The sequence below is a fragment of the Rousettus aegyptiacus genome, unplaced genomic scaffold (assembly GCF_014176215.1).
Source record: "Rousettus aegyptiacus isolate mRouAeg1 unplaced genomic scaffold, mRouAeg1.p scaffold_m13_p_8, whole genome shotgun sequence".
NCBI lineage: Eukaryota > Metazoa > Chordata > Mammalia > Chiroptera > Pteropodidae > Rousettus > Rousettus aegyptiacus.
Genome location: NW_023416311.1, coordinates 26049285 through 26172551, shown reverse-complemented (window position 1 = coordinate 26172551; position 123267 = coordinate 26049285). Strand labels below are relative to the sequence as shown.

The 123267-nt window shown below is 35.2% G+C and overlaps 1 protein-coding gene and 1 pseudogene across 11 annotated transcripts; both read left to right on the top strand.

Moving 5' to 3' along the window:
* The first annotated feature begins 23783 nt into the window (after positions 1 to 23783).
* On the top strand, positions 23784 to 116728 carry GTF2I (general transcription factor IIi). Of its 11 annotated transcripts, none has more exons than XM_016153212.2 (36): positions 23785 to 24149; positions 24984 to 26118; positions 42629 to 42732; positions 45428 to 45566; positions 47888 to 48022; positions 49025 to 49208; positions 49386 to 49414; positions 53131 to 53185; positions 53689 to 53732; positions 64685 to 64762; positions 70914 to 70970; positions 72988 to 73044; positions 74880 to 74942; positions 81895 to 82005; positions 83431 to 83496; positions 85935 to 86118; positions 89120 to 89178; positions 89951 to 90022; positions 94372 to 94555; positions 95564 to 95622; positions 98612 to 98683; positions 99694 to 99877; positions 100509 to 100567; positions 100925 to 100999; positions 106605 to 106706; positions 107301 to 107366; positions 107908 to 108091; positions 109028 to 109086; positions 109476 to 109556; positions 110031 to 110114; positions 110466 to 110649; positions 111821 to 111849; positions 113390 to 113431; positions 114262 to 114303; positions 114776 to 114851; positions 115584 to 116728. In XM_016153212.2, the coding sequence occupies exons 2-35, from the start codon at positions 25566 to 25568 to the stop codon at positions 114832 to 114834; spliced, it is 3555 nt and encodes a 1184-aa protein (XP_016008698.1). In that variant the 5' UTR covers positions 23785 to 24149; positions 24984 to 25565; the 3' UTR covers positions 114835 to 114851; positions 115584 to 116728. The 11 variants fall into 11 exon arrangements, with proteins under 11 accessions (XP_016008704.1, XP_016008698.1, XP_016008697.1 ...); XM_016153211.2 differs by having other exon boundaries at positions 70911 to 70970; XM_016153217.2 differs by lacking the exon at positions 24984 to 26118 and having other exon boundaries at positions 70911 to 70970.
* Positions 104862 to 104980, top strand: LOC118607313 (annotated as a pseudogene).
* Positions 116729 to 123267: the final 6539 nt, after the last annotated feature.

The window sequence follows — 123267 nt, the reverse complement described above, 5'->3', positions numbered from 1 at the left end:
TTCACCAGTCAATGGACATTTGTGTTATTTCCATTTGGGGGCTATTATGAATATTTTCTTAGTTCATTTGGGCAGCTATAACAAAATACTAGGTAGCATATAAACAGAAGTTTATTTCTCATACTTCTGGAGGCTGAGAAGTTCAAGATTAAGGCACCAGCAGATTCCATGTCTGATGAAAACCAACCTCCTCATTGAGGGCTATCTTCTCACTGTAACCTCAGATAAAAGAAGCAAGAATGGAGTTCTCTAGGTCTCTTTTAAAAGCAACTAATTCCATTCATGAGGGTTGTAATTTCATAACGAAAAAACCTATAAAAAGCCCCCGCTCCATATGTCATCATGTCACGGGACTATATTTCAACCTATGAAATTTGGAGGAAGATAAATGTTCAGTTCATTGTAAGTATGTCAGTATGAACATTCATATACAAGTTAGTGTGTGGAAGTGCGTTTTCATTTATCTTGGGAGTGGAATTGCTGTATCATATGGTAACTCTGTGTTTAACCATTCGAGGAATTGCCAGACCACCTTTCAAAGTGGCTGCACCAGTTTATATTTCCACCTTTAGTGTAAGAGGGTTCCAATTTCTCCACATCATTGTCAATACTTGTTATCGTCTGACGTTTTTTATTTTAGCTATCCTCCTGGATGTGAAATTGTATTTCAGTGTCTTTTAATTTGCACTTCCCTGATAGCTAATGATATTGATCTGCTTTTCATATGCTTATTGGCCATTTGTATCTTCTTTGGAGAAATGGCTATTTAAGCCCTTTGCCCATTTTTTAATTGGGTTGTCTTTTTATGATAGTTATAAGAGTTCTTTATATATTCTAGATACAAGTTTCTCATCAGATATATGATTGGTAAAAATTTCTTCCACTCTGTGGGTTGTCTTTTCATTTTCTTGATGGTATCTTTTAAAGTATAATTTAAAAAATTTTTAAATGATGTCCAATTTATCTATTGTTGCTTATGTTTTAGTTGTAATTTCTACGAAACCACTGCCTAATCCAAGGTCACAAAGATTTACTGTTTTCCTTGGAGACTATTATGATTTTCTCTCTTACATTTAGGTCTATGTCCCATTTTGAGTTAATTTTTGTATATGATGTGAAATAGAGGTCTAATTATTTTTTTTGCATATATGTAAATGTTTATGTATACATACACAATTATCAGTCTCATTTGTTGAAAACACTAGGTCCCACCCCCACTCTGATGCTAAGAGTGGTCTTAGCATCATTGTTGAGGATCAATTGACCATCAAAGTAAGTTTATTTCTGGGCTCTCAATTCTATTCCATTGATATATATGTCTATCTTCATGCCAGAACTGTACTCTATTGATTATTATAACTTTGTAGTAGTTTTGAAATCAGGAAGTAATGAGTCCTCCAACTTTGTTTTTTGTTTTGGCTATTCTGGGTCCCTTACATTTCCATATAAATATTAGAATCAGCTTATCAATTTCTACAAAAAAACTAATTAGGATTTTGACAGTGATCACTTTGAATCTATGAATCAATCAGGGAGTACTGCCATCTTAACACTATCAAGTCTCTAATCCATGAACATGTGCTATCCTTACGCTGAGGTTTTCTTTCATTTCTTTAATAGATGTGTTATCGTCTTCGGTGTGAAAATCTTACATTTCTTTTTAAAAATTTATTCCTAAATATTTTATTATTTTTGATGCTATTATAAGTAAAATTATTTTCTGAATTTCATTTTGGATTGAACACAATTGATTTCTTTGTATATTAGTCTCGTGTCTTGCAAACTTGCTAAGCTCATTTAATAGCCTTAGTAGTGTGTGTATGTGTGTGTGTGTGTGTGTTTATGGGTTCCTTGGGATTTATGTATATATGATCATGTCATCTGCAACTAAAAGTAACTTAGTTCTTTCTTTCCAACCTGTATACCTTTCATTTCTTCTTCCTCATTGCTCTGAATAGAACGTCCAGTACAAGGTTGAATAGCAATGGTGAGAATGGATATCCTCATCACGTTCCCGATATTAAGGGAAAAGCTTTTAGTCTCTCACGATTAAGTATGATGTTAACTGTTGGGGAGGGTGGTTTGTAGATGACCTTTATTAGGCTGAGAAACCATAACTTAACGCTTAAACAGTAATTTTCATACAAAGTTGCTGGCACAGTGTTGGCACAGAGTAAGTAAGACATGAAGAACATTAATTATCATTATCTTCATCATCATTGTTGTCATTATCATCTACTTAACCATCTTCCTACTGTGGGACATTTAGATATTTCCTCTATTTTACCATTATAAATAACTTAGCAATGAACATCTGTGCTGACCCCTGGACCTTTTTAAACCAAATAGTATTTTACAATATATATGTAAGTCAAGTCATTACGCTATACAACTGAAACTTACACAGTGTTCAGATGTCAATTACATCTAATGAAACTGGGAAAATAAACAGAAATCCCCAAATCTGAAATACTATGTCACGTCAGCTTCAACTTTACTTGTGAGGCTTAAGAATGTAAAAATTCTGCCAATCCTTCAGCAGTACTTTCTTTAAATCTTAACCTCCAGTACCTCTGAATGAGACCTCATTTGAAAAGAGGGTCTTCACACAGGTAATTAAGTTACAATGATATCATTAGGATAGGCCCTAATCCAATACGACTGCTGTCCTTTTCAAAAGGGGAAATTTGGACCAAGATAGACACACGGAAGAGGAAGATGTTGTGAAGAGACACAGGAGAACACCATGTGAAAGCAAAGAAAAGGCAAAGACAGCTGGTAAACCACCAGACGCTAAGAGAGAGGCCTAGGACAGATTCTCACTCATCACCCTCAGAAGGAACCAACACTGCTAAGATGCTGATTTTGGACTTCTAACCTCTGGAACTATGATACAATACATTTCTGATATTTTAAAGTCACCTAGTTTATAGTCCTTTGTCATGGCAGCCCTAGGAAATTAACACGATAACTAAGAAAGGGAAGATGGAGATATTGGGAGGCAACAGGCAGTGTCTGTGGTTTAGGGTCTGTAAAGGAAACCTTACTTTCCATATTGGACTTCTGACACATTTGTGTTACCATCATGTGCACATTACCAGTTCTGCTCTGGGATACGGATTAGTTGTTGTCAACTTTGCATGCCTGGGGCTGCCTGGAGCCTGCTCCCCCCACCCCCCATTCATTTGCACATGTTGGGGCTGGACTTGGCATGTGGAGCTAGAACATGGTAAGGCAGTGGTGAGACAGCTGTGGCTCCAGCACACACACTCACTGTGAGATCATTATTTTGAGGCTATTTCTGTGAAAAATTAGTTTTTTAATGTCTCACTGGTGCACATCTGCATCCATCAAACACACCTGAGCACTGCTCAACACAGTCTGTTCAGTATAGGGGTATTAAAGATGAACAAGGCCCATCCTTCTCTGCAGAAACCAGTCTTGTGGGAGAGAGTGACCTGCATGTGGGCAATTATTGTATAGACAGTAGCAGTGAGGGTTCATAAAGCCATAGTACTCCCTCTGTGCCAGGCCCTGCTCTAAGCACCTAATGAATATTAACTCATTTAAGGCTCATTACAGCCCTTCGAGGTGACATTATTATCTTTCTTTTGCAGCAGAGAAAACTTACCCAAGGTTACAAAGCTACTACTAGGAGAGTCGGGATTCGAACCTAGAGTGGAAGCTCTAAGTTCTCACGTTATTCATTCTCTCTACAAAACTATCACAGCAAAACAAATAAAACGCTCCAGCAGTAAATATAGTAACAATAAATACAACTCTGGCCACGGGGAGAAAGTCTTGCAGAAACAAAGAGGGAAGCACAACCTACTCTACCAGGATGAGTTGAAGGACGTTTCCACGGAGAAACCATTCCTTAGCTGAGCCTTGAGAAAAGAATTCACTCAAACCCAACAGTGGGAAGGTCATTTCAGGTATGTGTGAAAGCAGACAGGAATGAAGAGGCTCACTGTGTTCAGCTGGCATCGGTCTATTTGTTACAGAAGTGTTCTCCTTAAAATAAGAGGGATAAAGGGAGACGGAACAGTTTTCTTAATCATTAGGTCCTCTGCTCATTTCAATTATAACTGAAATAATATTTCTTTCTTTAAAAATAAATATTTAAATTTACATTTAAAATGTTTACATTTAAAATGTTTTTAAAAGAAATATCTGATTTCTAATCGCATTGTTTCTCTGATAATCTAACCACTTTTGAGCTGACCTACAATGACATAAAAACTGCCCCATGCATGCCAAAGACTCCAAGGCGTTTTGGTCTGAGGGAACATTACACAGTAGCAGTGACTAGAGGAAGACTGTGGAAAACAGCAAACGTAGATTCTTGCCTAAACTGGAAGTTTCTAAAAATTTTCCATGAGGTGGCAGCAGTTCTTCAAGTAGTTCTGGAAAATGTGATCTTGCTTGAAATTCTCTCTCCCTCTCTCCCTCCCTCCCTCCCTCCCTCTTTCTTTCATTGCCACTAAAGAGATCACTGATCTCGTTCATACACTTGAACTTTGCCTGTTTTTAAAGAAAATTTATGATTTAAAAATACCATGATTTAAAAATTGAAACTGTTTTCACATGTTGCTTTTTTCTTGATATTTTCTATGAAATAACACAAATTGAGGTTCTCCTATCTTTCAAGGTCATCTCCAAACAGTCTAATGAAGATACAAAATTCAATTCCCACCACAGCTACTGGAAAGCAGTATTCAATTTTAGCCCTGCCAAAAAAAGTGAAGCAAGCAGTGAGTGATTTTGGCATCTGGATGTATTTCATGCTTCAAGGCCGATTGAGTATGTCCCTGACTTTCCACTCTGAATCTGGCTGCCCTGTTAATTTCTATTTCTCAGAAATTACACTGATCTCAGTTTACGCTGTGAGTAAAAAAAGAATAAGAAAAGAATCAAGCTAGCTGAATGGCAGCAGAGAACAAAAAGTAGAATGGATGAGCCTTACAGAAGAGAATTGTTTCAGACTCAGAACAAAGGGGCAGATGGATTAGGCCAGTCTGAGCCCTGGCTCCGCCTCTTACCAGATGGGCCCCTCACCTGATCTCTCTACCAGTTTTTTCATCCACGAATGTAATGACAATATCTATTCACAGGATTGTAGAGTGCAAAGGGGAGAATGTCCTTGAAAACACTTCTAAAACTCTTACGTTGGGTTGGAGTTATAGCAAATATTTATCAGGTTACCAAAATATTTTTACCCACTGGCTTTTTTTCCCTCTCCCTATCTCCCATGCAAGAAAGACAGTGGAAGTAAAATCAAAGTTACCATTCTGTTGTCAATCAGTTCTTGGCTGGTTGTTACAGCTGGCTGCACATCAGAATCACCAGGGACCCCTTGTCCCCACTCAGGGGCAATTGCCACTGTCCCTCTGGGGTGGGGCTGGATCTTGAAGCAGCCACTTCATAAACCCTCTGAATGTCCTTGAAGGGACTCTGCTTTATCCAGAGTGGTCACATGGTTTCCTTGCTGAGGACACTGCCAGCCAAGAAACCAAAGCTGTTGCTTAAATGAATCTGTTAAACAGCTGCTTCAAATTCAACCTAACAGATCCCTGGGGTATAAGGCTGGCCTGACCTCACCGAGTTAAATGGTCATACTCTCTGCGATTTGAACAGCATTTAACTAGTATCTTTGTAGAATTATTCAACATTGAAAGTCGGTATCTGTGGCCTATAATTTGAGAGATATTTAATATAATTACAAGGAACTTCTGAAATTAATGTCCAAATAACTGATGGCACTAAAAAACGACTCCAATACATGATTTCAACACCTCCCTCCTTTCCTCTTCTATGGCTACCCCGGCTCTTCCTCAAAATGATGCTTATATTCAGAAGTTTTCTTTAGCAATTTACTCTACTGTACTTTATTTGTTGCAACAGAATTTTTAAACCTCTAATGAAAATATTAGCAACTTTTGGTTAGTTTCAAGTCAAAGACATTCATTAATAAGAAATCTTCAAATATGAATATTCCAGAAATTTTCTCCATGCTATATCATCAAGAATAATTTGCCGTAATATTACTTTTCTCTGGAAGGTATCTGCATACATTTTAAATGATCTCATAATTTTTCAGAATAAACTCTACATTAAAAAAAAAACTATTCTGTATTAAAACCAAAACAATTTTCATACACCTTTACTTTCCAGGTGAATGAAACAAGGCTTTGTGGTAAAATGTGGTCCTGACATGTCTTGGTAGAAAATAAATGTGCACTGAACTTCCCCTCTTCAAAACAGAGACACTCTCTGTCCTGCAGCCTTGGAAACCAAAAAGGGGGGCGGCCCATAGTAACAACTTCTGGCCAAAAGTAGAACTTAGACTGCTAGGGTCCAAGTATGTCTCTCTTAGGGGCCACACATCCACTGGCATGTGCCATACTGCCTATCTGCAGCACATTTGTTATATTACCCTAACCGCATCGATGGCCCATCCTTACTGACCATACTCTATGCCTGCAAAAACTTGTATCTGACAACTATCCTTATACACAAAGCCACCCACTGTTAGCTCTTACAAAGCCACAAAATATTCACCATCTTATGTAGACCAAATAAATTGTTTTTTAACTGCAGTAAAAGGCACATAACATAAAATGTGCCGTTTTATCCATTTTTAAGTGTATAGGTCAGTAGTATTAAATACATTCACATTGTTGTACAACCAATCCCCAGAACTTCTTTCATCTTGTAAACCTGAAACTTTATATGCATTAAACAACACCCCATCCCTTCATCCCTGGCAGCCGCCATTCTATTTTCTGTCTATGAATTGACTACTCTAAGTACCGCATATAAGTGGAATCACACAGTGTTTGTCCTTTTTGTGCGTTTTTAACCAAAATTGTGTCACATCAAGTTCACAGTCAGAAAGCAGAAGATGTGAAAACTTAAGCTTTATGTGTAAGTATGTAAAAGATACTTAGATACCTCCTCACTCATGAACACATACTCGCAGGAACACACTTTTTACAAAACTGAACTTGGGACGAAATCCGTCTTTGGGGCCACTGAGGCCTGTTTTGTGAAACTGCTACTTTAGGTGTTTCATCTGGATAAGCAGAAGAGAGCTGTACATGTGCCAACTGGGAAGGGTCAAGTTCTTTCAAGTTATACAAGAATGGACCTGCAGAGAAGGTTCTCAGGAAACAACCTGGGCTGAAACCTGACATGAAACCAGTTGCAAAATGGAATAGCAGTCACCTCAGAGATCAAACCAGGGCCAGGTGTGTAGAGAGGCCTGGGGGCTCAGAACGCTGGCCTGGAATTTCACAAAAGACTCATCTGGTTCTGCAGGTTTGCCTTTGAGGATTTGTTCCTGTGCCTCTCAAAGTTACCTGCACCTGTGGTGCCACTTTGGCCCAGAATCAAGGTAGGCTGGATCCAAGAGGAACTGTTGAACAGGTGCCCTAAGAATTGTGACAGGAAGCCTCTTAGGAACAGCTTCTTGCTGTCTCCAAGCTAAAAACCACTATGTTCTTATTTTATAAAATGTTCTGGAAACTTTGCTCCTGGGTAGAAAGTGCTACTGGCTATCCTGCTGGTGGCAGGGGCAGAGTGGGGCCAAGCATGGGCCTGCAGCCTGAGTGTACTTCACTGCCAGGGGACACCAGCAGCCACACCCACTTGTGGTTTCTTTCCCATTCTGAAGGTAGGGAGGGCATCATGGATGTGGGTGGGGCGGGCCCTTATCGAGGCCTCAGGACTGTTATCCTTCCCCTACCCCTTTGCCTTTGTTGCTGTGTAATTTATCCAGATAGTTCTATCCTCCCTTTTACACTTCGAAGGTTTGCAAGGAACTGGCCACCTGTGCAGGGCCATGAGGGAGCACCCTGGGTGCTCTCCAAAAGGCTGCTTTTGAGGCCTGGCAGGTGGGCTCACTGAGGAGGTGCCTCCATTATAAGTCCATGTCTTTGTGAGGCCTCCAAATGCCTGCTGGGCACCGCTTCCTCACCAGCCCCATATTCCCACCCTGTCTTGCCTTCCTGCTTTCCCCAGACTTTGTTCCCTGGAGGTCCCAGACTGTCTGCCTCAGGTCTTGGAGGACTCGAAGCCCCACCTGCCCTGGAGTTTTCATGGGAGTTCCTAGAGCCCAATGTACTATTTCGCGTGGCTCAGGTATTTGGACAGATGACTTCCTTCGGGTGTTAGTGATGGCCATGGTAGTATGGGCTGGAACCGAGATGTGGGTATGCGGATGAGTGATGCGAGGATGTCCCATGTTTCTTCTCCTCTCTCCCAGAGAATCTGGCTGCTTTCTCCCACCATCAATTCCTCCACTGGCCTGAGGGAAGCTGAATGTCAGCTGGCAGGGAGCTCCTTCTCCGTCTCTCTCCTCAATCCTCTTTCCTTTCTCTATTCTCTTTCTCTCTCCCCACCCCACCCCTTTTATTTTCTCTCCCTCTCAAACAGTTTGGCAGTTTTTTAAGAGTTAAGTGTACATTTGCCCTAAGACCCAACAATCCCACTTCCATTTATTTACTCAAGAGAAGGTGCACGCAAAGACTTATATAAGAACATCCATAGCAGCTTTATCCATAATAACCATAACTGGGCACAATCCAGGTGTTCACTGTAGATGAACAAATTGTGGTACATCTATGCGAAGGAATACCACTCAGCGGTAAAAGGAATGGATCACTAACACATATAATTATAAAAAAAAATCAGGCTGAGAGAGTGAAATAAGCCTGACACAAAAAGCTACATACTGGGTGAATACATTTATATGAAATTCTGGAGTGGATAAACTAGTGACAGAAAGCAGATCAGTGACTGCCAGAGCCTAGAGTGCAGGGGAAGGGGTTAACCAAATGCAAGGGAGCACAAGGGGACTTTCTAGAATGATTGAAATGTTCTATATCTTGATTGTGGTAGGGGTAAATACATTTGTCAAAACTCATTTAACTAAACACATAAAAATGAACCATTTATCCTGTGTAAATAACATACCTGCATAGAGTTTTTGTTATTTTTTTTTTTAAAGCAGCTTATTCCAGCTTCCCTGAGTGGGTGGCACAAGTTCGCCTAGAAATGGAGGCTGGAATGACAGGCATCCTGATCAACGTGTCCAGCACAAAATACTTAGGTGGCACAGAAGGCCCATTGTGATTAGACCAGAGTCTCTCTCAAGCTCTGGGCCCTAATCTGCTTTTGGCCCTGAGCCCCAGCCAGCACAAACTGCTTGCCATTCTCTTTGGGAGCTGTGCACTTTGACACTTTCATATCTTTGACATATTCTTCTTTTTTACCTTCAATACCTCCACTCCCACCTTTTTGGCTAGTAAAGTGTGACACATCCTTCAAAGCCTGACTCAAGTGTCCCTCTCTGGGCTCTCATTACAGTTGCTGTATTACACTGTATTATAACCTGTTTACTACTCTGTCCTGCGAGTCTACAAACTTCTTGAGGTCGAGGACAATGTCATAGTTATTTCTGCATCCCTTAAAGTCCCTAGCACATCCCTAAAACATAGCAACAAAATATTCCTTGAATGTCTATTAAGCAATATGGTAGGCCGAAATAAATTTGCGAAATAAATTCTCACAGCCTCCCTAATAGATGTTCTTCTCCCCAACTTGCCAATGAGGAAAATATGACTCAGAGTGTTGGCAATGATGATGAAGATCCTGAAGGCAGAATGTGACAGTTCAATCTAGTTTCAAAGTCTGTGCTCTTTACCTTCATTCACTAGGTCAACAAATACCAAATATGTACTGTGTTCTAGGCACTGTCCTAAGTTTAGACAGCTCAGTTGCTGTCTTCAGGGAGCTTATATAGGAAAAAGCTCACAAATAGTTAGAAACATATACTGAATGGAAACATGAATGAATTCATGAATGAATGAATACAAGCTGTCTTTCCTTCCCTCTGCTGTCTGTACCAGCATGTACCAGTATGTGCAGCAAATGCCCACCATCACTCCCTGTCCCCCATCACGGCAGATGGACCTAATCCATGGAACCTTTGCACATTCCATCTCAAAGGAAGCAGCCAGCTATGGATTGAAGGGAATAGTTTGGCCAATAGATCTATAGTTCTTTGGTGGGCTTCCAGTCACAGCTGTGTTTTGTATTTTATTACAAAAATCTGGTTGGTTTTATTAACTAGGTTTATGCTAGCACTACTGCATTTTTGCTAGAATTTGATTTGGGAGTATGTGGCTACCATATACATAAGGAGCCAAACATAAGGTTCTCTGTCAGTTTATAAATGTAATGGCTCTGCTCTGCCTAGAACAGAGCTGGAATGTAGTAAATGTCCAGATATTTGTTACGAATAAGTTTTGTCCATTTTGTTTTGTGAAACTCGATTTAGAGAGAGTGAACTTTCCTAGTCAGATTAAAAAAAAAATCTTTAATTTCCTATGTCTGTCTGCAATAGTCAGGAAATAGCTCAGAGATTATTTCGCTTCACTTGAAAACAAAGTAAACCTTTATTTGGGGCCAAGTTTTATTTTTCGCCTCCTTTCCAAGTCACTGGTAGAATAGATAAAATTGTGCTATATATTTTACTTCATGCTACCACCCAGAATAACACAATTTAGAAATTAGCACCTATATTTTACTTTGTTTTTATAAGAATTAAATCTATCATCAAAATATGATGAAATCAAATTATTGCTATTTATAATCACATGGATGAATCCCATAAACATAATACTGAAAAAAAAGAATGCAAAAGAGTATATACATGCTATGATTTCACTTATATAAAGTTCAAAAAGGGGCAAATGGATCTGTGGGAAAGGAAGTCAGGGAAGTAGTTATCATGGGTGGAGGTAGTGACTGCGAGGAGCCCAGGAGAGCTTCTGGGATATTGTCATTGTTCTATTTTCTTCATCCAAGTTCCGATTACATGATGTGCTCATTTAAAAAGTTTGTAAAACTATTTGTGCACTTGCCTATATACATTAACAAAATTAAAAACACATCAAACAAAAAAAATCAACAAAAATAAAAATATGATGAAACCAAATTTCAGTACTCTTTTTATATAAAATGAGGGACTTTTATCCATTTGTGCTTTATCTTCTGTAAACCAGCAAGTGGTGACAATAAGATAAAATCTGTTTTTAGGTTTTAATTCTACTTTATGAAATAAATTGTTTCATTTAACTTAGTCAACATATCGGACCTGCTCTCCTGAGGTAATCTATATGACTACCTGTATCTATTTTAATTGCTTAATTTCTTAGAATTTTATCCAATATGATTGTTTAATTTTGTTCTTACATTTTTGGTTAATAAAGAAACAAATACATCAAACTACCTAAGAAACTGGATCCTAATTATTCACACAAAAAACAAATTGATAATAACGTGATGTGATAGATTTACTAAGGCTACACTGCCAATCATCTTATGATATTTAAATGAATGAAATCAACACATACACTTTAAGCTTACACAATGCTCTATGCCAAACATATTTCAATTAAAAAAGCAAAATCTCTTTTAAAAGTGAACAACTATGTGACATACAAAAACAAAATTTTTCCCATGGTTCATTTCCTAGTTGGCACCTTTGATTTCTTGTTTTGTTTGTTTAGTAAACAATGTTTGGGTGCTAAATGTGACTAGGTGATCACATTTAAGAATGTCACTTTGGTAAACGAGGTCCAGAGATGTCTTTGGAGTCCAGAAACCCCAAACCAGTCAATTCTGCATGCTAAGGAATTAGCATTATTCTAGTATCAATGATATTCATTTGTAAACTCCTACCTTGCGTATTTATTTTACTTTTTTTCTCTTTTAACTCTGAATATTTACATGGTTAAAAATCAGGAGTGTTCTACCAAAATCCAAATTTGTAGTTTCTCTTAATCAAAAATTCTGGTGACAGGGACCTACGTTCCTGACTGGGAACAAATAGATGGCTAATATTTAGTTTATCAGGCATCTGTCATGTGGCAGGGACTTGCACTGTCCCAGGACTCAGGATTGAAAAATGAATAAGACGAGATCTCTGTTCTCAAAAAATTAAAATAAAAAAAGTAAAATAAGAGAAGCCTACGGATATTTTTAATACAAGCTAGAATGTGATAAGTATCCTAACAAATTTATAAAAAGCCATAAAATTCCATAAAGGGAAAAATCACATCTCAATGGAGAGCTCATTGAGGCTTTTACCAGTTTTTTTACAACTATAAAATAAAATATTCTCATCACAGAAAAATGAGAAGAGTCAAACATATAAAAGACTATTTTGAAACATTCAACCATAATATCTCCACATTTTGGTATATTCCTTTCAATCTTTTTTTATGTGTATATCATAATAAAATCATACTTGTGTCATACTTATAGCTTGCTTTTAGCTGCCCAGATATGGTGTGAGCATTTTCGGTGTCATTATTGTTTCAGAGTGCTGACTTTTAAAATTGCTGTATTTTATCTTATAATATAGGTGTACCAGCATTATTTTATTTATTGTCCTATTGTTGAACATTTAGATTATTTGTACTTTTCTCCTATTATGAATAATGTAAGCTAAATCTACTTATTCAGAGAGTCCAGAAATACACCACACGTATATGAACAACTGATTTTTGACAAAGGTGGCGGGGTAATTCAGTAGTAAAGGTGGAATATAAAAAGGTGTACCCATTGTGGAAAACTGCCAGTTTCTTATAAAATTACTTACCCTAAGACCTAGCAATTCCACTGCTAGTTATTTACACTCCAAAATGAAAATATACAAACATATTATTCATAGCAGCTTTATATCCCCAAACCAGAAACAATCCAAATAGTCATCAACAACAGGTGAAGAACTAAGGAAGTTATGACATGTTTATACAATAAAATACTACTCAGCAAAAAAGAAAAACAAAAAAACCCAAATGTGGACAACAATGTAAATGAATCTCAAAAATACTGCACTGAGTGAAAAAAGACAGATACAGAAGACTGACTATATATTGAATTACTCATGTATATGAAACTTTAGGAGAGACAAAGAGCTGTACTCTTAAAAATCAACAAGTTGATTTTTAAAAATCCATTCTGTTCTCACCACACACAAAGAATACTACGTAAGGTGACAAATATGTTAACTAACTTTCTTGTGGTAATCATTTTGTAATATATACATATACCAAATCATCACATTGTACATCTTAAATTTACACAATGTTATATATCAATTATATCTCAATAAAATTGGTAAAAATTAAAAAATAAATTACTATGACCAAAAAATTCATTCTGGTGTTATGCAAAATGGAATAGGAAGCTCTAGGAGTCAGTTCCTCCTCCACTGAGGCAAACACTGAGCTGGAAAGAATTATAATTAACTATTTCAGAACTATAGAAACTAACCAAACACTTAAAACAACCAGGAGAGTGCTTGATAAGGAAGAGGCTGCTGATTCTTCACTGTGTGCACAAATCAGCTACTATTGCCCATATCTCAGCCCCCACAGTGACTGTGGGGATAGCAGCCTGTGTTCTGGGAGTAGCTAGACTGGTGCCAGGGTGGGCAGTGGCAATGTAGTCTTTAAAAATTTGAGGTTGTGTATTTTGGTTGGTCTGGTGGTTGGTTCCCTGAGGGACTAGCACAGATACTTGCCTTGGTTTTGCCCATCTTGGGTGACAGCTGCTTAGCTGGAGGTACCTATTAGAAGATTTAAGTGACTAGAACCTTCTATTTTGACAGAGAAGATGGAAATCTTTCCAGATCACTGGCTGACTAAAGAGATAATAGCATAGAGACTTTAGCAACCACATGCATTAAGGAATACACATCTTACGAAAATAGTTTGGGAAAGACACAAATGGATAGTTCCACCCTCAACAAGAAAAATCAACAATCCTTAAAAAGTGAGAAAATCAGATTTTCTAGAGCTACCATATCATAACATTCAGAATTCCATGTTTTAACAAAAAATTACAAAGCATGCAAAGAAATAGGAAAGTATGGCTTATTCATAGGAAAAAAAGAATAATCATCCCTGAGGAAGCCAAGACATTGGAATAGATATAGATATTAAATCAACTGCTTTACATATGCACAATGAGCTAAAGGAAAACATGGACAAAAAAACTAAAAGAAATTAGGAAGACAATTTTGAACAAAATGAGAATATCAATAAAGAAATAGAAATTATCAAAAGGAACTAAAGAGAAATTCTGAAATGGAAAATTGACAATAATAACTGAAAAATACAATATAAAAATACAATAACAAAAAATTCGCCTGAGGGATTTAACAGTAGATTTGAACAGGAAGAAATGATCAGCAAATCTGAAGATAAGGCAATTGAAAAAAATCAGTGTGAGAGCAACAAGAAAAAAGAATGAAAAAAAAAATGAGCAGAACCTGAGGGACTTGTAGGATACCGTCAGGAGTACCAATAAACACATCATAGTCTAGGAGAAAAGAGACAAAGGGACAGAAAAAATATTTGAAGAAATAAAGGATGAACACTTCCCATATTTGATGAAAGACAAAAATAAACGTGTTCAATAAACTCAATAAATTTCAAGAAGGGAAAACTCCAAGAGATCCATACAAAGACAAATTATAGTGAAATTGTCAAACCCAAAGACAAAAAGGAGGAGGTTCCAGGGAAGATGGCAGAAAAAGTCAAAGCAGTATTTGTCTCCTCCCAGGTCTGCATTGAAATTACAACTAAGTTATAAAATAATCAATATGGAAAATCACCTGAAGTTCAGCTGATCATAAAATCTACATCTGATAATATAAAGGAGCCACATTGAAGAGGATCCAACATAGGCAACAACCATTAGAGGATCACTTTGTAGTTCTCACCAGGTAGCTCTGAGCAATCAAAAGCAGTTGCTGACCTTTGCCTAAGGGGGAGCTTCTCTCAAGGGGCCATAAAACCAACGCGCATCTCGAGGCTGACACCAGACCACAATGAAGTAAATCCTGACTAGTTCCATTAGTGATATACACAAAGGGTGGTTGCAACAAATACACAAGCCTGCTAAGGTAAAACCCACTCAGTGGGGTCAGCCCATACACAACAACTCTTATCCTGAGGGAGCAGCCAATTTTCACAATTAGCCTGAATGTTAATCCCACCCACTGATCTACTAACAATAAAGGCTTGGCAACAACAGAAGAGCACATACAACCCACACAAAGGTCACGTCCAGAGCTCCCGGCACAAGGGATCAGGGACAGTGCACCACTGGGCTGCAGAGGACATCTTCCAAATTAGGCCATCTGGCCAGGATTGAGAGATGAAACAAATATTCCTGACACAGAAACAAAAACAGAGAGGCTAATAAAGTGAGAAAACAAAGAAACGCACCACAAATGAAACAACAGGAGAAAACTCCAGAAAATAAGCTAAATGGAGGCAATGAAATGGAGGCAAGCAACCTACTAGAGACAAAATAATGGTTATAAGGATGCTCAACAAACTTATGGGGAGAATGGATGAGCACATTGAGAACCTCGAAAGAGAGACAGTAAACATTAAAAAGGACATAGAAACCATAAAAAAGAACCAGACAGAAATGAGGAGTACAATAACTGAAATGAAGAATACACTAGAAGGACTCAACAGTAGATTGGACAAAGCAGAAGACTGAATCAGTGAATTGGAAGACAAGGTAGCTGAATACACCCAATCAGAACAACAACAAAAAAAAGAATTTTAAAAAATGAGGATCGTTTAAGAGACCTCTGGGAAAACATGAAGTGTAAAAATATCCGAATCATAGGAGTACTTGAAGAGGAAGAGAGAGAGCAAGGGATTGAGACTCTATTTGAAGAAATAATGACAGAAAACTTTCCCAACCTGGCAAAGGGATTAGACATACAAGTTCAGGAAGCACAAAGAGTCCCAAACAAGAGGAATTCAAACAGACCTACACCAAGACATATTATAATTACATTGCCAAAGGTCAAATACAAAGAGAGAATTTTAAAAGCAGGAAGAGAAAGGAAGCTAGTATAAACACAGACTCCACAGAAATACAATGAATCATAAAATACTACAAGCAATTATATGCCAACAAATTGGACAATCTGGAAGAAATGGACACATTCCTAGAAACATACAATCTCCCAAGACTGAGTCAAACAACAGAAAATCTGAACCAACCAATTACCACCAATAAAATAGAATCAGTAATCAAAAGCCTCCCAAAAAACAAAAGTCCTGGACCAGATGGCTTCATAGGCTAATTTTACCAAACATTCAAAGAAGAATTATCACCTATTCTCAAACCATTCCAAAAAATTCAAGAAGAGGGAAGGCTCCCTAACTCCTTTTATTAGGCCACCATTACCTTGATTCTGGAACCAGGCAAAGACATTACAAAAAAAGAAAACTATAGGCTGATATCTCTTATGAACAACGGTGCAAAAATCCCCAACAAAATATTAGCAAACCGAATTCAGCAATACATTAAAAATATCATACACCATGATCAAGTTGGATTTATTCCTGGGATGCAAGGTTGGTTCACTATCCACAAATCAATTAATGTGAAACACCACATCAACAAATCAAAAGATAAAAACCATATGATCAGATGAATAGATGCAAAAAAGGTGTTCGATAAAATCCAGCACCCATTTATGATAAAAACTCTCAGCAAAGTGAGAATAGAGGGAACATACCTCAACATAATAGTCGAAAGGTGGAAATAACCCAACAAATGAGGGGAGAAACAAAATATGGTATATACATACAAAGGAATATTAATTAGCCATAAAAAATAATGAATTTCTGATACATACTACAACATATAACATTGAAAACATGCTATATGAAACAAGCCAGTCACAAAAGGACAAATACTGTGTTTTCACTTTTCGAGATATCTAGAATAGGAGAATTCATAGAAACAGAGTAGAATAAAGGCTACCAGGGGCAGGGGAAGAAATAAGAATGTGGAGTTACAGCTTAATGAGTAGCTATTGTTAGGCAATGACAAAGTTCATCATGGTGAGGATTACTCGACATTGTTAATGGACTTAATACCACGGAGTTACACAGTTAAAAATGGTTTAAATGGTAAACTCTATGTTGTGTGTATTTTACCACAATAAAACAAAAACAAAATCCATTCTAAACTGAGACTTTCTCTTCAACTAGTTAGAAAGATTGAAAGAGCACGTGTTCACTATTTAGGTCAACAGTGTTAACTGGCTCAGCAGGGCTCGGAGCAGGACTGGGGAGGCTAACTCCTAAGCAAGCTCACACAAACTGAACTGTAAAACCAGAATACCTATTCACAGTTTATAATAAGAAACAGAATTGTCAGAAGGTCCAACTGGGCTTTCGTTCAAAGCCGTATGAAATTGTAAATCCCTAGGTAGGAATTTCCCCAATAATTGGCCAGGTGCCCGAGACTGCATTAGGATTCAGGAGTATCGTGGTCTCTTTCTCCCACCTCCTCACCTTGCACGTAAGTACCCTTGAAACACTCCTTCGGCCACGTGCTTCTGGGATTTACGAGGGGCGCCCAGAACCAGCATGCTTCCAGCCACGGATGAAGCCGAGAAGGCGGTGTTGGGAGCCTGTGAGAGGGCAGGGCTGCAGGTGCAGGGTGGAGGAGGACTTCCGCCGCTCCTAGAAAACGATGGCCCTGGGCTGCAAGGGAAGTGATGAGGCTGCGAGTTCTGCGCTGGGAGCCCGAGCGAGTACCTGGAGGCTACCCCACGCCGAGAGCCGCAGCGAAAAGGATGCCCCTGCGCGGGAACGCGCAGTCTACCTTGAGGCAGAGCCTTAAAGAGCCCCTGAAATGAAATGCACGGGACAGCCCATTTAAATGAGGAAGATGCTAGAGATAGAAATGTAGAAATCTTGCTATGGGAAGAATATATATGTGTGTATGTACATACATATAATGTATATCTCCCTGTCTCTGTCTTTATATCTTTTTCGAGCTTGGTGTGGGGAAGGCTTTTCCTACCATTGATTTTATAACACCGAAGACAAAGGAAAAACATAACTTTGACCATGTAAAAATGAAACTTCAATATAACAACATAAAAAGATATCACAGTCAAAAGGGAAACTAGGAAAACTGTACCATAACAACAAAAAAAAGACGATTTTCTTTCATTTATAAAGCACCCATGCAAGAGAAGACAAAAAAAAGAGAAAAAAAACACATAGGATCTAATCGTGAAAATATAAATGACATTTTGTTTGCAGAAACATAAATGCAAATGGCTATTAAAAATATGAAAAGATGCCCAACGCTGCTTATAATTAATATGCACATCAGAAGCACTAAAAAAAAAAAAATGCTACTTTCCACCAGAATTAACAGTGGCGCAATCTTTTTGGATGGTAAATTGGCAATGCGTATCAATTATTTTAGGTGCACAGATCCTTTGTGATAATTATGCACAAATGTGCTTTAAAAATATACTCATAAAAACATGCCCAATAGCAATGTAGCAAAAATAGAAGAAACAACCTAAATGTCCATCATAGGGGACTGATAAGAATAATATACATAATATACATTTTTAAAGGATGGGCATATGCCTACTATAGGCATAATTTTTTTTTGAAAGATGCCTTTAAAGTATTAGAAGGCTAAAAGAATTCCTCCCATGTTATTTTATTTTAAAAAATTTCATCCATCTTTTAATACTAATTGTAATTCTACTTCCTCCATGAAAAAAGTTCCTGCTTCATCTTCAACTTTCTTGTACTATGTCATGACGTTTACTTGAGCATACCTTGTATTTGATTCATTTATTATATCTGTCTGGATGAGATGGCTGTAGCCTAAAAATAGCAGTAGTTAAGAATTCAGGCTAGGACACAGGCCGACTTAGATTAGATTCTGGATTTTGCCTTCTGTATATTTTTGGCAAGATAACTTAACCTTTCTGAACCTTTTTAACACATGGGAAGGCTCTAAGCACCTACCACAGGGGATGTTTGTCAGCACGCAATGAGATAATCTATTAAGTGGTGAGCACACTGTTTAGCACCAAAGGAGTGCTCAGTAAACGTTAGCCATTATTATACATTTCTATAGGACAGAGAGAGTTTCTCAGACTTTTCAGAATTTTATAGGTGCTCATATTCTTTCCAGTTGCGCCTCACTCCCCCCCCCCCCCCCATTATTCAGGGGCCAATCTGAGTTCATTTGGGAGCAGAGAGCACAGTTTGCTGGAATTAATATAATCAAAGGCCCCAGGCACAATTCAGAGCCTGGCCAGCCTCCTTCCCTAGGTTCAGGGAAAAGGGAGAGGATTGAACACTTTCCCACTGCTGAAAAAACATTAAAAGTACTTGACACACTGATGGTGGATTAATTTTACATTTGAACAGCATCATTATTATTGTTTCTTTTTCTCCCTTTAATCCATCGTTTAAACATTTCCTTTATTCTTAGATGACAACTTTCCCAAGTATATCTACCTTAATAAACACAAGGTCTTGAAGGAGGTTAAAAGGGTTGTTAAGACTTATCAGACAAAGAGAAAAGACTTGGTTAATATGCAACGATAAAGAATCAAGAAACTTAACATTGTTAATATTGGAAATAAAAAGAAAAAATTTAAAGAAAAATTTTAAAATGAGCAAGATATTTTTTTAGTTAGAAACGTGGACATTTTCTTCGAAAGATATTTGGAAATGTTTCAAATGCTAACATTACCATCTGATATTTATATAACATTTAATTAAGAATTTTTAAAGTATTTTTTTATTTACATATCATCTGATCCCCCAAAGTGTCTGAAAGGAGGCAGAGGAAATAATAGATATTTTACTTTTTAAAAATTAACTTACACAATTACAGCAATATTAACATAATACCAAATAGAAGATAATCTAAATCTAAATCTGATATAGCTGTTTGACTGGTGTTACATGAATATTAGGTTTACTGCATAGGGTAGATGTTTGTACAAAAGGCATAGCAAGAGCTGGAAGGTCTATTTAGATCACATCTACATTATTAATTGTTATGAATAAATTATAACTTGGATTTAGTTTTTTTTCCCCTACCTTTGGAAAAGTACTGTAAAAGGTCATTTATCCAAGTTTCTAAATATCCAAATATTAAGTTATCCAAACAAAAAAGCTGTTCAAAAACAGTGTTTTATAATCAGTTAGAAAAGTGTTCTTGTAATAAAAAAGGTATTACCTCTTAGAATGCAGACATCATCCAACAGCTAAAGATGTCATGTCACTGTGGCCCAATCCATACGATAGGGACTGGGCATGCAAATCCTAATTGGGAACACTGATCTAAAAGATCAAACTGCTATCTTACAAATGGTATATATTTGACATCCCATTCTATATACTGTACTATGAATACCAGGGGTCCCCAACATGTTAGGAACCAGGCCGCACAGCAGGAGGCAAGTGGTGGGCCACTGAGCTAAATTGCATCTCTATTTGCAGCAGCTCCTCAGCACTAGCATGACAGCCTCAACTCTACCTCAGATCATCAAGCATTAAATTCCCATAGGAGCACCAGTACCTGGTGCCAAAAAATTTGGGGACCATTGATGTATACTGTAAAAACAGCCCAAGAAATTAGACTTAGAAAATTTTGGGCCTTTATTGAGCAGTTATGAGAAAAAAGATCTTTGTTTACTATTCATCAAAAGACTAGATGCATTGAGAAAAATAATTGTGTCAAGAGTATCATAACTTTTGCTAGAAATATGGTTTTGGGCAATTTAAAATATACGACAGAGTGACAAAAAGATTCAATTATTCAGTTTGAATTCAAATGAACATATTTAAAAAGAGCACTAAATAATCTCAACAACTATAACTTTTACCAAGTGTGTAAAGTGTGGTTCTGTCAGCATGTGTGGGTCACATGATAACAGAGAAGGTCCACTCCTGATACCAAGTATTAAGAACCCAAGGAGATGGTGATTATTCTTTAGGACTGATGAAGACACTCGAATACCACTAGATCACTTGCTATTTAAAAGCAGTCAACAAGGCTGTAAGCTTAGTCTATGTGAAGATGAATTTGAGTTGGTGGAAGAACTCACACTTGGTTTAGAAACACTCCTAGCCTGGCTTAGGCCCTGTCGACTTTGTTTTTGTCTCCCAACTATACAATAGAATGGAGGTATCATATGAACACTCATCTACAGGATTTCATATACTAGGTTCAACAAGAGATATATTTTAAATGATTTGAAATAAATAATGTGCAAGATTCTGCCAGCTGTTGGGCTCTGTGCAGTTATGTCTTAAATGAGAATGAGTAAAGAGCTGCAAATTTGTTCTTTCTGCAACCTCGGTCTTGGTACAACATCTTGTTATGTTTAATGTTATTCTAAAAAAAGTAGCCTGAATGTGTTTTAAACATAGGAAGATTTCATACTACATTATTCCTAAACACAAAACAATAATTTTTTTCATCTGTTGCTCAACCCAAAAGACATCATTAATAGGATCCTGTGTGGGAAAAATAATTGGCTGACCTGAGAGATGGTATCCAAAATGGCTTATAACTATGATCACAATTAACAAAGCATCTGTACCAATGAGGTAAGGGAGAAATTGGCTAACGAATAGCAACAAATGTACCAATAAGGGCAAAGGTAGTGAGCCAGGCCTTAGGGAAGACTGAAAAAGCATGACATTTATGACTACAGACCTGTCAACAGCAGTACACTGAGAAAAAGCCTTGGCCTCCACATGCATTTCAAACCACGCACAGATTCATATACTGTTCATTGTCCCAAAAGGGCCAGCTTTCTGTCTAGAGGCAGTTCAAAGCCAGCTAAAATTTTAGGAACTGCTTTATAATGTAACAGCTTTAAGAACTGCTTCAACATAAAAAAAGTTGAAGTTGTTTGTGAAGCAGCAGCAAAATTTCACTCCAAGTGTTAAATGAATTTGAAAAAGCGGGACTATTACCCAATGTTTTAATGATGACAAGGGTTATCTTGACTAAATGAACTTTTGTCTTAACAACTCACTTTTCTAACCCTCTCCCAATGCTTTCCCCAGCGTCGCCATACTATAGACACTCCTGCCCATTAGTCACTTAGTAGCCATCCCAGTCTCTGTTATCAGATAGACTCGGTATCGCAGTGCTGGTGTTCAAGAAACACTTATTTTACTTAATAATGACCCCAAAGAGCAAGAGTAGTGATGCTGGCAATTCAAACATGCCGAAGAGAAGCCGTGAAGTGCTTTCTTTAAGTGAAAAGGTGAAAATTCTTGACTTAATAAGGAGAGAAAAAAAATCCTATGCTGAGGTTGCCAAGATCTACAGTAAGAATGAATCTTCTATTCGTGAAATTGTGAAGAAGGAAAAAGAAATTCGTGCTAGTTTTGCTGTGGCACCTCAAACTGCAAAAGTTACGGCCACAGTGCGTAATAAGCGCTTAGTTAAGATGGAAAAGGCATTAAGTTTGTGGGTGGAAGACATGAACAGAAAATGCGTTCCGGTTGACGGCAGCATGTTGCGCCAGAAAGCACTGAACATATATGAAGACTTCAAGGGATCTTCTGAAAGGAATGACACCAAGCCATTTACTGCAAGTGAGGGATGGTTACACAGATTCAGGAATAGGTTTGGACTGAGAAACATAAAAATTACTGCAGAGGCTGCATCTGCTGATGAAGAAGCTACTGCCACATTTCCCGCAGAGTTGAAGTTGATTAAGGAGGAAGAAGGTATGTTTGTATAGGAAAAAACAGTGTATATAGAGTTCAGTCCTATCAGCAGTTTTGGCATCCACTGGAGGGGGGAGGGTGTCTTGAAACTTATTTCCCGCGGATAAGGGGGTATTACTGTACATCAAAAGACTGGCTGTTGGAAAGTTTTCTTGCCCGCAACAAAGGCTGGAAAAGGCGATGTGGTCGCCACCTACAGAGGGGGAGGAAAAAGGGGAGGGAATGGGAGGAAGGGGGAGGGAATAGCTTCCGTGGCTGGAATCTCCGGTGGGGAAAAAATTACAAAATACACATCTGAAATCTCTGGGCTCGAGTTTTTTAAACTTTTGAGTTTAAGTGAACAGAAATGTCTCACCATTTTCAAAATTCAAGAGCTAATGAAAGTTGAGAAGCAAAAAATAACCTGGGGGGATGGGTTTGAGTAAAATTGCTCAGCGGTCGATAGAATAAAACGAGCTACAAATTAGGTTTTCTGCTCTCATTCTATGGCTTTTCCTCAACTTTCTTTTTAAATGTCGAGTGAGAGAGCTTGAGCAAAGCCTTTGGGGAGGTAAATAAAAACCGAAGTGTCCCTTCCCCTTGCCCGTCCAAAGTTGGAACAACATTCTCTCTTGAGCTAAGCTTTCAAAACGAATAGTTCTTTGTGTCCCAAAGGGTGATGCAGGGCAGAGGAATTCTCCTGGCGGAGCACGGAGACCGGCAGGCCAGCCTGAGGCTCCCCGGACTTTCCCGTGTTCCAGCTTCCCAATTTGCAGAGAATCTCGGGTGCAAGAGTAAGTGCGAATCTTGGACGGCGGCTGAGGCCGGCTGGAGTGCCGCAGGGAGCATGCTGGAACTACCACCAGCCTAGATTTTCGCCCCTGAGCCCTGGCTCCCCTCCCCCACCCGAGCGGCCGCGCAGGCCCCAGGTGCAGCCATGTTCTCGATCCCACCACCCGCGCCTCCATTGACAGTCCTTGCCGGAGAGGGCCGGGCGCCGCACTCTCCGCGTCCCCGGCCTCGGGGTTCGCCCGCGCGACGCTTCCTGGGAGTCGTAGTCCATCGCCCCCGCCATTGCGTTGATGGGGACGAATAGGAAACTACAACTCCCGCTGGGCGGTGCTGCTAGTGCGCACGCGCAGCGCGCCTTCGAGGAACAAAAAAAAAAAAAAAAAAAAGAGGGTGAGAGAGAAGCTCGGTGAGCAGAGAAAAGGGGCCACCGGTCGCCCCCCCGTTTCTCCGCACGCGCTCTTTAGCCGTGGCCGCCCGCCTGCCGCGGTTGCCCGGGCCTCTCTCACGGTCCCTTCTGATTGGATCTAGACGCTAAGCGAGGCCCTGCTAGGGCGGCCATGCGGCGGTGACAGGAGCTCGGTTGAGACGCACGGGCCCCTCGCCCTCTCACCTCCTGTCCGCTAGCCAGCTCGCCTCATCCCCGAGGCTGCTCCACCGCGGCCGCAGCTCGCGCACAGCCCACACTCGCTTCCCTTCGGCACCCCGACCCCAGCGCTGCCTGGAGGCGGCTGCACTCGGGTGAGTCCCTGTCGCCTCATCCCCCGTCCCCCACCCCAGTTGCCATCGCCAGTAGGGCCTTTATTTGAGACTCCTCCTGCGGGGTCTGCAGGGGCAGGAGTCTGGGGACTGTCGGCAGCCGTGTTGGGGTACCCAGCCCCCCCCACCTCGGGCTGCCGGCGTTGGGGGTGGGGCAGGAGCAGACGCGGTCGCGGGGGACGACAGTTGCACGCGCGCGCCTGGCTACGCATGGGGGAGGGGTGCGCGCGCCGGCGCCTCGTTGGGGGGGTCTCCGCGTGAGGTCCGCGCGCGAGCGAGGCTGCGGCTGCGCATGCCCGGCCGCTGATTGGCTGCCTCGGGTGGTGCGGGTGCGCGCGCGGTGCCAGGCTCGAGCGGTGGGGTCGCGCTTCAGCCTGGTGTCTCTGGGGCTCGTGCGCCCTGGCAGCCGACGCTCAGGATTGGTCGGCGGGCGGCAGGGGCGGTGCTGCGCTGCCTGGTAACTGCGGCCAGCAGGCGGGGGAGCGCGGCCCCTCCCAGTCCCCACCCCTGCCCGTCTCTGCCTGCACCCAGGTGGAGCCCGGAGAGGGCTTTGTCCCGGCCCGGCGGGCGCGCCTTACCCGCTGGGCCTGTTCTTGGGGGGAAGTAAACACAATGACCGGAAGGAAAACCTCAGCCTTTAGGCTGCGAAAATAAGCCGTCTAGGTTGGGCCAGCACCCAGACGGGATTTCAGGGGAGGAAGGAGAGGAGACAAAAAACTTTTCTTTCCCATTCCTCGTCTCCCTCCGCTTTTGCTTATTCAAGTTTTGCCTTTATTAAAGCGAGGTTTTTTTTGTTTTGTTTTGTTTTTTTTTTAGTGTTATGGTTTTGCGCTAAGTTGCGGCTGGGAGTGTTCAGATGATGTCGGGTCCTGTTCAAGTAGTGCTCACTTCTGCGAATGCGGGGCCCCTGTGCAGACTTCTCACCCTCTCTGCATTCAACTTTGCTGCAGACAATGGCTTGATAGGCCACAGTGCCTGAGAGTAGTCTTTGGGTGTTGACAAAACAAAAGGGGAAGTTAGTTGGCAAATGGTAATGTACATTAGTGTGTACTGAGGTGGCAGGGTATTTATCCCTGGGCTAAGGCCTGTGTTTTGGGATGACTGATTTTATATCCTGATACAGTAGACTCCCCTCCCCCCCTTATCCGCGGTTTCACTTCCTGCAGTTATAGTTGAGGTCAGAAAATTTTAAACTGAAAATTCCAGAAAGAAACAATTCATAAGTTTTAAATTTCTCGCGCCGTTCTCAGTAGCGCGATGAGGTCCTGCTCTGTCCTGCCTGGGACGTGAATCATCTCTTTGTCCAGCGTATCCACGCTGTATATGCTCGTCACTAAGTAGCCATCTCGGTTTCGTATTGCAGTGCCTGTGTTCAAGTAACACTTATTTTCCTTAATAATGGCCCCAAAGAGCAAGAGTAGTGATGCTGGCAATTCGAATATGACTAAGAGAAGCCGTAAAGTGCTTCCTTTAAGTGAAAAGGTGAAAATTCTTGACTTAATAAGGAGAGAAAAAAAATCCTATGCTGAGGTTGCCAAGATCTACAGTAAGAATGAATCTTCTATTCGTGAAATTGTGAAGAAGGAAAAAGAAATTCGTGCTAGTTTTGCTGTGGCACCTCAAACTGCAAAAGTTACGGCCACAGTGCGTAATAAGCGCTTAGTTAAGATGGAAAAGGCATTAAGTTTGTGGGTGGAAGACATGAACAGAAAATGCGTTCCGGTTGACGGCAGCATGTTGCGCCAGAAAGCATTGAGCCTATATGAAGACTTCAAGGGATCTTCTGAAAGGAATGACACCAAGCCATTTACTGCAAGTAAGGGATGGTTACACAGATTCAGGAATAGGTTTGGACTGAGAAACATAAAAATTACTGCAGAGGCTGCATCTGCTGATGAAGAAGCTACTGCCACATTTCCGGCAGAGTTGAAGAAGTTGATTAAGGAGGAAGGTATGTATGTATAGGCAAAAACAGTATATTTAAGGTTCAGTATTATCCGAGGTTTCAGGCATCCAGTGGGGGTCTTGGAACATAGCTCCTTTGGATAAGGGGGGACTACTATACATATTTTTGCTTCGTCCATTCTTAAGCTACTGTGATCTACTGCCTTGTGCTTTCCTTTGGCTTGCTTCTTGGCATCTTGGCTTATAACTGTAGGCTGGAGTGACCTTCTTTTCGGGCTGTGGAACTTTTTCTTACATGCAGTCACTTTTTTTTTAAAGCCTTCCATTATATTGTTTGGTCAGAATTTGCTGTTTCTTCTTATGTTATCCTAACTTGTTTGTTCCTCTTGGGAGGGCATCTTTATTTCCTCTTGGCGTGTGTTTGGTTCTGCCTTGTGTACATGTGTCTGGGCTAGTCACTAGGTATTAAACTCCTGGTTTGGTAGGGATTAAACCTTTTCTGCCTTAGTCTCTCTCCTTCTTACAGTCTACAGCTGTCAAAGTGCTTTGCACATAGTAATAACAGCTAACGTTTGAATATTTCCTATGTGCCTGACATCGCTCTTAAGCCTTTAACATTTTTTTTTTTAATCTTCAAAATAATCCGATAATTCTATTTTAAAGATGAGGAACAAGCCTAGAGAATCTGGGTAATGAAATGTACTCTTGACTACCAACCAAGTAAACCTTGACTTCAAGATTTGAATATAGGCAACGTGACTCTTAACCCCTAAGCTGGTGGTTCTTTAACTCCAGCAGTAAGCATCGGCATCTTCTGGAGGGCTTGTTAAAACAGAATCACTAAGTCCCACCCCAGACCTTTGATTCTGTAGGTCTAGGGAGAAGAAAGGGGGCCATGTTTATATTACTAACTAGTTTTCTGGTGGCACCGAAGCTTGAGAACCATTCACCATGGTGCAAATTAAGTTTTTTTCTTTTTAAAACTTATTATTATTTATGCCTACAGCACCTGGTCTTCCTAGGTGCTCTCTCATCCAAGTACTAACCAGGCCCAATCCTGCTTAGCTTCCAAGATCAGACATTGGGGCTTGTTCAGGGTGGCATGGCCACAGACCATGGACCATGGCTCCACTGGGGTGTGAACCCAAAACCTTCTACTTGTAAAGCAGACGTGCTAACCACTACACTATGGAACCAAGTCCAAATTAAGTTTTAAGTGAGGAGAATTTATTGTAGATGTTTGCTCTTTATTACTATAAAACTAGATCTTAACCAAAAATAGCTTAAACTGTTTACTGTAGATTGCTTAGAAAACTGAGAGTTAAGTTTTATTAGTCATGATTACAAAATTAAAAGTTTAAAAAGTCCAGTTTAAAAAGGCTATGGGTATTTAAGTATGAATAAAATTACAAATCTAATAATTTCGGTCTTTTTCCCACCATCATTCATTTTTTAATTTATTCGTGGCACAGGAATTTATCTCCTTCCTGAGATGCTTAAAGCATCCCATCACCACCTCTGAATATAGACGGGGTGAGGTGATAGGCCTGAGCGCAGCACTGAGATAGGTTGGGCGGGGTGGGGTTGGCTGAGCAGCCAGGGCTGAACAACCAGAGTTCTGTCCCTGCACCTCCAAGGATTTGTTTTACTCTTAAGACTATGACTGCAGGGACTTTGTCATTAAAGTGTAGGCTTTAAGGTTTTTGGGGCGCAAGTATTGTTGATAAAGTAATATCACATTAGGTAGGAGGAATAGGATTAGTTTACAGTTATGTTCTGTCATTTTTGATGATCCATAGATTGGTGGTATATTCCAAAACATAAAATATAAAAGACAAGGTCCCTAATCCCAGTTGATATTATCTACAGGAGCAGTAAATAAAACACCGAAAAATTACTAAACATTTAACCTTTTCTTTTATTATTGGTGACTGGCCTATTTTCATTTTATTCCACCTCATTCAGTTCTACCATTATTTCATTCTTTATTGAAAATGAGTTTTTAAATTTCAGTCCTCTTAACAGTTGTGGTTATAATTAACATGAAATTGTTTTAACTTTTGGGTTAAACAGATGCTGATCTAGTGATTTTTATGTATATCTAGGGGAAAGCATTTTTTAAAGTTGTTTGAGAATAGTCTGAGAATATTTTATTTTTTAGAACTGCATTAGAGGCAATTTACCTGTGAGATAATTGCTAAGAATTAATGGCAGTCTAGTAAATGTCATTCATAGTATTTTTCTTCAAAAATGCATTTATTTGGGCTATGGTTATTACTAACTGAAAGAAAGTAGGAAATGCAGTTAATCATTTCATTGTGATTGTAGAGTGTTGTGATATTCATTGTAATCAATGGGCTTAAAATGCCAGCATAGCAATATGAAGAATATTACTCGATTAACCAAAGTATAGTTGAGGCTATACTTTGGTGGAATAAAATTAAGAATTAGTATTTTAGAGGATGTATGTATACTGGAAAAATTATGTGGATAAATCAGAAGTGCTGAGGGTATTATCTTGATGTTTTTCTCCATCCTTTTCTTCTTTCTGCCTTTACCTTTTTTCTTCTCTCTTGTCTTTTACTGGAATTCTCATTAGTGCAGTTTTCCTTGTTTTTGTTTTTACTTTTTTCTCTTTGTTTCTACAATCCTTTTAGTATTCCATGCATGTTTCTGACACTACTACTTTGCTATTTCCCATTTTGGCCTAGTGGGAAAGTAAGAGGAAAGTTCGATATAGTCATGGATTGTCAGTTGATGGAGGAGCTGGTTGTGCTTTGGTTAAGTGTTATATAGGATTTTAAAGAATTGGATTATTTTAAAAATGTAACTTGAGAAGCAAAAGAAGCAAAATGAATTTATAATTGAGGGAGGGAATATCATTTTGTGGGTATAGACACAGATTCTGAAATTAGACTGCCTAGATTCAAATCCTGGTCCTTGCCACTTCCTGGTTGTGTTACCTTGGGCATTTTACTTCACATCTCTGTATCTCAGTTTCTCTATTTTAAAAAAAGTGGGATGATGATAATAGAACCTGTTTCTCTTATAGGCTTATTGTGAAGCTAGAATGAGTTAAAAATGCTTAACGTGGTATCAGGTGTACAGTAAACAGTCAATAAATATTAGCCATAAGTTGAGAGATTGAATCTCCCCCAACCCTCTTAATTACCGCCCCCCCCCCCCCCGACTTATGGATGTTGCCAGTTTCCCCCTGAGAACTGGATCTCTGAAGGTGGGGCGTCTCCTCCCACATGCTCACAGCGTGCACCCAGGGCCTGGTGTACCTGGGGCTTGACGCACCCAGGGTGTAGTCCGTGGCTCTACCTGGGGCGCAAACCCAGTACCTTCTGTGTATAAAACAGGCTAACCACTACACTATGGAGTCACCACCGAGAAATTGAATTTTCTAAAGAAATAAAATTTTTACTACTAATTCTACAAGGTTAATCTCCAGAAACTAGAGAATATGAAGTCTATGAAGGCAAGGACTTGTTTTTTCTGAGATTTTTCCCCTTTTAATACATTGTTTTTGCTTTTGTAGTATGGTAAGGGAAATGTTCCCCCCACTTCCCTTAAAAAGTAATGTATATAACTATAATATAGTATAATTGTAGAAGCAGAGAGTAGTGAAGAGTTTGGTCCTTTTTAGGGTATCTGATTAAAATGAGCCATGACTAACAGGCAGAACCTATATATTTCTAATGTATATGTGTAATGTATTATGGAGTCTGTTTACCTTGCAGATAGTGAATTTATAATTGAAATAGTCTCTGGGATTGGTTACTCAACAGATAAATTCACCTATTTTCTATCTCTATTCTAAGTCTTAGAGGTACTGCCTTCTTTCCCTGTTGAAGATGTTGAAATATTTGAGACAGAAACTAGTAAAGGAGTTGAAGGGTAGTTGCAATTTCTTTGCTTTTATAGGATAATTAAAGGGGATAGAGGCTTAGCTATCTTATTTTGGCTAGGTCCCATTCAAATGTTTTGACTAGAAATTGACAGTTTGATGAAAGCTTAGAAAACTTCGCTCCTGCATTGTTATAAAGAATTTGTTAATAAAGCTCTTACTGTTGACTACAACATAAATGTGAATAGACTTGTCTAGATTGGGTTTTCATACCAAAATTGATTTAAAGAAAATTAAGTGTTGGAACCGAAATAAAATTAATAAATGGTCTTAGCCTCAGACTTTAAAACACTTAGGTTACATTATTTTAGTTGTAAAATGATAATTTGAGAAAGGATGACAGCATATATTATACTCCACTTTATACATGAGGAAAAAACCAGAGAAACTGGCTCTAGTACTAGAATTAATTTAAAATTGGCTAAAGGAGTGAAAGGAGATCCATTAGCTCAGTTTCTTCCTTTTATTATTTTTTTATTTGCCATTTTAAGCATTTTTAATTAAGTGACATTAATTGCATTCAGTGTTGTTAAAACCATCACTACTACTTCTAAAATGTCATCAGCCCAAATAGAAACTCTGTACCTGCTAAGAGATAACTCCATTCCTCCCTCCCCCTAGTCCCTGGTAACCAACCTCTAATCTACTTTCCTTCTCTATGAATTTGCCTATTTTAGATATTTCATACAAATGGAATCATGCAGTATTTGTCATTTTGTGTCTGGCTTATTGCACTTAGTATATTGTTTCCAAGGTTCATATATGTTGTAGCATGTTTTAAACTTCATTCCTTTTTATGGCTAAATAAGTTTCCTTTGTATGATATACCACATTTCTCCATTCATCTGTTGATGCACATTTAGATTGTTTCTACCTTTTGGCTTTTACAAATATTGCAGGTGTAACATTGGTGTACAGTATATATTGAATCCCTATTTTCAAATCTTTAGCATATATACTTAGGAGTGGAGATGTTGGGTCATTGTTTTTTCTTTTTAATGCTTTCCTTGGAGCAGAAGCTTCTGTCAAACTTTAAGAGTAAGTTTTTAGGGTATGTTGTAAAACAGTGGGGTAGTCACTTTACCCAACTGCTTTTCGAGTTATTTCATAATTTTTTTCCTATAGCTGTAGTCTTATCTGTAGGAAAAATAGCAAAATGAGTGTTTGAGCTATTGTTCACTATTCAGCTTCTAGATTTTAAGCTTAGGAAAAGAAGGGATCCTTTCTTATATTTGGAACAGTACTTAACACAGTTATCTAGTTACCCAGCATATTGAGGGCCTTCAGTATTGTGGGGATAGGTATTTTGAGGCTCCAGGATACAATGTTTCTTGAAAATAAAGGTATGGGCAAATATATATTGTTTTTTGAGAGCTTAAGGATAAAGACTCTTTAGTTTGTATATTCAGTCTCGTTTATTTCTTTAGATATTTGGAGTAAGATGATTTTTTTTAAACTTAAATTTTAAAATAATCTGAGTATATTAGATGTAAGCAAAATTTCATGCTTGCACATGGATGTTTTAAAAGGTGCACATCCTTTATTTCAAAGTAGTGACTTATTGTATACCTTAAACTTACACAATGTTATATGTCAATTTTATCTCAATAAAGTTAGGAAAAATAATTAAAAATAAATATGAAAAAAATCCAGTGATTTATTTGGACACTTCTTTGATGAATTTTCCTGCTCTGTCAGAACATAGGTTATTATATTTAGCACTGTTAATCAAAGCAGTTGGGAAATTTTCATTTTATCAAATTTGGATTCGGAGAGTTTATATGTGGATAAAAAGTTTTTAATAACATTTACATTTTAAATGCTTACTCAATTTACTGAATGCCATGTGAAGCATTCTATCAGGTACTTAATATATTCTGTTGACAACCTTATGAGGTAAATATACATATTTTTGTCTTTTTCCAGACAAGTATGTTTAGGATTAAAGAATCCCAAGGTCAACTTGAATTCAGGACTTTGGCCTTATTCCAAAGTTGGTGTTCATAACAGGTTTTTGCTTTGTTGCCTGCCTTCTGTGGACAGTACCTTTAAAAAAAATAAAGATGGACTTTTAGACCATAATTAGTTCATTTTCATTTCCCCTTCCAGTTTGTAGAAAGTTAGAAAAGGAACAAGTGATCCAACTTTTCCAGTACCAAATGGTTTTTAAATTTAGGGTAAGGTCAAAGGGATACATTCTTTATGTAATGATAGAGGAAGGCTTAAAAATCTGGAGTATCAATTTAAAAGTATAATTTATGCATTTGTGAAATTTTTCTCTTAAACCATAGGGCCCAGAAAAGTGGGTATTCCTGAATAGCTGATAAGTTTTGTTTGTTTGTTTGTTTGTTTTTCAAGGACATTGTTTTGGCTACTGTGAAACTCAGAATTTAACTTGTGACCCACCAACTGGGCACATCCTCTTTCCTGGCTTTTTATTTTGTCATTCTTTCCTTTGCCTAACTAAGAAAAATGTTAGCTATTTTTGTTAGATCTCAACATTTTTTTGGAAATGATGTTAAATGTAACACAGTCGCACATCATTTCAAATCTTAACCCTTCAAATGTATTTTATGTTATCTTGAGGGATCACTTGGTTTTTATTGATATAATTACCAGCTTTATTTCAGCAGATAGAAATTAAGAATTTAGTATACTAAAATGTAAACAGTCTCCTAATAAAAACTTAAAAGCTTTGACTTAAAATCTGGATCAAAGGTTCGTCTTAGGGATTTCTAGTTTTATTTTTAAGTACTTGCCACTGTATGTTATTTCTAAAAATTAATTAAAGTTAAATGAACTAAAATTGGCTATCTGGCTTTTTTTCCTGTTTACTGAAGTACCTATGTTAAATAAGTATGTTATATATAATTAATATTAACATATGTTAACATGTTAATATAAATTGTGATAATTTATATTGTTATTAAATATTTATAAAATGGAACGTGAATGAAACACCAACCTAATTTATTTTCCATTGGAAAGTACTGAGATTTACTGATTGGTGTGCAGTCTGTAGAGCTTTATTTGATAAACTTTAGGTTTATATTTTTGGACATATTTACCTTTATGAATTTCTAATCATTGAGCCTCCTTAAAATGCAAGAAGAAAAACAACTTCTTTCCAGTTTTATTTAGCCAATAGAGACAGATCGTAATCAGTAGTTTACTATTTAATGTCCTTAGCTCTTCTCTCAGTTAAGATGTTTTAACAGACAGCAAAAACTACAAGACTTAAAAATCCATGAAGTAATGCAAAAATAGGAGAAATTTTAATATGCTTTAAAAAATTACCTTGGAACACTTTTAAACTCACAAAGTACAGTTAACCCTTGAACAGCGTGGCGTTAGGGGGTGCGGCCAACCCTGGCAGTTGATAATCTCTTAAAACTTTTGACTCCTCACCAAAGCTTAACTACTAATAGTTTACTGTTGAGCAGAAGCCTTACTGATAACATAAACAAGGTGATTAGTACACATTTTGTATATGTATTATATATTGTATTCTTACCTGGAAGTACGCTAGATGAGCTGTCTCCAACCTTTTTGGCACCAGGGACCAGGGCTCCTATGAGAATCTAAAGCCTAATGATGATCTGTGGTGATGCTAGCTAGGGAGCAGCTGCAGATAGAGATGAAGCTTCTGCTTGCTGGCCTGCCACTCACCTCCTGCTGTATGGTCCAGTTCCTGACAGGCCATAAACCAGTACTAGTCCACAGCTCGAGGATTGGGGACCCCTGAGCTAGAGAAAAGAAAATGTTATTAAGGAAATCATAAGGAAAAGAAAATAAATTTTCAAACCTGTGTTGTTAAGGGTCAACTGTAGGTTCAAGTACAGTAAACAAACAAAATTTCCCCCGTAGAAACCCCATTCAGTTTTGCCAAATGTCACTTAATAGCAGAAGGGTCTAATCCAAGATAGTGTTTTCACCCAGTTGTCTCTAATATATTTCACTTTAGAATAGTTCCTCAGTCTTTGAGTTTCTTGCTTTTGACCTTTTTGAAGGTTATGGAGCAGTCATTTTATAGAATCTCTCTCAACTTGGGTTTGTCCAGTGCATATTGGGCAGGGTTTTCATTGCATTCTGTTGGATTGGATCACTTGGTTAAGATGGTTGTGTGCTTTGTTTTTCTTTGTTAATAAGTATTGTGTGTGGCAGTACTTTGGGATAATGAGAATATCTGCTTTTTAGAATTGTAGAATCCTACTTTTTTTTTCTCTTGAGGCTGGGAATTTTTTTTTGCTTTTTAGGGGTGAAGGTTAGTGCATGGACTTAAAAATTCTGTTATAATTGTCTAAGTCCTTGAAAGAGTAGTGTTTTTTTGAGATTTAGATAGTATGGAAAATGTTAAAATTTGGGTTAAATTTTATAGTGCATGTTGTGGTTTGAAAGAACATGGAGAATTAAGAGCAGTCAGGTCTAAATTAGATTCTATTTAATACTGCGATCTTGGGCAATTTACATTGTTTTCCCAGGTTATCGGCTGTTTTTATGTTTTTTTTTTTTTTTTAAAGGCCTGGTTTGTAAAATGTGTCAGGCAGATGTCACCAAGATGCAAGTTAATTTCTTTGGTATAATTCAGAAGCCGATAGGGTCAATAAATTACCTTAAACACATTTTCTATAGAGGCTACTAAGCGGATGTAACTAGAACAAATGGTAGTATATTGAAAACATTTAAAACATTTGTAAATTTTGTCCAAAATCTGAACTGATTGTACTAAATGTGTGCTGACATTTTAGGGATGAATGTTTCCTCTCCTGAAAAAGATTCATTAGCTTTTAGTACTTAGTAATTATAGGTGGAACATGGAAGTATTTAAGTACTATTGATTTCAGAGGTAGAAATACTTGGGCAACCCTAAAAGATTGCCAGAAGATAGTATTACATGATTATCTAAATAATTTTAATGTGACTGAGTCTAGTTTAGGATGAAGTCAGCTGATTCAATTATTAGATCCTTTACGTGCATTTTAGGTACCATCTTATGTCAAAATGTGTAACATCTTAGATGATGACTTAACTTGGTACTCATTATTTTGAAAAAATTACTTTTATAAATAATTTATATTTTTAAAAAAGTTTGAGATTCTGTTTTCCTTAGAATTAAGTGATACTAGACATTATTTTACATCTCTCACTGAAACCGTTTTTCTTGGTGTATATTTTTAACACTATGATGGTACCTATAGTCATTTTTGTTGAAACTTGGTTTTATTGGCTCTTAATAAAATCAGTTGGTAAATTTGAGATTTAATTCATATACAAAAAATAACTTGAGACTAAATCTCAAAATATGGAGATAATTGGAAGACTAAAGAATCAGAGAAGAGATAGCGCCTCTTAAAATGTAGCCCAGAAAAGGAACATCCACAGCGCAGGCAAGTCACACTGCAGTTTTTGGAACAGAGGTTAAAAACTTAAGTTTGAATGAAAGATATTCCTGGTGAAAGTTTCCCCAACTTTGACCTTTAAGCCTGTTGAATAATAACTTAATTGAGTACCAATACCTGTCCTTAATAGTTGTCTGAAGCCTTCCTTGGGCAATATCCTAGTGGTAAGTATTTTACCTTATTTTGAAGATTTCTCAGTTTTAATTGATCCACGTATCTGGCGTTTAGTGCTTAGGGCTCTAGTACCAAACATTGACTTAGGAAAGTTACTGATCTTTGCAATCTTGAACTATGCTTTCACTATGCTTAATTAAATGTACAGGGTAGATCTTAATTTCTTATTAGAAGTAATAACAGCTTTAGTAATCTGCAGAAAATTGTGAACATTTTGTTTGTTTGTTTGTGTTTGTTTTTTCTCAGAAGAAAATGATCCTGGTGGCTTGATCAGTTTAAATCTATTTCCTCTTAGTTGAGGGTGGGTCTTGGGTCTTGGATATTAAGTTTTACTAAATGAAACTGTTGTTTAAACTCAGTTTTTATGGCTGTTTACCACCATTGTTAAAGGAGATAACATTTACCTGATAGTACCTGTCAGCAGTGTTTTATGCCATAAATTATGTGTTCAAGTGGACAATTCTGTAACTCATTCATGTGTTTTTCTTTGAACCAGAGTCGTTATTTTCTTTGTAGAATGTAACTGATGTTCATATGTCAAGTACTTATCAATGTCAACCATAATCTTCACTTCATGGATAAAAAATATACTTTTGCTTCAGTTTGTTTACGATGAGTGGCAGTTAATTTGCTGCTTTATAAAGATTGCCTAGTATTACAGTTCTGATCACCATGTAATGATTTACTTTTTTTTTTTTTTAACCTGCTTTTCTTTGATTATTACTTGGAGATAGAGATTCTAGTTCGTTGTTATAAAATTACCTGTATGACTTTAGCAAGATGGCTAATCTTTATGGAATGGTCTTCTCATTTACAAAATAATCGAATAAAATGGTTGCACTAAAGTGTCTTGAATTTCCTTCTTGATCTAAGATTGTATGTTTAAAGATTGAAAAAGAAATTTGTTTGTTGAAAATAACAATAACACAAAGAAGAAATAGGGCATGAATGTAATAAAAAAACACGGTCAATGTTATGGTATCTCCCCTATTTACCAGTTTGAGCTGAAGCTTAATTTGAAGTAGAAATATGTTAACTATTTAGTAATATTTAGAGAACAGCATAATAAAAAATATTAACATCAGTTTATTTTTGTTAAGAGTGATGATGGCGTGTGTGAAAATCTTCAAGAGCTCTTTGATTCACTGTATCAATTTTCATTATTTAGCTGTTCATTATTAACAGTAAGGATTAATAAATTCAAAGCAGAAGTATGATCAAATGAAAAAAGTTTATGTGGAATTAATTATTGGCATATTTTGAAGTAGAACAGATCAGAACAGCAAGGACGTAGATAAACATAATCGCTGAAATGGATCTCCCAACAAGAAACATAAGAAGGTTTTAAAGAATGGCTGGAGTCTGTTTTCAGAGACATAAAATAAGACCATCACATCTATTAAACGATAGCTGACTGACCAGAATAAATGATAAAGAAATGAAACAGTAACAGGCCAATTAGTTCATATTTGAAACTCATAATGGAGAATTAAAATCAAATCAGGATACAAAAGAAACAAAACATTCAGAATGTAAGAATTAAGTTAAATTTAAAAAATGGTAAAGAAGATATAGCAGACTCAGGCAACTGGTATGTTTTGTGTTGGTGGCATCCTTTCTCATCCCTTTTCTCTTAATAACAATGCTTTGCCTTTTGAGTAGCTGCATACCTTCCCATTCCCTGTGGTTCTATCTACACTGCTAATCAAAGTGTATCCCGGGTAATCTTTTTTAAACTAGTCTTGGTATTTGGGCTTGGGATAGGATAAGCTTGTCGCACAAACCCCTTGAACTTTTGTGTAAACAACAGCAAGAAGATATGACAGTATTTATTGCCTCTGGGATTACAATACATGTGCGTGGTAAAGTTGAAGATGCATGTGGCTGTCATCTGTTTTAGGGAAGAAACCCATCTGTTGAATAAGTGAGGCAGGCTCACAAGGAGAGAATAGAGGGAACTTTAATAGCATGTCTTGTGTTTCTGGATCTAGCTGTGTGTGGAGTCAGTACAACGTTTAGACTGAATAATTTAAAAAAGTAATAAAAGTTCCCATCTTTATTTGCAGTGGCTTGAATTGGAAATTTGTAACTTTGTAATATAATAGTTCCGGCTAATTCATAACTCGTTCTCGAGAATAAAGAATATTATAAGGTGTGGTTCCTAGAGTTGATAGAACTAATAAGAATATTCTAAAATTATAAAGCAAAATGTTTATTAAAATACTAAAAAGTATATAAGATAGGAATTTCAAAGGGGTAATATGTAAAAGCTAATATTAAAAGGAAAACAGGAACTCAGATAATAGAGGTTAGAATTACCTCTGCCCTGAAAGCATTTGCCAATTTCTTCACATGAACTTGAGTTTTGAAAACCTTGTGGGATGAGAGGCTCAGAAATCTGTCTAGAACCTGCAACAAAATTCAGGGGTCAAATAGGAGACCCTTCTCAGTAAGCCAAGACTGTAAATTAGATAAATTAGATTGAGAAGTAAACCAGCTTACATCCCTATTTGTGGTCTGAGTTAACATCTCCTGGGCAGTCCAAGGACACTGAAGCCTTTTACTGAGATTGTGGTGATTGCAGATAGGTAGTATTCTGAGACACCTGGAGGAACTACCATCATTGTAGGCTTCAAATTTAAAATAATTTTTTAATGTAAACTTACCAGGACATAGTAAAAGATAATTGGGCATATGTGGAATCAGGTACCTTGAGTATGAGCAGGAATCACCAGGAACAACAGTAAGATACCTGCAAAAACAAGATTTTAGAGTAATCAGAGACTCTAAAACAATTATCCCTATTATGTTTAAAGAAATATGTCAAGCTTGAAAATCTTTAAGGAGTAGGAAGCTATTAAATATTATATAGAGACAAATAGAAATTCTAGGATCAAAATTATAAACAAAAAACCCAGTAGGTGGTTTTAATAATAAGATAAGCACAAAAGAAGACAATGAGTGAAATGGAAGGTAAGTTAGAAGAAATAGTTTAGTTCAGAGAGAAAAACATGAGAAAAATATACAAGAATGTAAGAGATTAAGTCTGACATACATTTAATCTGAGTTTTCGTAGAATAGGAGATAGAGAATGGGGCAAGACTACCTGAAGAGATTATAGCTGAGAATTTTCCACAACCTAGGGATGGTAATCCTAAATCAAGAAGCCCAGTGAATGACAAACATAGTGGATGAAACAAATTCCACATCTAGATAAGTAGTGAAAATGTAGGAAACTAAAGATGAAACAAAAACAGCAGGGGTGGGGATGGGAATTACCATCAAGAGACTACATGAGACTTCTGAATAGCAACATGATAATGAAGCCAAAAGATAACGAAACAACCTCAGTTTGCTGAAAGAAAATAATTGTCAACCTAGATTTTGATTTCAGTGAAAGTATCTTTCAAAAAGAAAGTTTGCCATGAGAAAGACATTCTATGGGATTAACTTCAAGTAGAAGGAAAGCGAAATGCAAGAAAGAATGAGCAAAGTGACAAATTTGTGGCTAAATCAAAATGTAAAATTGAAGCAAAAATGATATAACATTAAGGATTAAAAGAATGACTAGGATCTAAAATAATTGATCATTTATATAGATAAGTAGAGTGATTATCAATCAGACTTCAGTTTAGTAAATGGGCATAGGACCTAAGTAGATGAGTCACCCAAGAAGAAATACAAAAACTATGAAAAGTGTTTCTTTATTCAGCATTCAACTATTTTAGTAGTAATGAGATATTCATCGTGATAAATCACAGTTCTCCCAAATGTTGGTGAGACTGATGAATTTAGTATATATATAAACATTTCTGGTAGCATTGTAAAAATTTTGGCTTTACATGATCTTTTGGTCATTTTTTTGTTTTTCCAAAGAACTATTAACTAATGAATTTCAGAAGTAGAAATCATGCCTATTTGCATTCCTTGTGAGTGTAGAGTTACCTGTCCCATTATAGTTGCTTTAAATTTTTTTTTTTTATGGCTTCTTTTACTGGGAGACTTACCAGTTTTGACAGGATAGATTATACCATGTTGATTTTTTTAATTGTTCATTTCTGGTGATATACACACACAAACAGACCCTGTTTAATCCTTAGAAAAGCTACATTGGCCCTGCTCCAGTGGCTTATGGAACATTGTCTCATTTAAAGGTCTTTTTTCCTAGGATACTTCCATTTTGCTTTTTTGCTATTCCTCTTCCTCACAGGGTCATTGTGAAAAGATGAGCAATAAAACATGATAGGTATATTTAATAGATGTTTATTTCTTTTCCTTTTTTTTTTTTTTTTTTTGTCTATCCAACTCTTATTTTAAAATGAAGGGGCTCATAAAAGGTCAGAGGTGAAAGGAACGTTAAGGTATGTGGTTGATTTAGGGTCTCTTTGTTCATAGAAGAGGAGACTGGGCACAGCCCACTGTGGTCATAGATTTTGTTGGTGGTCTGGGCAACCCATGACCTGGCTTTTTTGGCTGCTGTTTCTGTGAGGAGCAGTTGCTCATGCCTAATATTCAATAAGCTTGCATCACTAGCTTTGCCTAGTGTGTCCTCTGGTATTGGTCGTTAACACCGCTGTGTGAAGCAGTTAACTTTCTGGGAAAGGGATAGGAGGAAGCAGTCATCGAATGAGGAATTCACAGAATGTTCCATGAATAGTCTTGACTTAAGACGACCCAGGGAAATAACCTCTTTTAGACTGGCAAAGAACAGTTCAGCAAATTTCTGTTGTAATCCAAATTCACCATTTTCTAGAGAGCAGAAAGCCCCAAGTAAAAATGTATCTTTTCGCATTAAGCCTGATTGGACTCTGTCACCTCCAAGGTTCTTACTTTTGAAAAATTCTGTGATGCTTCCTGAAAAGTCCTGGTAATGAAATAGGACCTCTTATTGCCTGTAGCATACCTGTGGGGCTATTGGTGTGACATCTATCTAATATTTCTTAACATTGAGTATGAATGACATATCAAATTCATGACAGTTTTAAGGTGAGAAGTGGAAATAGCAGTAGGCAGAAAGTTGTCCTAGTGTTATGTTCTGGTTCTGATAGTGGCTGTGTGACCTTGACAAATCCTTGCATTTGTAAATGAGAACACATTACCTTTTTACTTTGCTGGAGAATTAAAGGAAAAGTGACATTAAGAAGTAAGAACTTTTACAAACGATGATATATTCTACGTGAAGGTTCTGATTATGGAAAAGTAATATGCTTTTGTTGTTCATTTTGACTGAACCACAGTTTAATATAAATTTATTTAAACTGACTCATCTAAAAGAAAAGGATTAGGGAAAATAATTTCTGTGATTTTGATCATTCTCTTGATGCTTTTCTTAATTCTATCTCCATTCAGATACAAAATTGCTTCTATTTGTTCATAGATATATGGAGATAAGTGTCAATTGTTTTTATTACCAAGTTTTAATTTCCTTGGTATGTATACTTTGTTACTTTGTGGATGCCTAAATCTAGCTTAGAAGTTAATTCACATGATAATAGATGGGAAATAGACTAGTTTTTAGTAATAGGGAAAAGATTAGGTACATTTTTAACCAAAATTATTTTCCTGCTATCAGCTCTGTGTTCTCTGGATTATTGGGGTTTCAGTCAAGGGATACTCAGGTATTCAGTAAATTATATACACAGATGTGTTTTTAGAATTCCCGTTCTTGTCCATAATTTTTTAGACATTCTTTCATATTAAGTTCATTTGATTATTTGATCTTTTACTAAAACTAGAATTAAACAATTTTTATATTAGAAATTTTAAAATTTTGCTTTAGATTTTGCCTTAGAGTATCTTTACGTGGTGTATTTTTGCTTTTTAACTTTTTGATAAAATAGGCATAACAAAATTCACTGTTTTAATCATTTTTAAATGTACAGTTCCTTGGCATTAAGTGCATTCTCATTATTGCATGACCATCACTGTTATTTTCAGAACTTTTTCATCATCCCAAACTAAATCTCTGTACGTATTAAAAAATAACTCCCCCTTACTCCCTTCCTCAGTCCCTGGCCACTACCATTCTACTTTCTCTCTCAATGTATTTGACTAATATACATATTTCATGTTAGTGGAATTACACGATATTTGTTCTTTTGTGTCTGACTTATTTCACTTAGAATAATCTTTTCAATGTTCATCTATGTTATAGCATGATCAGAACTCATTCCTTGTTAAGGCTCAATTGTATAGTGTGTATATATCATGTTTTGTTTATTCATTCATCTGACAATGGACATTTGGGTTGTTTCCACCTTTTGGCTATTGTGAATAATGCTGCTGTGAACATGGGTGTACAAATACCTGTTGAAGTTCATACTTTCAGTTCTTCTTGGGTATACACCCAGAAGTGGGATTGCTGTATCTTGGTAATTCTGTTTAATTTTTTTAGGAACTGCCAGATCGTTTCTGCAGTGGATGTACCATTTTACATTTCTAACAACAATGCACAAGGATCCAGTTTTTCCACATCTTTGCCAACACTTAGTTATTTACTGTTTATGTGTTGTATTTTTAGGTGTTTGAAATTCAGCTGAGGTTTTTTATTGATACCAAAGTATCAGAAAATGTTTGTTAAAGAGAACAATATGCTGTATTATAAAGGAATCTTAGATGGCACTTGTCCTGCAAACTACTTCCTTTTCCATAAGAAAGAATAAATTCTCTTCACCCAGCCTCAGCATGCTTTTCATTCTCTCTTCTATAATCACTGTGTGTATGAGAGAAAGGGAACTTTGCATCTGTGTTGAATTATGATAAACTCTTGCTGGGTTGTGAGGTATATTACTTCGTCTCACTTGGGAGGAATTTTAACTGGTTCTGGGTGACACTGGAATTTACTTTGAGGGCGATGCTGACCAAATTAGATGGAAAGTTAGGAGCTAGATGGTCTTATAAGATAGGACTTTTGGGCAAATAATACTTGTTTTCTGAGCCTTATTTTTTTCTTATGCAGGAAAACTAAATGAGGCAGTCTTTCGGAGGATCCTCACCATTATAACATTTTGTTTAGTAGGACACTGTGGGTCTCTGCCACTCACTTTCTTCTTAATTTTTTTTTTGTACAGGGATCATGGCCCAAGTAGCAATGTCTACCCTGCCAGTAGAAGATGAGGAGTCTTCAGAGAGCAGGATGGTGGTGACATTCCTCATGTCTGCTCTTGAGTCCATGGTGAGATGGCTTTACAATTGTATAAAATGTTCCATGATTGTATGAGATTGGGCTTGTGGATGAGCTTGATTTGTTTTTTTTTAAACATGTTTTTTTGGTTTAGTAATATTTTTTTTTTGCTTGAATGATAGTTACGGGTCTAAACCTTTAATTCAAAATTTAATACCATGTTTCAGAGTATTCTTATTTTAAATGCTTAATATTTTACATTTAATTTCAACTTTTACCAACCAATATCTGAGGCAATCCTTTGTTTTGTAAGCGTTAACTTTGAATTTATGTGCAATAGTTGAAGTTTCTCAGAATAAGTTTGGTATATTATATGGTGTAGTGCTAGAGTTTCATTATATCTGTATAAAGAACATTACTGGGATTATGAGCCATGAGAGCATATTCACTATTTCATATCCTTTATTTTATTGTGCTATGCATTCACAGTTGTCCTTACTCTGCCACCTTCTACTAAATATGTAGTATGTTAGCTCTTCATTTTTAAAATACCTGTATCATACATAGCAAATTATAGCAAAATATTAAGTATTTTACTGTATTTTTTTTATTACTTTGGTGGTAGTAATAAAATAAGCTTATGTTTTTATGGATATTTATCTGGAATTCTAGTATTTGATTTCATAAATTTAAAAAGCATCAGACTTAGGTATTTTTTGACACATTGAAATATTCTAAGTAGGAGGAAGCTATGTATTTTCTAAGGAGGAAGCTATGTATTTTCTAAGTTTTGATTAGTATTAGCTAATACTGTTTACCTCATAGGTCTCAGTATGACATAATTTGTAGATTCTTTTGATCTCCCATTAAGGTAATTCTTTCTTTCTTTCTTTCTTTCTTTCTTTCTTTCTTTCTTTCTTTCTTTCTTTCTTTCTTTCTTTCTTTCTTTTTTTTCCTACTATTTAAGAATTTAAAAAAATTATCTTTGGAAAGAAAGAGATTTAAAATAGTTAGTGGCTATTTATTATTTTCTGAATGTCACTTATTTCTCCTTGTGATCATAAAACCAGCCAAAATTTGTGGCTATCCTGTTACAGTAATTTAGAGATTAAATCCTACTCTGTTGATATTACTCTTTTATTGAAGATTTCTGATCATCCCAGTAGGTATAACATTATTTATTCAAGATAACATTTTAAAGCAATATTATGCAAGTCATTTTCATTTAAGAAATTAGAAATGGTTATTGTACAAATCAAAAACAAATGGAGGAGAGCTATAGTTTTCGACAAATGTTACTGTGAGAACATAGGCTATTTGGCAAAAAAAAAAGTTCAAGTCTTGTGCCAAGTTATATTCTAGAAGTTCTAAAACAGTAGTTATATTAAGACAAACTAAAAAGTCAGTGGAAAATTGTAATTGTGTATTTAATTGCATAAGCATCTTTTCTGTGCCAAAAATCAGTGAGGTATTTTTGTATATCAGTGAAGAAATACTACTAACATACTAGAAAAATAAGCAAAGGATATGCTAATTTACAGAAAGATATCTAAGGTACAATATTCTTTCATTTTAGTATGTCAGTGGATTATTGACTACTAGGCACCCTTTTAAAATGTTTCTGGAAAAGTCGCACTATAACATTTGCTAGTATATTGTGAGTTAGCTCTTCTAGAAGTGCAGATGGGAGTGTGAACTGATAGAGCCTTCATTAGAAAGCAATTTGGAGTAGGTTTTGAGAACCTTAAAAGTATTTACATTCCTAGTCAAAACTTTTTGACTGTTGTTTTCACATCTCTGACTCTTCTGAGAAAGTCATTCAAGATAAACATAAATATTTTGTTCCCAGATCATTGTTTCAGTGTTAATTTTAGGAGTGAAAATTGGAATCACTTCTGACATTTTCAGTAATGAAATGATTTATTGTATATTCATGAGATGGAATATTATATACTGTTAAGATTTTAAAGAATATTTAATCTCGTAGGGATATACTATGTAAAAGTCATACTTAGTAAACGTATACTCACCTATATGTGATTCTTGTGTATACATACGGAGATACTTCTGGAGGTGAGATTGTAGTGGATGTTGTACTATGTCTTCCAGACTCCTCCTTAAGACTGATGGCACTAATCACACCAGCCGCTGTGTGTGTTAGAGGCACCCCTACCCAAGGTCTCTCCCCTTCGTTGGGAAGGGCCATTCAAGTGCCAGAGTTCTGATGCATGTGCATCAACTTCGGCTCTCTCAAACTCTGCCATTTAATTCTCTCTCTGCCAACTCCTGTTCCTCTTACACCTCACAGGTGTTGTCATTGAGAGTACTCTCCCATAAGCCTGTGTACAACTCTAAGTCTGTTATTTGAACAATAACAAATTACAGGGACCCCTGCCTTTTTCCTTACAAATTCTGTGTTTTCTTCTGTTTAAAATCAGGGTTAAAATTTATGTAGAAAGAGAGGTAATGAGGTGGTGTGTCTGTCTGTCTGTCTGTCTGTCTGTCTCTCTCTCTCTCTCTCTGTCTCTCTCTCTCTCTCTCTCTCTCTCTCTCTATATATATATATATATATAATATATATATATGTGTGTGTGCGTGTGCGTATATAAGGCCAGAAACTAGGAACTTTGTCCATTTCCAGTTTATGTATTAAGACAGTGTAAGTGATAAGATTTTCTATCCCTCTAGCAGAAACAGTGCTTTTAAATTACATCTGTGTTTAATAAGGTTTGCTATTGTATTTTAGTGTAAAGAACTGGCCAAGTCCAAGGCAGAAGTGGCCTGCATCGCAGTGTATGAAACAGATGTGTTTGTCGTTGGAACTGAGAGAGGACGGGCTTTTGTCAACACCAGAAAGGATTTTCAGAAAGATTTTGTGAAATACTGTAAGTATTGTATTTTTATCTTTCGTATTTCATAAATGCTAAATTTAAACATTTATGTATAATATATCTTATTTTATTGTAAAGCAGAATGAGATTATTTTTAAAAAAAACTTTCTGAAATGTCCATGCAGACATTTTAACCTTTTTTGCACTTAGGGAAAAAAAAGTGCAGCTCACTGACATCCTTAATTTAACATTATGCATAGGAGTGTTATGTTTTCTAGAATTTTGACATTATCAGCAATAAAAAAGAATTACTTTTAGAAATGAATATACCACTACTAAAAACAGAATGCTATAAATAGAATGATGTCATTTGTTTCCAAAGACTATTGATATGCTAGAGTGATATGAAAATAATAAAGTGAAATATTTCGTGGCAAACTTTGGAGATAAGGATAGGACTGTAATTACTTATCTCAGGGCAAATGTTGCAGCTGTAAGCCCTGGTGCTGCTGAGTATTCTTGGGGCAATTGGGAAATGGGTTAAGATGCTCAAAGTGAATCACATGGTAATGTATAAGGGTAAATACTGAAGAGTTTAAGAAAATGGTAAATGTTTATTGTACTCTGCTCCTTGCTTGGCATTACTCTGGATTGGTGAAACACATTAGAGAGAAATTAGACAAATTCTGTATTGATTAAAAGTTCTTATCCAGATAAGCATTTCTTTTCTCCATAGATATTAGGTATGTTGAAAACAAGTCTCTTTCTGTGCATTACATTTTTGTAAGCATGGTGCATAGTTAAAGCAGGTCTCCCTGACTCCTTCAGTAGAATCAACCTGTCAAGAGTCCTCAGCAAGTTTTGTGGTCTTCCAATCTACTGTAGGGTGTTAATACTATGACCCTTCACATATGACAGTTTTATATCTGTGCTTATTCTAACACTGCCCTTAAGTTTTATATTAACTCTGATACAGCATTTTCTTAAACACGGAAAGAGAACAAAAAGGGTATGTCTATAATCTTGTAATATATGTGTCTTTAAGATCCAGACTTAAATTTCTATTATCAAGTTAGTTCCAGTTCATGATAAATCGAGCAGATCATGGGTAAATAAAAATAGGTTTCTTAATTCATTAACTTCAGTTCTCAATTGTATTTTTAGTCCTTTTTAAAAAATGTATCTTCTCCTCTGCATTATATTCCTTACTCCCCACCAGATGGGATCTTTTAAACTTTACGGCAGTAATCAATTTTTAAATATTTTTTTAATTTTTTTATTATTTTGAGAATTTTTAAGGCTTTGATTATGTTTATATTTAAGTTTATACTAATAATGTTGCTTTGATTATGTTTACATCAGCTGCCATCTGTCCCATGAATACTGTAATCCCACTGGCAGCTGTGTTTATATTCATCTTTTCTATACTGCCTTGCTTAGTTGGTTCTCTAGTGATTTAGAACTAAGCATTAGGGCAGCTGTCCTCAGTTTCACATTGTAGCCCCTGCCTATTACTATTCATACTTTTTTGCTGTTGTTACCAGTAATTTGATGCCCTGGAGAATAACCTTTGGATAAAATTCCTAAATACCTAATATTTCTATAAATTATTTCGCAGATAGGACTCATCAATAGTGGTCTTCTGAAGCCTAATTAATAGGTTTGTAAATCAATTTTAGAAAATTTTGGGAAGAATTCTAAGCTCTTTTTTAGAGTTTAGAAAAGCAGTATCCAATAAAAGTAATATTATGTTAATCACTCATATGATCTAAAACTTTCTAGTTATTACATTGATAAAAAGTAAGGAGAAAAATGAAATTTATTTTAGTGGTTATATTTTAACTTGATAATGTAAAATATTATTCAACATGTAATCCATATAAAAAATTATGAATGGGGTATGCGGTACTTTATGGGGTACTTTTTTTTTGTACCGAGTCTTTATAATTCAGTGTATACTGTAAATTTACATTACCTCTTAATTTGGACTGTCATATTTCAAGTGCTCAGCAGCCACAGGTGTCTAGTTGCTATTGTGTCGGACTTTGCAAGCTTAGAACATTTTTGTAGTGATAATCTTCCCATATTTGTTTGTAGCTGATAAATTACTGGTATGGTAATTTTGTTTTTAAAAACACTAGTGGCTAATTTGTAGGATTTTTAGTTATAGCTACACTTATTTCAGAGATGATCATTTCTTAGTATTTCATTCAAGTCTTTTAGGTTTTTATTTTTTAAATTGCATTTTTTCCCTTATCTTTTCTGTTTTTATATAATACATCATAAATGTTAAAATATAGGAAAAAATATTCTTACTAAAAACCAGATATTAAGGTAATGGATACAGGCCTTTTATAGCATTAATTATTTTACAGGTGTTGAAGAAGAAGAAAAGGCTGCAGAGATGCATAAAATGAAATCTACAACCCAGGCAAATCGGATGAGTGTAGATGCTGTAGAGATTGAAACACTTAGAAAAACAGTTGAGGACTATTTCTGCTTTTGCTATGGTAAGTTATACACTTGAATTTTCTAAAAGATACATAACATAATTGAGTTTTTTAAAGGGTAAATTTAATATATGACACTTTCACAAATTGAATGGATTAATTTCCAAAAAATTGGGTTAACATTAGGAAAAACCTTACTTTCCATTTTCAGCTTGAAGGAACCCAGAAACTAATAGAGCTATTAGAGCTGTTTTCTTTTTTAGAGCAGTTTTAGATTTCACGGCAAATTTAAGAGGAGGGTACAAAGATTTCCCATATAACATCTTCCTTCACATGTGTATAACCCTTTGCTATTAGTATTCCCCACCAGAGGACCTGCATCAGCACATCATAATCACCCAAAGAGAGTTCGTTTATTTTTGACATGCGTGCCAATTCTCCTAAAAACCACCTTTTGCTAATCGAGTTATGTGTATATAGAGGGGGAAGATAGAGGTTACATCGGGAGGTTGTAGGTAAAATTCAACTGTGGTGAATTCAACTCTGGGGTTTCTGGTATCTTGGCTTACTGCTTGGTACATACCAACAGCCTGACAGGATACAGTCATTTGTGAATGTAGGTTGTGTTCATTGAATAAGTTTTCAATGAGAATATTAACAAAAAATTGATATTTTATAGTAACAGTTGGATTTGTCAGGCTTCCATGTTCTGAGGCTGAATTATATATGAAAAGATTGTGTTATACCAGGGTGAGACCATTATGAAGAAAGAGAATAGTGCAAGAAATCAGACATTTTTCCTTTTGTGTAGGTTTTATTTTATGTAAATATTTTACATACTTTTCATTTTGGCCCTTTGGATTCGTTTCAGGTATAGCTCTTTTGCGAACATAGGAGTTAGGGCCTTATAGTATTTCAAAGTAGTTTTGAAATTAGCTGTTAGAAGAAAACATGCTATTTATTAAGCCATGATAAACTAATGATGGTTTAGTTTTTGATCTTAGCATTTAATGATGTTTATCTTCCTTCCTCCTTACCTCACTCGTTGTTCCTCACCCCTAGGGAAAGCTTTAGGCAAATCAACAGTGGTGCCTGTTCCGTATGAGAAGATGCTACGAGATCAGTCTGCTGTGGTGGTGCAGGGGCTTCCAGAAGGAGTTGCCTTTAAACACCCCGAGAACTATGATCTTGCAACTCTGAAATGGATTTTGGAGAACAAAGCAGGGATTTCATTTATCATTAAGAGGTGAAGTACTTTCTTCCTTGACCACCAACAGTTTATTCTTATCAAATTGAATATTCAGCTTATTTTAATATACTTTAAAAATTCATGATTACTGTAGAACTCATTTAAATTTCTGCCTTATAGTAATTTTGATTTGTATATTTATGTATAGTTTTGTTGTGTTTTGTTTTAATGCAGACCTTTCCTGGAGCCAAAGAAGCACCTAGGTAAGTGATTGCTTTGCTTATACAATAGCCAGATGGATTCCTAAACCTGTTTTGCTAAATTTAATGTATTTTAATGTTTTCTTTGAGAATATGAATAATACATTTTGGAGTGAGATTCATATAAACCAATGAAAAGTCATTGAGCTGAAAAAGTACAGACTTGTTTTTTGTTTTTAGTTCTGCTACTTGCTTTATGTTGTATTCAAGGTTTTATGTTTGCAATATTTAAGATCATATTCTATATTTGCTCTCACTTCCCAGAATTATGAGTATGATTTAACTTAATGTTCATTGAACAAGCATGGAATTATTGGGTACAAGATTGGGTGGAGAAGGGGTGCACAACTGTACAGGTTTTAAAGCTTTTAAGTGCTGGTAGATCTAAGGAAAGAGATAAAAAGTCCATGAAGTCACCATAGCAAGAGCATAAAGTACACACTGCAGGAATGATTAGAGAAAGCACTATGGTTAGAGAAGTAGTTGGAGGAAGGATTCTTTTACAGCCCAAGAAGGCTTTCCTGACAAACAGGACATTAAGATGGGCCCTTCTGAAGAATGAGGAGGATTTCAACAGGACTGTTTTTGGGAAATTCAGCCATTTCATTTGAAGGGAATAGTGATGTTTAGAAGACTGGTACCCTTTGGAGCCACGTTTATTTGAGACTTTGAAAGTAAATAACCATTATCATTGGCAAAATAACCAACGTAAGGATGCAAGGACAATAATAGACACACCCAAACATTTTGTTTTCTGTTAAATAACCTTTGTTTTGTCCCCTCCATGATGCAAAGATTAATTTTTAGAAGCTTTATTGAGGTATAATTGTCATATAATTCTATGACATGCCATATAATTCACCCTTTTTAAGTCTATAATTCAGTGGTTTTTGGTAACTGTACAATTAAAAACTTAAAAAGTTTTATAACTTAAAAAGTTTTAAATTACCATGATCTAATTTTAGAATATTTTCATCATACCTGTTAATGCATGAATGTTATATAAATGAAGTAGATAGTATGTATCATTTTGAAATTAACTTTTTTCACTCAGCATAATTTAATTGAAGTTCATCCATGTTGTTGATATATTGATAGTTTTTTCCTTTTTATTGCTGAATATTAAGTATTCCATTGTATAAAGATACCACCCATCTATCCATTCATCAGTTGGTAGACATTTAGATTGTTTCCGCTTGGCTAGTGTTAATACTGCTACTATAAGTGTAATTAAATAAGTTTTTATCTGGACATAATACTTTAATTTCTCTTAGATATATATCCCTTGGAATGAAATTGCTGTGTCATAGGGTAATTTTACATTTAACTAAGAAATCACCAACTATTTTCCAAAGTGGTCGCACCATTTTATATTATTACTAACATTATTTGAGGGTTCAAGTTCTTCACATCCCTGTTAGCATTTGTTAATTGTCTTTTTGGTTTGATTTTTGCCTGATGGGTGTAATGTGGTATCTCATTGTGGTTTTGATTTATGTGTCCCTAATTACTAATGTTGAGTTCATCTTTTCATGTGCTTATTGGCTATTTATAATGGAGAAATATGTATTTAGGTATTTCCCCATGTTTTAATTGGGTTATTCGTATTTTTATTATTGAGTTGTAAGAGTTTTTCATATACAGTCTCGCTATACATATTTTCTCCAGTTCTACAAGTTGTCTTTTTTCTTGCTTGATAATGTCCTTTGAGGAACAAAAATTTTTATTTCTTAGGAAGTCCAATTTATTCTTTATCACTGTGCTTTTGATGTCATTATTTAAGAAACTGTTGCCTAACCCAAGGTCATGAAGACTTGTTACATTTCCTTCTATAAGTTTTTAGATTTAGTTCATACATTTAGATCTACAATCAAATTTGAGTTAATTTTTGTTTATGGTACATGGTAAAGGTATAAATTCATCTTCCGATTGTGCCAACACAAGTTGTTGACTATCCTTTCCTCTGGAGTTGCTTTGGCATCTTTGTAAAAGATAATTGACCTTGACTGTTTATTTCTGGGCCTTCTACATAGTGAATAATATTGTGTGTGAATCAAGACAGTTTACCTCTTTGTAATGATTGATTTTTATTTCTTACTCCTGCTGCTTGGGCTATAACATCCAATACAGTGTAGAATAGAAGTGAGGGTGGAAGATATTGCCTTGTTCTCTATATTAGCTGGAAGGCATTTAGGTGTTCACCATTATGATGTTAGCTGTTGGTGTTTTATATATGTCCTTGAAAAGATTGCTTTGTAATGTTTAAATAAAAATTCAGACTTCTTCATGATCACTAATTTTTCCCCTGAAGTTTTCCAGGTTTGCATTACTCTGTCATTTGTATTTTGTGAAATCTTTTATTCTAGAAACTTGTTTTGAAACATTGGGGCCTGATGTTAATTAATGACTATTTCTATAGGGTGTTTATTAATGAGTGGTCCAAGTGGGTAGGTTTGTATGACTCAGTTTTTTTGCCATACCAACTCTCAAAGTAATTGAAATATTGTGATTGTAATGGGATTTTATTTTCCAGTTTTTAAAATCAACAGCTCTTTTGAGATACAATTTACATACAATAAACTATACATATTTTAAATGGACAATTTGGTAAGTTTTGACACATGTATACACTGAGAAAACCCACTACAATCAAGATAGTGAGCACATCTTTCACCCCCAAATTTTTTATACCCCTTAGTTAATTCTTTCCTTTGCTCCTTTCAGCCCTTGTCCTCAGGCAACCACTAATCTTGCTGTCACTATAGATTTGTTTGCATCTTCTAGATTTTTTAATATGAATGGAGTCATATAGTATATACCCTTTTTTATATTTAACTTATTTTGAGACTTACCCAGTGTTGTTTCATGTATCAGTAGTTCATATATTTTTTTTTATTGCTAAGTAGTATTCCATTGTATAGATACACTACAATTTGTTTACTCATTCAATTTGGGTGTCTGTTTTTTGGCGATTGTAAAGAAATGACTATGAATATTTGAGTGCAAGTCTTCATGTGGACATATATTCACATTTCTCTTTGGTAGATACCTAAAGTTGGAATGGTTAGATCATATAGTGGTTATATATTTAACTTTTTAGGAAACTGCCGAATGGTTTTATCATGACTTCCATTCCCACTAGCAGTGTGAGAATTGTTCTATATCTTCATCAACATTGGTGAAGTCAGTCTTTTTCTTTTTTTTTCATTCTTTTTTTTCAAACAAAATTTTCGATGTTACATTGTACAATTCAGTGAGTTTTAGTATATGTGCAAGATGTACTATTGCTGCCATGTAATTACAGAACATTTTTATCCCTCTAAAAAGAAAGCTTGTACCTGTTAGCAATCATTGTTTTCTCATTCTTCAGAGCCAAATCTGCTCTTAATAGAAATCTTTATCATCGTTTATACATCAGTAAAGTCTTAGTTTACATTACCAGAGTAGTAGTATATTGTTGTATTTGCTTCACTGAAAAATAAGAGCCTTTTCATTAAAGGGAGGATGTGTAAGGGGCTGAAAATTGTTAGATTGTCATCTCTAGTTATTTTATAAGGGAGAACAAAGGATACTTTTTATAACTAATGTAGTACTCATTCTAGTGTGACCCAGAACTATGAAGTCCCCCTCTCTCAGTTCATTCTATATTTAGGACCTTAGAGAATATTAGTCATATCTGAAGTGTTGGAAGAACCTAAATCTAATTTTTTTGTACACAGGTGCTCGTGTGATGGTAACGGATGCTGAAAGGTCAATGCTATCTTCAGGTGGAAGGTAAAACATATTTCATTAGTACTAATAAACTTCCACACTTCACCAAGTTTAAGTTTTTGATTATCGAGGTGTTAGAATATTAAAAAGTCCTATATTGCACATTTTGATGTTTAATATGCAGTTGAATTGTTTGGGAATCCTGTGAAAATGCAGTTTTTGACCTAGTTCTGTATGGTAGATGTTCTGGGTAAAGCTGATATGATTGTCTAATGATCACATTTGGATAGGAAGGTCTTATAGTAAAGTGGAATTTGAAAGCTAATATGCTACACTAATATTTTGTTATACTTTTCTTCTAAAAAAAGTTTAAATTGGAATTAAAGTACTAAATTCAGTTGACAAGTCATAGTTATACAAGAAATAAGAATGTAAATTTTAAACTTGAGTCAGCATGCATTCAGCTTGGTCAGGTGAGTGATTTTACGATGAACCAGTGCATTTGAATACTGTGTAAGTGGCCCTCACTAATGCATAGCTTTATCAGGGTTTCCTTTTCCTTTCAGTTGTGGTCCCATCAAAGTGAAAACTGAACCCACAGAAGATTCTGGTATGTACTAGTACTTTTAGAATCAATTATGAAAATTAAGGGAGCCTTTTCCTCATTTAGAAGGTTATATTCTGATTCATTACTTATTCTTTTGTTTTGATGAGAAAAGGACAAATTCATTCCAATGGTGATATTATTTGTTAATGCTATCTTACATGAAACCCAAAATGATAATTTGCTTGATAAATGGTAGTTGGAAGTTTGTTGCTAATTACACATTTATGATAAAGTTTATTAATAATTTTTTCTAGTTGTACAGGAATAGTAGTAATAAAATGTCAGCTAGTTCTCTATTGCTTTTTACAAAAATCAGAATAGTACCTTCTTACTCTCCTTTTCCCTTTGCGCTCCCATTTTCTACTCTCCAAGGAAACTGTTTTTAGCTCTAAACTTTTTTTGCTATTTAATTCCTTATTTTTAAATGTTATGTTTATACTGATATTTCATACAGTTTTTTGGATAGCTTTATTGAGATACAATTTATGTGCCACAGAATTTTACCTGTCTTAAGTATATAATTCAATAATTTTAAGTAAATATACAGAACTTTACAGTTGTTACCACAATTTGATTTTAAAACATTTTCGTCACTCCAAACAGAAGCTTGGTTCCATTTGCGGTCACTCCTTGTAACCTTCCCCCACTAATTCAGGTTTCATAGGCATATAAGAAGAATCATAACAGTACACGATGTTTTTGCATTTTGCTTCTTTTACTCCGCATGTTTTGAGGCCCATCTTCAAAAAAGTGGAGCATATTTAAGTAGTTCATACTTGAATGTTAGTCCACTGTACAGATATACTACCTTGTATTTATTTACTGGTAGACATATGAGTTCTTTCTACTTTTTGGTTGTTTTGAATACCACTGCTGTGAACAACCACATATGTGACTTTGTGTAGAAATATGTCTTCGTTTTTCTTGAACAGGTAACCTAGGAGTGAATTGCTGGTTCTATGGCAACTCTATGCTTAACTTTTGAGTTACTGATAAACTGTTTTCCCAAGTGGTTACACCATTTCATTTTCTTAGCAGGAGTGTATGAGAGTTTCAGTTTCTCCATATCTGGGCCAGCTTTTGTTGTCTTTTTTGATTATAGCTATCCTAGTGGGTGGGTGTTTGTTTCCTTTTCCTTTTAAATAGACTTTCTATTTTTAGAGCAGTTTTAGTCACAGCAAAACTGGACAGAAATTACAGAACGTTCCCATATACCTTCTGTCCCCACACATGCACTGCCTCCCCTGCTGTTAACATCCTACATCACAGGGTACATTTAGTCAAATTGATGAATCTACCTTGACACACCCAAAGTCTATAGTTTAGTGTCAGTCATGTACATTCTGTGGGTTTCGACAAATGCATAATGACCTGTGTCCGCTATTACAGTATCCTTTATAGTACTTCATGTTCCTAAAAATTTTCTGTGCTCTACCTATTCGTTTTCCCTAATATTTGGCCATCATTGATCTTTTTACTGTCTCCATCATTTTGCCTTTTCTAAAGTGTCATATAATTACGGTTTTAATTGCATTTTCCTAATAATGTTGAACATCTTTTTGCATGCTCATTAACCATATATCATCTTTGATGAAATGGCTATTTAAATCTTTTTCTCTTTTTTCAATTGAGTTGTTTATTTTTTTCCCTTTTTTGAGTTATATGAGTTCTTTATATATTCTGTGTCCAAGTCTTTTATCAGAAATAAGGTTTTGTAAATATATTTTTCACTCTACGGCTTGTTTTTTCGTTTTCTTAATGGTGTATGTTGAAGCCTAAAAAAAAGTTAATTTTGGTGCAGTCCAGTGTTCTGGTTTTTTCCCCATTGTTTGTGCTTTTAGTGTTACATTAGAAAAACTGCCCACTTAAGGTCATAAAGATTTTTACACTTAAGTTTTCTTCTTGAGTTTTATAGTTTTAGCTCTTATTGGTTAGGTCTAAGATCTATTTTGAGTCAATTTTGTGCATGTTGTGAAATAAGGGTCTAATTAATCATTTTGCATGTGGATATACTGTTCTCCCAGCACCATTTGTTGAAAAGATATCTTTCTCCATTGGATTGTCTTAGCACCTTTGTCAGAAGTCACTGTGACCAAGTTTACTTCTGCACTTTGAACTCTAATGCCTATTTCTATGCCAGTACCATACTGTATTTCATGTAGTTTTAAGGTTTTATTTAACATATGGAAAATGAAGAAACCATTATTTTACTACTTTCAGTTCTTTTTTTTCCCTCCACTTTTACTATAAATTGATTTTTACTGTTCAAGTTATTTGAGATCTAAGCGTGATCTTGAAAATATTACTTAATGTTTGCTTTCTTACCGTGTTTCAATTTTAGGTCACAAGATTTTTTGCTTATTTAAAGCACACAGCTCTTCCTGACTCAATTACAATTTTATTGTTATAATTGTTATTCTGGTTGAATGATAAAAGAATGAAAGCAACTTCATCTTTTAAAAATAATATATAGTTTTAAAAGATCATTGAATTATTATTAGGGATATATTTTATAGTTAGCCTTAGTGATTGGCAAAGAAAAACGGGTATTTACAGTATTTTCATAGTAAAGAAATGTGTAAACTTAATAACCTGAGCATAGGCTATAAGTGGGGTCCTAAAATTTCATTTGCATTAAATGCAGGTTCATATCATTGTAAAATAATGGCATCTCCAGTTTAACTTCTTGCAGAGGTTGGGAGCCAGTTGATAATTGTTATATCTGAATTCTGTTGCAGAGTCTATCATTGTGGGGCTTTCACTGTCTAATGCAGTGAATTTTAGATTTAGGATTCATCTAGGAATACAGGGATGATTTTATTAGAAAATCTCTTAATTCACTTTCTTATGTTATTGAACGAATTAGAAAGAATATCTGGATAGGTGCTATATAGCCATGCCACCCTGAATGTGCTCCATCTTGTCTGATCTCAAAAGCTAAACAGGGTCGGGTCTCGTTAGTACTTGGATGGGAGACTGCCTAGGAATACCAGGTGCTGTAGGCATTCTAAAAAAAAATCTGGATAGATGATGAAAAAGCAGCAGAAATCCTTAACATGATTGGTTGGGATATTACATGTAATTGTAAATGCCAACCTAGTGAACTACTAGAAGCACTCCTCATAAGACAAAGTAACACATTTACACCTGTTTCTTACCAGTGTTCTAGATGTACAAACCAGTACAAATATGAGGTGTAGGTAATTAGAAAATGAAGGGCACCAGCAACTTTTACAGGAGAGTCTTGACTCCTAACTGAAAACTAAACATTTATAATCTGATTTTTACTTTAGGAAGTGTTAAAAAGTCCAGATGTAATGAAAGTTTGGATTAAAAGGACATGAAAAAAGTTAATAATCCTTTGAATGCTTTCTAAGCAATAAATTTGACTAGGGAAAATATCTAAAAATTTTATGTGGCAAAAGCAGCCAAAATGTGTCAAAGGGTATGTAAGACAAGGAATATCTATAAGACAAATGACAAAGAATTGTTTTGTCTAACTTACAAAGAGCAAATCCAAAATATAAATGACCAAATATTCAAGAAACAAGAGAAAATGGTCAGTCTAGTTAAAGAAATGGAGGTAAAAATTCCAAGAAATATAGTTTTACACCCAGTAGATTGGCAAACATTAAATTCTACTCATACCCACTCTCTGTAAAAGGTATGGGAAACAGCAAATTTAGAAGTTCTCGGTGTGTGTATAAATTGTTGCTATCTCATGGATGATACTTTGACACTTTTTATCATTTTAAGATGCATATGTTCTTTGATCCATTGCCGCCTTGCAAAAATGGCATTTAACATACAGCTTCATCAGTGGAATTCCTGTTGCCATTAAACATAGTAAGATAAGTGTTATCTATTGATAAGTAAGTATCTGTAAGACAGACTACTAGTTAATTGGAGAAAAGCAAGATGTCAAAGAGGTGAATAGTGTAATACTTAAAATTTTTACTTTAAAATGTTACATTTTGAAATTACTGCAAATAGAAAACCTGCACATATAGTGTAAGGAACTTTTTCCTGTACCATTTGACAGTAAGTTGTCAATATTATACCCTATCATCTTTTTAACTACTTCAGAGTAATTCTTACAAACAAGGATATACAAACAGTAATATAAACAATATGATCATCAAAATAAGGAAAATAATCCTTATTTAATTCTCAAACCTTTTTCAAAATTTCAGAAAATTTGCCGATTGTTTCATTAATGGCTTCTTTACAGTAGTTTCTGTCTTTCCTTTGACCTTGATACTTTTGAATGAATTGTGATATTTCCTTATGATTAGATTTATATAATTTGTGTGTGTGTGTGTGCATGTTTTGCAAAAATGTCAGATGTGTTTTGTGTTCTTTAATGTTTTCAGTTGGCAGTTGATTTTGTTTACGCCTTTACTGATGATATCTTATTGGATTGCTTAGTTTTTCTAGACTTCTCCACTGAGAATTTACTTTTCCTTTGTGATAAATATATTTATGGGAGTTTCTCTGAGACAGTGGAAATATGTACCACTCCTGATCAAACTCTGAGTTAAAGTCAGTTCATTTATATGAGAGTACACCCATGAATTTCTGTTTTATTCATAGTGCATCACAATCCATTATTATCATTATTTTGATTTGCCAATAGTTCTTGCTTTGGCCGTTGGAGCCACTTCAGGTTGTCTTCTGGGTCCTTTTCTGGTCCTTGGGTCATTGAAAATATCACCATCATTTTTATAGAACTTTTTTGTTTTTACTTTCTTGGGAAACAAGGTGGTCAAGTTTCATCTTTCCCTAATTCAGCTCTAGAATCACTCATTTTACCAAGAAGCCCTGGTTCCTTTTTGAGGAGAGTGGTATTAAGAAATCAGTATCTTGGTGCTAGATGTGCTTATTGCGGTTGGAATGGCTCTGCTTCTAAGTGGACAAAGCTAGGGAATTTCTCTGTGTGTGAATCTCTCTGCTTACATACAGTTAAATATATGTGCATACATACATATATTTACATCTATTTTTTTAATGCCTATATCAGTCTGTTAACACTCCAAGGTTTTTTCCTTCCCCCTTTCCTGTATAATTCTGTTCTGTCACAGAACCATGGTAACTGAATATTCTCAGTATATTTATTTCATTTAACTCATGTCCTGTTGTTCACCCCACATCTCGTTGCCACCTTCCGTACTTTGCTTACACTTTGACACTCCTTGTGGGGATATAACCACTCATGTTTGCCCCCTAGTCTCCCAAAGCCTTCACACAGTTTTCCCTGCCCTTTCATAAATCTTCTTTTGCCACCCTGCTCTAGGCCATGGAACATCCCTGATGCACCTACCTTACTCAGCACCATTAATGGTATTTGGAATGAATTGTTGGGGAAAGGGAAAGGGCTGTGTTAATTCTGTGTGTGAATCAATGAGAATGTTTATGAATGTTATAGATCTGTTAGTTTTTTGATGATCTGCAAGAAAGGTAGTGTTGAATTGTCCTTTCTGGGAAAAAGTATTTGAATCTATTACCCTGTTTTTCAGAAGGTGTTTCCTTTTTCTTTATTAATGCCACAGTAAATCTTATTTTTCTGTTTAGTTTTTAGTTGATTGTGCCAAACTCATTTCACAAAATATCTCCCCTTTATTCATATATTCATCTCCTGCATATTTTGTATCCAAAAATAAACATGGTGAAACAAGAAAAATATTTTATTGGATTCTTTAACCATTTTTATGTATGGCTAGAATAGGATGCATTGCTATCTTAGAGATTTCTTTTTTCTTCTTTACACTTTATATCTTTTTTCCCCTGACTTTTTTGAAATATAATAGACAATTAACTATTCATATTTACATTGTACAATTCAATGAATTTATTTTTCCCAATTGTAGTTGGCATACAATAATATATTAGTTTCAGTTGTACAGCATAGCTAGTGATTAGAGACCTATATGAGTCACACAGAGATCATCCCACTAAATCTAGTAACCCTCTTCCTCCTTACATATTTATTCCAACATTGTTAACTGTTTTCCTTATGCTACACTTTAGGTCTCCATGCCTATTTTGTAACTATCCGTTTGTACTTCTTAATTCCTTGGTCCTTTATTACCGTCCCTCCCACCTCCTCCCATCTAGTAGCCCTCAAAATATTCTCCGTATCTGTGAATTTGTTTCCTTTTGTTGTTGATTTTGTTCCACATATACTGAAATCATGTGGTATTTGTCTTTATCTGACTTACTTCATTCAGCTCAATACCCTCTAGGTCCTTCAAAGCAATATCTAATTTCATCTCCTTACTTTAGTCTATTTCTTTTAATATGAAGTGAGTCTCTTGTAGACAGCATATGCAGAGGTCTTGTTTTCTTATCCATTCATCCATTCTGTCTTTTGGTTGGAGTACTTAATTCTTTTCCACTTGAGATACATGTTGATAGGAATATAGTTATTACCATTGTTTATTCCTGTTTTTCATGTTTTTTCTTCTTAAAGAAGTCCTTACAACATTTTGAGTAACATTAACTTGGTGTGATAAATTCCTTGAGCATATTTTTGTCTGAGAAGCTCTTTATTTGTCCTTTGACTCTAAATGAAAGCTTTGCTGGATAAAGTATTCTTGGTTGTAGATCCTGGGTTTTCATCACATAGAATATTTTGTGCCAAGGCCTTCTGTCCTGCATAGTTTCTTTTGAGAAATCAGCTGCCAGTCTTATGGGTGCTCCCCTGTAGGTAACTAACTGCTTTTCTCTTCCTATTTTTAAGATTCTCTTTGTGTTTAACATTTGGCATTTTAATTATAATGTGTCTTGGTGTGGGCCTCTTTGGGTTCATCTTGTTTGGGACTCTGAGCTTCGTGGTGTTGTATGTCTATTTCCTTCACCAGATTAGGGAAGCTTTTCATCATTATTTCTTCAAATAGCTTTTCAGCTTCTTGTTCTCCCTCTTCTTTTTCAGGTACTTCTATGACATAAAGGTTTTTTACCATTTAATTTTGTCCCATAGGCTCCTTAAATTATTATTATATTCTTGGTTACTTTTTTCTTGCTTTTCTGGTTGGGTGTCCTTGGCTTCCTCATCCCCTATACCAGTGATTCAATCCTCCTCTTCATTTACTCTGTTGATTCCCTCTAACACACTCTTCATCTCAGGTAGTATATTCTTCGTTTTTGACTGGTTCTCTTTTATAATTTCCATTTCCATTTTTTTTTTTTTCACTGAGTTCATCTATACTTCCCCTAAGTTCATTGAGCATCTTCATAACCAGTGTTTTGAACTCTGTATCTGTTAGAGTGCTTGACTCCATTATTCCTGGATCTCTTTTCTGTTCCCTTATATGGTTTCTGCTTCTTTATCTTCCCATTTTGGCTGCCTTTCCGTGTCTGTTTCTGTGTACTAAGCAAAGCTCCTAAGTCTCCCAGTCTTATTAGCATGGCTTTGTGTAGTAGGCATCCAGTGACACAGCCCTGAGAGAGGTTTAGCTGCAGGCCAAGTTTAGCCTCAGCCTGTGCCCTTCTGGGGCCACCTGTTAAGAATCAGCAAGCAATTCACAGATGCTGTGATTATAGTTGTCTCGAGGCCGTGCCAGAAACCGAGGCCAGCTGCCACCAGTGTGAGTCTTGGAGGTGCTCAGCAAGGAGCATGGGACTCAGCCGAGGATACAACTGAACGTGGCTTAGGTGGGGCTGCGAGTTGTGTGAGGTGGGCTTTCAAGGAATCCTGTGAAGAGTGACCTCTGTTATCTAGTTTAGTGAGTCTCAGTTATGGCAGTGCCTGTGTTCCCATACTGGGAGGGGGGAGGACTCAACAGATACTGCCAGCACTTCTGCCTGGGAGAAAGCCTTGCCTCTGGCCCTTGTGCTCAAAGCAAGCAGATCTGTCACTGAGAAAGTCCAGTTGCGGACAAGGCCGCTTTAATAGGTGTCTTCAGCTGCCAACTGCTGCTTCTTCAGCCTCTGTCCCACTTAGCTGCTCTGGACTGAGTAACCTCCAGTCTCCTCCACCCCTCCTACCTCCTCCCATTTCATGATGATTTCTTATTTCTCTCCCTAGTTGTAGGGCTTCTGTTCATCTAGACCCCAGGCAACTCTGCTTGCTGTTTGCTCTGTGTTTCTGTCATGACTTTGATTTAGTAACAAGAGAGGATGAACAAAGCCTCTATCATCTATGCCATTTTTCTGTACTTTGTATCGTTACATTCAGTTTATCTTGAAATTTCTTTTTAATATATCCATTTCATTTCATTTTTTATATTTCTTAGTATAACAGTCATGGTCTAGTCAGGAGAAAAAAGTCATACCAGTTATTTGGAGAAAATTTAATGTAAAGATTAAATAGTTATATTTATTAACTTTGTAATAAAAATCATGTAACAATTCAAGGAATTGGCTGCCACCCCTAAAACTTTAATTCTGACTTGTAAGTTGGTCCTGGTGTCTGAGGGGACATGTAGAAACTGATTCTGGTAGCATTGGAAAAATTTTAAGTAGGTCCAGTTGTTGCTGTGGGAAGGGTGTGTTTTTTGCTAGTTTGGAATAGTGTGCCAAGCCCTGAGTGACCCTGATTAGAGCAGTATACAGACAAGCCAAAAGGAAGGTGCAGATAACTTTTCTCTCTAGCCTTGTAGTCTCCCTACTGTATTCCTTTGTGGCAGAAACCTCCAAGCAGCCAACTGGTATTCAGTCCAAACTTCAGCAGCCTAAGAGATTGGGCCTGGAACTGGGACAAGAGCTTTATGATGGCACAGGCTACCGCTTCAGTTACTCAGCAGCCATATACACCCTTTTCCACATACTTAGACTTCCATATGCCAATAAAACAGCTGTTCTCATCTAACTTGATGCAGCTTTCCTTCCTACACAGACATTCATTTTTTACTCTTACTCAAAATAACAATGTTTCAATAGTCATTTTACCCATCTCTGGGAGACTGATTTACTGTCCAGTTGTTGCAAGATTCTCAAACAGAGTCGGGACACCGAGGCTACAAGCAGGAAGCAGGGTTTGTTGATGCCAGCACCGGCTCAGCGGATTCTTATCCAAAGCCTGAGCCCCAATTGTAACATGGCAGCAGTTTTATACAATCTTGTACTTTCTCATTTCTACACATATAAGGAAGGAGAACATAGGCTGCCAAACTAAAAGGAAACTGGCTTAATGGTTTAAGCAGATTTTCGGACTGCCGCGTTAGTGGGAGAGTCCTAGGAAGAGGTTGTGCAGTCAGGAACTAACTTGTTCGAGCAGGAAATTGTCAGGCAGGGTCAGGCTGCCACACAGTCATGACTATAGTAATTACTCCTCATATTCACTCCTAACCTATTTGAATATTCTTATTTAAAGGCTAAATGGTAAATGAAATGCCATCAAAAATTTCTGTAACTATAATGCGAAAGAGAAATGAGAACAGTTAATATATCCAAATACATAATATTTACATGCATAAAGTACATTGCAACTTTTAAATTAAATCATTACCCATTATATTATGTCTTTTGCTTTTAGCCAGGACTTTAGCTGGTAAGGTTTTTTACCTAATTAAAGTGACCTAAATCTTCACTCCTGAAGGGTCTGAATCTCCAGTGGATCTGCCTGTTTTGTTTGCTTTGTTTTTCTATTAACTTTCACTGATGAACATGGTTATACTAAAGAGACAGCCCACAGAATCCCACAGCTTCCAGACATGTTATGTTCCCTGCCACCATCTTGTGACAGCAAACCAATTTCCCATAGATAATTGTAGCCTGTAGAATAACCCCCTTCTTTGCTTGTCGCTCTAGGGATAAATGTATCCAGCTAACTCTCTTTTTGAGCTATTTCTTTGGTTTAAAATGTTCTCTACAAAACTTCTCAAAGCACATAGGATCAACTCAGTATTAAGTTTATCATAGGACTGGTATGATTGTGGTTGAATATCTTAGTCTGAAATGTGTACAGATGCTCATTTGTTGTTCATTTCTTAAAGTTGTCAGAGTATTATCAACAACTGCGATCATACCATGAAATCAGCATTTTATTTTTGAAAGTCCCTGCTGTCAAATGCCAGTAGGCAGCTCAGCAAGGGATATTTATTTTTGAAAAATTTATGGAGAATGTATCTTTAATAAGAATTTATTAGATAAGATTTTTTTTCTTTCCCAAAACTTTTAATTGAAGTATATATAATACAATATAATGGAAGTATAAGTATATAGCTCAATAAATAAAAAGTATACACACCTCTGTAATCTAATACTCATATCAGGAGACCGAACATAGCACCCCAAGAAGGCCCTCTCCTCTCCCTCATTACTCTTCTCCCAAAGTCAGTCACTTGCTGGAGTATTTTTAAATCAGAGTTATGTGCATTTTGTTTTCTTCTGCTTTATTGAGATATAATTGATATTACTTGTGTTTTAATAACAAAGATTTCCCTATTTTGACCTTCTTATATGTGGAATTATACAATATGTACTCTTTTATATCCAGCCACAAAGGTCCACTTTAAATTACCTATCCTAATTGTGGGCAAAGGTTTATGCAGAAAAGTGTGCTTTGTACCTTTGTTAACAACGGAATTTTTGGGGAGGAACAAAACCAATATATCTGATTAAAATGGGTAAAATTTATGCCATCTTTACTCTGGAATATTGAGTCATTAAAATTGATGTTAACAATGATTTTTAATGGTATTTTTAATAAAAGTATTTTTAATAGTGAATGAATATAGAGTGTGACTAATTTTCTTTAATACCGAAGAAAGAACTTGTCAGAAAAAAATATTAGCAGCAAATAATGCCTGAATATTACTTAGTGGTTAAAACTTTGTCTAGGTTGGATTTTGGGTGGTTTTTATCTCCCTGCTACCTACCATAGTTGTGTCCTTTCATAGTCTTTAAAATATATACGCATTATGCTGCATTATTAGGGGAGTAAAAGGGATTTCCCTGTACCATTTAACTGAATGCTCTGAAATATAATCATATTATTTTATTTGGTTTTACAGGTATTTCCTTGGAAATGGCAGCTGTGACAGTAAAGGAAGAATCAGAAGATCCTGATTACTATCAATATAACATTCAAGGTATTATCTAATATAATTGTTCTGTTCAAGTGTTATTAGTGATTAAAATTAAAATTTTATCAATTGCCTGGGTTCCTTAAATACTTTTTGTTGATTGTTTTTTGATTGGCATATGTACTTATAATAATTTATCACTAGAATAAAATAGATTTAAAAAATAGGACAATACAGTAAACTCAAACAATTACAGGGGGAATGTAAAATAGCCATTAATATTCTTCAGAGGACAAGTAAAAGTGGCACAGTTTAGAATTCAATTCCAGTTTCTTATGTTATTTGCAAGGCATGAGAGGTCTTCTGAATCTTTAAGCTCTCTTTGTGCAGCAGCAATAACTATAAACATTGTCATTATCTTAAAATTTATAAGTTATAGTTATTTTTTATTTTGTTACATATATTTTTGCTTGATGATGAAGGAATCAGGTTATAATTTCACAATGCAATTTGCTTTTATGCATCAATGAGTTTTAATTTAGAAAAATGTTTTCCATATTTAATAGTAATTTTTACACATGCATTAAGTACATTACAACTTTTAAATTATAAAATCTGATTAGTTTTATGTATATGCCTATAAAACCATCTTTATTGCAATCAAGATAATGAAATGTCCATAACCTCCAAGTTTCCTTTTGTCCCTTTGTCATTCACTGCCCACCGCTGATCTATTTTCTGTCATTTTAGATTAGTTTCCATTTTTTAGAAATTTGTATAAATGGAATCATCATAAAGTATGTACTGTTTTCTTGGGGTGGGGTGCTGTGACCTACTTTATTTCACATAATTGTTTTGAAATTCATCCATAGTGTTGCATATATCAGTAGCTAATTCCATTTTATTGCTGAGTATTATTCCATTGTATGGCTATACTACAATTTATCTCTTTTGTCTATTGATGGATCTTTTGGTTGTTTCCAGTTTGGGGCTATTAAAAATAAATTCTGTCAACTTTTGTGGGTAAATTTTTGTGTGGAACTATGCCTTCATTTCTCCTGAGTAGATTCGTAGAAATGGAATAGCTGGGACATATGGTAGGTATTTAACTTTTTAAGAAACTGCCAAACTGTCTTCCACAGAACTTGTACTATTGTATATTTCCTTCAACAGTGTACAGTAGTTTTAGTTGTTCCACTTCCTTGTCAACACTTGTATGGTCAGTCTTATTCTTTTTAGCTGCTTTAGTAGGTGCCTTATGATACCTCATTTTGATTTTAATATGTATTGCCTAATAGGTTTAGTTTATATAAAAAGATAAGCCTTTATCAGTTCTGGAACATTATAAAAATATTATGAATAAATTTATTTTGGTTTGTAATCATACGCATATCTGTATACATATATTAAACCGTTTCATAGTGAGTTTCATGACTTTTATCTGTCAGTTTTGAACATTGCTTATGACATTAGGAATTGCATGGCTACAAGCCTGAGATAATTCTGGGGATTTTTAATTAATATGTTAATATTTTGGAAAATATTTAGACTTCATAGCAGTTGTTGCTATCTTACTAACATAAGTGCATAAATTTAATAAATACTATTTAATAAAATATATATTTTTAATACAAGTTATGTTTAATTTTTAAAATAAAAAGTTTATCTTTGGTGTTGTCTTTTTAGTGTTGCTGTTATCAGCCATGATATTAGAAGTTTTCTTGCCCCCTTTTGAAATTGGGAATATGAGTTATTTTAAGGTGATGCCTTTGTAATAAAGAGTTGGAAATAAATTTAGAGAGGAGAAAGATTGCCTGCAGTGATAATTTTCTAAGTTCAGTTGAAGAAGATGAGAGCTAGACAACTAGTTTTTTATCTAGCAGGCTGAGAGATACAGTCCATGCAGTTTGAACACTTTTTGTAATAAATGCATTTGACAATTCTTTGTATATTCTGAATAAAAATTCTTTGTGTGATTTGCAAATAATTCAGTTTGACGAAGTTGAATTTATGGATTTGTTTTCCTTATATGGATTGTGCTTAAGTATCATAGCTAAGAAATCTTGGCCTGACCCAGTGTCACCGATTTTCTTGTGTTTCATAAAAATTTTTTATAGTTTTACAGTTAGATCTGTGATTGATGTAGACCTAGTTTTTATATAGTGTGCAAGATAGTGAGTTGAAACTTATGCATATTGAGTTTTCCCGACACCATCTGTTGAAAAGACTGTTCTTTTTCCATTGTATTACCTTTACATCTAGAAGCTTCTTGAGTACATTGTTACATTGATCTTTGTCGTTTTGCCAAAATTTCGTTGTCTTGAGTACTTTATATTATATTAAGTCTTAAAATCAAATTGTGAGAGTCCTCCAAAATTTTTTTAATATTATTTTGCCTATTTTAACTCCTTTTTAATATAAATTTAAAAAATCAGCTTGTTGATTGGTTTAAAAAATATCAATGGGTATGATTGTGATGAATCTATAGCTTGGGTTGAATATCTTAATATTGAATCTTCTGATTCATGAGCATGTTGTGTTCATGTGTGTTTATCTTTTCTATTCAGTTCTACCTTGATTTCTTTTATCAGTATTTGGTTTTCAGCATACAGATGTTGTGCATACTTTGCAAGATTTATATCTTAAGTGGTTAATGTTTTTTGGTGTTACCATAAATGGTACTATTCTTTTACATTTCAGCTTCCAACTGTTTATTGCTAATGTATAGAACTATATACAGTAGATTTATATGTGCTGACCTCATGTCTTGTAACGTAATTAAAATTCACTTATTCTACCAACTTTTTGTTTAAATCTTTGGGATTTTCTAACGTGCATAAATTTAATAAATTCCTTTCTTTTTCTTGTGTTAATTGCACTGGCTGGGATCATCTAGTGTTATGTTGAATAAGTAGTGAGAGCAGACAGCCTTACCTTGTTCACAGCTGTGGGTATTTTGTTGATGCCCTTAATCAGTTTGAGAAAGCTTCCTTGTTTCAGTTTGTGAAGAGTTAGTGTGATGATCGGGTGTTAAAATTTGTGAAAGGTCTTTCTGCATCTATTGAGGTGATTATATGGTTTTTCTTGTTTAGTCTGTTCAAGTGGTAATTGACATTAATTTTCAAAAGTTAACCTGCCAAGTATTCCTGGGATAATGAACACTAGTTGGTTATGAAGTATAATCTTTTTATACATTGTTGAATATTCTTAAGAGATGTTATTTTTTAATTTTTAAAAGTTATTTTAATAGTTATAGGACTGTTTTGTTCTTGATTTGGCAGATTCTTTTAAGGAATTTGTCTACTCATCATAAGTTTCCTTGTTAAAAAAATGTTTGCAAGTCCTATCATGATGTCTTTCTCATTTCCAATTTTGTAATTTGTGCCTTTCCTTTTTTTCTTGGTTGTTCTAGCTCAAGGTTTGTCAGGCTTGGCAATATTGACCTTTAGATCAACTAATTCATTGTTGTGGGCATCTGATGTATGCTATGCATTATGGAATGTTTAGTAGCCTCCATGACCTCTAACTAATAGATATCAGTAGCATCTTTCTAGTTGTGACAATCAAAACTGTCTCTAGACATTGCCATATCCTTTGGGGGACATGTCACTCCCAGTAGAGAACCATTGGTCTAGCTCTAGAGTTTTCTCAAAAAATCTTTTTCCCTCAAAGATCTAGTGTTTACATTCAGTGGTTTACTCTTAATGTTTCTTTTTCTCTGCTTGCTTTAATTTAATTTTTTTTTTTTGATGTTTCTTAAGATAGAAGCTTAAATCAAAGAAGCTTAAATCACTGATTTGAGATCATTTCCAATACAAGCACTTAATGCCATAAACTTCCCTCTTAGGCATTAGCTTAGCTGTACCCCATAATCTTTTATTTGTATTTATTTTCATTCAGTTCAAAACATTTTCAAGTATACCTTGTAATTTCCTCTTTGTCCTGTGGTTTATGTAGCACCGTGTAGTTTTAATTTTCATGTACTTGTGGACTTTACAGATAACTTTCTGTTACTCATTTTCAATTTATTTTCATTATGTTTAGAGAACATTCTGTGTATAATTTCAGTTATTTTAACTTTGTTAAGCTTGGTAGGTAGACTGGTACATGTCTGCTGTATCCTTACTATTATTTTTGTCTACTTGTTCTATCAATTACAAGAGTATTGAAATGTCCAACTGCCTCTTGTGGATTTATCTGTTTCTCCTTTCAGTTCTGTCAGACGTGCTTTATGCATTCTGAAGGTCTGTTGTTAGTTGTCAGTATCCTAGAAGCTTCTTTCCCGTGGACTTTTTTCCAGGCACCATCCCCGCCTCTGTACATTGGTAACCCTTGTCCTGACTTGTAACAACCTAGATTAGTTTTGTTGGTTTTTGTATTTAATATAAATAGAGTCTTTCAGCATGTACTCTTGTTTCAGGCTTCATTTGTAAAACAATTTGTGAGACGCATTGTTGGGTGTACTTAATTTATTTGCATTGATATATTGTGTTTCTAAAATATTTTTAAAATTGAATATTTAAAATCTACATACATAATGTACATCTGTCCAGGTTTACCGAATCTTAATATTTTGTTGTCCCCTAAGTCCTACATGATGTAACATGTTAAATATGTAATTGACATGCTTCTCTGAGGTCTTTCAGATTCCCACTTTTTTCCTTCTTCCTCCTGTTAACCATTTTCTAAAAATTGAGAATTGTACTTTCTGATAATGATTTTATACTTTTACTGTGTATATACCCCCACAGAAGTATCTGTATATATGTCCATATACATCATTTTATGTATAGTAGTTTCTCAGTTTTTAATCTTGACATAGTATGATGTCATACTATATATGTTGTTATATGTTTTTGTGTGTCAGTCATTCAATATAAGTTATCAAGATTTATGTCTTTTGTCTCATGTAGACTTAGTACTATCATTGTGGTAGTTATATCATGTGATCGAGTTGTTCATTATTCTACATAAGGACGTTGATGTTTTCTCTCAAGACTTTTGGTATTCCCACATAGGCTTGGACATCTCTGCATGTGTCAGCCTTCCTCTAAGATAGTGATATTCAGATGTGAGCTTTGGTAATGTTTGATTTTCACAGTGACTGTAGCATTTTGAGTGTGAAGGTCAGATGTACTCCTTAGCTATTATTTAATATTTTTTCTGTATATTTTTACCCAGGATTACATGATTAGGAAGCAGTGAATCTGGCATTTGAATTCAGGTCTCTTTCATTCAGTGTCTTGCTCTTAGTTGAGATTCCAAATACAAACAATTTTTGTATTTTCAATGAAATTATTTCTCTCTATGATATGTCCTTTGCTTATAATCTGTACGTTAGTGCTTCTTTCTGAAAGTTCTCATGTATTAGGAAGCTTTCCAAAAGTCTCAGTCTATTTTCCAAATAATATTCAGAGATAGTTGGTGAAGTGGTTTGTATTCATAGTCATGAAAGAACATGTTTTATGTTACATAGCCATTGAAAACATGTCTTTTCTTTTTAAAATCTTTTATCACTAAAATGTTTGAATAATACGCTCAAATGTGTTACCATAATTTCTGTAGCACTTTGGGAAGGTGTAATTAACCCAAACACTTTATATATTAATAATTTGAATGAACCATGTTATTAAAAAGCTCTTATGGATTTTCAGGAAAGAGGGATTTAGAATTAACTGTTAGTTTGTCATGTTTCTATTTCAATGGAGATTCAAGCTTACTGAAACTTTAATCACATGATTTTGGAGATTCTAAGAAAGGTATAATAATTTATTCTGCATTTTTCTTTAGTATGACAAAAGTTTAACAAAAGGTTAAGCAAATATTTGTCAAGGAAGGAACAAATACACCTTGTAAGATAACCCTGCACCTACAATCTGTATAACATAAAAGTTGCAGTTAGCTGTTATGAACCTTTACTGTTTAAAAAAAAAAACCATTTACCATTTTAGACATCTCATTCCCATTCAATCCATATGTCTAGTCATTTTTAAAACTTCTTTTAACTGTCTATATACAAATTTATCTGAGCACACCTTTTCCATTCACTGAGACCGTAAGTTGACACCATTCATATTCAGTCATTCTTTATTTTGCCTTTTTTGTTCATGAAAAGGCCGTATCACTCCATATCTTTCACCCAAATTTCTTTACTAAAGTGACCCAAAAAATAGTTTTGGGATTACTTTTGAAGTATTATCTTTGTATTCCAAAGCAGGCCCTTCTGAAACTGATGATGTTGATGACAAACTCCCCCTTTCGAAGTCTTTGCAAGGTATAACTTTTTCACTTCCATTTTCCCACATGCTGTTTTTATGTAATGTTTCTTTATATTGGACAGACTGTGTTTTAGTATTTATATCTGTTATTACTTTTCTAAATGGAAAAGGAAAAAGAAATGTATTGGCCTTTTTTAAAAAAAAAAAAAACAAATGAACTTCACAAGCAACAATTTTTCAAAACCAATTTTCCCTTTTGTGAATCTAGTAATGAATCTCGAAATGGGTACATGACACACTTTCATATTTAAGGTAAAGTACACATTTATACCTTATATCAGAATAGTCAGAAGTAAGGTGTTTATTGTATCGCTAGTAATGTAAATATTGATAAGGTCATGTTGATATTTAGCTTTTTGAAAGATTGTAAAATACCACTGGTAAATCCCTACCTAAGTTTATTAATTGAATACCTTTTTGGAGAATTTTTGTATAGTACTCCCTTACTTGGTGATCATAGGCTGTTTGTGATGGCTTTTACTTCTGTCTATCCTGGCTTTGAGTGCATAAGATTTATTTTCTTTAGCTTTACTTTAATATAAATGTAATTGCTTATTTCAAATATAAAAAAAGACGTAGAATCACAGTTTACATGCACTCCTATAATATTATGAAGGTGGAACAACCACCTTACATGTTCTTATTCTTTACCCACTATTACTGTTTTAAGTACTGGTCTCATCTCCATTATCTCTCGTTCCTTTAACTTCACACCTATGTTTTCTTCGACATTAGAGTCAAAGAACCTAATGCTCCATAAATTCTAATGTTAAAGTTTAAAAAGAGGAAGGAAGGGACTGTGTGCTGAGAAAGCATATTTAAAGAATGAAAGAATAATTCAGTACTCTAGATTTATAGATTTACCTAGCATTTTGAGCTTAGATGAGTTTTTATCATATGAAGTAAGTGGAAATGAATCCCAAGATAATTGGTTATAATGCTAGACATTGAAAACCAAAAATATTTGACCTTAGTATTGCATTTTAAATTCAAAGGTACTAGACACTGAATGACAGTTTTTTTAACTGTAGTTAATGATCTTTAAAAATAAAGATAAAATATATTTAGAGCCTATATCTGAGTGTTGTACATTTAGTACAGTTTCTGAAATTAGTTTTCAACGTATGACAAAATAGACTTGATTTTGCTTCTCCCCTTCTCCCCTGTGATTTATTCTTACTCTTAGGTAATATATTTATACACAAAGGCAGTGATTTTCAACCTTTTCCAGTAGCTCAGACATTTAAGGTCAGATGATAAATATTAGGGGGCAGTTTGGGTACTTAATTTTAAGTGGCTCTCTAATGTTCTAGATTACTTCTTTCCTATTTATGAGTAAAGCTTCTGCTCTAGTAGGATGAGCCTGTTTACCTTGTGACTGCCTAACCTGATACATTGCTTTATGTTCCAGTTTTTAGAAGCAGGCAGATTATATTACCTGAATTAAATTGCTTTTCAGACTAAAGGTAGTATCTTAAATTTTAACTTAAAATTTCCTTTAAGTACAACTTTGAATAAATAATGGGGATTGAGTTTCCATAGCTTCCACCATAATAAAACTGGAAAGCAGGAAACATTTCACGGCAAAACCTGAACTTATTTATTTAGATATAATAGAGCGTATGAGCAAAGAAAGAATTTACTCTAATTTGTGTTTCTGTGTGTGCCTCATTGACAGATGAGCATGGTACTTTGAAACAATCGTTCTGTTTCTCAGATTCTAACATCTATGAGTCATTATATGTTTAGTTACAGTAACTAACTTTAAATCCCCAAAATCGCTTAGGTTCACTTTATATGTTTACAGTTTAAAGTAATTTTTTCGTTTTCAAATAGAAGTGTTAAATATTTTCTGAATTAGATCACATTGTTTGAAGTAGCTGCTAAGGAGTTAAAGAATCAGTTTGTATATGTTCTGTTATATGTTTTAAATTATTTACATTGTTACCTAGTTTCTCTTCTTTCAATGTAATTTTTTATTGATTTATTATATGAGGTTTATTTTCCTTCTAGGAAGCCATCATTCTTCAGAGGGCAATGAAGGAACAGAAATGGAAGTACCAGCAGAAGGTTAGAAATAAAGGGATTTTTATTTTGCTGCATTTGTATTATGCTTAAATCCTAAGATATAATACCTCTTTTACTGTACTGAATAATAAAGCATAGGGGGATGAAAACTTAAGCGGTAAGTAAAACTCTTCCTAATGCAAAATTCTCACCCTTTTTACTTGTCATCTTTTTCCATATTAAAATTTTTTAAAGAAAGAATGGCTTTAGTATTTTAGAATTACAATTATCACTGGCTCTGTTCATGTTTCATTTTTAAACATACTATATAACGGTGCCATTTTTATAAGTCAGGCGATGTATTCTACATGAGATTAATAAAGGAGAGATGTCTTCTCCTCTTATTTTTATACCTCTAACTACTCCATGAATTACTTTGTCTATTTAGCAGCTACCCTCTTTTGCTCTTAGGATTGAATGAATATTTAACTTTGGTACAGCTTTTTTAGTTATTGGAATCTTGAGTTAAACTGTTATGAAGAATGGCTTCCTATTTTTAAATAGTTTATGTACTTTCAAAAGAATTTTTTAGCTTGCTCCCAAGGAAAATGACTGGTAAGGTAACTGTATCTCATTTTAGAATTTTATTTCTCTCATAAACTGGTCATGTTATACCTTATTTTTCTAGGATAAAATTTGAAGTCTGTTTTGTAACTTTTTATTATATTTGCTTTTCTATTTTTTAAAACCATTAATTTGCTCTATTACCCTTTTTGGGTAGAGAGAATTCTTAAAGTTCTTGGAATGCTGCCTAATCTTTTCAAATTCAATTTTAGAATTTGGGTTTCTAACTGGAATATGTTTCTTGCAGAAATATTGACATGCTCATTTTAAACAATATTTTGCATTTCTTTTTTACATCTTTTCATAGAAGATAGTGTGGATGAATTTTTTTTTTTAATGTTTTACTGTGTGAAGGTAATTAGATGTTTCTTCTGTAACAAAATTCTCTATTTTGGATAGGTGTTATTCACAACAACGAAATACTATGTATAGACACACGGTGTAGGGTTCATCAGGCAATATGAATTACTTCATTTCACAGTTTACAATTCTATCATTAGATATTAGGCTTTGAAGTACTTTGTTTTTGAGGATATTTTAATTGTCGTATTACAATGTTAATAGAGTTGAATCAAACCTGGGTTCTGGTCTTTATTCCTTTACTAACCAATGAACATGATCTTTGGCAAATCAATTAATCTCTCAACCTTTGCAAAATGAAAGAGAATTGATAAAGGTACTTTCTAGCTGAACTTCTAGCTCTAACATTCTGATGTACGTTTGTTTTGTGTAGTAACACAAATATTAATAAAATTTTAATTTTTAAAAAGTATCTTGCATATAAAGTTAGGGAATATAGTCCTGTATACATTTGCTATAATCATTGTCTTGATCTGAAGGCCCCACTGCAGAAAATTGTTTTATTTAACCATATGAACCACTCCTAGGATTTCTGAAAGCAGAGAAGAAATAGTAAAAAAGAAAAAAAAAAAAAAGAAAATCTTTGTTTTTATTCTAGCATTTTCTAGTTACAGCAGGAAAATAATTATGACTTTATTATCATTTTATTCTCTAAAAATAAAACTTTTTTTTCGAGTCCATTATTGCAGATAACTTGGTATTATCTAATCGTTTTCCAGAGTTTTTCTGCTTTTTGTTTTTTCTTATCCCTACTTATAATTAAAAGGGTCACATATTTTAATAAATATGAGATAAATTAAGATGCCAGTAAAATTTTATAGTAGGCTGCTTTTGGAGTATCAGATAATAAAATGTTGGAACATAAAGAAAGTGCTTTATAATGAATGTCATTTTAGAATTTTATTTTTTTCAAGATTCTACTCAACATGTCCCTTCAGAAACAAGTGAGGACCCCGAAGTTGAGGTGACTATTGAAGGTTAGTTATTGAAAAGCCTTGATTCCAAAAGTTTACTTTTGGTCATAAAAACACTTGTCACATTCACATTTCTAAGTATGCATTTCATTCATTCTTAAAGGAAACGTGATAAAAATTGAAGCATATATGTGTATGTGTGACCAAAGTAGCCCACTTCCCAGCAGCACACCCAGTGCTTTGGGAGATTTAGGAAACAGAAGTGAGCCATGAATGAGTGGTGGACCAAGCTATACTCTCTATCATTGGGAATCGAGAACAAAATGAAAACTATGACCAGATTGGATGCACATGAAACCAGATTCTGTAACCTGTTACTAGGTTGTGATAGAAGAGACCTAATTAGTATCAGTATAACCCCTGATATCTACTTGAGTAAAGTGGAAGAGAAAGTGTTGATAGTTCAGTCAGTTTTTAAAGTGAGTTCCCCCCTAAAATGCTATTAGAGCCTAACTTATAATCTGTTCTTAAAAACTGTTTTGGAATCAGTAGTTACAAATATATTCTCAATTAATCTCTATAGCTAAAGTTCCTTCAAACCTATGTTTTTCATCAAAGATAGTACATGAATGCAGATGAGCCATTATGTCCTGAGCTATTTAAAAATTGAGCAAATATTAATAGTATCACATTTTATGTTTAAAAATTAAATACATATTGATTTTTTCCTTTTAAAATAAAGTCTTATACTACGCTATAAATTTTTCCCCTCAAAGTAGTTCTCTACCAAGATAAAATATTGAAACAGCACAGCAACTGTGTATGTAAAGTTTTATTTCTCCCTGCCCTGCTCTCAGTTTATTGTGTATACAATGCATTTAAAAATACTTCGATGTATACATAATTAGTTTTATAAAAATATATAGATGCTTTCAGAATACATTATAATAAACATTTAAAATACAGTTATGTCACATTTCCTGTAGGTTTTGTTTCCATAACCACACATCTTGTTACTTGTTTTTTTTTTCTTCTTCTTTTTCAACTGCTGTATAATCTTTCTTGGTTTGATCGATCTCTCTCTCTCTCTCTCTCTCTCTAATAATGTGTCTTCGACAGGTATCACTTGTATAGTGTTTGGCTACTTCTGACTATTCAAAATGTTTGTCTTCATTGCTTCTAAAATATAAGTTGATTGATAGCTTTCACCTAATAGGATTTTTCTCATAATTCAAACTAGTATCTCTAATATATATTTTATCAATATAATTTTACTAACCTAAAAGCAATTTTGAATTGTTTATAGTTCTGCATAATATAATTAAATTTAATTGGTTTTTATTTAGAAATCTCATCAGAGAAGAAAATATTAAGAGCGTATAAATATTATAAACAGTCAGAACTTTGTCCTTTCTATACAAATAGAAAAAAATAGATGATTATTAATTTTTAGGAAAAAATTTTTAATTTTAATTTAATTTTTTTTAGGTGAGACAACCTTTGGTTGACCTCACAGATTACAAGAGCCTGTCAGCTTACAATTCCTTATTTTTTTATTTTTTACACCTATGATACCTAGTCTTCCTAGGTGGTCTCCCATCCAAGTACTAACCAGGCCTGACCCTGCTTAGCTTCTGAGATCAGACAGGACATAATTTTTAAATAGGAAAAATAACGAAGTCAATTTTACCATATCTTAAAAGTAGATAAAAGCAGTATTAAAATTGTTTAAATACATGCTTTTATAATACAAGATCTTTAAAATGATGTTAATGATAATCACAAAATAGATGGCCCGTGAACCTGAAACGTCAGTTGTTTTGATTTTAACTATTTGGATGGAGCGAGAAATCTTATTTTCTTATGTTAAGATATTCTACAAGAAGCTTGATTTATCATCCAAATTTGTCAACAAGTAGTAGATTTTGCTATATGAGTAGCTTATTTATGTTTAGAAGACTAGGGAAATACTAGATCTGTGTAGAGTAGTTAGTTTTCCATGGTATATATATGTTCATGAACAAACTATATATTAGAGTTAATTAAATTGCTAATTGTTTTTTACATAAAGGACAGTAAAGTTTAAGTATGATATTAATAAGGAAGGTCAACTGAGAACTTATGCATTTGTTTGATAAGGATATATTTTATTTTTTCTGGGAAAATAATTGCAGAATGGTAGGTAGAAACTAGTTAAATATAGTGAGAAAATTAAGTTTTGGTATAGCCTCATAATGATTAAAATGATATAGGCACTGAAATAGTGATTTTTTTTTTTTAATGTAAGAAGTCATCCAAAAAAAGGCCTCTATTGTAATATGTTTAGTGGATAAAAAGAAATTCTCTTTCATGAACAAGTCAGGATTTTAAAAGGAAAATTGTATTTAGAAAATATTAATTTTGTTTCAGAAAATACTAGAATATAAATGAAGATAATTCTGCATGCCTGTGGATGACTTTTATTTTCTCCATTTGTATCTTTCTGTGTTTCTCAAATAGCTTATAGGAAAGATTAAAAAAAAACAGAAAAACTTTGTCATCGAGTAAGTTTGTCAGATTTCCTACAGTTCTTCAACTTTGATATCTTTATTTGAAATTAAGTGGAGTTATGAAGGAGCTAATTGACACTGATACATATGCATTATCTCTGAAGCATAACATTCACCCATTGCTAGCAGTGTGCTCTTTCATTTGTGGTGATTCACTTGTACAAGAAGTCAGTGGTACACAGTCATAACTTATGTGACAGGTTTGAGAAATAGTCCTTGGAATAACATGACTATGCAGTCCTTAATTTTATAAATATCACAACTACATTTTGGGATAAAATGAAACTGCTGTCATGACTTTGGTAAGTGCAGAGAACATCTTACCTCAAAAATTGAGGTCTAGTTGTCATGGCAGGCTAGTAATGGGTAGTTTTTTGCTTTACAAGAAGACTCCTTATCACGTGGTTCTTTTCTAGGGCATTGTTTCCCAAACCTGAGACATTCACATATGTTCATTCTGCTGTGGCCTAACCTTACTCTGTTCATCACTTTTTTCTTTAAATTATTTAAATCATTTAAAAATTAATTTTGCATCTTCCAAAGCAAAACTATCTTAGAAATTTAAAATTTTATTTCTTTCTCATATAAATTGAAAAATATACATAAATATTTCAACATAGGAATTCAGTTCTACGTATAATTTGTTTACATTGGATTATAATTTGGATAATACTGTTTTAGAGCTTCAGTGGTTGGATTATGTCATCCTCTGGTGGTATCCTTTTTTGTGAAATTCATGCTTAGGACCTTGGTAAATATTTGGTGCTGCATATAATTAAGGACTATTCAAATATCCATTTGATTATTTCACAGATACCAAACCCTTTGTATGTGCTGGGGACTGTATTAGGTGCCAGAGATTTAGGAATAAACAAGATAGACAAGTCCATTGGAAAGTTTTGAACAAAAGAGGGCCAGGTTCTGTACTTCACTTTGAAGAAACAAGGCTGCTGTGTTGCAAAAGACAGCAGATCATAGTAGAAGCAAGACATCTAGTTTAGAAGGCTATTGCAGTTATCTAGAACAGAGAACTTAGTGCTTTAGAACAGGATGGTTGTAGTGGACATAAGTTGAATTCTGGGTATGTTCTGAAGAATAGAGCCAATAGGTTTTGCTGTTTGTCATTGTTTAAGTACAGTGCTTATTTTATAAATGTTACTGGAGAGTTCATAGAATCTATGTAATTGAATAGGTTACCATTCGAAGATTCTGTGCTTTGAAGAGTCACTTTAATGACCATTCAATTACTTATGTAAAAATTGGAGTTTTAGAGGAATCATAACCTGGATTCATGGGTAGCAAATGCTATTTATTAATTTGAAATATGTAGAGTAATTAATGGCTCTGAGTAATTTTAAAAGAGATACAGTGCCTAGTTTATTTTGATTTGTGTTTAATTTTGAATAGTGTCAGATTGTTTAGGTGTTATTCTACTATGGCCTAACGTTACTATGTTCATTAAGTTTTTTTCTTTAAATTGATAAACATTACCGGTTTGATCATGTTTAAATTAAGATAAATTTTAGCTCTCAAGTTTGTATTATCTATAGGCATATTTGTAAATATGATGTTAAAAGGAAAACAATCTTTTTCTGAATGCAAATTTTAAGTTGTTGGCCCTTTTTGAGGTGTGGGGGCTACTCTTGTTAGTACTGGTATAATTACTTATATATTCCTGAATAATAGCTTTTGCATGTTAAAATATTTTGAAATGCATTTTATTGGCTTCTAGTTTTGATGCTGTAAACATTTTTAGTTCGTGCTTGATTTTGAACTATCCTGAAATGTGTGGTTTTTTATAACATTGAAACACCATGATAATTAGAAAACAGTGCTATCTGCCGGACCCGATTATTGGAGGTAAACTCTTAGAGCTTTACTTGATAATTTCTGCTAAAGAGAAATAATCTTGATCTTTGTGAAAAGGATTTTGAGGTCAAAAGTAATACTTTCTCATAGTTTCTCAATACCAAGGAATTTTTATCAGCAGAGTGGAGAAAAAATGATAGGTGTAGCTAAGTTCATAGCTACTCTTATGAATTACTTTCCTGTTTCAACTATGATTTAAATGGATTGCTCTTTTCAATAGAACGTGTTTTGTGATACTTTATCAAACATAATTAATCTCTTTGTATTTGTTCACATTTAATAGATTGAATGTTATTACTTTATTATCACTTGAGAAATGTGACATCACTTTTTAATATTTTATATCTATGTTAAATTGTTGTCTTGTTAAAAAATTTCCCCCCAGATTTGTTTGTTTTCTGTTTATGGTCAGTGAGTTTACTTTTATAAAATATATTTATACTATTAAATCCTTTGTGTTCTAAAATAGGTTAGACTGATTTAAGAAGTGAGGTCTTCACACTAAAGAAAAGCTCTCTTGGCCTTTTACCTTGGCCTCAATTTCAGTTTAGATTATAATTGAGATTTTCATCATGTAGCTGTATTTTCTTTTTCATTTTATACTTTCAATTTTTATTTTATGTAATTCAATTTAACAACCAGTTTAAATGATGATCTTTAGATATATTTAGGTGACAGTAGCCTTTAGGGAAAATAATTTTGTTTGAAATGTTATTGCTTAATGTTTGGAAAGAAATATTAATATTAAGCATTTAAAATGCTTTGATAATAGTCATAGGTGAAACTAATATATTTCATTTTGCCCATTAGAAACTAGCATAAAAATACTTTCAGGCTTCTATAAACTGAAGTTGGAAAATAGGAGTTTTCTTTTCAGCATATTTTCAGAATGGAAGGCCAAACATATCAATGATACCTGATATGTTTTTTAGAATGTATCTACTTAGGCATGACTGTAATAATTTAGTAATCAATTATAGGTCTTTTGACTACTTTTAATCCTTGTACTAATTTAATAATTATAAAGCCTGGGTTACATAGTCAAGTTTTATTTTACTAGTAGTTTGTCATTTTAAAGTAATTTTCAACCATAGATTCCTGCCCCCCCCCATATGAACATGGATTTTTACATAAGTGGCATCCAACACATGAAAGTTTTATAGCGTTGTAAGTTGTGTATGATATTGTTTTCCTAAAATAGTGTCCTCTAAATTAGCATTTTTGTCTTTCCCAACATATAATTATGTGCCGATGTGGCTTTATCTGGTATTGGTGTTATTGGTACCTTTTTTGTCTATAGGTTGGAATAGTCAATTATTAAATGATTTCAGGTTACCAAAGTATCTGTTGGAATTATAAAAAGAACCCAAAGTCAGTGCGCCAGGGCAACTATGTCTGTGTTTTCTGATGCTATGATAGCAAAGAGATATAAGTGTTTTAGGCTGCATTGAGATTTTTTTCTTGATTAACATGCAAAATATATAAAAGTTATCCATTTCTGTCCCAGGCGACATTATATATATAAAATACTTACTGACTTTGGATTTCTCGTTATCTATTTGAGAGTTACACTATTAGTTTAGGGAAAGACTTTTGCCCTTAATCTAATCTTAACTGCACTAACTAGTAATGTAACACAGTTAAGTTACATAACATTCTCTGAGCCTGTTTCTTTAGCTATAAAATGAGAATGAAAATAATGCTGATCTAAAAAGGTAACTTGTATTTAATTAAATGTTATCTTTTTGTTATTGCTGTGTCTTTAATAGTAATTTTGTTCTCTACCTCATTTTTAAGTACAGACATCTTTAAATGATATTTTCAATAATTTACACATGGTGTTTGAACAGACATCTTAGTAGTGTGCCACTTGACATTTTCGGGGAATATAAATGATAATTTTTTTTTATTTGAGCCAAATGTCCTTAATTTTAGCATTAGATATATTAAAGTATAGCAGATTTGAATTGCAGACATATTCATGAAGAAATTAGCCTGAACTCTTATTACAAATGTCTTGAGAAGTTTGTATTCTGTGCTTAAATATCTGATTGCCTGTTTCTACATAGGTTTTTGTATTGACTAAATCAACATTACCTGTTTCACAAATAATGCAAATCTATTTCTTTAATTCTGTAAATTCTGTGTTCGTAAAAAAGTGTTTGGCATTCAGTTATCCAACCTTCCTTGCTTATATATGCTTGGATTTCATATAAGCTTAAATTTTTTTTCATTCAAGCTATGTATTCTCATATATTTGTGCAGCTGTCTCCATTAAAACTTTTTCTTGAAAGACTTAAAGTAGACTATAATTCTATGCAGCTGTCTCAGAGGAGTTATGAGAGGAGAGGGGGAAATTTATAATGACATTATTCAAGTTAAATGAAGTTAAAAAAAAATGAAATTAGACAGGGAAAATGAGGAATATTCACTTGAGCATACCAAAAGAGTAGGAAAACTATGCCAAAAATGACTACAGAAATGATTGATTTTCCAAACAGTTTTAAAGTCCCCACACCTTTTAAATATTGAGAATTTAACAGGTGGTGGCTGTAACTTAGTTTGTTCCTCCAGTGATGACAGTTTTCTTTTCCAAGATGATGATTATTCTCCACCTACCAAGAGACCAAAGAGCAATGAGCCACCCCAGCCACCAGTCACAGAACCCGCCAATGCCGGAAAACGGAAAGTGAGAGAGTTCAACTTTGGTGAGTTCTTGACTAAATGCAGGCCCTTTTTTGTCCTGAACTCTTTATGTTACTGATAAAAATTACATCATTATTTAAAGGGATGCTTTAAAATGTATTATTGCTTTATATTCTAATCTGAGGGAAGTAACTTTACAGACATAGTTTAACATAGTTTAAACATATTTGGATTTACCAGAGCAAAAGACATTGTATTATTAATTATAATTAATAGACTTTAAATCAATGTTAATGACTTAGTAAATCAGTTCTTTTTCTTAGCTTTAAAACCTTTATTTAAAATATATTTCGTACTTGATTTTTCTTTTTCTGTGTAACTGCCACCAGTTAATCTAACCAAACCCAGGGGATGATGTAGTCTTTTGAGGGGACTAAATAAAATATTAATGGCAAATTGTGTTTGTGATCTTTATTATGAATAGATAGAACATTTAACATATACATTTTTAAAAATAACACTTTAATATTTTAATTTGTCATAGTCACAATTAGTGGATATAAATTGAATTTATATAGCAAGTTTACATGTACATAAATTCTTCAACACTCGATTATAAGTTGCAATTATGTATAAAGTCTAATTTCCATATAATTTAGACATATTTTAGAAATTTTCCTGAATGATCTTAGAAACCTCCTTCTTCTTTGCCTCTTTATTTTTTTTTCTTTCGGTGGCGGGGGGCAATATTTAGACTAAGCATTTATTTTCAGAGCACCAGTGATCTGAGAAGGCACCTTCAAAACTGCCTCGCCTTCTCAGTCTAACTTTGGGTATTTAAGGGAAAATCTGGGCATTACTCCAGGGGCTACCTGAGAGTTCCAAGGAGGGGTCTGTTGTGCTTCACAGAGCCATTCCTCTGGCAGCATGGTCCTCTGGTGGCATTAGCAACCCAGGAACAAAGATGAGAGTAGACTGGAAAGAATGCAAAACTTCAAAGGAGCCCCTCTGCAGATTTTTGGAGATCTTTCTTAAGTAGTTTTCACCTTTCCATTAGCTCCACAAATTCTAATTCTCTAATTCTCGAGTCCACATAAGAAATGTCCAAACCTATAAAGAATTTTTACAAGTTTATTTGAGCCAAATTTATGACATGTTTGGGAGCAAGATCTCAAATGCTCCCTTTTTGCCTCCATTTTGTAGTGCTATATTGTACTGGACTTTCCTGCCCTCCCGCTTTTCAAAAATTACGGGGCTAAAAGTGGTATAAAGGTTTTCAAAAATAAATTTTAAAACATCCCCTATAATCTCATATGGAACCAGTTCTATGAACCACTAATAATGAAAAAGGTCTCAGGAAAGAAGTAAAATTATATAGATGGAGATAAATTTTTAAAAATTAGGATATATTATTAGGTGATCTTAAAAACTGATTAGTGCCCCAAACAGGGATTTATTATTGAGATTTAACTTCTCTCAATTTTCAGAGAAATGGAATGCTCGAATTACTGATCTGCGTAAACAAGTCGAAGAGTTGTTTGAAAGAAAATATGGTAAGTCTAAACTCAAAAATTCTTGTAATATTTTGTTCATAAGCTTTTCAACAATGGAATTCCTTTACATTTAATGTGAACAAGTTCAGTTCTGCCAGTGAATTGTACCTTGCTTACATATTTATCTTGTGAAAGGTCCTTGGATAATGTCTGTCCAAATATTAGAAACTTTGTTTCTAGATTACTACAAAGCTTAGGAAATGGGTTTTTTTTTGGGTTTTAAGTATCAATTAGCATTTCTTTTAAACTTTCGGAATGTATATTTGAGAGTTTATATATTTGTTGCAAAGTCCTAGATCTTGGAGATTTAATGAACATTACTTTCTTAAATAATAGTCTTTCTTAATGTGTTATATTAAATCTAGATGCATTTAGGTGCTCTTGTTTTCTCTTGATATATAACTGGGTTTAAGTTATATATCAAATTCTTTCCCTTCTATTTCACTGTTCTTTACATAGTGATCAAAGAAATCAGCAATTCGTTATCACCTGATGGTCACCTCAAAATAGCAGTCATTTAATAATATCTGTTTTGCTGGACGTAGGGGGTTGTTATTTGGACGATTTTTTGCAATCAACCGTAAAATTTTATAATATACCAAATTTTAACTTGAAAAATCTAATTTCTGTAGCGCTGTTCTGCATCACTGAATTTTTCTAAGTGAAGTTTTTAAATGATAAACTATGCTGGCATTATTTACTTGAATAAACTTAACATGAACATTTCTCTCTTAATCATAGATGATATTCTATCTTAACACAGATTTAGAATTAGAGTAAATTTAATGAGTTCAATAACTGTTGTTTAATATTTTCAGTTATTTCCTTCAGTTTTTTTTTTAGTATTTATCCCACTTTTCAATAGTCAGAGCCTTTTGTTAGTGATCTTAACTGGTCCATTTCAAAGCAGAAACTCAAACATATTCTACATAGGAGCACTATAACATGGTGATTGGTGATTGCCTTAGAGGAAGCTATTTTCATTGTTACATGTGAATATGATTTTCAGATGTTTTATATTAACAAAAGATATTAAATCTAATTCATTAATGTATAATATAGTACACTTGAAACTTTAGTACAAATACTAATGTTTAGCAAATAGACTTTTACATAAAATACCAGCAAAAATGGAGCTGTTCTGATGGCGTTCCTGAGGGAGAAAGGTTCGAGGGGAGTCTATAGGAGACATTTTTGCTTTGGGACCTTTTTGGCAGTGTCCGTTGTACGTCTGCTGTTCTTTCCTATTACGAGAAAGCATTTTTGGTAACTGTGTGAATTAAATGAAATAGAAGCGTTTGAAAAGAATAGTGGTATTTGTCTGCAGTCATAGTAAATTTGGCATTGCTTTACTTCGTGTCAAAAGGCTTACTTACTTGTGAAACTATTGCTACAAACTATAAATATTCCCGTGTTGTAATTGAATGTAACTGATGCTTTTTAATACCTTTTAATTATGAAAATTTCCACACAAAAACAAAAGAATACAAAAACCCTCAAAGTATCCATCACCCAAGTTCAACTTTTAACATTTTACAATATTTCCTTTATTGTCCTGTCGCATCTCTTTTTGATGCAAGAATATTTTAAAATTCTGATGTCATGGCATTGTACCCCTCAAAAATCTGTATTTCAGTTTGAGAATTGGGTAAAAAGAAGGCATTGTTTTAATTTGTTTCATTATCACATCTAAAAACATTATATTTAATAGCCAGTGATATTTGAATGTTCCCATTGTTTAGGAAAACTGACCCTATATAGTTTAATAAAATCAGTATCTACTCATTATAGTTGATTTCTTTTGTTAAACTAAAATGTAGTCGACATACATTATTATTATGAGTTTCAGGTATACAGCATATAGTGACTTGACATTTATACCTTAAGAAGTGATCACCATGATCATACAAAGTCATTACAATATTATTGACTATATTTGATTCTTAACACTTCATGCTTTTAAGTTTTTGCAATTGTTGTATTATTTTACTTTAGGGTAGATAAATCTTATCAGAATTTTTACAGTTAAGTCTTCTGTTATTTTTTAAAAAAATCCTTTTTACGCTAACATTTTAAATGTTTTAAAAATACTGCCTCCCTCATTACATACTGTATGTATTAGCTGATATTAACTGGTATATTTTTTCTGGCTTCATTTGTGATTTATATTTCTGTAGAAAGTCTGACTATGTATGTATATTACCTCACAATCATGTATTAGTTCATTGCAGATTTGGTTAAATTGAGCAGTGGCATCTTTGGTGTTTCCTTTTAGTTCTTTTGTACTATTCTTCTCTGATTCAATTATAATTAACAGAAGCAGTTATAAAAATTATGAATGTTAAGAGAAATATATATTCAACTATTATTTTTTTCTGCAAATTGTGCTTAATCCTTGTCATATAATGATTTTTGTTCTTCTGTTTTTACCTTTAAAGCTCAAGCTATAAAAGCCAAAGGTCCTGTGACGATCCCATACCCTCTTTTCCAGTCACATGTTGAAGATCTATATGTGGAAGGACTTCCAGAAGGAATTCCTTTTAGAAGGCCATCTACTTATGGAATTCCTCGCCTTGAGAGGATATTACTTGCAAAGGAAAGGATTCGTTTTGTGATTAAGAAGTAAGACTCTTAGATTCTTTTCTTTGTTCTTGATTAGTACATCTTTTCATATTGTTGACAAATATTTATTAACTACCAGGGCTATATTTAAGTTAAGTTTAACTTATTATAAATCATCTTATTTTCTACTTTTTCATGTATTGGTGTATAAGATTTTGTTGGTCATGCCAGAGTTGGCTTTTGGAACATGAACTCCTGCTCATGCTTGATTGCCATACAACCGTCATTTTCTTTTCTAATTTTCTGACAAGCATGCTAAAGAAAATAAGTAATACGGTGTCAGCGTCTTGTTTTTAGGTCTGAATTTTTTAAAGCATATGTGGAAATATATGTAAATTGTAGAAAATAAATGACAATAGAAGTAAGAATGGAAAGAAACTCAGCAGGAATGCTGTTCTTTAACATTGACATAAAGGGTATAGTAAGGATACTAGTTTAAAAAAAAGTGCAGCAATTGGAATTGAAAGTGTAAATGCTTCTGCTTAAAAATGGCAGCCACATTTTCTGTTCTCTTAGATTCTATTAAGATTATAATAAAAGGTTTAAAAAACTATGCAATGCAAATATATGGAAAGTTCCTATTACTTTACATCCATGGAACAAGAACTAGAATATTTATTTTAAAAAAAATTGGAAAATAGTTGTCTAGGAAATGATAAAATATAATTACTAAACTAAAAATTTTAATGACAGGACTAGAGAGTTGGTAGTCTTATAAATCGTAAAGAAGATTGTATATGTGAGAGATGGGAAAGGATATTGAGTCCTCATCTAGTGATATCTGACTTAAAGTAGAAAGGGGAGAGCATCAAAAATGAATTACTTCATAAAGTTTCAATGCCCTGAGGATAGAGGAAAAAAATCATTAGTCTCTAGAAAGTAAAATCAGGTCATCCATAAAGAATGAAAATCACACTGATGATAAACCTGCTTTGAACATTAATGGATGTTGTAACACTTAAGCAAGTCTTTCCATGTTCTAGGTGAAAATGATTTGAACTTTAGATTCTCTAGCTAGTCAAACTTGCCAAACATGTACGAAAGCAAATAGAGATTTTCTGACTTGGAAAAGGAAGGGTAGCAGTTAAGATGCCTCCAGAAGTGAGTAGCAAAAACCCTTATTCAAGTTAGCTTTATAAAGTAAGATGCTTCTCTCTCCTGGCAAGAGGTCAAAGATAGGATGGTTAAAATGTAGCACATGGGGCTTTGCTCATTTTTCCTTCCTTTTGCTGATAGTTTCCTTAGACTGGTCTTGAGTTGGATACAATAATTTTAGGCCTCACAGCCAGACACATCTAAGAAGGAGAGACACAGTAGCTTCCTGCATTTTTTTGAGAGCAAGTCAACCTTGGAACATAGCCGTAATTCTCCAGTTAGAATTGTGTCAAGTGCTTATTCCTCAAATGGGCATGGGAAAGATAACATGATGGGTTTAGACTAAGCAGTATTCGTCCCCCAGGGAGTGAGGATGTTTCACTTCTCTCGAAATACATGGCTTTCATGTTAAGTCCTTCTATTTGTGAAGTGTTTCTTTTTTTTTTTTCGAGTCATGCAAATTACAACTGACAGTTTTTTCTAACATCTTTAAGTTAGAAACAAAGTGAATACATTAGGATAATAGTCACATCATTTTTGAAGGTGCTCAACTTCATTACTCTAATAATGCTCTGGTACTGTTGAGAAAATGGAGAAATTAACAACCATCTTTATTAAAAAGTAAAACCAAGCCATTTTGTATTGGCATTAAGTAAAAGAATGACAGGAGCTTTTAAAATTTAAGTAGAGATGAAAAAAGCCCAAGGGATACCTCAAGATAATAGGTGAACTATCCTCCACAGGAAAGAGCTTATTGCTAACAGTTATTTTTCTTTCCAATAAATTGTAGTGTAAAGATTTAGTAGTCTCTCATGAAAGCAAATTGTAGACATACTATCTTGTCCTAAAACCCTGACACTAGCCTCCTCCTCCCTTCACATTGATATATATTAGTAAGTTTCTTGTTTTAAGGACTCTTTTTTACTGTCATTTTGTTTTTTAACTTGTTAGAAGTTTTAAATTTTATTTTAAATAAAAAATTAAAATATTTTTCAGGTTTTGCTTATGTTTGCTAACCTTAAAGCATATAAACCTATATTTGGATGTTTAAATGTTTATGCAAGCTTATCAGAGGTTCTTTGTGCTATGTATATCCTATTTCAAGTCCTTCCAGTACTCATTTATGTGAAGCCATCTTTTTATAGACTTTTTAAACCCTTTCCCCAAAGATTAATGTGGTTAGGCTTGCTAAACATAAACTATTTTGTTTATTTAGTATAATATCTGTAGAGTTGAGCAAATGTTTTATTTCACAGCTCATGAATATTGGTCAAATATTATATATACCATTGACTTAATCCTGTATTAGTTTCCATCATTTCTTGGATTATTGTTAATCTAGGTATACTTTTCTGTGGTATCTCCTCCTCCTCTCCTCCCTTCCCCATTACTTTAGGCCATTATAACAAAATAGAGTGATATGGGATATGGAATTTAGATTGTGGAAATTGTCATCTATAAATTATGTTCTATAAGCTGTTTACATATTATGAAAAAAAAGCAAGTATATTATCCTGTAAATGTTAGTATTGAAATACATTTAGGGTAGTAAAAACAATTTATATATGCTGAAGTAAGATAGTCTTAATGTAAAATTAAAGGATCCATTTAAAAGTTTTATTATTTACTTTGGTGTTATACTTTTATAAAATGCCTTTGGGTTGCAAGTTAGTTTTATTTCTGTGAGGACACGTGTTCCATGAAGTACCTTATGAAACAGTATGCAGGTACCGTTTATTTTTTTATTCTGGAAATGTCAAGAAATTGGGATTTAATCGTATTCAAGAGTCCAGATTGTCTTTTCTTTTTAAACTGGCCTTGATTGAATATTAAATAAGTACTAGTAGTTACTACTTTTTACTCAGTATTACCTTGTAAATATTTTGTATGTTTTCTCACCTTTCAGACACGAACTTCTGAATTCAACACGCGAAGACTTACAACTTGATAAACCAGCTTCAGGAGGTAGGTCTCTACTCCAGTCTGTGTCAAATTGTGTGTCAGATCAGAATACTGTGTATAAGAAACATACATTGTCAAAATATTGTACAGTACTTTCTAGAAGAATAACTCATTTTCTTCTTAATAACCCATTATAAATAAGTGCAAACATCACATTTCTAAGTAGACTAAAAGAAGCCTGTCTGTTTTACTTTTGAGATTCAGATTTTATCTGAACAATTTATTACCCAAGTCTGCGTTACTCAGTTGAATAATCAGTCATTCATCGTCATACCCAGGACATAAAAAGATTTACTTCTTAAAGCAAAAAGCTAGCATTTTCATCACTTGTTTGTTAGATGAGATTTGAAGGAAATATAATCGTGGTTTGTTCTCTTGCTTGCTTTTGCTTTTGAGTGGAGTGGGGTGTGTATCTGAAATGGAAGTTGTATCACTTAGAATTTGTGTGATGGAAGAATTACTAGCAGTCTTATATGCCTAAATTTATCATTGTAGAAATCACCTGCTAGCTGTTCTTGAGTAAACTGAATTGTGGTATTTCCTGCTTTCAGTTGTGATAATTTAGAGTACCCGTGTAAAATTACTCTTAAATTATAAACTTCCATTTTGTCAATGTATCATTTGTTCTTTATTCAGTGTCAGCGCTGTTTTAATAAACACATTCTAAAATCTTAGAAATAATTTTAGTCAAAAACAAATAATACTGCCTATTTTATAATTATAGTATATTAATGCCATCAAATTGAGGAAATTTGTATATTTGTTACTCTTACAGTAAAGGAAGAGTGGTATGCCAGAATCACTAAATTACGAAAGATGGTAGATCAGCTTTTCTGCAAAAAATTTGGTAAGTCTAATTTTTTCCCCCAACTAAAGTATATTATGCAATAATTTTTCCCAAATTTTACTTTAAGAAAGTAAATACAATGAATGTGACTCCCAGTTTTCTTTTATTGTTTTCAAGTATTTATTATGAAAAGTTTTAAACCTGTGCGAAAGGAGAGAGAATAGTGTAATGAACCCCCCATTCACTCTTTACCGAGTAAATTTTTTGTACACTATAGGTTATTCAGCATAGTGCATTTCACATTTTAGAAACCTTTTGTCTTGGGACCTTTTAACAATGTTTTTCTGCTCCGGAATAAAAGAGACCTTCAGTGGTAGTGTATCACTGGAGTGTTAAGTTAGTACACCTGGTTATCAGAAAATATTACATGTCCCAGACTCTTGTAGTAATCTTGTTTGTTGTGCTTGCTGTGCTAGTATCCCTAAACACTTAAACTACTTAAGTTTGGTTTATCATTGCAACATGTTTTGTTACCAAAAGTCACTCTTTCCCCTGCTTTATACTGTTGAATGTTATACAACATTCAACATAGTTGTCTTCTTATTTTTCTGTTTAAAACTATTTTAAACTACTTTTATGGAAAATTATTGACTTACAGTTGCTTCCTGTCTCATTGACTGTCATTTTCTTTCTCTCGATGTCACCTCCCTTTTGTTCATTCTTTAAATTTTGGAAATGGTTCTGTACAGCTCAGTCCTGAGGCGCCTTTTGGTATTTCTTCCTATGCTTTCTCCACAGATAGTCATTTCATCTTATATCTTAAAAATAATATATTATCTATATCCTGATGACTTTTTTTTTTCTTATTTTTGGTTTATGCAACTTTATTGAAGAAAAATAAATCAGTCACTGGCAGAGCTATTAGTTGATCACTCATCCATTGACAACTTGCATCATTTGGTACCATATTAAACAATGTATTGGAAGATAAATTGATAGCTCTAAGCCTTGTAAAATTTAAATGAAAATTACAAAATATTTGAGACTCTTATTTTGGAATACAAAGATTCTTTGACTTCCAGTTTTCATTCTCCGTAGAATAAGAACAGGTCATTCCTTTATTGACATGCATAAAATACATCACATTTTCTGTTAAGCCGATGCTGTTAATTCAGTACCACATCTCTAGCCATATCAGTTATGAGCATCAAATATATCATGTAACAGATCTAATAGTGGAAGGCTTAAACAAAAATGGATGCTGCTATAATCATCCTTTTCCTTTGATGTGACAACTGATCATCCATCTTCTCCCCAAGGTGATTTGATTTCTTCAGCATGTTAGAGCAGTAAGGAAGGTTTTAGTGTCATAACCGAGTTAGGGTGAAGACCTTGGTCACATAATACACATGTTCTATTTTTTAAAAACTTCCAAATCTTGGGCAGCTGTTCTGTAACTATTTTACAGTTTCTAAAAGCAGTTATTGTCTAAAACTGGAAGACTTGTCTTCTCATATGAGCATGTGATTGAATGGAGAGGAGTAAACAAAAAATAAAATAAAAAAAGATGAGGTCTGACAGGGGAGCAGCTGGATAAAAAAATTAAAACAGGAACAGTAATTTAAAGTTTATTCCAGCTAAAATGCAGGTTATTTTAACTTTTAGGTAGCATCACGTGGCATACTTCTGAGTCCATCGGATAGAGTAAACACAGTCATCCTGCCTTACTTCTAGTGTCATCTCATTTTCTATGCCACTTGTTCATTTTGTACCAGCTATAATGACCATCTACTTGTCCTCTTTTTTTCTAAGCTCATACCCTGCTTGGACTGTTGCACCATTCTTGTCCTTGTCTCTGTACTGCTCTTATCTCAGGTGTTTTTGTGCGTCTCTTTAATTCACATCTCAATTTAAATGGCATCCACATTAGAAAGTCTTTACCGAATATCCTGACATAAATCACTAAGCATGCTATAGCTCATCACTCTTTTTATTTTCATCAAAAAATGGTACTAATGGTTGTCTTTCTTCTCCCAATATAACACATAGATATGACAATCCAGACCTTGTCTGTCTTGTTCATTGCTAGAACTGTGCTTGGTGCTTGGTCAGGTGCTCAACAAATATTTACTGAATGGACCAGTGTCATTAAAGTGTCTTCTAAAGCCCTCAGATACCTATCACTGAACCCTTCAGTCACATAGTATACTTTGGGCCTCATTAAATAATAATACCGAGAAGACCAAAGTACAGAAGTGCCACAGCTATCATGGGCAAGAAAGGCTGCAGTGGAGAGCTGTGTGTAAGAATCCCAAGGACCACAGTGGTTCTCACTGTTTTGTGAAAGAAACCATTGGAATTTCACCACAAAAAGAGCCAAGTCTCCTGGGTGAGGATTCTTGTTTGTCTTCTGGTGTCCAAGAGGAGTGCATGGCACTCCGTCTTAAAATCCCAGTAAACCAGTTTTTAGGGACAACTCAAGTGGCTGGTAGAAGTTGAGATCACTAATCATGTATTGTTTGCAGAATCCATGGACTTCTCTTTTACTTATACTGTTTAACTCCCTCAGAATTTAATGCATTAGGAAAAAAGTCAGTATTTTAAGGTTTTTCTCCTCTTTGGTATCCTTGACTGCCCACCACAAATATAGGACCTTAATGATAATTTATCTCCTCTTAATCAGCTAATGAACAATAAATAATCTTCAGCCTTTTAAATTCATATTTCCAAGGTATTTGATAAAATAAATCAGATGATGAACATTGTTTGTCATTAGAAATGCCACCATACTTTCATTGTAACTCATGAGTGACATATGATAATGAGTATCCCCATGAAGAGGCCTTAACTTTGCCCTCATGTTTAGTTCTGGAAATTGAGCCTGGGAAAATAAGCAGCCAAACCTACTAGGATCATTGATGCTTTCCAAGCAAGCTGACTTTTGCCTTATGAAAAGAGGAGGCTGTTGACAAGTTAGTGTTCTTATAAAGAAAAAATTGTCAGTGGAAATTATTTTGACAATCTATCAGAGCTAAGAGAATAAGTAAGAGATTATGTATTGTGGCATTACAAACAACAAAAATTTGGCTCTTTTTAGTTGGGGTTAATGGCCTTAGGTGGGTCTAGGACTGTAACTCCTTAGAATGCCAGCAGAATTGCTACTTTAAGTTAAGGTTCCTAAAAGAGAAAGAAGAAAACCTAGATTCTCTGTAACTGTCAAAAACTACAAATTTTTGAATTTTTCATGGAAGAAATTCACACAGAAGACCTTTAAATTTGAAAGGAAAGTCAATCTAAGAATCAAAGAAATGCAAATAATTCTTCAAGGAAGCACTCTTAAACCATCAGATTGTAGAATATTTAAATGTATGTATGATACAGAATACAAGGGAAACATATATACTGATATTGTGTAAATTGTCTGAATCTTATAAAAGTTCTGTTTGGATGTGGTTTCAGAGCAAGGATTCGTAATTTCATTTTTACATTTCAAAACTTCTATATCTATTGAAAAGCAGAAAAAAGTACAATGAATTCCCATATGCCTAATTTCATATTCAGTGATCATTTACGACTTTTTCCACATTTGGTAGTTTTTTTCTCTTTCTCTTTATAGGCTTATTATAAAGCAAATCATAGGCATTGTGTCATTTTACTTGTTTAATGTGCAGCCATAAACATGTTGACATTTCCTTACAAAAACACTTATCATCACACCTAACAGAATTGACTGTTTCTTTGTATCTACTCTTATCTCATCCTTCCTTGAATTTCCTCATTCATCCAGAAAAGTTATTGCTTTGAATCTGTATGTAAACAAGGTTCATTTGTTTACTTTGGTTGATGTGTCTCTTAATCTACACTGGTCTCTGTTTACTATTTTATTTCCCATTCCATGAATTCTTTGTGCAAAGTTATTTCCTTTTAAAATAGTTCACTCATGATGTTTAAGGGGTAAAGAAATTAATCTCATGGTTACAGTCAAATAAAGGTATAACCTGAAATAACTTAGTGTGCAGGAGCCAATAAAATGATTATTATGTTCATATAACATTAAGTAGCAAAAATCTGTCTTCAGATATTTGAAAAAGTATTTAAGTTGCATTATTTATTGTGTCATGCATGATTTTGTTTTTATTTCTTCCCAAAGATATTGAAAAAATTTTTATAAGATCTTAGAGCTGTTAATATATGGTCTTAGAATCAGGAAACAAGTTCACCCTAAGTTACCCTTGAACCAGGAGCCTTTAATTCTTGAGTTTGCTGCATTAAGTCTATTTCAGTAGTTATTGTATATGTTTCCAGAGTATACTTGGCTTTTTAAAAAGTTGATTTGTACTTTGCTTTGGATTGTACAAAAATATGATTTCAGCAAAAACTTAATCTCCTTTTGCTTTTCTTCTGTAAAGCCGAGGCCTTGGGGAGTACTGAAGCCAAGGCTGTACCTTACCAGAAATTCGAGGCACATCCTAATGATCTCTATGTGGAAGGACTTCCAGAAAACATTCCTTTTAGAAGTCCCTCGTGGTATGGAATCCCAAGGCTTGAAAAAATCATTCAAGTGGGCAATCGAATTAAATTTGTTATTAAAAGGTAATATTATAATCTGTAGAAATAAAGTTAATGTTTTCTTTAAGAAAAGATTAAGTTCATGTAAGTGGGCCTTTTGTTACTTTCTCAGTCTTATATTCAAAATTAAGGTATTACATTTAGATTCATTTATTGAGTAAATGTTGATTTAGTACCAGGCACCAGATGTACAAAATTGAGATTGACAAGAACCCTGTCTTTGGAAGGCTTATTACAGAGATAAATACAATAAAGTATTACTGAGCACTTTTGAGAAGACAGGTAGCATGTAGATTGGTCAGTTTTATATGGAGAATGGAGGAAAGGAAATAACATAAGTGGGGCAGGGAGGTGTCAAATGTACTTGAATGTTTACTTAACCACACCATTCATTGTGAAATGAGTGAGTTGCCTTGTAGGCATGATATGATAGACTAAGGTGGCCAAGTGGAAAAAGGCCTTATAACCTACACAGTCAGTGGAGTAATTAAAAGGTTTTAAAGCAGATTCTCCTTAAAATAATTTGGGTTTGCATTTTTTAAATGTTATTTTGGCTTGGGTTTGAAGGATAGCAAAACAAGTAATTTGGGAGTAGGGAGTGTGAACAGAAGGCCTGCTTTAATACAGAAGGATTGTGATGGGGGTGGACTCTAATACTTGCTTACTGTTTAGGGGTTGTGCATTTCTGTGTGTATTGGAACTAATTTTATAACAGAGGGGCAACTTAGAATGACATAGCTAGATATTTCTAGCTGTATTGAGGTATAGTTCTTGTGAGGTTTAGAAACAAAAGTTGAGCTGGTTAGGGGAAAAGGTGACTCTCTTGTACAGTTAAGCTTAAAATGCTTTTAAGGACCTGAAATCTGTGAAAATTACTATTTTCAAAATAATCTGGAGTCACCAGAATGATCATTTTCACTGCAGAAGGCGAATGAACGACATATAATATCAGTAGCAATGCACAGCTGTGTGGGGAAGGCCTCTAAGGCATTCCTAAATGCTCTGTTACTAATATCAACCACATTTTTACAGACCAGAACTTCTGACTCACAGTACTACTGAAGTTACTCAGCCAAGAACGAATACACCAGGTAAAACAATTGTGAATTCCTCTTATTAGATCAGAGGTTTTTCAAGCTTTTAAAAAATCTTTTAAAGGGAAAGGTATTTTGGGGTTCTTCCTCCCAAAATATCTTTTGTAGAAGCTCAATACAGATACTCCTTGATTTATCAATATGAAAATAAGCAGTTTGGGGAAAGCTTTAGTTTTGAATTTAGATCAGTGGTGTTCACTAGAAAAATAATGTGTGTTGCAAATGCCAGCCACATATGTCATTTAAAATTTTCTAGTAAGATCTTATATTTCAATGTGTGATCAGTATAAATACATGATGAAAGAATTTACATTTTTCATTTCATATATTTACATTTTTTAACCTTCCATATATAATTTTGCACCCTATCTCAGTTCAACTAGCCATGTTTCAAGTAATCACTGGCCACGTATGACTGATGGATGTGTCATACGTAAAGATTTAGACTTTAATCTTCATTCACATAGACCCTGTTTTTTAAATGACAAACACTATAAATCCAGCAGCTTCACTGATATTATTACCCATTAGAAAAGAACTGTGAAGTCTCAGTTGTGTAAATAGTTTTATTTTCTTTATTTGAGCTATAAACATGCTTTTATTTGTTTCTCACCTTTTTATTTACCATTGCATAATGTCAGAAAAGTGACCACAACTTATAGATCTTCTACAACCCTAAGAACTTTTGTTGTCAAAAACCAATGGTTGTTTCTGAATTCATGTAGTTAATCATTCTTGTAAATACTAAGGCGAACTGTTACAAAAGATAGGGTTGTCTGTAATAAACTACTGATCCTTCAGCTCTTAGAATACCTGAGAGCAGCTGGTAAAGGTCAGCCAGTATGCCAGATAGGTTATATAATCTTGTGTTTATCATGGCGTGAAAAGTGATTGAGAAATACCTAGGGTAACAGAATTACCTGTGACAGGAATTCCGCAGAGGAGAAGGTATAATCAGTGCTTAACTCAGGTTGCGAATCAAAATTAACAACTCGCTCAGCATGCTTTTGATTTAGAGAAAGAAAGTATTGGTGATGAATTAAAAAGGTCAGAGATGGTACATACTTTGCTAAGAGAAGTAATGAAAAGAAACATATCCCCAAAGGTAGAGCTTTAATATGGATTGGCCAGTATATGATGAAAGTCTTCCTTTATCAAGACAGACTTCAAATTCAGTGTTATGATTAACACAATCACTGCTTTTATTAGGGACAATTCTAGTAGTGGCTGTAAACTGAGAATGTTAAATTTGTATAATTGAAAGGATATACAGACACCACAGATGTTACTCCAAGGCCTGATTAATATTTTCAGCAGTACTTGAAGTGCTGTCTTCTAGCATAGATCATTTATAGGCCTATTATCACAAGAAGAATCTCGATACTCTGAATCATTAACAATATTTGGCCTTCTGTCATTCATAGAAGACTGGAAAGAATTCACGTTATCACTCTTCATTCCATCAAAATGTTTACTTGGTCTGCCAGTGAATCAGGCATTAATAGCCTTTTGCTGGTCCAACTCAAGTCATAGATGGCACGACAAAAGAATTTTGTTAGTCACTATTGCTCTCAGCAATGTCTACTTAATTCTTGGCATGACCTGGGATTAGGTAATAGTCATATGCTTAAAAACACTGTGGGTACACCTTTCCATCAATTTGGTAAAAAATACATGTCATGTGTGAGAAAGTAGAGCTAGCCAGGTAATTGAGCTTTGAAGGGGAAGAACAAGGACATGTTACGTAGCCCTTGTGAGGAGGAGGAGGAGGAGGAGATCTTTGGTAATAGCGTAGCAAATACCAGAGAAGCAAGTGTATGGTTGAGGCAAAAGAGGTGACTGAGCAACGAGTTAACAGAAGCCTTGGAAAAGGAGAGCCTAGATACCTTTATAGTAATGGTTCAGATTTGCTTTATACCAAAATTACTCTGGCTGAATGGTTGAGCTACCATGTTAAACCCTTGAAATGCTAGGGGCTCTTTTAAGTGAAGGTTTTAAAGACCTTCTACAGTGAAAGTAAAGTAAAAGAAGTGTTAAAAGATTTTCTGAGGCCACCGACTTTTGGCAGTATTTTCAGAACTTCAGCATTTCCCACTGCCTTTCTCAGCAAACGCAGTAACTTCCATACTTGATGTGATTCTTGTACTCTCTGCCCTTCCATCCCCTACTCCATTTCTCTCTCCCTCCTTTCTTTATCCAATACCCCTCGTTATCTTCCATTATTCCCAAAGTCCATCCTCTCCATTCTTCGTCAAATAGGCCCTGATTATCTATCCAAGTAAATGACATCTTAACATGTCTTTTGTAAGAGCTTTTTTAAATATGTTTAAAAAGAGATGGTTGTCTAATAAATAAGAAGTAATGAAGTAAAATCCAAGTTGTAGATGTGAGTAGTGTTGAATGACAACTCCCTAATCCCTTTAACATTTATTTCTGCCATTTATTTTCATTCCTTTACCATTTATTACTTGATATGATTAGTAAAGTTTTGCTTTGTGTGGATTTCTAGGCACATACCTGTTTGATAAAACAAGGAATGCTTATATAGAAGGCATTACAAGTGGAGATGTTGTGGTGCAGCCTGGTATAGGAGGCCTGGAGCTTTACACAGCCGGTCTTCCCTGTCCCCTCAGGATTTTCTTGATGTTACTCAAAAGAATAATGTTTGAAAACTACTCCTTTAGAGCACTTCTACAAACATGTTTTTATTTACTACAGTGCGAACTTAAATTTGAATTGTCTTCCTTAGTTCTCTGATATTTGACAAGTACAGGAAATCATTCTTTTTCTTAAGACCCAAAGATTTTGTTCTTAAAATTGAATTAAGAGTGATACTGGATTGTCTACCTAAAGCTAATACAATGTTAATATGTCAATTACTTTCAATTTTTTAAAAAGACCATCACTGGAAAGAATGGCATCCAATCTAATTTTGTGTTAGCACCAATAAAGAGCATTGTTAATTAGATTTATTTTTACTTTCTAGTCAAAGAAGATTGGAATGTCAGAATTACTAAACTACGAAAGCAAGTGGAAGAGATTTTTAATTTGAAATTTGGTAAGTAAAGCACAGTGATTATGTCTTTGTTTAAAAACAAATGAAAGGCAGTGTCCTGAATGAATTATAGCAGTTGAGGACCTAAAGAAGGAAAGTCTCGAAACTGAGTTTTAGTTTATTGCTGCTACTAAATTTGCCACTTAAACCAAACAAGTTACTTTACTTCTCTTGGATTCCGTTTTTTCGTGTGTCAAAATGGGAAAGGAAGGGAGGAGTTGGGATAAATCTCAGTTCCACTGTCTGTACTTCTAATCTGGCTAACACCATATGGCAAATAGGTTTCACCATTTGTTTCAACTTAGATTTGTTGACAGCGGTTTCCTGGAGCGCTGTCTTGAGAAGGATTCTGAGGAGGCTCAGCAAGTGTTTCAGTTGATTGGGTGTGTCTGTCATGGAGAAGGAAGTAAGGAGTGGGAGTAATAGCATTATTCCCGGGGTGTTCCCATCTGTCATTTTAATACCTCGTATTGACTTTTGTGTCCTACCTAGTTCAGGAATTTTGAATACTCTGCCTCTGATCTCTCTAACTTGATGGGTTCTGCTTAGATGCATCAAATGCAACTCTTATTGTTTAAACAGCAAACTTGCATCTAGATGACAATACAAAGGCTGGGTAGGTGCCATTTCAGTGTGGAATGGCTATAGTTCACTTCTGCTCAGAGCACAGAGATAATTTTGACTAACAATATAACCATTCTTTTGATTTGAAGTATTAAAATGTTCCTCTTAAAAGTACTTATTTTTTAGGCTTGTTCTTCAGTTTTGTACAATATACTAAGCAAAATGCCTTCATGTTAAGTAGATATTACTGGATTGTAGGGAACTTCTGTATAACATATTTGAGACTGCCTGGATGTGACTTATTGTGGTAATCATTTTGCAGTATATACAAATACTGTATCATTGTGTTGTATGCCAGAAATTAATATAATATTGTGTCAGTTATATCTCAATAAAAAATAAAAGATTAAACTTTACTTTCCATAAATTATGTTTTCTTATAATTTCAGCTCAAGCTCTTGGACTCACAGAGGCAGTAAAAGTACCATACCCTGTGTTTGAATCAAATCCTGAGTTCCTTTACGTAGAAGGCTTGCCAGAAGGAATTCCCTTTCGAAGTCCTACCTGGTTTGGAATTCCACGACTTGAAAGGATTGTCCGTGGCAGTAATAAAATCAAGTTTGTTGTTAAAAAGTAAGTTCTTTTTTACTAATTTAGTCATTTCTGAAGTTAAAATGATAGTTATATTTAAATTCTAGCTGCATGTGACAGCTAAGGCTTTGACATCCATGATGGTAAAACATAGCCCTGAGCTACAGTGCTGTCATTGTTCATTGCCTTTGCAAATAAATCTTTTCACATGTACTTGGTTTTTCTCCATTAAAACAGGGAGACTTGTACCACCTGCCTCACAATGGTGGTCAGTTGGGTAGAGACACTAATGTTCTTAATATTCCTGAATACTTGAATGGAGGGTGAAAATGCTAATTATTATCTTCTCTCTTATTCTGGTTAAACTTCTGGGAAACTGAATTTCAGTGAGTAAGTTCCTCATCTACATGTCTCCAGAATTTCAGTAGCTGAAGAAACTAGTATTAATTTTCATTTTCATGAAAGCAGTTATTTATTCTTCCTAAAATCATTTTGCAGGTAGTTAAGGGAAGGAAAAGTGAGAGTTTTTTTGTTTAGAAAGATTGATATTATTGTTGCAAACAGAATGATTCTGTGATCGCCTTTATAAAAACCATTGGTCATGATCATTTTTACCAGCTGTGAAAACCAATATCGCACTGGTTACTGTAATGCTTCTTGGTTTTCTCTCTAGACCTGAACTAGTTATTTCCTACTTGCCTCCCGGAATGGCTAGTAAAATAAACACTAAAGGTAAGAGACTACATATACTTTTTATTATACTTTAGTGCAATAAAACATTCTTTATCAGCATTACCTAAGTCGTACTGAATCAGTGACCAATATTTTTAAGTTATATTTTAATTAATGGACCTTTTTCCACCCTCAAAAATTTATCATTGAAAATTTCATGTTTGCAATCCTCCTTCATTAATGTTTCCACAGCTTTGTTGAGACTCACGTGGAGGATTACACTACCAGTTTAATTCTTCAGGTTTCTTTGACAAGAGCCAAGCTGTATGAATTTTAATACTCTGCTCTTCTTAAGCGTCCCCTCCTGTTTCTTTTACAATATGCACAAGTGATCGTGTGCTTACTTTACATTTACAGCCTTGCAGTCCCCGAAAAGACCACGAAGCCCTGGGAGTAATTCAAAAGTTCCTGAAATCGAGGTCACTGTGGAAGGTAAAGCCAATTTGTGGCGTGCTTGTGTTGATTCTCCAGTTCTTCACTAGTTATATCTCTTGATTCTTCAGATTACTATTTATATTTTTATGCAAATGAGTTTTTACAAAACTGATGGTTTTCGATATGAATTAGCTACCTGTGATTAAAGCTAAGTTTCTCAATGTTTCTAATTGAAATTTTCAAAAGGGTCAACATGATGTTTCTTGAGCATATGCAAGAAACCCTCTAAAATGCCTTTCTTTCCTAATAACGCAGTATAGATGCAGATAGGAATGTATGGGACTTTTTTCTTGTCTCCATTTTTTCCTATTTTCAGGAAAGGAAGTTTAGAGATGGTTTAAACAGCAGTACCTGGGATTAAACTAGTTTCTTCTGCATCCTCAGGTTCACTCTCTTCTCTCCACTCCCATTGGATCTGTGGGATTCTTTTTCATGTTCACAGTATTAAAGTACTTCATACGATATTACAGACAATATTCAGCCTCCTTTTAGGTGTGGATAGCTCCTTTTGTCTCTTCATTAAGCAAAAGGAAAGGACAACTTCATTAAGAGAATTCTTTTTGTCACATGATCTCAAGTTTTATAAGAGTTTTCTTGTTGATAGTGAGTGGAACCTTAATCCACCTCCATTTAGTTATCTTGTTTATTCAACAGAAAACTTACTTTTTCACATGAATGTCATCAGGGCTCCTTGGGCAATTTATGGATATCATACACTGGTTTAATCATTTCTGTTAAAAATTGCCAAGAACTAAATTAAAATGTACTCAGTTCTTTCCTCTGTTTAAATAAGATCTGAGGAAGATGTCTCTACTACACAAGTTTAGCATACTTTCCTGAAGGAACTTATTAGTAGAAATACACAGATACTGAGCAGTCAGACAGATCAGAGCCAGAAACCATAAAAGATTTCAACAATATGAACAATGTGATATTTCATAAGGTGTTGATGGATGCTCATAAAGAAGGTTACATTTAAATTATGAGTAGAATATCTCCAAGCAGAAACACAGGGATGCCGTTCCTGAGAGAGAGAGCCTAGCATGAGCAAAGGTGCTGATTAAATACAGTAACACAGTTTGACTGATGACTAATAATTTCATATTCTCAGGAGCATAGTTTTGTATCTTGTACCAACTGTATTTGGCCAGAAGAAGGCCTAGAACCAGCTGATTCTAGTGTCATAACAGTTGTGTTCTTCAAAGGATCAATCCATATTGTCTTCATTTGATAGATTAATGAGTAGAGCAATTAACGGAGTAATGATCCCATAACTTCACTAGGGTTGTGGAATTAGAGGTCACAGAGTGAGTTCAGAAGAAAAGGTGGGGTAGTTAGATGACAGGGTACCATGAAGTTGAATAACACATGCTTAGGTTAAGAGATAGAAAAGGTGTTTTGCAATGTAACTATATTCTTTGATAGGAGTAAGGTTGATTTAAAAAAACAGTATGTACCTTAAAAAAGGAGAGACTGCTGTGTCAAAGAACCCTGTTAGAGCTACAAACTTATTTTAGGACATTCTGAACATTAAGAAAGGCTTAAAACCTGTATATAGAGGATAATATTTAGTAAAGGTCACTACAGTTTCTAAACTGTTTTTTCTTCTCTTTGACTAGTGTGAAGTTACGTTGTGTATACAATGGTGTCCTGATCTCAAATTAATCTGTGGTGTTAAATATTAAACTTGGGGGAAAATGAAACAGTTAATACATACCATTTTATAGGTACTGTATACAGTAATAGCGCATGAGAAACAGCACATTTTTTAAAAATAGGTTAATTTGCAATTATCAGTTGGCACATTAGAGATATACTTCTGGAGGTTATTACTCTTGTATTTTCAAATTTTTGCTCCACTGAGCTGTTAAAGCTTATTTACTAAGTATAAATAAACTCCTGTTCAATTAAATGTTAGAAAAAGAAGAGTTAATATAATGGGTTAAAATCATTAGGCCTGTAGACATAAGGTTACCAGTTAGTACTTTAGGATTGCAAAGATAAAATCATTATTGCACCTCACAGTGATTTTACAAACAAAGACATACTTGTTTTTCTTACATAAAAATATTTCTGAAGGTAGGTTACCTTCAGTAGTTCAGAAAACTAGGAGAATAGCTTCTCTGTTTCCTCTAGGCCCTGTCTTTATATGGGTACAGAATGACCACTCGTTTAGTGATCACATCTACATTCATGGCAAAATATGGATAGAAGATATGCAGTCCTGCCAGGACTCATTGTTAGAAAAGCAAGACACCTTTCTAGAATCCCCTAGCAGGTTTTTGCTTAAGTCTGTTGAGGGGTGGGGGTGGGGATGAGGAAGGAGAATTTAAAATAAAGCACAAGCTTTGAAGCCAATACATTTGGATTTAAATTTTGGCTCTATCAGGTAAATTACTAAAATCTCTGTTTTAGCTAGTAGATCTGTAAAATGGCAGTAAGAGTCGTAGTTAACTCAAGCTGTTTTTCAGTTGAGATATAAATCACATAACATAAAATTCACCATTTTAAAATACACAATTGAGTAATTTTTAGTATATACATAAAGTTGTACAACCACCAGTACTGTTTAATTCCAGAACATTTTTATCACCTAGGAAAAAACCATATTCATTCACAGTCACACCTCATCTCCCACCACTGGTTGACATTTTTGTTTCCATGGATATGCCTATCCTGGACATTTCCTATAAGTGGAATCATATAATATGTGGTTCTTTGTGCCTGGCTTCTTTTATTTAGTGTAACATTTTCCAGGTTCATCTCTATTGTACCATGTAGTAGTTCATCCACCCCAACTTAAAAAATGGTGGTTAAATATATATGACTTAAATTTTACTGTTGGAACCATTTTTAAGTGTACAATTTTGTGGCATTAGTACATTCATATTGCTGTCTAATCATAACTACCGCTCATCTCCAGATCTTTTCATCTTCCCTACCGAAATTCTGTTAAGCAGTAACTCTCTCTTTCCCCCATCACTTCAGCCCCTGATGACTTATCCCATAGTAGCTTTCTATAAGTGCACTCTGAATTTAATTTATATAGGTTAAAATACTATAAAATAGTTGTTAGTATTTTAAAATGATTTTACTAGTGAATAATTATGTCAATATCCAGGAACCTTTGTCAGTTTAGTGATAAGGAGTTATTTTGTTTATACCTTTATTTATATTTTGTTTTAAATAATACATCATGCTTAGAAGTTGAATTTTTATTACTTTAAAAATGCAATTTATTACATATAATTTATACATGAGAAAATGCACCCATTTTAGTTAAACAGTTTGAGTTTTGAAAAATATTTATATCATCACTTCAGTTAACACATAGAACAATTTCCATCACCCTAAAATGTTTTCTCATGCTCCTCAGCAGTCAGTATCATGCAAGTCCAGGCCACAAGCAACCACTGATCTACTTTTTGTCACCACAGAATACTTCTGCCTCTTGTAGAATTTCATATAAATGGAATATTACTGTATGTATCCTTTTTATTGTTGGTGTATTCTGCTCAGCATAATTTTTTAAATTTATATTTATTGTTGCCTGTTATATTTCCTTTTATTACTGAGTATCACTGTCTCAATGGATTCCCCACATTCTGCTTATACATTTGTCAGTTTATTTGACATTTGGGTTTATTTCCAGCCTTTGTCTAATATAAAGACATCATGAACATTTGCTTATCAAATGTGTCATATGCTTTTCTTCTCATGAGTAGATATTTAGGAGTGGAATTGCTGGGTTTCTGTTTTTCTAAGAAACTGCCCAACAGTTTATCAGTGTGGTTGTATTATTTTACAGTTGCTACACATCCTCATAGTCATTGTCATTTTAAAAAATTTAGCTATTCTTGTCTATAGCCATGCCATTCTGAATAAGCCAGATCCTGTCTGATCTCGGAAGCTAAGCAGAGTTGGGCCTGGTTAGTATTTGGATGGGAGACTACCTAGGAAGACCTGGTGCTGTAGGTGTTAAAAAAAAAAAAAAAGAATTTAGCTATTATTATGGTGTATAGTGTTATTTCACTTAAGTGTAAACCAGAATTGCAGTTTATTGACTTAGAATATGAACTAGATATTTTAGCCAACTAAATTCTGTCAGCCAATCACAAGTTTCTTCCTGTCTTGCCTTATTGATATTAAGAGGTTGCTTCAAGAGCATGGAGTTTAAGCAGAGATGTTATTTGGATGACTTGAATAGCCCATTACAGAACTATGGTTAATGGAATGTACTTATTTCCTCTGTATTATTATTATATGTTTCAGGTAAACCAGATTGCTAGGGCCAGGTAGTCCAGAAACACTGCTTTCATCACTATGCTATCTAAGGTAGCCGTGTTTTTTATCTAGGAGTTTTGAGATAAAGATTGTTGAATCTTGACATTTTTTAGGGGATGACAGATAAATTTCATCTTCATCCCCCATTCTCATCCGAAATTTCTAATACTCACGGATTCTGAGTCCATATCTAGGTTAAGTTAAGGAGAGTGGCTGTTTGTGTGCTGTATATTTGACATCCATTATTTAGATTTAGGAAATGATTCATGAAAGCTCTGTCCACAAGTATGTCGAGGAGATAGTGTAGTGGCGAAGGCTGAGGAGTCAGACTTTGAAGGTTGGTGTTCCAACTCTACCGCTTACCAGCAGTATGATTGACTATAAGTTACATAGTCCCTATGACTCAGTTTCTCTATCAGTAAAGTGGAGATGGTAACGATGTCTGTAAAAACTTAATTAAGACATATATTTGGTATAGTGACTGGTATGTATTTCTAGCTGTTAGTAACATTACTGCAGAAATTATTCATTAAGCAAAAGTCTTTATGTGAAGGATAGCCATAGGAAGTAGATGACTTAATAGAATGATAAATCAAGTGAAAGCCCAGAGCCTGTAGAGATCTTTTTTTAATTGGAAAGTCCAATTTCAGAATGTATCGTTAGAATGTTGATTATTTTATAAAGAAATCTGAAGATGCTTAATTTCTTATTATTTCAGCTCTTTTTTAAAATTGTTGACTTACTTTAGATTAAGATAAATTTATCGTTTAAGCATTAGATGGTCTGCATAAAGAAGAGTCAGAGCCTGGGGTTTATGAGAATAACTGAAACTAACACTCATTTTCATTTAATGGAAAACAACTAATTACTTATAACATTGTTTTTAAAACATACTATGAATTCAAAGAAAGGATATGTGAGTCAGCTAGGTAATCCAAAGGAAAACTTCTTAGTGGAGATAATATAATTACACCTAAAGTTGTGTTTATGTTCAAGAGTTGAAGGAAAACCACATAAGCAAACATAGGTAACCAAAAATTATATGGCTTCAAGAGGTCATGACAAAGCATTAAGTAAATTGAATGTACCTCAGATGAGCCAGAAAGCTAATTCTGTTTTGGGGGAGATTGCCTGATTGTAAGGATGGAAGTAGAAAAATGGATGGAGATCTGTGGAACTAGCAGCAGTGCCTGTTTTCATTACAGGGTGCTTATATACCATTTGAACTTAACTTTGTTTGCCAGTATGTGCTAGACTTAAATAAGAATGATTAAATATGTGTGGTGATTATGTCGTTTGCTTTTTAATTCTTCTTTAGGCCCTAATAACAACAACCCGCAGACCTCAGCCGCGCGAACCCCTACCCAGACTAATGGTTCTAATGTTCCTTTTAAGCCTCGAGGGAGAGAGTTTTCCTTTGGTAAATGTGCACTTTATATTTTTTTATTTCATCATTTTAAATAAAAGGAAGTAATAAAAATATTTTACTAGGCAAATTGTTTTTGTGAATCAGTATATGTTAGTCAAAGGCACACAGATTATAGAGTCAGACTGCTTGAGTTCAAATTCGGTGCCATTACAGTTATAATTCTATAACCTTGGGCAAGCTGCTTAACCTTTCTGTGCCTCAGTATCCTTTTTTGTAAATGGGGATATCATTACTTCGTGATTCATCAGGTTATGAGTATTTTAAATGCTAAACCATTTAAGGGTAGAATTATACCTGGCACATAGTAGATACTATAATTGTCTTTTGGGAGATTTTTTCTGTTTTGTTTTTTAATTTGTTTTAGCATATGTCATTTATTTGTAGCCAACATATTAGTAATATAATAAAACATCTTAATGATGTCTCAAGATTAAAGTAGTTATCAAGACATGACTGTTAAAAGCTTGCGTATTTCCTTACACTTCTTAAAGATGTACAATAAAATAAGATGAAAAATCCTGGTCATGGATGTGTTTTGGTAAATATTACTAACAACTTTACTATTTGGTTTTTTTTTACATGCAGAGGCATGGAATGCTAAAATTACAGACCTAAAACAAAAAGTTGAAAATCTTTTCAATGAAAAATGTGGTAAGTTTATTTTGAAGCATTATTATTAAAATATAAAGTAGCTTTTCAAAAATTTTATTATTAGTTTCAAATATACAGTATATTGGTTAGATGTTTATATAGTTTATAAAACGATCCCCTTCATTGCTCTTTCTCTCTGGCTCTCCACCTAGTCATTACATTAATGCTGCCTGAATTCTCTATGCCGTGCTCCCCATCTGTCAGCTACTAATTTGTACTTTTTTAACTCTTCACCCTGTTCTCCCAGCCCTGTAATCCTAAGATAGCTTTTTTAAATAGAAGAATGTGAGCAGAGTAAAATATTCAACACTTAAATTATGCTGTTGTTGGAGGTGATGGGTTTTGCAAGCATGAATTTCATAACCTTTCCTGCTTTTCTGAGCACCAAGAAATTTAAGAAATTTTTAAAAATTAAAATTAATGCGACTTTTTAAAAAGAATGTAATTTTAGTAGTCACAAAATATAATTTAAAATATATTTTTTTAAAAGGTTTCGTTTTTAAAAAGTTACAAATATAACATGTATGCGTGTGTTTTATAGGTGAAGCTCTCGGCCTTAAACAAGCTGTGAAAGTGCCATTTGCATTATTTGAGTCTTTCCCAGAAGACTTTTATGTAGAAGGCTTACCGGAGGGTGTGCCATTTCGTCGACCATCTACTTTTGGCATTCCAAGGCTGGAGAAGATACTCAGAAATAAAGCCAAAATTAAGTTCATTATTAAAAAGTAAGGAAATTAGATGAATTGGTATTGACTGTGAGTTGAGACTGTTTGCCACTGGGAGATGGGTGCATGGATTCATCTTTGCAGCAGGGCCAATTTAACCCTAGTGTCAGAAAGGCTCTTTTAGGCTATACTTTTGTATATCTTTTAAATTTTTCATATTTCATTAAAAGAGTAAGGAGTGCTCTCGCTTATCAGAGGAGTAACAAATTGATTTTGTTAAATCTGCCCACAGTCATATTCTTAATGGTGATGCTGATGTAATCTAAGCAGTGGATCAGTTTTATAAAACCCTTTTATTCTTCCAATTCAAATAGTATTTTTAAATTTCTCTCTTACTTGGAGATATATGAATTAAGTCAACACAGTTGAAATAGATGAGAATAGTTAGAATTAGAAAATATATATAGATATTCAAAAATTATTTAAAATTAATCAAAATGAATTTTAGGTTTTGTTAACACTTATTTTTGAGTTACCTTGAGATGTTGTTAGATAATCAAAGCTGACATTGCCAAGCATGATGGTCACTTTTTGTACTTTTGTCCAGGTGTGTAGAGGTGTGGCTTCTGCTTCCCCTTCCTGATACAGAGAAACACTCCTTTGCTCAAGTTTTTACAGCCTGTCTTAAGTTTCCATGGTATTTGCATGCAGGGCACTTCCTATTTCCATTCTCAAGTCTAGCGCTGAGTATATCCAGGGTATCTTGAAACCATGGGAAGAAGAAACTATTTAAATTAGATAGGGGTGAAGTAGATGTTATAATTAGTCTTTTTGTGTGTGTTTCTTTAGAGAACCTTGCTTTTTTTTGTTCTTCCATTACTAAAAACCTAATGTGTACTTATAGAGAATTACTAGTTTTTCAAATCATTTACTTGTTTAATTTGTAATGTTTTACTATTAGATTATTAGCACACATGTTTTTTCTTTTGTTTTTAGGCCTGAAATGTTTGAGACAGCAATTAAGGAGAGCACCTCCTCCTCTAAGAGCCCTCCAAGTAAGTGTTCTTGCTACAGAAAATTACTGTTAGAAATTCGTTTTGTAGCAGTGATTAAAAAATTGTTTAAAGAATAGCTATTGAGATAAAACCAGGAAAGCTCATTCAGAACTGGGGTTGTGACTAGTTTATGATTTCAGTTCTTTGATAATCGAGAATCTGTATGTGACTGAAGCTGTACTAACCATCAGAAGGAAGAGAAAATGTTAAAAACAGTCTTTCAGGAAGCTTAATGATGCTGAATGACAAAACATTCCATGAAAAAAAAGAAACCTTTAACAAAAGTTGCGTTAAAATAATATTTTTGTGTAGTCTGAATTACGAGCACATTATTAGAGAAGATGATATTATATTTTGTACATGTTGTAATCTTAAATTTCTATTTTAAGGAAAAATAAATTCGTCGCCCAATGTTAATACTACTGCATCAGGTGTTGAAGATCTTAACATCATTCAGGTGACAATTCCAGGTATGATTTCTCTGCCTTTAGCAGAGTTTGTGGAGTGTTTTCCTATTCAGTTTTTTTCACTTTCATGAAAATGGTCACTGGAATTTGCTCCAGTCATTCAGGGATAGCAAGTGTATAGCATATTGCTGCATTCTCTCTCCTGCCCCCAACAAATTGTTAACCAAATACATTACCTTGTCAGTTTATTTCTAAACAGCTTTAGGCATTAATGGACTTGCCATGTAAAACCTGTTGACCACCCAGATGCCTAGTGTGTTTAAAAAATCAGTATAAAGCAGTAGGTAAAACTTTTTATGATAAGAATAAAGCTGTAGCATTGTTGTTTTTGGTGTTTTTGTTAAATCATTTGGTTAAATCATTTTAATCTTGACCTGTTTAAAATAAATATTCCAAAAAGTGAGTTATACATAGCATCTAAAAATTTACTTGGAATTAAAATGGCATTATTAAGTTTCATGTTTTAACTGTTTTTAGACGATGATAATGAAAGACTGTCTAAAGTTGAAAAAGCTAGACAGCTAAGAGAACAAGTTAATGACCTCTTCAGTCGAAAATTCGGTAAGTTTTTCCTTTGTATAGTACAACTTGCAGTAAGCAAGGAAATTTTGTTTCAATGTTATTTTAACAGTAAGTTATGCTCAGATAGTTGTAATCTTCCTCTAAAAAAGTAAATAAAATTATAAGTATTTTTTTTTGCTAAAGCTCTTTAGTAGAAAACATTAAATATATTATTGATAATGTTCAATATCAAAGTGAATAAAATTAAGGTTTATATGTAAGGTTGTTTGAAGTGTACAAAAACCTTAGTTAACAGCAGAGGAAGTTTTTAAAATGTTGGACATGTGCTTTTTAAACGTTCCCTAAGGCGATAGGTTAATCTGTGCTTTTATGCTGTTTGTCTCATTATAGGTGAAGCTATTGGTATGGGTTTCCCTGTGAAAGTTCCCTACAGGAAAATCACAATTAACCCTGGCTGTGTGGTAGTTGATGGCATGCCTCCTGGAGTGTCATTCAAAGCTCCTAGCTACCTGGAAATCAGCTCCATGAGAAGGATTTTAGATTCTGCTGAGTTCATTAAATTCACAGTCATTAGGTGAGTGAGAGTTCCTTGCTTGGTCATAAGAATGAACCTGCAGATCACGATGCTAAGTCCTCCTCCAGAAGGTAGTCATATGTAGTAATAGAATCAAGTTTACCATGTAATGAAACGAACAAATAAAATACTTTAGTAATTGTACTGTTAGATTCTCTCCTCTCTGTGCTGATTCTTTTAATTCTCCAGTTTTTAAGGCAAGATGTTAGCAAACCATGGCCTGCCTATTGACCAGATCCAGCCTGCCTCCTGTTTTTATAAAGTCTTGTTCAAACACAGTCGCATCCGTTTATTTACATATTGTTGTCTCTGGCTACCTTCATGTTATAGTGGTAAAATTGAGTTGTTGGGGCAAAGGCAGTATGGTCTGTGCAGAGCCTTAAATATTTATTATCTGGCCCTTTACAGAAAAATTTTGCCAGCTCCTGTCCTAGGCATCTCAGGAATTTGATCCTAAGGCAGCAGAGTCATTTGTTTCTTCATCTGTACCATAAGATTGTAAATATTCCCTTTGAGAGCATCAGCTCCTTATCCACAGAGTAGATTTGATGATTATACCCACCCTCTAACAGCATTATGAGAATTACGTTACTAGTATGTGCTTATCACAGTAAGTATTCAATAGATGTCCTCTTTGCTGTCCACCTAACGAAAAAGTCCCAAGGTATCTTCACTCTTCTCTTCTAACTCACGAAAACTTGGCAATCAATAAATCTGCCCCAGTCAGTTCATTATCAAGTTCCCACTGTCTCAGGTATAAAATACTTAGCACTACACTCAGAAATAGCTAGGCTTTTTCTCATCCAGTCCCATCTTCTTTCATTACCCTTTCCCTAAAAATTCCATGTTTTTGTCCCACTTAATCAGTGTTTGCCCAGGAGTCTGAGAAAAGGCCTACTTTCATTAAACCATTTCATTAGAATTACTCTATTCCCTTTTCCTTGTTCCTATTTTTTGTTTTTCTGTCACCTTTAGTGTAACATTTTCTAATAATGTTCCATATTAGCTCTTCAATTATTTTTATATTTATCGGTTAAAAAGTTTAAGATTAAAAAGTAGTAGATAATATTTTTCATTTTATCACTTGTGACAGGTTAAATATTAGTTGTATAACTGAATATACTTGTAAATTCTTGTAGAGTGAAAATAAACTTATAATTTCTTTCCTTAGACCATTTCCAGGACTTGTGATTAATAACCGTGAGTACTTCTTCATAAGTCTTGTTTTCTTTTCTGGAATGTGAGAAGGTGTGGGTGTGTACTCATGCACTTAGCTCACAGAGCATAAAATTTTATTTCACCTGTAACAGTAACCATGCAAATGCAGACTCATTTTAAGTTTAGCCCTCAGTGTTAAGGCACCAGGCACTTTCTAGACGTAAAAGTGGACAAGTTGCTTAACTTTCAAAATCTTAGTTTATTCATTCACAAAATGGTAATGACATTAGCACCCATTTGGGGAGTTTTAGAACATTCTAAATGACTCATATGTCAGGCATGTAAAACAGCAGTCAGCAATCTCCTGCCCATGCTTGTAAATAAGTTTTATTAAAACACTACCAGTCCTTTTTGCTTATGGCAAGAGTTAAGAAGTTGCAACAGAGAATTTGTGACCTGCAAATTCTAAAATTTACTAACTAGCTCTTTATGGAAAAGTTTGTTTACCCCTAACTTAGAACAGTGCCTGGCCTCAGTGAATGTCCTCAGTAAATACAATCTATATTTGTTATTGCTACTACTGTTGTTACTTTTACTGTTGTTATATAGTTGTTGTGTTGGAATAAGTAGTAGTCTTTTCAGTGGGATTTATCTTGCTTCCGTTAATATTAAGCATAGCACCTAACTATTGTTGCATGAACAAATTGTTCATCTAGTTCCCTGGTGCTCATATTATTTTAAACAGTGTTTTTAGCAAAACTTAAGGGTGCTAGAATGTTTTATGTTCTATTAACTTCATTAAACTTTATAAAGTGAGAATGATCCTTTTTTAATACCATTGGCATTTCAGTTTTTTTCCAGTTGGTGGTGTATCCTGACTCTTTAAAATCCATTGAATATTCACTCTATAGTTTATTCATTGGGAAATTAAAGTGTAATACTCTTTAATTTCATGTTTAGGAGTTTTCAGTGGCCGTTGAGCAGCAGAGCCTTATGAATTGGTTTGTCCCTGGACCTGAGATAGGTGCTGTCATTGCACCTGTTCCCTGCCATTCTGTACTTCTTCACACTGTTGACCCTGTTCTCTGACTTTCATTTTTCAGGGCTATGGATTCGGTTACATCTTCTGCCTCCAAGTTTTGAGTTCCACTTTATCATAAAATTTATTTATTTGTTTGTACTCCCAAGTACAAACTTTGAATAAACTTTGTTCATTTAAAGAAATCCCATGATTTTTTTTCTTTCAATTTTTATTAATCTCAATTCACCTGTCTTCTGTGTAATTTTTAGTTTTAAAGAACATTGTATTTTAAGCTTTTTCTGCCCCCTTTATGTTTAAAATGTTTAATTTTGCTCTTATCCTTGTGCAGTAGTCTATAATATTAATTTCGTAGCAGTTATTATGAATAAGTTATTTTGATAGGACATATCAGAATTCTTAATGTTTGTTCCCTTCTTGTCATAAGGAAAATAGTACCTATTATGACAAAATTAGAATATCAAAATAGAAAATGTATGTAAAAATGCTTTTAAAATGTAACAACATGTCATTAATTATTAAACAAATTTGCTTTATTTTCAGAGTTGGTTGATCAGAATGAGTCAGAAAGCCCAGTGATCCAAGGTAAAGCAGAGTAAAACATAGAAATATTCCTACTTTTTCAGTAAAATGGATTAGATAAGATTGTGTGGCCTTACATTCTTAAATTTGCCTAACTTAAGGATTCAGTTACACAGAACACATGTACACACACACACACACACACACACACACACACACACACACACACGTAGACTTTATTTCTTTGACTCCTATGTTTGAAAACCTGTATAATCTCAATCTGTAGGTCCTGATTGAGAACTGGACTACATGCCATTTGAATCCCACTGTCCTAGGTCAGGTAAAATAAGTCAGGAACCTTAAAACCAATGGCATAGACTGTAATTTTTGAGTGAGAAGGTTATCATTTAACTTTACTGTTTATGGCATTTGTTTCTAGTAGTAGTTGTCAGCCAAATTGTGCTAGGAAGAAATGCATATATTATAGTTTTAAATTTTTCTTACAAAAACGTGATTGAGCTTGCTACTATGATTCATTGAAAGTAATGAAAAGCTTTTATTAAAAGGGAGCTCACAGAAGAAAGAGGGGTGGGAAGATATAAAGAAGGAGCTTTTTTCTTTCACATTAGAACTGTGCTAATTAAGATTATTATCTAAGACTGTGCTTTTGCTTGTAGATGCTAACTTAAAAGGTTTTAGAAAAGTAGAATTTTGAAGGTTTAGTTGAGTAATTTTATGTTTAATCCCAAGAAATTGTGGCTGTTATTTCATCCTAGACTTGTGATTTGCGTTGTATGCAGAGCTCTCTCTCCTCTTCCTCCCTCTGACTCTTTAAATAATTGAAAGCCACTTTTGAACAGTGCTACAGTAAATCTTTTTGTGTTTCTCTTCAGAATCAGCTGAACCAAGCCAGTTGGAGGTTCCTGCAACAGAAGGTAAAAAGGGTATCTGGTGTCAAAAAATGAAGTTCCTTAAGACTTTTATTAGGACAAGGGACTAATTGTTTTTTTTATATCTTTTAAACTATAACTGTAGTGGTTTTTGGGTGAATTGGATTTGTAGCTTATGCCCAGAAACATTGTCTTCAGAGGTGACTCATGGGTTCTTTTGCTCCTTTTCCCCTAAATGACTCTTCCTGAATCTGAAACAGTGGAATGACTACTATATAACCTTGATAGTGCTGATCTTTTACATACATAAGTAATAAGATGTTTGTTACTTTGAAAACATAGTAGCAGATTTTAAAACTTACTGCTAGGGAAACGTTGAAATCTCTGAAAACATTAGTTTTAGTGCCTTGTTATTTCTTTTAAATCATATTAAATAGTTTAGTATGAGTGGATTTATAATTGAGCAGGTTTACGTTAATAATACAATGAAACGGTTCCCTTTTGTTTTTCTTGATAGAAATAAAGGAGTCTGATGGAAGCTCTCAGATCAAGCAAGAACCAGACCCTACGTGGTAGACCTCTTCTCTCCTAGGGTAACTCAACTTCTGTGTCTGGGATCCCCTGTAGCGTCCATCTGAACCAACCTGCATATTCATAAGCTAATTTGTTTTCCCTGCTTCAGCCATAAATGGTGACCTCACCTTCAGGGCATGTGAGATCCGAGTATAAGCCGTATCACATGGTTTGAGCTAGAAGATTCAAGCAGAGGTTTTCCTTGGATCAATATATGTCTGTCAATCAAAGATGTAAATGTACTTTTGCCTTAAAAGGAAAATATTTAGTTTTAGTCAGCAGAGTAAATCTTGTCCTCACCATTGGAATTCACCAAGTCAGTATTACTACGCTGACTTTTCCCCTGATCGTAATGGTAATATTTGCAGAGTCTGGCTGAGCTGCACAGTCCATTGTGCTTCTTGCATAGTTAAGTTGCAAGCCTGATCCTATTATTCCAGACTTCTTAAATTTTGGCCAGGTTGGTAATAGGAGTTACTAGATAGGGAGTCAGCAAAACTTGGTTCTCATTTCTGTTGAATTTCACTAACTCTGAGCTATTGAATGTTTAGGTAATAGTTAACAGGACACAGCTTGACAGTATTGATCTGTACCTGACAAGGCAATTTTTTATACTGAGACATTTTTTGTCATGCTATTTGCTATGTATAAGTCCATGGATATGAGTGCTGAGTTGTGATATGTGTGAATGTTAAATTTTGATAATTCGATTAACCTGTTTTCTTGCTTGTTTGTTTTCTCTCCTGCTTTAGCTTAAAGTATCAGTGGGTGAGAAGAGCTTTTCGGACCTGTTACTGCCCCAAGCTGTGTAATATACTTGTATAACAGAAATACCTTCTATACAAACCTTTTTTTCTACTTTTAGATAGAAATGTCTACTTTTTCAGCAGTTCTGTGAATTGAATTAAAGAGCAGAGTGACTGTAGATTTGGAATGGCTGGTTTACTTTGGAATGTATTATAAGGATTTTACAGCAATGCTGGAAAAACGACAGGGAAAATGACAGGGATGAATCTCACCAGATTTTTTTTATGGATTCAGCAGAGCCTTCAGCTATGGTGTTTATTTTCCAATCAAGTGAAGATCTCTTTTACTGGAACATCTCAGCTTCTGCAGTGAAGAAAACACTTGTGATAGTTTAGTTCTTTAGTTTTTCTATTTGAAAAATCATTTAAATGATCCTTTTGTTCACGGCTCTCCTTAATGACTGAGTGAACAGTTAGTATCTGTATATTTGACTAAACCTTTTCCTAAGCTATCTATCATGGTTCATATGTTTTTTATCATAATTAAAAAACAACCATCTGGATTATCTAATAGCCGGTAAGAGGTCAGTATCTCAGTGTGTGGCTTATAGATGGAATACAGAGAACCTCTTCCACATTTACTTTTCATCCAAATAAAATGCATGGTGTACCAGAAGTTTAAGATCAGGTATGACTGTTTGGGCAAGCTACATGACACTAAAGCCTCACTATCATGTAACCTGTTGTGGTGTGGATTTCTTTGGAACACTGTTCCAGCTTGAATCAGTCTCAAGGGGTTTTCATTGCCGTCATTATTTTATAATTCTGCTTGTAAAATTGAGGCTCCAGCGTGGGGAATGAAGGGTCATAAGCTAATTGTGCACCCACTGATATTCTACGCCATTTGTAGGAGAATCTTACATGTGTTGAGATTTCACAGACAATAAGAGTTGTAAAATCCAAGCTATATGAAAAGCTAGAGTATGTGATGGCATAGAGTGTTCATTAGCTTTATCACAATATTCACAATGGAGAATTATATTACATGGTAGCAAAAATAGGCATTTTTATGTGTTGCTTATATTTTACCTCAAATTAAAATGTAGATATAGGGTAATAAATAAAATCCATCCATGCCTTTCACACACTAATTCATTTCTTTCTAAGGTGTTTTCATGATTATGTGTGGGGAAACTTGGGGGTGGTCGGTGGTAGGTGGAATACAAAATGAGGGTTAGGTTGGCACTATTTGGAGGCTCAGGTCCTCACAAAGACACCATCGCTCATGGTGTTTCTGAGACCATTGTGCATCTAGTGTGAGCTGAGTCTGGAGCCTCCAACTTTTTATCTGTGACATGCCAACTATGTGTAACTGGAGTATGATTTTGAGGTCAGTCCCACTGCAGGCAGAGCACATACATCAGTTCCTCTTGTGTACACATTACATGGGTGCCAGATAGTTTTTGTTGTCTTAGCGTAGCCCTCTACCTCTTGTGTACTCTACAGATTTGTGCTCAGGAAAACCAATTTGTTGTTAATCTACCAACAGACATTAGGAGGAGATAAGGTATACACACCCATGCTGTCACTCACACCTCCCATCCCAACTACTGGAGAATCATGTCCATCCAAAGGTTGCTTGTAAAAAGGGAGTTAAACTCCTATACATAACTTTTTTTAACAAAAATTTTGTGGGATCACAGATTTAACCAAGGATATTTGTTTTCTTGTCCAGTATATCCAGTATGAAAATTATATATGTGTGCATACACATTTTATGTGTACTGTTAAAGCATTTTTTTTTTTTTGATGTTCTCAACATCTGCCAAGTAGACCAATTCCTGTACTCTGTACACAGCATGGAATCGGTGTTACATCTTCCACATGATAACTTTTTTAAGGTTTAAGGAATGCTCTCCTGCCGTATTCTGGCTTTCCTCTAAAAAACAAGCTAATTTCTTAAAGAAATGTTGAACATCAGGTATGGGGCACTGTGCTGCATCTGTTTTCTGGCAGTGTGGTGGTGGGATAGGTCATTCCTGTTAACGTACTGTCTCCCGAATCGTCATGTGTCTCAGTCTCTGCCCTCTTACACGTGGGTGTTTCTGAGTAAAGCCTCCCTGAGAACAGCACTGTTCCTGGCAAGGTGACTACCCTACCAGATTGCCTCCTTACCTGCAGTGACAAAATAAGCCCTGGTTTCAGTGCTGTGGGCTTGTTAAAGGTGGGTGGCAGTGTCACCCTGACTTGCTGAACCAGTGCCCAGGAGCGGCCTGTAAGATGAAGCCTTCAGCTGCCTGTGTTAATAAACAGGTGGTGCATCCGTAAATGAGAAGATAAATAGCATGATTCCTTGTGGGGTTTAAACTTGCCCACCAAGAAATTTGTGAGCTCAATAAGGACCAGACTAAAAAACAAAATACAGTTCAGTAGGTCTTATCAGTAATTCAGTGTGCTTAGTGTTTCTAAAACATCCTGATTTCGTAATAGTTCAAGGTTAAATTAAACATTTTACCAGGGAATGTAGAGTGACTGAAAACAGCCTTCATGACATGACCAAGTCTGAGCTTCTGGACAGCTGTTCTCGAGTATATTTTCATCAGAAAGAATAAAACCAAAGAAATACGTATATAGTCTGAATTAAATTGTCAGTGGAGCTGGGCTGAATGCTGCCCACATTTCAAGCTCTGGACCTTCCAGGGTGGGGAAAGCAAAGTTCTGTCTCTGGAGCAGCCTCTGCCTTTAGGCTGGAGGGTGGGGCTGAGTGCCACTTCTGTCCTTTACCCAGCCTACCTACCACGAACTAGGCACAGAAGATTTCCCTTTCCTGCAGTAGGCACACCATAAGTGACCTTAATTTTTTTTTCCCCCATTGGTTTAAACCACCTATTGTATGTGAAGTGAGATTAGGTGTATTTACTGTGCTCACAGGTGGTGTTGCCAAGGTTGCTTTTAAACTTAAGAAATGAGGAAGACAGGTAGTTGGCCGTGTGTGTGTCTGTGTGTGTCTGTGTCTGTGTCTGTCTGTCTGTCTCACTCCCCCTCCCTCTCTGCTTCTTTCTCCCCCTCTCCCCCCAGGTCTGTAACACTTGGTCATCCCGCGCTATAGTAGGCAGCTCTAGTCAGATCTTTCCAGTTTCTACTTAACACTGGTCTAAAATTCAGGGGACTCGCATGTGGCTTAACCACTGGTGAGCAGATGGTAATTCACACCAGGGGGCTTGCCTGAAAACACACTGCCCAGTACTCATCTCCCTCAGTGGAAGTGCTGTATCTTCACTGGTATGTGTTTGGGAGACGAGTTCTCCCAGGGATGCCTTGGTTTCCCCAGAAGGAAGGAGGCGATTTTAGGAATTTTATGTGACCTATGGGCAACTTTAGTGTGTCAGCTCTTCCCTGTGCTGTTCAGACCTGTGCTCATTCCAGTGGGTTGAGCACAATTTTTTTTTCTTCTGTTTTGACCTCTACAGGAGTTGCTTTCCCCAGCCTCTGCAGTTCGGATTCTGTTTACTCCAGTATGTGACAAGACATAATTAGCTGTCTGTACTTCACCTCATGGTTGTAAACCTTGGATCCGAGAACAAATTTGAAGCAGATTGCAGCTAATTGTATAAGTTGAGCCCCTAGGAACCTGGTGGGCTGTTACTGAAACAGTCGAGTGGACCTAACCTTGCCTGGCTGCTCCGGAGGGGCTTCCTCACGCCTAGAACTCTGTTGAAAACAGCAAAGGAGGGTTGATTCACTCATGGTTTTTCCCAGCAGCAACATCTTGCGTCTTGCCTATCTTCTCCTCCCCTGCCTCGACCCCAACCACACTTGCCTGTGGTTTCATTTTGAGGAAGTGTCAGAAAGTTACCATTGAAAGTAAGCTATGATACAATACCCATTTGTAAAGGTGTTTCCTGCCGAATTTCCTTCTCAAGAGGCGAGAGTAGATAGATGGTTGATGGGCATTTTGGAGTGTCAACATCACGTGTGGTCTCAAGGCCGTTCATCTGAAGCCTGCAGTGCTTCAAACTCTATAAAGCGTCATGACTTATCAAAACCGTGCCCTTGGTAGTACCTAAGAGGATCTGGTGAGTGTTCCACTCATTTCAGTAAAAACAGGTAGACCCACCCAGAGGCAGCAGAGGAACAGAAGGCTCACCTCCTACATTGTGAAAAGGTCTATTCATCCTCTGCAATTGAGACTAAGATTGTCTTATCACATGTGATGAACACTCTCCATCTGGGGAAAATCCTTGATAAAAGCAAGTGCAGGTTTCCAAAAGGGCAGGTAGGTATATACTGTACGGCCATAAAGCCATAGCAGGTGGTGGCTTTTGTTGGCCTTCAAGAGATGAGCTTCAGTCTCGCAGGTAGCATCATTTTTAGCCTGGTTCTTGCAAGATGGCATGACCAGCCACTTCCTGTATTTGTAAGCCACCTTTCTGCAAGGGACCTGCTGCTTCAGTCCAGACACGTGTCTCTGCTCTCCTGTATCGCTTTGGAATTGGCAGAGGTACTGAGCCATTGGCACGTCCCAGCCTGACTTCATCAAACTACCAGGTGACTTTTCTGCACTCTGTCTCAAGGCTGAGGGGTGTAGAAATGGCCTCCTAGCCATGGTGACTGGATCCAGAGACATGGTTTACTCATTACTGGAATTAGTTTCAAGTTCAAACATCACAAAACTCCCTGCAGTTACAGCTTGCTGCTGGATTTAGCCTTGGTGGTTGGTTGATGAGCTTCGAATAACCACAAGACACATCTGGGCCCATTCAGCAAGAAAAGAGTGGAGGTGGAACAGACAGGCCAGGCCTTGGGGCCTCCCTCGTGGCCCTGGCTTTGGAGCAGACTGGCTTGTAGTCACCATTCATTAGATATTTGCCAAGGACCCAGTTAGTGTCGGGAGCTGTGCCAGACGCCGCAGTGCAGTGAGACACACTCAGCCCTGCCCTGCCCCCAGGACTCCCAGACTCCTGTTTATGATCTTGTTGCCTTCAGCCCAACCTGGTCTGGGAAAACCTCCATCCCACCCACTTTAGGGCCTGCGCTCTGCTCCATGCCCAGGCAGAGCAAAGGCTAAGCTCTCAGCTTAGGCAAGTGCAGCCCACACTTCCATGCACTTCTCCACCTACAGTTCTCACAGAGAACACAAACCTGCCGTGTGGAGTGCACATTCAGCAATCTGGAATGCCTGTTCTTGTGGGACACAGTGACTCCAGAAATAGAAACACTTAGTGCCATTTTACAGGTGAAAAATCAGGCTTCATGCTTGAGTTAACTTCCCAAGAAACACACAACTAATAGAGTCACGGTTCCAAGCAGGTTCATGAGTGTAGGGCCACCATGCCCACCGCCAGTGGCCAGTGTGTGCATGTACTCCCATGTCCCTGGGCTAAGGGATGAAGGAATTTCCACAGTGTGTGGATCCCAAGGATGTGATGCAGGTGTGTCCTGAGCCTGTCTCTCGAGTGTAGGCACCTGATTCCCTTCTGATGAGACTTCAAGGTCCATCCCTGACCCAGCCATAGCCCATTCCTGGTCAGATTTTGCTGAGAAAGGAAGACTGCATCCATTGGGAAACATTGTGAGTGGCCTGCATTTCTACTCTGCTTGCTGTTAGAGCCTCAGCCCCACACAGCCAGTGTCACCACCAAGTGGCTCAGCAGTGACTCAGGGACCGTATTTACTCTAGGCTCCAAGCGAGAACTGGTCCTGTGGATTGGCCCTGGACCTGGTACGGGGATCCAGGCTGTTTTTGCTTGAGAAGTGGCCAGAGGGCTTTAAGCTAGACTTGAGGAAGAACTGTCGCATAGTGAGGGCTGATTTGTTCCAGTCCTGGGAAACCCAAAATTCCCTCTTCTGTGACCTGACAAAAGGTCACAGAAGGCAACACCTGGCCTTCAGGCTCTGCCAAACCTCCCTCCACACAGCCTGTCTCCATGGCCCAGCCTTGGGGATTTTCCTGGTTGAGGAACTAACTAGCCCAGCCCAGCTGGGCAAGGCCTGAGCTTGGAAAAATGGCATCTAGAGAAAAGTGAAGATCCTTGAGGCCAGGCTGGGAAGCCCTTCCTCTCCTCCACTCTGGCTTGATGTGAGAATGTCCCTCTTTTAGGGTGTTTATGCAGGCTGGCTCCTCCCTTATGAACACCTCAATCTCATTCATTCGCATATTCAAGAATAAGGCGTGATTCCCTGTGTTCAAGTTCTAGCTCTTCGCTTACCAGTTGTGACAACCTATTTAACCTCTGTGTGCCTCAGTTTCCCCATCGACAAAGTGGGGAAGATAATCGTACCTACCTGAGAGCCTCAGTTGTGAGGATAAGATGTGGTCATAGATAGCGCTCCTGACCAAGGGTAGGTCCTCCTCTAGCACTCAGTAGGAAGCGGAGGGATTCTGGGGGCTCAGTGTTGTTCTCATACTGGGCGATATATAACAAGATATCTGCTTTATTATAACCAAAATTTTATAATGATTAAATTGTACATTTTCCTGCAATTTTCTGTTATTTCACAATTTAAAAGTTTTCAAAGTTTAAAGTTTATATTTTGTGCCCCCCAATCTTATATTTATTCATTACCTTCTCCATTTTTGTTTCTTCTTCATCATTTGAACACTCACTTGTTTCATCCATGCATTAAAGTAAATCCTATCATTCTGACAAAAGGCTATGAGCCTGCTGACAGAGGTCACTCTAAAGTAAAACATGAATTCCCGTCACTTCATGCTTTGGGCATCTCTTCTCTGCTGAGTGCCGTGTGCCATGTGAGGAGCAAGGCAAGCCATGGGGAGGCCACAGGAGGGAAGTGGAAAGGTAGCAGCTGATGGCCTGGGCCGCTGTGGCTGGAGTGCACAGGACAGGGCAGCCTGGCCAGGCAGTTATGCAAGAGTGGAAAGACCACTGGGAGGAAGGGGAGGAAGTGCTGAGGGTCATAGACCCTGCACCAATGAGGAGGTCCTGCTTGTAGCAAGCCCCGCTGACTGACTTCCTCTATCCTTCCCCTCACCAAGCCCAAGTGAGCAATGCTGTGAGTCTGGCGTCTGTGCAGGGACCTCAAGGCAATGTCGTGGGACAGAGAAGACCAGAGACAAGCTGAGTGTCCATCACGGAGGGGACATTTACTGAATAATTAAGACAACCGCTCAGCAGTAAGCCAAGTGTCCTGTGCTGCCAGGGGCCACCCTCCTGACATGAAGCTAAGTGAAGACGGTCATTCATCATATGACCCCACTCAATCCATTGTTTTCAACTTTTTATACAGAATAGAGCCATCTACAAGCCTGCTGGGCTGTTAATTTTCAGAAAGTGAGCACACTTGTGGAGCAGAAATTATCAAGAAAAGGTCCATCACCTGCCACCTCCTGCTCCCCTCTAGACACTACTGACCCCCCATCCCTGACCTAGGTCATCCGGCTTCTAACACTATAGACTGGTTTGGGCAGTTTTGAGCTTGGTATAAGTCTTCTGTAGGTGTGCTTTGCTCCTGCCTTCTTTCTCCCACCACATTGTGTCTGGAAGTTTCATCCATGTGTGTGGAATTTCTTTTTCATTGTTGAGTAGTGTATCCTTCTGTGTGGGAAAATCCTAGGTATATAAATGAAAGTGACCAGAGAAAGAACTTGCAAGGCTGGTCACACCCAAGGCTGGTGACTTCCAGAGTGGGGAAGGAGGGCAGCAGTGACCCGAGGGGACCTGCCAAACAA

Bases quoted from the DNA above. Each gene is read 5' to 3' on its own strand.
- GTF2I (XM_016153211.2), top strand. From the start codon at position 25,566: ATGGCCCCAAAGAGCAAGAGTAGTGATGCTGGCAATTCGAATATGACT. The intron at 95,623-98,611 runs GTAAAACAATTG...TTTACTTTCTAG, and splicing joins GCCAAGAACGAATACACCAG to TCAAAGAAGATTGGAATGTC. The intron at 113,432-114,261 runs GTAAAGCAGAGT...GTTTCTCTTCAG, and splicing joins AGAAAGCCCAGTGATCCAAG to AATCAGCTGAACCAAGCCAG.